The sequence below is a fragment of the Barbatula barbatula genome (genome assembly GCF_947034865.1).
Source record: "Barbatula barbatula genome assembly, chromosome: 10".
NCBI lineage: Eukaryota > Metazoa > Chordata > Actinopteri > Cypriniformes > Nemacheilidae > Barbatula > Barbatula barbatula.
Genome location: NC_136773.1, coordinates 16131596 through 16243764, shown reverse-complemented (window position 1 = coordinate 16243764; position 112169 = coordinate 16131596). Strand labels below are relative to the sequence as shown.

Genomic DNA, 112169 nt, shown 5'->3' with positions numbered 1-112169 from the left:
CTCTCTCATATATTCTCCATATCATTCTCTGTCTCTCTCACCCTCTTTCCTTTTCCTTTCAAATAAAGACAAATCAACAAAATGGCAGATTTTGAAAACCATTATTGTTTTATATATATATATAGGCCTATATATATTCTATGATCATTGGGATGACAATGTTATTTTAATGTCGCGACACCTCTCTTTCCCAGTTCTCTGTAAATCTAGTCGTTTTATATTGTGCCAAAATGTGTTAATCTGTTTTGATAATTATCTGATAACTATAAAAATCTTCAGTTTGAATTGATCAAATGTTCTGTATTATATACATGTATAGGACATTTAATAATCACAGGTAATAGTGTGTTTAATAAATTGCATTGTAAGACTGCATCGTTTCCTTGACCCCACAACTCCAAAGTGTATACTATGACAATATTACAATTGAAATATTTTGTCAACAATTTTACGTGAATGTAAATATTTGTATTCCCTCATCAGTTTCCAGTCTGTTGGTGTTGCTGTTCCAGGTTGTCAACACTAGGCTTATGGCCACACCTTTCTGTCATTCTTCCTGTGGACAGCTTAAAATCTTCCGTGGTTTTACCTTAAGCCCCATTCTTGTCGCTCAACAAACACAACACATGCCCCACGTACCGCCGCGCTTTAAAGCGCACGTGTGTCGCAAAATTAAAATAGTATGCGATGTATTTTTCTTCCAGATAACTGCGTAAATCTGTCTGTACTTAACGGTGCGCGGGTCCAGTGCGTGCTCGCGCGCGTGCTCTCTCTCACTGCTCCTGACGTCAGCGAGATTGTCTGAGAGCGTCGAGCCCTGCGCGCTCTCTCTTCATACCTTCCCTCCATTGTGAGCACGCCAACGATGCCAGCGCTCGCAGCAGCCGCCGCCGCCGCCCAGTAGAGACCCCCAGTCCGAGGACCGAGCACCGCGACCCCGCTAAAGAGACAGAGAGAGCGAGCAAGAGACGGAGACAGTCTTATGCTCCAGCCCAACGTTGGCTTTTGCGGGATTTAATGCTCTAGCTAGTCGCCGACAGGGAGAGAGAGAGTGTGTGTGAGAGAGGGACAGGGACAGCCTTAGAGAGGGATAAGGAAGAAATACCGGGGAAAAGGATTGCTCGCTATTTCTCACCCTGACCGTTTTGGAGATAAAGAAGAGCCGACGTCCATCTAGCCATGGGATGTACACTGAGTGCAGAGGAAAGAGCGGCTCTGGACAGGAGCAAAGCCATCGAGAAAAACCTCAAAGAAGATGGAGTCACTGCTGCTAAAGATGTCAAATTGCTTCTGCTAGGTAATGCGGAGTGGAGCGGATCAAATCCGTCCGTATCCTACACATTTCGGATACTATCAGTGTCGCAGTCCGTTGAATGCACGTATATTGTGAGAATCATTGGATCTCTCCATTACTGGATCTCGTCTTATTCCCTTGTGTCTCTCTCTTATCCACAGGGGCTGGGGAATCTGGGAAAAGTACCATCGTGAAACAAATGAAGTAAGTGTCATGTTTTAAATGACATCCATCAGTCACTATGCACCGTGTGAGCTTGGACACACACACGCACCGACCCACACACATATACACACACTCCTACCCTCCATTGCTTGATGGCGAATTCTTAGGTCCGCCATATTTTCAAGGAGTTTTCTCTCTTGACGTTAAGATACGAGGGAGTTGCGTTGTTGCACGATCGTGCATTTGAGCACATCTGCTATAGATTTGCAGATTTGGCAGACGAAGGCAACGTCGATGTGCTGTTCATGAAATGGTGCTGAAAACGAAAAGGGGGACCGTGTTTCCTACTTTAATACTTCATTGGTGTCCACTGACAGACCGTGGCTGTGTTGCCCGCATCACCCTTTTACACCGGCTGGGTAACATTGCCACACTCCACGTCGAATGTGGTTCACTCTGCGGGCGTTTACGATTCAATCTTTCTGCGCTTTTGGTGCTATGAATACGTTCAAGGTATATATGCAATATGCAACTGTAGTCTAGCAGGGTGTGCCTCAGATTTCAGCACACGCGACTCTAAAATGCAGCATTTCCCGTTTCCCGCCTGCATTTTGTCTCGAATCATATGGATGTGTAATAATAAAGGCAAGCTTAATGGAAAACGTCGCCTATCATTCATTCAGCGGTGTCCATCGCGTTGGTGCAACATGAGCAGGCCATCGTGCGTTAGTCTATGTTAGGATGCTTATGTAAAAGGAAGAAGGACTGACACACAACCAGCTCAACTTCCTCACGGCCATTTTTATTCACAAGATGCAACTTACAGGCTATGCTTCATTGAAAACGATGTGTTCATCCGCCTTATGCTTTGCTGGTTATTTCTTTTTTTTTTGCCTTGATTTCCAAGAAAACATCAGCCGATGTACTGACACTGTCTCTTAAAGCAACGGACATACAATATGATGCGCAATGAAAATACTAATACTAGTTAAAATGTTTGTGAAATGATAACGTTTTGAGCTTTGAGAAGCTCAATGGAAAGCATTCGGTTTAGAAACGCCTCCCATTCCCGTTCTCACGAGCCCTGCCTTTGTCAAATCGAAGCCTGTAGAAAATATCATTTTTATTTCTGTCGTGAATATGTTATTCCACAATAGCGCTCTGTAATGTAATCCTTACACACTGCACTGGAAAATAATCATGTAATTTGCATGGATGTGTTTTGAAATAGCGGACTGGCCGATTTCAGGCGGTTTCAGTGGTGGACAGCGCCCAGCAGAGCCCTTTTCTGTGATCGGCTTTCTTCGGCCATTTTCGGATTTCTCTGTCGTAAAGAGCCTTGAGCCTGCGGCTAGAGCAAAAACAGGGAATGGATTGCTGCGTCTTTTGTGTTTTCCACTTATGTTCAGAGCAAGACGCTGCCTTTCTCCCCCTTAACATAATAACAGCTACTTTAATTAAAACGAATAATCAGCTGTTAGAAATATGACTTAAATACGTATTTGATATTTGTTATATTATTTGTTATATTTTTACATTTTAAATATAAACCTTATTGTCGAGTTTATTTGTCAAACAAACAAATGACAATATTGGCCCCAGTGCTTTTAAGTAAGTCATGTAGCTAATGCCTCAGGCATATTTCTAAGTCATGCAACGAGCGATGACTCTTTCCTCTCTGAGGATTCACTGTTGCTCTGATGTGCTTAATTGGGTAATAAGAGTGTCTCATGATGGTGCTGTTTAAACTGTTTTGGTCCTAAAGGAGTGGAGTATGTAGCTCCTGGCTTCTTACTGTAACATGCCATGAATGAGTTGGCTTTACAGGGCCTTTGTGGAGCTTAACTAGACAGTTACATTTTCTGCCACACTAGCTGACTTGAAATGTCTTTTTGGATATTGCAGCTTCTTTGTAATGCATTGAATTGTATGAAGTTATGATAATTATGTTGTGCTGTGAAATTGTTATGGTAAAAACGTTTTACAACCTGTTATAGGAAATGTTATTACAACTGGAAATTCAATCCATGCATCTATTCCTAACCATCCTGTGTTTTAAACCAGATATTTTTCACTTAGCGAGAGGTTATTATTCTTTTGTTTAACTGTGTTGTTCCTGAGAAGAAATGTGGAGATGACACAAGCTGGTGTGCATTTAACGTGTCATAGTTAACCAGGGCGCTGGGTAATGTGTGTAAGATGGAGAGAAAGACGACACAGCATGAGGAGAAGAAATGTTGGTAAACCCTGTGATTATGGTGTGGTCTTCTAGGAAGGCAACAGCGCTTCCGTCTGCTTCATTAGTTCAGCGTGAGAGGGTTGTTTAAATACACAGGCTGCAATCAGTTGCTGATCACATCACCCATACACATCTCCTTTTCTACGTTCCAACCTAGTCCTGTGGGAATGAAATCTGAGCGATTGAAGATGTACTTTGTGTGTGGGAAAGAAAAGCTTCTTGTACTCTGGAGACATGTGTGTTCATTCTGCATGTCATTACCTCACCCACACATGTCATACATGGATAATCAAAAGCAGCCATTGGAAAACCGATAAAATGTATATATAAAAAGTTATACGTTACGAGTTGTGTACAGACCGCCCTTTGCATGCCTGTTCTGTATCTTTGGGCATATTAAAGCCATGCGTTACCAGTTTGTAGATTTGAGTCATTTGTATCGTTTATTTCTATATATTTGGGCAGTAGGATTATGACAAAATCACAATCGAGCATTGCTTTGATATTGTAATCAGGATTATTAATTTATTTGAATTGAATTGACATTAATACACTGTTTATGTATAGGACAACTGCATGTTCTATTCTTCATGTAGGCGACATATTAATGCAAGACCATTAACTTCATGGGTCACCATTAAACCTTTTAAGTCCAATTGAAAATAAAAATGACAATGCCTATTTGTTCATGAAATATTGCAGCGTTTTTTGTAAACAGTTTATCAATGTGGGTCATTCTCTTTTTAAAATGTGTGTGCCCTCACAAATCTGTTAAAATCTGATCTAAAAATGCACTTCTGTCCTGTAAAGACTATCCATCTTAAATGACCGTTAACTCCTCTCCTTCAACTGTTAGTCTGCTGCCAGTTCCATTTCAAAATGCAACGCTGTTTTTATTCTTACAGTCAAATCGCAGAGAAAGACGAAAACCACGGCCACTAATGAAAATTTAATTTCACTCGGAAATGCAACAACATACGGAAGTAAAAACGATCACAACTTCCGGTTCACGGGGACTTTAAACTTGCCATCACTTGCAATGCTTTTGATTTAATTATATTAATGCCTTCAATGGATCGTGATTGGTTACAAAGCTCAACCGCTGCAAAAACAATGCTAATGTAACGTTGATGCAACTCTTATTTTCAAGGTCAGTTATGAATAATTTATATAGGGGAAACATTATCATTTATTTGGACAACTAGTCATAAGCCTAATTTAGACTCTCTAATTTAATCACATTGACCCATTGTCTAATCTGTAAACTGTAATCCAAGGCCTCTAGTCATTTTATCCTTTAAAAGCAGACTTCTGCTGCTGGATAACCTGATAGGATTAAAAATGTTTGTTTTTCTAGTGATCTCTGCAGTATGCAATATGCTGGGCTGTCCTGTAGCTGGCTAATTGAAGGGTTGGAGAGGAGGAACCAGCTGTTCAGTTGCGATCCATCTGCGAATCCGTGGAGCTAAACTGTGGCCATACACTTGAGTAGCAGAGCATGGCAAAGCAGAGCAAAGATTTTGATGAAGATAACCCATAGAAATAAAAGTCACTTTTATTGGTCTAGTGCTTTTCACAAGGTATAGTACATTAACCATAAATAAGATTTTAGGCAGCTTTACAGAAAATTATACTGCAGTGTTTAAAATGTGTAAAAGTGCGTTTGCGCTCTAAAAATGCTTATTTTCAACCCAGGGTTGGGTCAAAATAGCCAAACCCAGCTATTAAGTTAAATTAACCATGACCAAGCAACCATAACTCGCTTTTCTAAAGATGCAAATACCTGTTGAGCAGATTTAAAACATCAGCTATACGAGTTACAAAGTCTTTCACTTCTTCTGGAGGCATATTTCTGTAATGCGGTGCAAAATCTTACATTGCATTGTAATTCACCTAGTTAGTTTGTTAAGCAAAGAACATGTACTCCCTATTCGACCCTATTATGCGCAAATTACTACCTTTACAAAACCCTGCTTGAGTCATCGCCCAGGTTTAATTGGACCCCCTGAACGTTTCCAGCTGTATGGTTCAAAGGTTCTTAGCAAATGTATGTTGGAGAGGTTTGAGGTAGGTGAAACCTATTTTAATGCAAAGACAGCGAAGAAAGGGAATTAGCATCAACACAAAGCACGCTTGCATAATACTGCAGTACTGCCGGCTCTGTTGGCATTGGTTCTAGGGTGCAATGTGCACACTATTACTGGACAATTTACTTTACAGACATATGTCTGCATGCATACTGCTGATTTTAGATAGATAATTAGTTATTGTTTCTCTTGGACATCTTCCTATATGTTTCAGTGAATGCATTATACATGTGTTTGCTTTACTGTAAAAATGGCAACAGTATGTGTATGAGTTTGAATGCACAAGGTAAGGGTGCTTTATTCAGTCGAATGCAAGTGCAGTAAGGTTGGGCTGTGACCACACACCCATCCTGACCGTAATGACTGTGTATGTGTGTGTGCGTTTGGGGAAGCTTTGAGTCACTATAGAAAGGCAAATGGAAGGAGGTCTGATGAATCGTTCAAACTGGTGAACAAATGATGGCTTCCCTGTCCATTTTTGCTTCCCTTCTCTCTGTGCTCTGAGTCTATGTCAGTCTCACTTTCTCTGTAGCAGACCCGGGTTTATGGGTAGTGTGGGAGATGTGACTGGAGTTGACTGAGCTCAGGGAAAACAGAGTCTCATGTGTTGAGTTCCCAGGGCTCTGACTGTAATACTCTCCACTAATCTCCTCCGTCTCCGCACCTCAGACACAGTGTGACTTTCAGCACCACATGTTCTTTTGGTGGATTTTTGTGCTTTTCTGCAGTGCTCTTTAAGGAGGGGTTTGGACGTGTGTATATTGGCTTTATACCTGGGCCGCAGCGGCATGTACTTTGCATCTGATTTGCAACCTCTGCCGTTTTCCCGGGTATGCAAAGCTATCAATACAGCTAATTCAGTTAAACATGCATAATATTCAGACCATACCATAACACATAGGCAGAATTTATTAGGCCTGAAAGATGTAAGAAATGAGCTTCGGCGCATGGAAGCATTTTTTTTTACCTTAAACATTATACAGTATTAACACATTCACTTCTTTTCAATTAAAAACCACAAGCACAGAGGAAGTGTTTAGCTCAGTCACTTTCTCTTTCTCTCTCTCTGTCACACACCTAGAGTCACAAGGACCTTTTTGTCTATTGCTACACATTGAGTATGCCACCAAAAATTATTTGATCAGGTCACAGAGACAAGTGATTCAGATTATATTTAAACAGATAACCATGTTAACACAGACAACTATAAATCTAAGTGGACCTCCATGACATATGGATTAATCGTCATTCCTCTATAGTACAATCTGTATGTAATTCCACTAGGCCAACTAATGAAAATAATCACAAAACACCTAGTACCTCAGTTATATGCAAAAACGCAATGGTCACAATGGTTTATACGCTTCTGTATAAGTTTCTCTATTATTGTTTGATCAAGAGCAGAGGTTGCATTAACCAAAAATTAGTCGTCATTGGCAGATTTATTTTACCAGTGATGGAAAAGTCTGAAGGCCGTCCGTCATTTTGACGGATTACAATAAAAGGGCAATTTGTAATTCCCGTTTTATAATTTCCTTTCATCAGAACGTGATTGTGAGCGGGAGGAGGTAGGCTTTACCTCTGCCCTGAATGCAATCAAGAAGGGACGTGTGTTTACCATTCATAAGCTTTCTTTAATTCCTTGTCCGTTTTGGAAAACGCGTGCTGTCAGAAGAGACTCGTGGTGCAGATGCATCTGTCACTCACCCCCCAGGCGCGCAGTTGTGTGGGCTTTACAGAGTTTTTTCCCTAAGAAAAGCTACTAGCGTTTTTTTGGATAAGCGTTAGCTTTCTCTTGGCATCTTCTCTGTTCAGTTAGCGACAGAAGCTGCGCATTCATGACCAAACTGCCGCTTACTTGTGAGTGATTGAGAACAAGTATTATTTTATGTCTGACAACGGAAATATTAAATATATAAATTAATATAGGCCTAAACAACAATGGCTTTATTGGGCAGCTTATTTTCATTAGAAATATTTATTATATTTAAAGGAGATGGGGTGGTACAATTAAGCTTAATGCAAAACACGAAAGTGAGAAACCGGGGCACTGGACTGTCAAGTGCTTCCCCGAACCCCTCAATGATCCTTGTTCTCCCGCCGGTTCCCCGTTTCCCCCTCTCCATCTCTTTTGCTGTCTCTGTGGTGGGTCCATATGTATTTGGAGAGTTCTGGCTGACCCATGTGCTGGTGCAAAGACAAAAGCCTTTTGTCTATTTGAGGTGTCGTTTGTTAGGCTATAAAGCAGGTCCTAGGCCAGCCCCTTTGACGGCATCACAAAGAAGCTTTATTGCAGAGGCTGTATCCACTCATCTGATCTGGGGTCAGCTGATTTACAGCATGGCAGTGCTATGGGAACTCTCTTTATTTACATTTATGCATTTGGCAGACACTTTTATCCAAAGCAACTTACATTGCAGTATACTATATATCTGTTTCTAAGTATGTGCAATCCCCTTGGATCGAGCCCTCGGCCTTGGTGTTGCTAGCGCCATGCTCTAACCACTGAGCTACATGGCATGATTACATAATGTTTTTCTGGATGTGAATTTGAAACTGTACATAATCCACAACATTGTCTGCAAAAATGAAGTCAAAAACAAAACACAGAGAGGTGAAAAAATTAAGAGACCAATTCAAAATTATTTATATCTTTTCTGAATTTACTATTTATAGTTATTTGATACAATGAAGATTTTTGTTTCATTCTGTGAACTAGTAACAATATTTCTACCACATTTCAAATAAAAATATTATTTCTTTTTGCATTTATAAGCAGAAAATGTAAACTGGAGAAACAGGTCAAAATAACATCCATACATCCAATACCGGAAGGAAAACAAGTTCATATTTAGTATTTAGTAAAAGCTCAAAAATAATGTTTTCAAAAATGAAACCTAGATTTGATCACAGTTTTCTTTTCATGCTGTCAGTCTTTCACATAACTGTTGGATGACTTTGTCACTCTTGAGGTTTGATTTAGTTTAAATTTAAAGGACACTGGAATGACATGGCAACAATACATCTAGAAATGCAGAGGGGTGCAGACACACACACATACACAGAGGGAACTTGGGAATTACACAAGCGACTCTTAATGTAGGTTTAATTGGGGATGCAGTAGGTGCTCCGCCTGTGGTCTTTTTTTGTGCTCACAGTGATGCAAAGTGGAGCAGTTCTGCTTTCACAGTCTTCACTTCCTATTTCAGAGGCTGAAAAGTTCAGATGTTGCCCCATCGCTTACAGTTACATAATTTGTCAGGGACAGCTGATGGTTAACACTTAGGATTTTGCTCAGTCGACTGCTGCAATGCGTTCTTCTGGCAAATGCTGTGGATGTGCAGCCTTGTTTCATTTATCCTTTATGTAATCCCTCCCTCTTCTGGACTCTGTTGCCATGGAGATGACAATGGCTGCCATAATTAGAGGATGACAAATGACCCATTCTGCGTCCCAATTCTAGTAAAAAAGTTACTAGTAACGCATGGAGCTGCAGCAAAACAGAATGATTGTGGCAAACTTTGAACCCATTTAAAGACATTTAATGAATACATTTTTTTAGAAATAAAGCGTTTAAAGAAAAAATACAGCTTCCTGGAAATATCTTAAGGCTCCATGAATCATGTGACGCGACTTTCTCTCTCAATGACTTTGGCCAGGGGGAGTGTACAAGGCCACAGGCCACACATGCATGCGCAATATTATGTATTCATAACCAGTCCAAACCACCAGTTTGACATTTGTATTCCACATCATTTTCACAATTCTGTTCATCGTAAATGTTAGCATATAAAAAAATATACAGCCTATCAAGTTTTTTTTAATCATATTTCTTGTAGAAATCTGATTATATACGTAGATTAATGTTATTCCTGGTGGATTGAATGAAAGAAATGTGTATTATTTGGCAGTCTCGGTGTGTAATACGAATGTGTTTTCATTTGTAAAGTGGATTGAAAATCAATCACAGAAAAGTAATGAATATATACAGAACATACACAGAGAAAAATGCAATACAATACATGCACATAGACAGAATCACAGAAAGAGAGAGAGAGATAGAGAAAATGAAAGGAATAACGAAATACAGCCCTCACAATCAGCCTGTCGTATTTTCTTTTAGTTTTACATATGTGAATCCAGTTGAATGTGACTCAGATACATCTGCTCACAGCAGAAGGGAACAGACAGTGTACATGTTGGGCAGATGCTTGGCTGATGAGAGTGGGGGGTTGACCTGCAAACTCTCGGGTAGAAGCGAAGCCATGATTATTATCGTTATAAATAGATGTCCCTGCCGGCATTCGGTGGGATAAGTGGCCACGTCCGGAGGGCGATGACAGGAACAGTTCTTAACAGCACCGCCAGGACAAAGGATTCTCTTACAAATGACATGAGCCAGTTCTAGGTGATAGGAGAAAGAGGTAGTGTGGGTCGTTGAGTGTATATGTGTAAGTGTATTTCTGTTTTGGCTGCCTTGTGTGCGCACTTGAGATACTTCACACAAAAATTCCTCCCCACAGCTTCAGAACTTTTGTGGACATGAATGAATTTTCCTATCCACCAAGCTGGGCAAAGTCAAGATATTATTCAATATAGCTTTGATTGTAATCCAGGTGTACTCAACCCAGGTTACAGGTCACATGGCACAGTTGGGATAATGTCATAACCTTTACAGTTTACGAGATCAATCTGGCCAGATCCTGTAACTCTCGAGACACATACAAATGCTCCCCTTACAGACAGCCCCACCTGAGCTGTGGGAAAATACAGGCTTCACGCATGACTGACATAAGTTTTTCAATGTGAGATGATCCCTTTTCTCTGCTCTCTCCTCTTTAACGAGTTCTATCACACATTCTTCTGAAGGAAGGGTTTGCTGTAATGATGTCTTTCATCCACCCCCATGCTGGTTTCACAAGACCAGGTCTATCAGATCAAAGATGTGAACGAGTGTGAAAGGGATGCTTCATCCAAAAATTGTCATCAATCTGACATCACTTAGATTGTTCCAAACCTGTATAATTTTTTGTTTTGTTTTGCTGAACAGACAGGAAGAAATTTGGAAGAATGCCAAATCTCACCCAGCATTTACTGCCATAGTAGGGAAAATAAATACTATGTGAGTCATTGGGGAGTGAGATTTCACAATCTTCCAGATATCTTCTTGTGTGTTCAGTAAAACAAAGAAATGTATACTGGCTTGGAACAATCGAAGTATGACGACATAGTTATCTATATTATATTGCATTTCTGTCAATAGATCCCCTAAAAAATGATACACTGGACCTTTAAGAATAACTAATCTCACTCCATTTTAGACATTTTTAGGAAGACACCTTATGCAAGTTTATGTACGAATATTTGAATGAGGAAAATGCACATTATTCTGTTTACATTCACATTTAGTGCATGTTTATAAAATCATACATACTGCAGGCCTGAGCAAAGTCATATGAACAGTCTGTAGCTTGCCCGAATATTGACTTGTCAAAGTCACGAACTTGTGCAGCCTCAGCAGCTTTCTCTGTTTTTGGCAAGACCTAAGATGCATTGACTGTAAAAAACATACACACAGCTGAGCAGCACATATCCATCGCTTGATTCATTTTGCTTACAGTGTACACTTACACATTTGGCAGACAATTATCTAAAGCAGCTTACGGTGCGTTTAAGTTACACATTTTATCATTATCTGTCTTCCCTGGAAACCGAACCTTTAATTTTGGCTTGGCAAGCACCATATGCTTCCGGTTACAGAAAATGTTTAAGAAATGGTGCATCCATCTTGCTGTCTGCCGTTGGGAGGCACCTAATTCGTTTTAGGGTGGTTCGATGGAATTTTGGCTTGTATGTAAATGCTTAACATAAACAATGCAGTTCACTGCAGGATTTGAATGTCCCATAATTTCGAAGATACTTTTAATAATTTTGAATATTGTAAAGTTACTGTACAAAGCTAATCACACTGAATGCAGTTTGTAGACAGACTTTTTTCTCCTGTTGTCAATGTGTATAAAACAAACAGAGGTCATGGGATGCATGGTCAGTCAATACAGATGCGTCTAGTGGTGGCAGATCTAATTGACTGATGCAACCCCAACATGCTCTCTTTCTTGTCTACAGGAACACATACCTGTGTGGGAACCTATTTGGCCTCAGGAAAAAAATCCTGATGTCAGAGTGAGAGCAAACATTAGCGACTAAGTGTGTGTGTGTGTGTGGCCCTTGGTCTTTGCCAGGTCGACTGGAACAGGAGCCCTATCAGTGAGAGTCTACTTTCAGTGTCTCAAATTTAAAACAGATCAATGTTTCCATCCTCCCTCGGGAATCAAAAACCGGTGTCTTTATTTATATTACGACTTTCAAAAGACCCTAAACATTTGTTATTTGTATCACCTAAATGATTTAGTGGTCATCTGAGAGAATTGAATGAGAGATGTACAATCTTACCTCTTAATCATACTTTTTTCAAGGACCAGTTGTTATTGTAAGTAGACAGTCATCACCTCACTTAAGTTTGTGGGTATGTGTGTGTGCAAACAAAGCAGTCAGAAATATCAAACCCCAAATACATGTCACATCACACTTCTCCCTGGCACCAGTCTAATAAACCAGTGTGATGTCTGGTCTGCATAATACCAGGCTATGCAAGTCTGTCTGGCTTTTCTCATGCCACACTAACACTGTTTACTGAAACCAGTTAAATCAAGTGGGGTGCAGAACGCTGGCACAATCATTCACAGACTTTGGCTGTCAGACCAGGCAATGCCATTGTGCATCAAAAAACATTTGCTCACTAAAACGGTCAAAGCCTAATTCAGACATGATACGTCTATAAATCGCACAGGCCATATTTCAGTATCACAGAAGGAACAGATGTTCAAACCTAATTTCAACTAAACCAATCGAATTAGGAAAGGACCAAGTGCAAGTTGGGCCCCCTTTGTGATTTGGCTGCAGCACAGTCATGTATATTTCTTTGTGGAAAACACACCCTTTTATATTGCAAATGCTCTACTTTTCTGAGATTATACGTTCATGCTGTTTATTCTACTTACTACTGCATTTTGTAAGGATGCTGCACATTTAAGTAATGGAAAAAACTAGATGATAGATGGACATGCACAGACATTTTAAATCATAATAAGCTTGGCTATTAAGACTGGACCAGTGTATTCACAACGGAGAATCACATCACACGCGCTCTTAGGAAAATGTGTGTAATTGATCTTTTGCTGCTTTATCCTATAATATCTTTATTTAGTCCCAAACGCGCTTTATTTGAACCCTTTCTGCTCCATGCGCGCTGCTTCTCCCCCGCCAAAAACGCGCCGCATGAAGAGTAGCAAACACAGGATTATTTTAACAACACAAGTGCAGACATGCAGAGCAGGTAAATGGACACACAACAGTAAACAATATTAAGCGAATATTATAGCATTAGTATCCGTCAGTCTGTTTACTGTTTGCTATATGTCTCCAACCCGCCTATACATATCAAAATATAAAATAAATGGCCTGATACAAATATTATTCAATATTTATTTATTTTCAAAAAACATATTGTCCGGATCTCCGTTTGGGAGAAAATATAAAAACCGGACCTCTTGAAACTTTAATTGAATAACCCTGCCTTAGAGGGATGACAATTATTTGATTGTTGACAACAGCAATTTGACGTAGCTTTTGTTATTGCGTAAAGATAATCAGTGTAATCACCTTTCTTTATCTTGTGCTTTCATTTACAGTGCACTGCAATATACACTGTATCCGTTATATTAATTCTATTCCCAAATGTCCCATACAGGTTAGGGTTGGAAATCAAGATTTGAAGTACTCCACCCCCTGATACACATTAATTATGAATGTTCTGACATTGTAACCTGCACCAGGACTGAACATGCTACTTTGAAAGAAATGCTGTGAGCTTGCAGTCCGAATTGCATGCGATGCGAAACACTGGGCACTGTGAAATAATACAACATACAGAGAAACAGATTAGATGCACATTCAGAATCTCACACCATGTCTATACCAGACGCGACAGGACGACTCGACATGACAACCTGCTTTTTCTTAATGGGTTTGTCGCATCCTGCTGCGCCGCATCCAGTGTGGGCAAAATATGAAATTATAATGGGTCTTAATGCGTTTCAAATTTCGCGTCCAGTATACATGGTGTAAAATGCATTTAAGAACACTTTTAGCGTATATTATATTAAAAGATTACACGTTCATGCACAAAGCATTCTTTCTAACTGACTGTCCATTGAATTCACTTAAACCTACAGGGGAAGAAGATAATATAGGTTCATATATGTGGCCTTATTCGCCTCTGAAGTTGAGTAACTCTGATATGAATCATGTTAAATATAATTATCACTCTGTGGCTTTGGAAATTAAGTAAATTAACCCTAATGGCAATAAAGCAAACTAATTAAATTTATGAAGACTGAGGAACAGAGACCAAGGCAAGGCATCAGGATGGAGCCCTACAGTCCTGTTAAATGGGACACATACAAGGGGTTTGTATCATATCACTAACTGTATATTCTTGAAAATTAGTGTTTTATCAAAGAATGGCTCTTGCATCCCTGCGTGTTCAAAATAAACATTTCTGGGTTTGTTCATGTAAATTTCAACTGTGTTGTTATAATTGAAATAAAATAATAAAATTAATCTTGCTAACGAATGCGCATCAGGCACATTGAGGTAAGTATTGCATAATTGACGCTAAACAATGGTACTTGTTATGGGCAGGGTGACTGGTGTAGCCCCACCCCGTTCTGCAGGCTTAGCCATATGCAGCAGTGTGGAACGAACTTCGTATGACCGAGTAGCCGTAGACAAATCTGTATTTTAATGTCATATGCCGATCGTCCGCGCTGAATACAGATCTGATTTCATATTCATACGTTTATTTTGGAAATGTTATTAGCATCTTAGTGTTTCGATCAATTTTTTTTATTATACACAACAATTTACTTTTTTCTATCAATACTTTATTAGCAATCTTTGATAATGTAACAGCCTGGGTCTCATTCACAAAGTGCACTTTTTTCCTGTTAAGGAAAACACACAGGCGCAAGCATGCCACAGCTTCACTCTCTAACATACTTTGTGTGTGCAGGATTATCCACGAGGATGGTTTCTCTGGTGATGACGTGAAGCAGTACAAGCCAGTGGTCTACAGCAACACCATCCAGTCTCTGGCTGCTATCGTGCGTGCCATGGACACACTGGGGCTAGAGTATGGAGACAAGGAGCGTAGAGTGAGTACAACACAAACCCTGATAAGCTGAAACGCATGCTAAGTATGAAATTCCCATAGAAGGAATTGCAATGTGATTATTATGAATCATAAATCTAACACGATCAGGTGTAATGTAACTTTAAAGTATAATGTTCTTTTTAGCACAAATTAGCACAGTAAGGACTCACAGTTCTTCAAAAAAATATTTAACATGCACGAAAACCCCTTGACAATGTATTTTGCTGCATTTATGTGATACCTAAAGCTTCAATTGTTCAAACAGCAAGAAAGTTCCTCATTATAGAAATGTACGTGTGGCTTAGGTTGAAACGGATTGGAAGATACCAGTGGCAGCCAACAGAAGGGATTAACAATACTTTAATTACAAATAACAAAACAAAAAGACTATGGGCAGGTGTGGGTAATGAGACAGGTGGAAAGCTATACTAGGAACTAGAGGGGCGGGGCCAAAAACGAGACTGGAGAGAACGCATATTATGTCCTGATTGACAATAATATGTTTCTCTCCACACAAAACACGTGGCAGATAGAATCATGGCAGACCCCTCCCTTAATCAACGCCCCCTGGCGTTCACCAATGGGGCAGACTAATGAGACAAGACAGACTGGGAAACTGACAACCTCCAACAAAACATGGTATACAAAATTAGTTACAGACAAGAATATATGTGAAAAAGGGACTGGACGCCTGCGGCTGGGCAGGAGCGGACCCCTGGCCAGGACTGGACACCGGCTGGAATGCCGGCTGAGTCACTGGCTGGAGTGCAGGACTAGACGCCTGCAGCTGGGCAGGACCCGACGCCTGGCCAGGACTGGACACCGGCTGGAATGCCGGCTGAGTCACCGGCTGTAAGGCCGGCTGGAGCGCAGGACCGGACACCTGCGATTGGGCAGGACCGGATGCCTGGCCAGGACTGGACACCGGCTGGAATGCCGGCTGAGTCACCGGCTGTAAGGCCGGCTGAGAAACCGGCTGGAGCGCAGGACCGGACACCTGCGATTGGGCAGGACCGGATGCCTGGCCAGGACTGGACACCGGCTAGAATGCTGGCTGAGTCACCGGCTGGAATGCCGGCTGAGTCACCGGCTGGAGCGCAGGACCGGACGCCGGTGGCTTGGCAGGACCGGATGCCTGGCCAGGACTGGACACCGGCTGGAATGCCGGATGAGTCACCGGCTAGAGAGCAGGACCGGACGCCTGCGATTGGGCAGGACCGGATGCCTGTCCAGGACTGGACACCTGCTGTAAGGCCGGCTGAGTCACCGGCCGGAGCGCAGGACCGGAAGCCTGCGATTGGGCAGGACCGGATGCCTGGCCAGGACTGGACACCGGCTGGGATGCCGGCTGAGTCATCGGGCAGGACCGGATGCCTGGGCAGGACCAGATGCCTGGGCAGGACTGGACGCCTGGGCAGCACCGGACGCCAGGGCAGAACTGGACATTGGCTGGAACGGCGGCCACACCAGACTGGACGCCGGTTGCTGCACTGGAATGGACACTGAACTGGACACTGAATCTACAAAACACAGAGACTAGAAACGGATTACTCACAGAGAACTGACAAATGTCACACAGAGCCTACGAGCACCAAGAACAAGGGTTCTTGATGAGCACAAGACAATAGACATGAGGATATTAAATAGGGAGACTAACAAAGGCAGGTGTGGGTAATGAGACAGGTGGAAAGCTAGACTAGAAACGAGAGGGGCGGGGCCAAAGACGAGACTGGAGAAAACGTATATTATGTCCTGATTGACAAAAATGTGTTTCTCTCCACACAAAACAGAATCATGACATGGGGCCATTTAATATAGTTTGTTATTATTTGTACTAATTCAACAAATTAACGTAAAAGCCCTAAGCACAAGGCTTCATCTTTTTCATAATGATAGGATTTGCTTTTAAAATTTTGACCTGTGTGTCGGTGTATGTTAATGTTGGAACACGTAGGATGAAATATTATTAAAGATGTGTTAAATCATGTGTGATAATAAGGATAATTGCATTTTTAATTTGTTTGACTATTGCACTCTGCTTTATAGTCTAGTTAAACTGTGAAGACACAATTATGATAGATACATCTAAATAATTTACTGTAATGTTTACTTTTGGGTGTAAGATAATTCAGGTTGAGTCAGGTTGGTCATTGACAACAGAAAGTAGCCTTCACTTCAGTGCAAGCTGATATTTTTAAATGCGGCCATGAGCTGTTGCTAACCACGCTTTGAAATGGTTTATTTAATTTCTTAGTATTAAAGAAAAAGCTACATTGGCCAAGATAAAAGTTCTTACTGGGTTTACATCATGGAAAGATCAAGATTTAAATAAAATCTCAAATTCGCAATGCGGATAGAAACCATTACAGAAAATGAATAAAATACGATTCAGACACAAATGAATTCATAGAGAGCCTCAGCAAATTCTGATCATATAGAAGATGATGTTAAAGCATTCATAGACTTAAGTCAGAAACCATTACCTAAAGCAAAAATAAAATGATCACGGGTGGGGTGGGAAAGCGCTAGGGGAAATTACTTTCGCTCTAAAGATTCTCTGCTAATAACCTTTTGTCTGTGAGAATATAATAAGTCTCAATCCTGCGGTGCCCATTACCAAGACCTCTTTTTGTATAATGTTTTTGAAGTATTTTGGTTTAGCAGGAAGCAATATTTTATTTTAATCGAAACAAAGCCGTTAATACCGAGGGAACAGTCATCTGAAATATCTAGTAGTCATCGATTAAGATATTTTTTCGCTTGAGAAATTGAGAACCTCTTTGTTTTAAGCTTGAGTTACATATCAGGAAGCAGAGCTTGAAGGGCACCAAGAAAGAGAGGTTATACTGTAGATAGCAATGTAGTAGATGGCATTACGTGCATGTGAAAGTTACTGTTACTAACTTGAGTGGATTATAAGTATATGTTTGACAAACTGAAATACACGTTTCAAACCCTAGTGAGTGGTCTTACCCTTCACCTTGCCTTTATTCACTTAGCTGGTTGCTCTGAATTCTGAGATTGCCTTCAAACAGTGTTTATACGCTTACGATGAGAACAGATCACTCACACGCATCCACACAAACTCTTTGGCCCTCTGTTGCTTCAGGCTGTGGAGGCCAGCTGGCTCACACCTTTTTAATCTGAGGTGTGAAGCTTTTATTGGAACTGCTCAACAGCCCAGCCTTAGTACGTCTCTATGCCCTTTCTCTCTATGTCTCTGTGCTCTCTGTATGTCTCTCGCCCACTTCTTTTTACCCTCACATCATTCTAGCTTCCCTCTCTCTCCTATCTGTCGGCTTTTGTATGCAATCTCACATCCCCCTCTCATCTCTATCACCCTCCTGTATCTTCTCTTTTCTTCCACCGATCTGACCCTGTTACCATGGCTACCACTTGTTTCGCCTCTCTCTCAACACATTCCACAAGTCTGTGTCCGTGGGCAATGTCACTCACATGCATTCTGCCCAGCATCAATGAGGCAAGCATCTCATGTGACCATCATGTGAGCAGTAAGCCACACCCTTTTTAAAACAAACAGTGTAGCGGTTTCCCACATCCTGCACATCCTAATGTTCTCGTGTGCTCTCTGTGGTAGTCTGTTATATGAGCCTGTTGTTCTCTGACTTTATTTAAATGTGGAGCATGTTTACTTGTCACATCTCTATCCACGTGGCTGTCCTGTTAAAGCCAAGTAGTGTAATGGTGGATCATGCTACAGCCTATGGCAGAAAGTCTGTTCACCCTGTTGCGATTCCCTGCTGTTCAACATGTCACGTCATGCTGCGGATGCATTACATTGTAATTTACCAAAATGGCTGCCATTTTGAGCCGAATAACCTCACAGGCACACTGTTTCGGTGTGACCTAACCAGAGTTTCACACGTCCTGAATGACACAAATGACTGAAAATGAAAATCGCTGGTCTGTGGTAGGCAAGGGCCGTCTGCCCAGTGCCTGGCATCCAGATGGACATAGATGGGCTTTTGCCATTTCAGCCCTCTGGTTCTGCTGCACTGTCGTGACAAAGGGCATAAACTCCTGAATAACCCAGCTTGGGTGATACCAGACTGCATGCTAATCGGATGCAAATCTATATTCAAAAAGCCTCCCAAAATTGAACTGAGAAATAGGATTTCAGTCAGAATCAGGAGTATTTGCTTATTTGCTTATGAAGGGAGATAGTGAGAGAGCAGCTCAAAAGGCTTTAAATTTGAAGTGATTTAGCCTGCATTTGTGCCGACATGTCATAAATTCTGTTCTCTGGCCGTTGGAATTATGCATCTTATTTACTTGCAAAGATAAATATGTGCATGCAACATCCATTTAATGGATATTAAGTCTTGAGTTGTTGTATATTTTCTAGGTTTGAAAATAATTTGTCATTTTAGGCAGTCATTTTTCTGTTTTATGTCTGTTTTATGTCCATGGAAATAAATATACAATTTCCTAGCTTTTTAAACACTGAGACAAACTGTGGAAGTGTCAAAAACATGGTCGATATCCCATTCTACAGGATGTCTGGAAATACTGACGTTTTGTTCTGTTTAGTAGGCCTGTCAAACGATTTATCGCGAATAAAAGTCTGTGTTTATGTACATAAAGCATGTCTCTGTACTGTATATATTGATTTTGTATTTATAAACACACACATTCATGTATACATATTTGTGAAATATTTACATGTATTTATATTTACCAATAATTTAAATGATATGTTAATGTTTATTAATTTATATATTTCAAATTATTCTTAAATATATGCATCTGTGAGTATGTTTTTATGAATACAAAATTAATATGCACAGTACACAGACATATATTATGTAAACACAAACGTTTATACTGTGTGCGTTTATTCGTGATTAATCGTTTGACAGACCAAGAAAAAAGGTATCACTCTTTACCTAAATGATCACTGGTATTCACTTTTGTTTATTGTGTTGGTACGAGTCTGTGTGTTTCTGTGTATCTATGAAACACATTTAAAATAAGATAGAAACTTCTAGCATCACAATATTCCCAACAGTCTCAGCAGTGCCCCAGGGGTGCTCCCACGCCCACTCATTTCCAAAGGGAACCCATCAAAACAGCTTCATCATCTGCTAATACTCTGCTAATCTTATTAAAATAAGACTGACCTGGAAAAAACCTGCGCGATCTACCTCTATTCAAATGAGAAAAGTACCTGGTTATGTGGAATGTTATGACGTACATCTTATAAATAGAACAAAAGTGAGGTTAGTCCTTTGCATGCTTGAAGTGATAAATAGTCAAACACAACACGATCTGTTAACTGTGCTAAATAAACCATTTCCTTCTATTTTAAAATGGCGATTCATTATCATTAAAGCTTTATTTTTGGCTGCCTGGTACCTATCCCGCTTCTCTGTACAATGAACATCTGTGTGTGTAAAAAGATGTTCATAAAACTAAGCTTCTGAAGACATGCACGAGCGACTGTGCTTTTGCATATATTCAGATTAAATAAGCGTTTTTGAGGATAAAACTCTGAGTATTCCAGGTTAACTGGAACAATACTGCTTTTGATATAAACATCCTTGCCTCCATTCGTTTTGTCTACAATATTTTTCCCTTGGGTCTATAGCTACTGTTGTGAATCAGGCCTATGAATGACCAATCAATATCTCCACATTCCAAGTAAAGTGGTTTATTAGTTGAAAAATGAGCTCTTAGAAACACTTACAAGTCTCTTGTGAAAACTCGCTCGTAAATAAATGCCTTCCTGTCCATACATAGTGCTTTTAATTTTGTAGCTTCAGGTAAAAAAGTTAGTATATGTTCTTTCAACATACACTATCCATTTTGGGTGTGTTTTATATTCATACTCAATTTAGCTAGGGTTCCTGCATCCGACTACCGTTTATTTATTATTTGGCAATTCAACATCTTGATCATGTCCAGTTCACCCCAATATTGGATTTGAGACCATTCTTTGTGAAGTTGATGGAGTTGCACCACCACCGTTAAAAATAAGAGGGTAAGGTACATTACATACAGTATTTATAGGATGTGTAAATTAATTTAGTACGTGGCAGAAAGAGAGCCCTTCAGAAGTATTAACAGATCCATCCCAGCAGATTACACCGCAGCCTCCATTTTAATTGAGACTATTTTGTGTCAAGTCTCTGGTGTTTGCAATCATGAAAGTAATGTCTGGGTCTCTTCTTCTCACAGTCCTAATGCTCATCTTTACAGATCCCAAATATAATTATTTCTGCTGCATCTTAATAACGTATTAGGTTAATCAATTTACCTTGATGAACCTTTACACTGGTGATCCTACATGGTGCTTTCCATGAATACGATGCACTTTTGTTCCAAAGTACCTTTTATGGGAAATTGAAATGTATCAATCACTACAAACCTACATTTGGTCCCACGCACAAGCTCTCCTCTCTGAGATTTAGCCTTAATTTGGAACCTTTGTCATTTCAATTTTTAAATAGAGTGTAAAGAGAGTTTTTGTTATGCATTTAAAAATATCTCATAGAAAATGAATATACATCAAAATGGCGTATATATATTTAGTTTGACCCTGAGATTTCTGATGATTATATGCATTTGTAGAAGAACAAAGAGTTGAGCTTTGTACACTAATTATAGAAAGTGTTTTCCAGTCTGTTGCTTTTTCGAGTATGATTTTTACAAAAGCTGAATATTGAGTCCATGTTTGTGCTTTAGCAAGATTATTAATGGATTCAGCTCAGCATTAGTGGTCTGAATATAACCTTCTCCAGCAAAATGTGTGTTGACAAAGTTATGAAAGCTACGGTAGTCAGTGAAGTAGGGTGTGATGAATATGTCTGGCGCTCTTCCCGTGTATCTGCCCTTGCCTGAACTGTGCTGCTGTCACTTTTAGACCTGTGCTGTTCATTCTTAATTGGAGTGCCAAAAAAAGCAATCAGGAACGAATAGCACCTCAGCCAGATGGTCCCAGTCAGTGGGCTAGCGAGCTGTCCTCGTCTTCTTCATATGCCCAGATCTTATTACCACGGGGGCATCACTCTGTGCATGCTTGTGTGTTTAAGCATGAAAGTGCACATATGTGATTTTAGAAAGTGGAAATTTGCCCTTGATGAGCTGTTTCAGATGATGGAAAGAGAAATATATAAAATAGAGCAAAGGGAGCTTTTTGTCCTTTCTTGTAGAAAATGTAATCTGCATCTCTCCAGATGTTGCTTCATGGACCACTGGTACAGTATGTTTCCTTTGGTCATCATTATAGTGAGTATAGATGGTGTGTTCTGGTGTTAATGTAGAATTATAAAGGGAAAATGGTTCTTAGCAGCTGAAATAGTCACATTTTAATAATAATAATAATTTAGATTTAAAATGTGATTTATTTATAAATTTACGTGTGTTTAAATTGTCACAATTAAATGGCATGAGTTTGGGGTGGGACTATGTGTTAGGAAAACAAGTGACAGATGGAGGGATTTTTGTTTGTTCTTGTTTCATTGGTTTTGCTTGTTGATACAAGCAGTAGAGAAATGACACACTTTAGCTTAAAGGGAGAGTTCACCCCAATTTTTTATCATTATCTATTATAATTTCAAAACGATGTGACTTTCTTTCTTCTGCAGAACACAAAATAAGTTACTTTAAAGAATGTTGGTAACCGAACAATGGTGGTACCCATCGACTTGCATTAGTGTCTATACAATAGAAGTGAATGGGTGCCGACATTCTTCAAAATATTGCCCCTGAAGCTGGAAGCTGCCAGTTATAAAATAAATGTTGCATATATTTTAACATTCTAGGATGCAAGTTTCACTTTAACTTAGTTTAGAAGAACATATGCTTAATGATTGATCTTAATGATCAATTAGTGATCATACATTTTATGCGCTCGTAAAGCCTGACATCACGCACCACCATAAATGGAAGGTCATATACCGTTTCCGGCTCCAACTGCTCTTTCAGATGCCATAGGAAAATAAAAAAATGATGTTAAACTGCAGAAAACCCCGAATCCCATCCTTCATCTCCAAAAAGAAATCACAAATTGCCACATAGCGATGAATTTTTTACAAATTATTAAAATATTGATGTTGGAGAATCTGAGGCTGGAGATTGTGAGTTTGTAAACGTTTCGCTTAATAATAAACAGTGCTCATGACTGGCTGTTTCAATAATATCCTCCATTGAAATGAGTGGCGGATTGGACCCTGAAACAGTATTCCTTACGTCACGACTTAACAAACATATAGAAGTCAATGTACAATTGCAAATCTTTCCATTTACAGTATTCAGAAGGTTGAAATATTTTCATTTTAGAGCATTTTAAATCGTTTTATTAGAAAAGTACTTTGAGCTTATCAACGATTTACTCAGTCTGCTGTGTAATTTTGGGAGCTATTTATTTAACTTAGAAGATTGCAAAATGGGATCCACAACAGCCAGCAAATGGTATTAGTTGGCAGTTACCGTGTTGTGTGAACCTGCCAAGCTGGAGGATTCAAAATGAAAATATGACATGCCAAAAATGGTGTTAAGAGTCTTCATCTGTTATATTAACTTTGAACAATAAGTAGTTTTCACTAAATATGGATTAAATTGCAAAATTACACAGATTTTGATACAGCGGGTCTGTGGAGGTAAAACAAACATAAACAATTTAAAATGTCAAAAAGTAAGAATCTAGTTCTACAGGTGCACATTTGGCAAATGATTGACATCCTGAGAATGTGAATACATCAATAGCCAAGTTTGGGTTTTGTTCTTCATCACTTGAAGAAATTATAAAACAATGCTTTCTTACATACAGGTATAGCTATAAAATTCGCCTTCGAGTTGCTCCAAATCTGTATAAATTTCTTTGTTCTGATAAAATATATCCAAATATCTTTCTCTCAGAACAAAGAAATTATTACAGATTTGGTACAAGAAAGGTGATTATTTGATGACAGAATTTTCATTTTTGGGTGGAGTATCCCTTTAAGGCCACAAAATGGCCTTTGAATAAAAAAATATTTGAAATAGTTTAACCAGGTTCATTTCTGCAGGGGTTGTAGATGTACAGTATTCCGGATACGGTTATACATTCTGCATCACATTATACATACCTCTCTACATTCTGTCTTCCCCTGCATGTGCCTTACTGACATGGTTGTATTTTTCAGTTCGGGTATCTTTGAGAAAAGCATGTGCACTCGTCCAATAACGGCCAACGCTTAGGGGCCCTTGGGTTTGATCTGCATACGCTTTGACTTGTTTTTCAAACTTTCTCCTTGCAGCACACTCACAGACATCTTTATCTGTGTTGCCCAGAATGACTCTTTCACATCGTATGATCCGTCCAATGAACGACCAATCCAAAGTAGACATTCGAGCTAAATGCAGGTTCATAACCCCTTCCTCCAATCCCTCCTTGTTTGTCAAAGCCTTCTCAAATCAAGCAAGATTAAGCTGCTAAGCAGTGAGAATTTAGCTATAATTGGTGAATGGTAAAACAAGAAAGATTGGAATTTGTGGCAGTGGGGATTGTAGCAAAAACCTGCACCCCTGGCAATGCTGTTTAAATCAGATTTAAGCCTGTGATTTATAGCGCTTTGCCTCAAAAACTCAGTTTGTCAGATCTTGATAGCTCTCAGGGTGAGATTACTGTAGATGTGACAATGGACCAGGGGAGGATTGGAGAATAAATAACACATTATATTTCCGCGAGACCTTGATTGGCTGGTTTGCCATGATCACTGTGTGGAACGCACATCATTTATACCTAAGCTCACCTTGCATCATGAATGTCTTTACTGCCTTAACATTCATGACCCCCCCCCCCCCCCCCCCCCCAAAAAAAATAACAAGTGCATGTCACACTATATAAATGTATCACAGAATAAATGTAGAAAATGTGTTAAATCTATTCCCTATCTATTGACAGAAAAGGTGTATAAAGACCATACATAATGAAGCGTTATGTTTTTATTACCTTAGAATGAGCAATTTCTATCTATATACACCACGGGTCCCCTTGCATGGAGTTCGCCATGTTGTTTCTACAGTAGCCCTAAACGAACAAACTGCTCTACTGAGCGTGTTTCATAAATACGTTATCTCATTCAGCAAAGAAGCAAAAACCTCTTAGTCCTGTGTCAGCCACCATAGTGCTTCGAAAGGGAGGGGTGGAGTGAGCCGTAAGATCCAGTGATATGGCAAAATGTAGAAAAAAATAAATCTTATCTTCATTACTTTACGCTGTTTTAAATTAATAATAAAAAATAACGTATTATTAAAAGTGTGTTTTCTATATTTTATCTGTCACACCATGACACATGGTACGGTTATTGTGTCCACTACCAATATACAGTATAATTATATAATGTTATATTGTCATTATGTCATATAACTATTTGTTTGTCATACTATCTTCAGTATAACATGGTTTGTGCTTTATGTATCTGTAGAAGTGCAAAAGTGTAAGACGATGTGATCACTGAGTTCAGTAAGAACGTGAGGTTCTTCGCTGTTTGTGTAGTTAGTTAAGCATACCTCAGATATTATTATGCTTCATACCATCACCTGACATTTTGAAAAGCAATGCAGCAAAGAGTCTAAACACTCATATCTTCGTGAGTAGCATTGGTTTGTGCGTGCGTAAGATGAGACAACTCATCTTACAGTTTTTACAGATGGTGACTGGCCCTAATGTTCTGCTAAATCTCACTCTGCCTGTTTATGTAATAGAGTGTACATAAGTATGTCTTTCTGAAAAATGATGCATGTATCAGCTGGCTGCACCTCAAACACATTGAGAGTGAAAGTATTTTGTGAGTGTCTGTGTGTTTAACCGCAACCAATACTCTGTGTATCACTCTTCAAGTCGTCCGTAATCCTACAATTTTCAAATAATAACTTTTAAGGGATAATAGGACAATTAAAAAACGGTTCTTTTACATGCATCTTAAAGTGCCCGTTTTAAAATTCTGTGTAAAGACGCATGACTCAATTATGCCTTTTATCCCTGTCTTTCCTCTGGCCCACCTCAACAGTCAGCTAGTATCAAAGGCCGTTTTGCCACCTCTGAGCAGCATTAAGCAGTCTGTGTAAATACACTTAAATGTCACTTCACATGCAGCCCCTGTGCCGCCTTTGCAGTGAAAGGATGGCTCTTGTCTATGTTTGATGTTTAATATACAGCAGGAGGGGGTTTCAGTCCAGTGAGTTTGGCACGTTGTGACTGGTTAAAGAAAGTCGGATTACAGTAAGAGAATGCTTCTGTTCATTTCTTGTAAATGAAAATCTCATGTCCTTTGATCACTGTTATGACCGAAAAGCTATATGTGCAGTTTAAATAGGAATAGTATGGGAACTAACAGGAGGACAGTAAAATGAGAGAATCTCATTACTGTCATTGTGGCTCGCAGTCAAAGTGTATTTTAAAAACAGGCTCTTGAATGTTAACTGAACAGTGCAGAGTGGTATAGCTCTGCTGATGTCAGATGATTCATGCTAGTCTTCTAGTGTGGCTTGAGTGGTCTCATTTTCCTTTTGTTAACTGGAGAATTTAATGGAATTTAAAGCAGTATCAGTGGAGAATGGCTAAAGGTGAAAATAAACTGAGGAAACTGGTTTATACTCTTAGCGGTTTAAACCAGTTGAAATATTGACCAAACAGTTGCACAATCCAGTTAAATTGTCTTGTTGCTGCAGTGTGGTGCTGTAAATTCAAGGATCATGTTGCCAGCACAACCCGGTCCTGTAGATTCATCCTCTACAACGTTAGGAAAATAAGACCTTTCCTTTCAGAGTATGCTACGCTAGTCCAGGCTCTCGTCCTGTCCAGACTGGACCATCGCAATGCGCTACTGGCGGGGCTCCTCGCTTGCACAACCAAACTTCTACAGATGATCCAGAATGCAGTGACATGAGTGGTCTTCAATGAACCTAAGAGGGATGTCACTCCTCTCTTCATTAAGTTACATTGGCTCCCTATAGTCACTCAAATCAAATTCAAAGCGCTGTTCTTGGCCTACATGACCACCACTGGTTCGGCACCCCATATCTTCACTCACTTATACAGACTTATGTACCCGCCTGGTCCCTACGCTCTGCAAACGGACAACATCTTATAGTGCCATCCCAAAAATCCCTCTCATGTACCTTCTCTGGATCTGTTCCACATTTGTGGACTGATCTGCCCGCTGCTACAAGATCAGCAGATTCTTTACCCATATTTAAGAATCGGTCAGCACCGGACTAGTTCTGACTCTTTAGGAACATTAACTTTTCAACTGGCAATGATGTCATAAAGCCATTGCCCTCAACTGCTTCCAAGTGCTGAAATATTTTAGAAAATAGAAAGTATAATTTAAGTCCTCTTATGTAAGTCCAGTTCTAATTCGGTACTAACATTGCTTGATCAGGTGTATTGGTTTACGGTTGGAACTAAACTCTGCAGGACACCAGGAGCCAAGTTGACTCTACCCTGCTCTAATATCTCTCATAAGGGTCAAAACAAGCACCATCTAGCCCTCTTTCTCCTTAAGGCACAAACGTACGGACCGTGAGAATCAAAGGGGCCTCAGGAGTCACAGATGCCTCTGGGCCCCCTGAGTACTCTGTGTGACTCGCTGCTTTCTGTTAACATCTCTCAGTAATGTTCACGCCAGAAATGCACCTCGACCTGCATGTCTCTCCGGGGTTGGAGTATTTTGCGTGCCTAGGAGAACAGCGAAGCCCCACCCCCACCTCATCCTTTCGCCAGGGATGGCAAGTCAATGGGAAACAGTGCTGTGTGCTGAACTGGACTAATCCCCCCCAGAAAACAGCTGAGCCTCTACCAGTTTGGCTCTTAACCGGAGCTGACAGGACAAGGGGCCACAGTGCTCTTTCAATGAAGCTGCTTGCTTCACAGACACACACACATACACGGATAGCAAGAGCCTGGCAGGGCTTCATACAAACTAAAGACAGGCTGTAGAGATGTGAGGGTTGGGAAGGGGGGCGGTAGAGAGAGAGAGGGGTAAGTACGGATGGTGTGGGGTCTAAAAATACTTTACAAGTTTCTGTCTCGAATGTGACATTTCTGCATTAGAAGCAGCACTAAACAGAATTGCAAAATTAATTTAGATTTGAAACACTTCGTAATAGTAGTTTCTGGATACAAAGACGGGATAGGACAAAGTATTTTAACGTGATGTCTTTATTATTAATGTAAATTTATTGCCTTTTTTTAGGCGCAATAATTTTGCATCCAATCAACCAGATGAAGGAATGTTTGTGTTTTGAAGGGTGCGCCGGTATACAAATGCAGCAGACTGTCGCTGGCTTGTGTGCTCTAAATATAAAACAAGTGCGTCACTAATGAACATATAGCCACGCCTTAACAAAGAACCCTGAAGATAACTAAATATATTCTGTGTGTGTGTGTGCTCAAAGGAGGATTGTTAGTATTAAAAGCAGGAGACCAATAAAAGATGAACTCCAGCTGTTTTTTTCTGAAGGTAGGAACAGAGGGACAATGAAGTTAGGAAGAAAAAGGATAGATAGCTAGTTAGATTCACAATGGAACCCACGACCTTGGCGTTGTTAACGCCATGCTCTTACCACTGAGCTACAGGAAAGCTTAAAGGTCTGAAAACAAAAATGGATCCTGAGGTGTATCCTGAAGTTGAGCTATGATGGGACCATAGCATTTGGGGCATCTCTCGGCACAGGTGATTTTTGCTCAGGCTCTCTAGCCTGTCCCAGTTTTTGCTTCATGACGTGTATGCACTTCTTCCCCCCACTCCCTTTTCCCCCAGTGCCTGTCCTGCCACAGCTGCCCGAGAATGAGGATTTTGCTAGTTGCTCTGAATAATACAAAATGTTTGCATTTATTATTGATGATTCAGGAAGGAATAGGACTTGACTGAAGCACACTGTGTGGCTTTATGATGGAATGAGGTGCTGGGGAGGTTCTATAAGTTTTAGGGCTTCTGAACTAGCTGTACGGATTGAGGAAGTCTAGTGAAGGGTTACATTTATTGGAGTGGGTTGGTTCTGCTTTATCAAAGTATATTATGAGGTGCATATAGGTGTCAGTCATGTAAGCAGGTATAGTTAATGATACATTTTCAACGCTGAAAGATTCTAAACGTTTGTGTTTGCTCTTGTATAAAATGTATGTGTCAGCAAGAATGCTAACGTCTGTGAACGTACCAGTGCAGGATACAGCATTCTCTGTCTTTTATTTCTACGACTGATTGATTAAAGTCATTTAAATATTCTTTCTCTAGAGTGTGGCTCAGAGTCTCTGTGGATTAAAATATTTGCCCTGTCTCAAAGACCTCCTCACTGGGGTTTGATAAGAAAAATTTAAGAGTTATTAAATGTGTGCTTTCCCAAAATAAAATCAAACTTGGCAACTCACATTTTTGGAGAGCGATCTTACCTGAGAGGCTGTGGCTTTGATCCCTACCGTTGAATAAAACAGTTTGTGACTGGTGAATATAAGTCTTTTAAAATACCTTTAAGTAGGATTGTCCCTCTCTAGTCATATTAGTTCCAGCACTATTTGCTGTGGTTTGACGGATATTTTCACATTAAATTGATGCATCAGAATGTACACGTGTGTGCAGGTTACACTTTCCAAGTGATTTCAGTTTGTGTGTGTGTGTGAGTGTAATGTGTTAATGTGTTAAATGTCAAGCGTGTACATTCTGTGCCAAATTGTAATTTGTTTGATTGCCGTGACTGGGCCCAAACAACTGCATCGGCTTAACCAATGGCATGAGGTGAAGGAATTTATTTTTAACCAAACAATGACGGACTGAGAATGTTTTGACAATGTCTTTGTACTTAATTAGTACTTAATTCAGTTTGTTGCCTCTAGTTACACAAACATTTCCAGTGAAAAGTGTTTCTATGTTAAAATTCTCCTTTCCCACCAATGGACATTGGGGAATTTAGGGGAAACCTGTTAGTGGCACAGAAACTGTTAACTTCCCCTTTAAATAGTTTTGCTGTGTTAGGTTGATTCAGCAAAGTTTAACGGTCCTTGGTTAGCCTTTTGCTATTGCAAGAAATGAAAAAACTGACTCAGTACTTTGTCCAGACCTCTCCCTCCAATCTTTTTCTCTCTCCGGCTGTCTTAGTTTCTTTATTGCTCCGGTAAAGAGTGAGATACTACCAAGAGCAACCCCTAAATCTCCTGTTGGAGTTTACAGGCGGCTCAGATTTACACAGGTTTGTGTGAAGTATAGCATAGCTAAAATGAAAGTAGCCACACCCTTTTGTAAAATCCATTACCGTCCTCACTGTGTCAATAACACATATGACTCGCGATGCACACCGTGTGCCTTTTCTCATGTATCTGTGCAAGCATTTGGTGTCATACATGAATTTTATCCATTTATCAGTCAGTAGCTCTATTTCTTGATATCTAAATTATTATGTTATTATATGTCTATAGAGATCACACAACCTTTCTCATTGTGTCTATGTGCATTTGTGTGTCTGTGGCACAGGTGTGTGTAGGTGTTTCCCCCAACTGTGTGCGTGTCCTCCATGCTGTAATTAGCAGGGCAGCTCTTCAATAATGCAGAGACTGAGGAAGAGTCAGTATGTCGTGTGTGAGTGTGTTTGTGTACCGATGTGTGTCGCACTGGCATTTAGCGCTTAATCAATGCCTTGCACTGCCTGTGGCCCCTAATTGAAGGTTAAGAGATGAGAGGCCTGTGTGCCTGAGATGGCGCTGGTGCAGAAGAAGAGCTCCATTCCTCTTTCCTCTAAACCCTTTACAAATCCCACTTTCAATCAATACGTGCCTGCACATACTTTAACATACAGGTATTCACTATACGGTTTGCCCATCATAGCACGGTATAAAGGCTTTAGACTGTGTAAAGAAAAAACAAAGTGATTTAAATCATTGTTTTAGGGTGGCTTTTATTAGCCTAGCAGCATGTTTACTTGTCTGGATATGGACCCAAAAGAAAGTTTAAAGGTGCTGTGTGTCGTTTTTTAGAGGATCTATGGACAGAAATGCAACATGATATAGATCACGATGTCTTCAGACGTATATTAAGATCTTGCAAGGTTATGTTTTTATTACCTTAGAAATAAGCACAGCGGGTCCTCTTGCATGGAATTCACCATGTTTGGTTCTACAGAAGCCCTAAATGGGCAAACTGCTCTACAGGCCGTGTCAAAAACGTGACAACATCTCTGTCCTCTGAGCCGCTGTAGTGCAAGGGACGAGGGAGGGGGTGGAGTGAGCATTGGGTGCATTTGCAACCTCACCCCTAGATGCCGCTAAAAAAATTTATATTACTCCTTTCAGAGAAAAAACATACATGTGCACTTTCTGATGATTGTGTTTTTTTTCTGAAATTATTTTTTATTAAAAATCATGAAATTCTTGAATTCTGTTCTAATTGTAATTTGTTTAATATGAGGAACTGAGACGTTGAGCTGATGAAGAAGAATTAGCTGCTGTTACAAGGTCAAACAAAGATAAAAAACTGCCAAATATGATTTTTTTCTTAAAGATTAAATTAAGGCTGAGCTATTCTTTCATTCTAACTGCAAAGTCACCTTATACAGCAGCCATCTTGGTTCTTTTCTATGAAGTACAGATCTACTTAAATGGGAAAGTACTAAAACTGTTTGTCAAGGTTACTTCAAATCAAATTATCAACACTGCAAAAACACATTTAGCATTTTTAGGTCAAATCATCACACTGAAAAACACTTCAGATTAGAGTAGAAATGCTTGATGGTACCTTTTAACTGGTGGGCGTGACCTCCATTCCTACATCCGCCATATTCAATATCACAATTTCTTTCTCTTTCTTCCACTGGTCCATTTCCTCTCTATACCATCTCTAGTTAGCTGAAAAGGTATGCCTGAACAATATGTTAATGGTGTATTTAGCCCTAACCCTATCTCTGAATAAAATGCTGCTTCATGACTCAATCTAGTTCCAGCAAAGCAATTAGCTTTTGTAAATATGACCAGACTTGTTGTGATTGAATGGAATACATTTGTTTTATACAGAATCTCATGACAATTCATTCAGCCTCGGAAGCAGGATAGGAATTGTGCAGCATTGCATCATGTGAATAATAGTGTGTCATCTGTTCTACTCTATGATTGAACTGGAGACATATTTAAACCTGCATGTATATTTGAATTCATGGCGACATAAATGTATGCATGTTTATGAGAGTGTGCGTGTGTCCTAGGCAATGCATGCTTGTGCATTTGGGTCTTGCAGCAGACAGCCTGCACCATTTGCATAAGCTCAGCATGAATAGGTCAAAGTCTGTTTGGGGGGATGCTGTGCGTGGAGCTCACGCATTCTTCCCTAAAACAGTCACTGAATCTTTTCAGCTGGAGAATATAGACACATACTCAGACGATCCCGACAAAGATGGTTTTACTACAGGGTGGGGCTTCGGCTTCTGGCTTTTAGAGCACAAAGAAGCACGGGTTCTATCCAGCGTTCAGTCTTCTACTGGAAATGTGGTTGGAAGACCCATCCTCTGCTCTCAAGTGCAGAAACGACGCATTGAATTATTCACTCTAAATAAAAAGCTGCATCTGTCTGTGGATTAATTATTTACACTATAAATGGGTCTCCCTGCTGAGGGAATGTAGTGGGCATGGGGTGTTTGAGGGTGAGGTGTGGATTAGCCTCACATACAGTAGGCTGGTGTATTCGGTTAACTTACAGTTGCTTTTACAATCAGAGCCTCTGTTTACATTGGACATAAAACGATGACCCAGCCCTATACCAAGCCTGTTTAACATTAACAATATGTTTAAAATCATTAATGACTATAACAAACAGTTTACATGTATATCGCATTAGCACCTCCTATTCATTTCAAGTGACTGTCAACCATCACATAAACTCAGCTACACTTTCATAAGAGTCTTTAAAATACTTTTACATCAGTCTTACTTTTTGTTTCTTGAGAGCAGTATGCAAATCCTAAAGGTATTTGTTTCTATGATGCCAGCATCCTAATACAGGCTTTATCTTTTTGTGCCCAGCTAGAAGTGTCTATTGATTAGACGATACAGAAAACATAAGAGAGAGAGAGAGAGAGAGGTGGGATATACTGTGAGATGATACAAGGCCCCAAAGTGTCTAAGCTCTTAATGGACAAATCCAGTGCACTCAAGTCTTCTCTTCTCCCTTTCACTGTTTCCACTTTTCCACTATTATTTGGTTCACATTGTGAAGTGATCGTCTCTAGGCTGCAATCTGTTTACATCCCTGTAAACAGATTCCACCCCTGGTATTTCTTTATCTCAGCCTATACCCACATCTCTGTCTGTGTGTGTCCTCCGAATCAGTTGTGTTGATGTATTGACATATGCTAAATTATTTACAAAGAGGCGAAATATCACAGTTGAAGCTGCTTCCTCAAGCCGTGGAGTGCAGGTGGATTGACTTGAGCAAAATGGATATAGTGGAAGCAGGTTCTCCTTTGGGATGCAGTTCTAGGTAAGCAGAAAGGATGTGGTACTAAAGGGACAGTTCACCCCAAAATACAAATTCTGTCATCATTTACTCAATACATTTCCTTTTACCTTTTTCTTCTGATGAACACAGAGAAATTAGAAGGCTAACCAAACCATTATTGGCCATTGACTACGGTAGGAGGAAAAAGGACAATGGAAGTCAAAAGAACTCTTGGTTTCCTACATTCTTCAAAAGTTCTACTTTTGTATTCAAAGGAACAAAATAAATATTCTTCAATAAAAATATCTGTTTCTGTTTTCATCAAAACAAAGACATTTATACAGTTTGGAGCAACTTGAGGTTGAGTTAATGAAGACAGAATTTTATTTTTCTGGTGAACCATTCCTTTAAGGCTAGTCAAGATGTCAGTCTGCTCTGCGTATAAATTGCTCCGTGTGGGTGTGTATAGTTTTGAGCCATAAAACAGCACAATAGTTGCAGATAAATGACTTTCAGACAGTGCGGTCTAAAACCTTTGACTAGAAACCGTCCTGCCATTGCAATGGAGGGCAATAAAAGGAATATGCTTTTATAAATGAAATGTAATAGTTTGACATCTTCCAATAGGGGCTAACTGGACCATGCTAATAAGCCAAACCTTGAGTCTTTGGTAGGTCAGAACATCTTAATACATCACATTTGAGTATAGCCATATATCACCTGCAGGCATTGAATTGAAATTTAAGACCAACTGAATGCCATTTCATTGCAGTTGGAAATGTAAGTAGTAGAGATCGCCTGACTTCACACACATCATTATTGCTGGAACGCTTCTGTTAGAATGTGCCTTTGAACCCTGAGATCCATTGTGGATTGAATGCAAGTGTGTGTGTGTGTGTGTGTCGGTTTTCTTACAGAGGGACTTGTATGTGTTCTCTCATGCACATACTAATAGCCTCTGCATGTGTTCAGGATTTGTGTGTGTGTTCATGTCAGAATCTCATCATTGTCCATTGGAAGTGTGAAGATTCAAAACCATTCATGGATCAGTTTTGTGTTAGATTTCCGCTTTAGTCCCAAGAAGCACCACACCCCACAACAACTTGAGCCATGAACATATGAGCAGCCCTGAACAAACATTTGTTGTCTGATTTCTTCAGTGTGTGACTGCATTGTATTGCATAATGTATCGCTTTATAAGGTCTCATCCTTCATGTGTGTGTTTCGTTTTGTGTGTTGGGCTCTTTGGGTTAATGTACTTCTCCCTGTGTTCCCGTGGCCCGCGGCAGTGTGAGAGAGGGCTACAGTCCTCGATACGGCCGCAATGAATGCCAGTAATGGCTGGAGGGGTAGGGGAGCAAATAAAAAATGTGGAGAAAAGCAGAAGGATGGAAGATAAAGGGGGAGATGAGGATTGAAAGTGCCCAGTCAGTGAGGTGGGTCTCTGCAGAGCTGCTGCTTTACAGCCATTTAGCGCACAGAGAGCAGAAGCGAGCCAAGCTGAGCCTGCAGCCAATTTCTTCCAGGAGTGTAGCACTCGCTCTCTTTCTCCAAACTGCAGGAATTTTCTCTTTCTTCCTTTCAGTCTTTCTTTCTTTACTGCACCATTTAATCTATTTCTACTGTAGTTCAGTACAGCTTTCTGGACACATTAGTAGTTACGAAATAAAATTGTCATATTTATTTTCTTATAAATGCATGTTATATACATTCGGCAAAACAAATTTTCTTTACCATTTTTATATGAATTAAAAAATGAATCAAAAACAAATATCTAAAATTCTCTGTACTAAAGTTAAGAATTAGAGAAAATAATATTATATTAAATGTTGTTTCATAATTAGCACATTATAACAGTTGTCATGATTCATAAATAAAAATAAAGGAAATCAAACTAGGTGAGAATAATCTATAATGCAGTCAGGAAAACGTAAAAACAGATTAATCAATAATGGTAACACTGAACAAGCAAAAAACAACATAATCCTCAAAAATTTAATGCAGTCCCCATGCAGATTGAATGGAATTCGCAAAGCCACGGATAAATTGAGCCAATGGCTTCTAGGGGACAGTAGATCTGTACAGCATGTGTATGCAGCATAAGGTTCAATGCATAGACCGAGCAAGGAATGACAAGATGAGCAATAACATGAGTTTGTAATGCCTGATCATTTATAACAGAATAGACACTGGTACACAGTCATATACTGTAAATGGCATGTGTAATTGTGTATGTTTGTGTTTTAGTTTCTATGTCTAACACATACTCATCGGGAGAGTGTTTTGTGGAGTGCTGCACTTTACCTGGTTATTTATAGCTAGCTGTGTTAGCATCCTAACAGTAGAACCACAGCGTGCGTTTTTGCAACAGACTATAACAGTACAATAATCTAATTCAACAGCCCTTATCTAAATGAGTCTTATCATTATCAAACTAATACAATCAGTCAGGCTGCAGTTATATTTAGAGCTCCCGTGAAACACGGTTCTCTTCTTCCACCGATGATAGCAGAGGTTTTTGTAGGTGTCTGCTGTAGGACACTCGTGTGGGTGTGAATGCGATTTTGCTTTGATTTTTTTTTTCTGTCTGTCCGTCCGTTTGTTTGTCACTTTCAAAAGGATAGGAACATATCGTCTTTCTGTTATCTTTTTTTGATGGGGACTTTATATCTCAGGGGGCAGCTTTTCATTCATTTTTCCATAAGCAGTGTTGCGCTGCTAGGAAACCGCCTGTTGCCGTAGAGACGTAGCTCATCAGCCACTTGGAGTGGAACACTGGGTTTGCATCCATGCCATTTCAGCCTTGCTTTATGGGCCTCATTTAAGCCATTACTTTTCTTTCTGTCTCTGTCCATGTCTCTCTGCTCTGTCTTTCCTTTCCATTTACAGTGACAGCGCTAATGTAAAAATTTTGGAAAATCTATAAAAATCGATGAAAGGGTAGTTTTGTAAGACAAAAAAGTAGGAAACTGTTTTATATAACCACAACGACACTACCAGAGCTGATGTAGATATAATCGGCGTAAACTGCCATTTGCAAAGCATTTTGCTTTTGTAATGTAACATATTTCTGGTTGAAGCCGGATATTCAATGAGAACCCATAGAGAATTGATTTGACCGGGAACAGTGGGCGTCACATACCAGAATGAAGCCAGACTTGAATTTGCTAAAACACCTCCTACTGTATTAAGCTAATGGACTGTTGGTTAACATAAAACATACTGTTTAATATCCAATAGGCCATTTTAACTAAATGTTTGAATGTCATTTGATAAACAAGCAAGTTATTGTTTAGGTTTAGTTAGCATTACACATCCATATCTTGAAAACACACCCAAGCGCCTTTTATAAAGCTGATGACAGCCTGGAGATTCCACCCACCATTAGACAAATCCACAGTGATGACCTAATGAGGCCATAACTAATGAGGGGACACAGGGGCAATGCTCCCTTGTCTTAAGTCCACATCCATGGATTCTTTAGGGTTGTGATATGCTTTGTGTATTTGTCGGCCTCACTTGTACTTTAGTCTGTTTCTTATGTGCACTTTTTAAGAGTTGTAAAAACCTCAAGACCAACCTATAGAGACCTCGTTCCTCTCCAGTCTGGGCTAGTGGGCCAAGGCCGCACCCTTACGCCTTGTTCAGTTGCTATCCACATACACTGTTTATCCACATACATCAATATCGAGATGTATTAAGAGAGACAACCACACTTGCTTTAAATCAAAACCTTTGAAATGAGACACTTTGACCAGACCCAAGCCAACAAACAGTCTTGTGTAATCATTTCAATAGAGACAAAAACAATCAAGAATCTTAAACTAAAGTTCAGATTGTATTATTTCTTATTGAGGTACAGTAAAGTGGGATTTTAAAGGGATGATATGACACGGCTAAAACAAATATTATCGTTTGATTTAGATGTAATGTGATTTAAGGTTAAAAAACGCTGTATTTCCTCTTTGCCCCGCCTATCTGAACAGATGACAGATTTCTTATTTTGGGGTAAACTGTCCCTTTAAGAGAAGATTTGATATAAATCTGTGTAGTGCAACATGAGTCATTTTCTTTTTGCTTTTGCTCTGTTTTCTAATAAGACAGAAACTGTCCTTTTTCAAATGCATATCTACTGAAAGTTAATCTCAAATTTAAAGAGTTAACTACCAGGTGGCCTCCAAGCTAGCACGCGAGAACTTTTCCATTTTGATTTCATGGTGTCTTTAAAGTATTTGATGGGATGACAGCTATTTTAGGCTTCTGCTAAAAATAAATATGCCTGAAAGAGAACTGCAGTGGTAGCAGATCAGGTATGCAGTGTAGAGGAGAGAACAGCGCACTATAATAAATGCCAGGCCTCAGAAGGCACCACATGAACCTTCAGGCCTGTGAGGAGAGATGGAAGCAGAAATCATCAGATTCATCCCGTGTCAGAATCTCAGTAGAAGCGAGAGTGTGAAAATCAGCCGAACAGCATGGAAACATAAGCATGTTAACTTTATAGTATTAACTAACCCATTTTTGACATTAATCAAGTAAGTGCTTCTGACGGGAGGTGGGGGCAGTGCTGAGAATGTAATTATTAATGTGAATGTAATTATTCCTCCATAAATCCCATAAGAGCATTCTCCTACTGTGGCATTAGTCTGTCTGTGTGTTCCACTTCAGAAAGAGTGCAATAGTATGTACAGGTCATAGAGCTGAGAGAGGGGTGGCCCTGACCCGTTTTCGTTTCTCTGAATCATTGAATTGATTGTTGATGACCCAATTGGGAAAGCTATAGAAAGACATTATGATGTTAATAGTGCGGCGAGGGAACAGCACACCTTTAAAAGCTTCTCAGCACAATTTCATTCTGTGATTTGTCTTAGAGAGTATGGTCCGGTCAGGCTGACATGGAGAGACATTTTATATTTCAGCCCTCTAGTCATAGTCCATAATACCAATGCTAGTGAAACTTCATGGTTCTTGCTACCAGTTTCAATATAAATTCACATTTACAATAAATTCAGTCATTTAGCAGACGCTTTTATCCAAACCGACTTACAGATGATGAAACATTGGAAGCAATTATAACAACATAGGCAACAAAATACATAAGTGCATTAAAACTAGTTCATTAAAGCCTAGCACAGTATACAAAGCTAAGAATAGTGATAATAATATCACAGCAACATGCTATTGAATTAACTCGATGGTGTAAAAACGAAATTATAATTAAAAATGTAATTTGTATTTGATCTATAAACATTGCTTTAAGTAATATGACTAAACTCGGTGTAGCGATGTAAGTCAATACTCGCCACTACCAATATTATAAAAATTAAAAATGTGTCAAATTCATACCAATGTACAGTACTTTCGACATCCCTGCATCTTTCTGTAGTCTCCAGCATCCTCTCATTTTCCAACAAACGTGTATTAGACCGTCACAGAGATGGATGAGGGGTTTGTGAAAGCCACTTAATGAAAGAAAAGAGGAAATTGATCCTAAAATGGCCTTATTGCTCAAGCAGCATTGATTTCCGTGTACAGTAACCATGAGCCATGTCATGGGAATGACTGATATTAAATGATGTTTGATGAGGTTGATTTTAAAGAGAAAGCTTATCGTAGTGCTGGGTGGGTGTGGCTTTCCTGTTGAGGTGGGGTCTCTGCTCTGGGCTTTGAGGACCTCCTGCGATTAAGCCACAACTGGAGCTTTCAGCGGGAGAGCAGGATAACAGCTAAATATTTTATCAAATCAATAATTCAGCAGTTGCCATGGGAGGCAAAGAGAGAGAGAAATGGAGATGAGAGTGAGAAAGTGGGAGGGGAGGGTGAGATACAGCGAACAGAGAGAGAACACCGAATCTGCAATCACATTCCCCAAGAAGGGCCCGGTAACCATAGTAACTGGAGATGACTGTCACATGATGCGGAGGAGTGGAGTGGAGCGAGGGGACCTATGAAGAAAAAGAAAGAGAGAGATGATAATCACACGAGAGAGACTAAAGGACAGCGTCGACATCAGATCGAGTCGAAGTTTGCTTCACATCTATTCTATTCCACGACAGCAGAAGCAGAAGGCCTCCCCATTAGCCAGCTTATTTCTGACTGTGACATAGTAACAATCTCTCTAAGGAGAAGAAATAGAGAGATGTGATAAGAATACTAAAGAGGTTTTTTTAAAGGAACTGTTCACTTAAAATTCTAAATTCTATCATAATTTACCACTTCAATGTCAGATCAATCTGTGTGAAACATTCTGCGTTATCTTTTCCACATAACAAAGAGTTCTGAGGCTGTCAAAATGACAAAAATGCACAATAAAAGTGTCACTAAATTAGTCATGCACTATACTATAAATCAGCTAATGTGTTTTTTGTAAGGAACAGACCGAGTCGCTATAGTGATCCAATTCTGTGAGATGTTGTCCACTCATGGTTCATTTGCATTTCTGTGTATTTTGCTACTCATTTACAACTACTGGTCTGTCATCTGCATATTTTAAAATGTGCATTTTACTGTAATGTACAGTATGTCTTTGCATGTCATGTGTATATACAGACACGGAAAAAAATCAGACATTTTCTCTCTTTTTAAAATGCAAACTAGAGAAACGGGTCAAAATAACAGAAAAGATGCTCTGTTTTTTTCAGACCTCAAGTAGCCACTGATATAAAAAAATGTATAATCACTTTAAAAGCAACACTTTGTAAATAAAACTCTAAAATAATGTCTGTAAAATTATCTCAGTGTTAGAACAACTCTTCTACTGGCACTGCTACCTGAGCAGCCTCATAGTGGCTACAACCACACTGTTAATTCTGTGTTCGGGTACACGACACACAGCCCCGCCCATCCCCTGCCTGCGGAAGAGTGCGACATGGTTTTCATACGTTTCTGTATCCACTTTTCCATCAGCTTAGTACACAAATTCACATCCGCCTCAGGGAAGATTATACAGCGACATTATTTACAACTCTGGAAACAGACAATTGCGCTTATTTACCACATAGGGAACTGTGAGGAAAGGTTCTATAGTGTCGCTTTAACCCGTCCACAGTGGTATTTGTACATTTATTTAGGAAAAGTTTTAAATGATTTTTTTATGTGATAACCTCGATTTTTATCACAGCTTGTCATGCTGTCAATCTTTCACATTGCTGTTGGATGACCTTGTCACTCCAGATGTTTGATTTTGTTGAAAAAATCAACAGACACAGGACAGGAATTCTCCCAATACATCTAGATATGCCGATTAAATTAAAGAGTAACTAACATTAGATCATGAAAATTACATTTCATGCAGTGTGTTATTTTGCCGTTATTTCTATCTACGTCACTAGAAATAGTCCCCGCCTACGTTTTGCTGGGACTGCCGCGAAAACTTCACTCTCCTCCCCAACACTGTCGCTTCTTTGTGATGCGTGTGCATCATGTCTAGAACCTGTGTACTACGTTATATATGAAACGAAGTCCGTCTTATTTAAACTACCAAAGGAACAACTTCTGAGGAAACAATGGTTACAATTCATTTTTCAAACGACACCAAAGGAGTATAACCCTCTTTACTGTGAGGGCATATTTTCACCGAAGATTGCTTTAATAATCTTGGCACGCTCACTGCTGGATATGTAAAACGACTATCTATACTTAACTTAAATAAATATTTGTGTACCTTATGTATGTGTTTAGCTAATGCATATAACACTATCAGCTGAACATGTACCGTTATTTGTACCAGCATTACAAATTTAAGTGTTCATTCTAATAACTCTCAAAGTATTTCATTCAAGAACTGAACTTGTTATGTAACAACTTCCATATTTGCACAGTGACAGCTGTGAAATTGTAATGTATGCAAAGAGCATCAAATTGAGGCCATTTATGTAGTAGGTCATTCTTTTCCTTGGTTGTGGCAGCACAACACAGTTAGGGTAATATTTCTTCTCTGCCACACTTCATTAGCAAGATCTCAATGTGTTTTAACCAACTTCCCACACACATCATGTTGAGCATATTACATAATGCATACTATATAATTTGATTTAATACTGTATATTTACTATATAAAATGAAATGTAGATAATAGCTGCATTCCGAAGCATCCTACTTTTAACATAGATAGCTGTCAGATAGATGACAGTTGTTGATCTGCATAAGAGTGTTTGTTAGTAACAGTCTGCCTCGTGTATATCAGATCAAATCAACTAATCTTGGTGAGTCAGTGGTGTGTCATTCTTCCGGTGTTGCGTAAAGTTGTGAGGCATCAGCTTCTCCATTCAATCTCCTAGAGGACTGTAATATCAGTCATTGCAGGCCTCAACATGACCTGCCCAATATGACAAGTGTAGTTCTGCCACTGTGTGTACAACAGTCTCTTCTAATGTGTCTCTCCCAGTGTGAACGGGACAAGTCTTTGAGTCTTTGTCATCTTAAGACTGAGAAGCCATATTATAATAAAGTATTCTAATAAATAAAATGTGCAACGCTGCATTGGTATATTGTGCTAGTATTATGGGGAATACAATATGTTTGAATCGTCATATTTCTTGCTATGAACTTTCTATCCACATACTCTTCCGCTTGGAGTGAAATATTGGAACTGTCTCCAAGCATTGTAGCCTTCCTGTATTAGCTTGTTTTTCCTTTTATTGTCTTTATAATAATTCCACTTCCTATTCTAATATTCCTACCTCACTCTTTTATATAATGACAGCTAAATAATTGACCAGTGTTCCTGTTTACTAATGTCTAAATCTCATGTCACAGTCTTCTCCACACATATTAAAGCAACGTGGACCTAAATCAATATTTAATATCCATTTGTTTATTTATCTTGTAAGTAGCAATGTATTCATCAGGACCGCAGTACCATAGTACATCTGGTCATTATGCTGTGTGTTTTTGACTGGTTACCTACAGGGAGAAATGCTAGGCTGCAATGTTTCAGTACATCATTCCTCAACATACAACAAACACTCCTTTTCCAGCCGATGACAGTCAGGGGATTCCATCCGCACATAGCACAGCATGTAGTAATGACCCTGGGTAGTTCCAGCAGTAACCGCAGTGATCCTCTAGTATTGTGTATCCAAGATTGTACTTTGCTGTCTGCAGTCTAGAAAATAACATATTTTATTGTTTGAATAGCTGTGTGGTGTAAGGCAGAAATTTAGTTAAAGCTGTAAGCAGTAAATTTAGTTCTTTATTGTGATGGCAGCAGAAAATAAAGTTACTTGACAGATATCTCTAAATTAAATATTTTGATATTTGACTATTATAGTATATAGTAATTGTGTAGGCTTGATAAAAGGACATTTATGGAGCCTCAACAAATTACAATCGAACAGCGGAAGTAAAAAAAAGTGAAAATAAGCCAGTATTTGTGCAAATGAACTACTGTGCACACCAGCTCCGTGTTATTTAAAGATTTTGTCCACACGGCTGCGATAGGAAAACATGACAAAATAAAATTCAAATCAGAAAGTTTGGACACGGCAAAAGGAATGCAATACAAAAGTCACTGGATGGCCGTGCATTTTTCAATATTATATTATTCTGTTATTATTCGAGTGCCACCATTTCATAACAAGTTTATAATTAGGCTATAGGCTATCCAAAAACAGGCCTACAATATCCTGTGTTATTGGTAGAAAATATGCTATCCGAGTTTGTAAAAAGTACAGATTACAACAACCGGAATCAAGCTCACGCAGAGCAAACAATAAACTTGTTCATAAGCAGACTGCCCAGAGCACAATAATATAACGAACAACGGCTACATAAACATTTGAGTGAGAATATGATCATCATATTTATATTTAGCATGTTTTTGAGGAAAAGCAAGCCTATTTGTACGCCAGTGGCTGCAGGCGGCTCTCTCACTTCTTCATCGCGCAGGTGCTGCAGATGTCTGTGCTTCAAAAGTCTCTACGCAATCAAGTATATATCAGGGCCTTGTATTGGTATTTCTGTGTTGATCATTTTGATTCAAATAATTTGAACATTTTAAACTGCATTTAGAAGCAGAAGATGCCATTCTATCATCTCTGATTCAATTTGGGTGCTCGCGAGTCGAGACTTGCATTCTTGATTTAGCCAAACACTTTTTAAATGAATTAGGCATATCATCACTCTTACCCCTTGTTTTCATAGCCAATGTATTTATCCTTTATTGTATTTGCATGAAGTTTAGGACATAAATAAACGTGAACATTGCGGTTGTTGCGGTTGCTTGCCACACACACAAAATAAATCTCCCATACTCTATGTTTAATGGACTGTCCATCTGCCTTTCTTTTCACCAGAAGCCCTTGAACATATAGGATGGAATAAAGTAAATTATGATAATCAACGTCTCATTACAATGTTTAAGCGGTAATATCAGCCCTAAGTGAATGCATTAACGGACAGTACGAACATGTCTCGTGCTATTTGTGAATATTTCAGCGTCAAGTTGTCATGATTCTGCCGCATCATGTCATGTTTCTCTTGGTTTAGTGGCAGGATCATGACAGAATCTCATGTTTTGTGTGGAGAGAGGCAATTATTGTTCTTATGGCCTTCCATACTCTCTCTCCGGTCTCGTCTTTGTTCCCATCCTCTCGTTACCCTCGTTATTGATTAATGCCCTTCACCTGTTCCCCTCTTGATTTTGTCCCTTATTTAATGCCCTTGTGTCTTCTGTCTTGTGCTGGTTCATTGTGGTTGTGTGGTGAGTCCATGTGTCTTGTCAAGTCTAGTTCAGTGTATTTGTAGTTCTTGTTTTGAGTTTATGTTAAGTCTTTGTGTAGTTAGTCTTCGTCATGTTATTGTATCCATGTTTTGTTCTGTTACCCCCTCGTGGGTCTTTGTTTTATTATTTGTTAACCCCTTACCCGCTGTCTGCACCTGGGTCCTCTCTCCGTGTCTCACCACGAGAATCATGACACAAGTGATGAATTTCAGACATCCTCGCTGTGTAGCTTCCCATTCTGTATAATAAAACACATCTATAACAGAGCTAAATGTGTACGTGTTTGACTGAAGCATCTTTGCTTGCATGCAATTGTCCAGCGCTTGACTTCCACTTCACTCCACTGTCTCTGGCTTTCACACTTCTGTGCTATTAACAGTAACGCTTATTAAATAAAGTGCAGCTTATAGGGTTTTCCTTTTACGAGACTTAGAAAGTCATCCTTTATTTGAGAATTGCTGTGTGGGCTTATATTAGCGTTCACATCATAACAAGGATTAGTGTTGTAACCAGGGGTGTTTTCTCAGAGGGGAAAATAATTGAAAGTACAGTAATACAGCAAAACCATTATTATGAAATGTGAGATACAAAATAACCCACAGCTTTTTCGCAAGTAACCAACACAAGTCTTCAACACAACACCAGCATATTACACCTTGAAAGACAGCAGCATGCTACAACTTTGTGTAAATGTAAATAAGGGCAGAAAGTCATGTTACAGTGAACACTTTGGACATGTCTCTGATAAAACAAACAAAACATTACCGAATGGTGTCTTGTTGAAAATTCAGCACGATTACCCTTACACAAATGTAAGCGGTATGTGTGTGCATTTCATTTGTGTGTATTTATGTGGGATGTCCCTTAAAATTGTCCCTATTTACTGTTGATTTAGACTGAATCATGTGTCGCATTGTCTATCACATTGTAAAGTAATTGGCAATACCCCACCCACCTATAGAGGAAGTAGCCAGTATTATTTTGTATTGTATTGTATTATGTATTGTACCACTCATTCCAGAGAGATACACTAAAATACACCAAACCACCATGAATGACGTTTATGATTGTGAAGCAGTCATGATGGCTTTGCGGTGCTCACCTCAGGTTTACAGTGGTTTTGCTCATAGCAGGTGCAGAGTCAGGGTGTGTACAAGGATACTGTCTGTCACATCGGGCTACTGACTGATCTGCGATTCAAATCAGCAGCGCGTTGAGGTCTCTCGTCGCGCTGTTTCCTCTAATAAATGAATGCTGATGAAGATTAGTCCATTCTCTCTAGTCAGTGCATTGGCCGTAATGAATAGCTATTATGTGTCACTGTGCACCTGATCTAAATTCAATAGGCAATCATTTAGAAATCACATGCTCTTTTAGTGCTGTAAGACCGAGCACCCACCCCCACCAACACAAAATATAAATTGAACCGAAGTAGAAGAGTGAGATGCATGACCAATGTTTTGACATTACAGAAGACCCCACCTGCCTGGAAGTGCACGGAGACACTAAGCAGGTGCAAGACTGCCAAATGTCTGCTTTTATGCTTGTGTTTTAATTAAAGAAAAATGCATGGCGAAAATGTACCCATCTCAATGATCCCAGGATGCTTATGGGGATAGTAGTGCTACTTTGAAGGATCAAAGTAATTGGACGTTCTTCGTCTAATATTTATTATTTTTGTAATAGGTGAAAATCTGATTGTTTGGTCTACTAGGTAAGAATAGCGTTTAGAAAAGTGTGTGTGTTATGAAGACTCCAGAAGGTACAAACATGCTGAGTTCAGAGGACTTGCTCTCAAAGGTCACACTCACCAGGGGAGGAGGAAAGGGAGGCTCTGTCAACCAATCATACGGCCTCCCGCTGCTGATGCTTCCCCTTGTTGCATCACCATGGAGATTGTCCCGATTGACAAGTCATACGGAAGATGCATCCGTTTCTTTCACTCGTACGGAATATATCTAATTGCATCTTCACAGTAGAAAAACTTCAAAAGTGGCATTTGTATTAATCGTGGATTAATTAGCACAAAGCACTCTTTTTATTTTCCCCGTTTTCATTCCCAGCCCCCCACACTTTTCCGCTTAGTGTGTGAATGCTTTACTCTTTCTCACAGCAGATAATGGAGAGGGTGCAAGACCAGCCTTTTTCAAGTGACCCCCATCTTCTTTTCCACTCTCCCACCATCCTTTCTTCACTTCACTCCTCGAGTTTATTTCTCACGCTCTCCTCTTTTGGCTTCACACATTGCGTCTCTGTTTTGAATTCGTGGGGCAGAGGAACTCGGCCCCTCTGTGTCGTAAAGCTGTTGTGATGCCTTTAAAAGGAGCTAAATGCTCTTTTAAGGAATTGTTATTGCTTTCATGCTATTAAACGTGTTTGTAAAATTTATGCCATAATAATTGAGCAGGATAGAGGAAGTAGGGAGATCAAGAAACAGGAAGTGAAGTCGGAATAGGATGTTTGTATAGAGTATAGTATAATAGACAATGGAAATAAAGTGGACCAAGATCACCTTCTTACGCCTTTAAATTGAGTGGGCATGGCTTTAGCTTTTTTGTATTGTAACTGATATAACAGATCCTAGATCAGCTGAATATAATATGTGTTGTAACATTAAAGCTGTAGCCATCAAATGAACCATCAGGACTTAAAACTTAATGATAATTACGAATCAAACCCATTTGTCTCCTAAGTGCCTCTTTAAAGTTCTTCTCTTTGAAATGGAACATTGCACTTAACACTTTATGCAAATGAGATGCAACCAAAGCAGAATAAAAAATAGCAAAAATATGTCACGTTCAGATGATAGCACAAGAGTCTCTGATTCTGTTATCTCTTCCGTTGTGCTTTCTCATTGCGCCCTTGTGCAAGTTTCGTACAACCCAAAGTGGTTATGCAAAGATAATCGAGGGAAGAGGTTTTCTTTTTTTAAGGGCTAGCTTATGGAGCTATTAAAAAAGGGCTTTATTAAAAATTTAGCAAAAGCATGAAAGAGCTTCCTTGAAGCCACAAACAACGAGAAATAGCATTTTCCTTTTCTACTCATTTCCTCACCCTGGACACGATTGTTCAAAATGTACTTAAAGCTCAATCCATAATATTAATTCAAGACACATTTTCTGAAAACAAGTATCTATTAGATTTTTTTATGTTTAGAAAAGATAGAAAAAAGTAGAAATCAAAAGTTTTATGGTTTTATTTTTAATTCCAGTAAATTCGCTCTCATTCTGTCTCTGTTTCGCTTATCCATCTCTGTTCTGAGAAAAAATGTAGTATTTTTTGACCTAATGTTATTTTACATAATGTGTTCATAAGTGTCCTCATCAAACTAATGGATGTACGCTTGTTTGTTCTGTTAACAGGCTGACTCTAAGATGGTTTGCGATGTTGTGAGCCGTATGGAGGATACCGAGCCCTACTCCCCAGAGCTGCTGTCCTCCATGATACGTCTGTGGTCTGACTCTGGCATCCAGGAGTGCTTCAGCCGTGCCCGCGAGTACCAGCTAAACGACTCTGCCCAATAGTAAGTACACCCCTCTTCTGGGAAGTGCCTTTACGCTTCAATAAGAGAACATTGTGTCTATATAGACTCTTGATTTATTGTATAATTTTACTATAACACCACAGTCAAGTTTGTTTATTCCGAAGTGTCAGTGGGGTGTAGATTTTATGGGCTGCGAATTGAACTTGGCCGCATTTAGGTAGTGTCAAAAGTACATAATCTCTATTTCCAATGCTTGTTTGAGCAAGTGGCTTTATAATATATAGTATTACATGGGCTCAGCATAATAACACTCTCCACAGAGAGACATAAATTCACAGATGCAATTACCTTCTCCGCTGATGAAAGGTCCGGCGATGGTGTGTGTGTGTGTGTGTGTTTGTGGTACATGTGTGCATGTGGTGTGTAACAGCATGGAAAGATTGTAGTCAGCATTATATTTGACGTTGTGATTTACGATAATAGTATTTGAAAGCCTGTAGTTTGAAAAGTAGTGTTTAGACGAAGACAAATTACTCATTCACAGATCAAGAGTGCAGGTGATGTTGCTATGAAGAAAAACATGTTTAGACTGCCAAAAACAGACTTCAATAAATTCCTGGGAATTGTGTTTTGGCTACACTATTTGCATGCAAACACAACCAAGTTTTGTTTCCTCCATTCAATTCAGTGTATGGCATAAATAACCACTTACCTCTAGATTAGACTAACAAAACAAATACAGTGGTGTTTTCCCATTGGGGTTTAAGATATTACTGAGCAGGTGAATGACAAGACAAAATTATAATAATAATAATAATAATAATAATGTTTAATAATTAGAACATTATTAAATATTATTGTTATTTTTTTCATGGCTTATAGACCACCAAATCATTGATTTGTGTTTGGCTAGTGTCTAATAATATAATTATTTATATTGAATTGAATTTATATAATTTTTTGATTGTATGATAATTGTATTAAATAAATTATTTTTAGAATTTTGTTGTGTGTTGATTTTATAAGATAAACAATTTGTTGAATGGATCCTGCAGTTTGGTCGCATTTGAAGAAACTGTATGGTACAGTGACATCTAGCGGTTGAGCTTGGTATCGCAATCTAAATTTAAAGTATTGGAGATACAAGTTTAGCCAAGTACAGTTCTTCTCGGTTTCTTTTGATTGTTTTTTTTTATCAGAATCTAGACGCGCTCTATTGTTTGTGAATGTGTACCGGAAGTTCAGTAGGGGTCACAAAAGTGCGCATGCACCGTAACGTTTGTTTGTGTTGTTAAGATGAGACCGTCTATAGTCAATATGTAGACATTTGGTCTTTTTTTACACATTCACATCACATTCACTATACTGACTCACAATTTGGGTTAAATATAATTTATTTTGCCACTTTAGTTTTAACGGTGGTGCGGAAACCACTTCTGCACACCTCTGTTTATGTCCTCTATCGTGCATATGTGTTTATGTACACTGAACACATGGCCAGCTTGACATGGTACAGCTCGTATGTCTAAGTCTTTCTTCACATCAGTGACCATAAGAAAAATAACGTCTCAAATTCAAGAGAGATGTGACAAAATTTCCTCCAGGCTGTTTGTCCACACCTGTGGTGCACAGTGTACAGTACACTTGCTTCCAGAAGTTTTTAGGCAGTGGGCTTGTCTTTCTCCTCCCTAAGGTCCTGTGAACTTCTGAATATATCATTAGTCATTTTGGGACACACGAGACCCTTCACGGCAAAGATAATCCTTCCTTTGATCAAATTTTGAAACAAGACTAGATCTGCTCAGAATCATATCATCATCAGATCTCTGGAAACCTTTTCCGTACGACCTCCGTCTCTCCCTCTCACACGCCTTCTACTGTGTTGTTCAGATAACGCCATCCTTTTTAACTCAGAAGCCCTCCCCTTTTTCTCTTACCCACAGTAATGTCCCCTCCTCCCAAACCAAGCAACTCTCAGTTTTGTTCCTGCTCAGTTTTATATTCGTTTTTGCTTCTTCTTTTCAATTGTATGACCACTAATTTCACTTCTTCAGTGTTTGTAGGTGCTGACCATAATTGTTTTAATCTGTGTTCACATTACAGTTTAGTTAAACTTGGGATACTTCACCCAAAAATGTTGATTCTGTCATCATTTACTCACCTTGGAGTTGTTCCAAATCTGTATAAATTTCTTTGTTCTGATGGACAAGGGAAATATAATTGGTAGAATGTTTATAACAAGAAAGATTTTGCACTCCATTGACTACCATAGTATCATGAAGTATCCCTTTAAAGCTCTTTGAGACATTTGTGACATTTACTAGCATTATAATATTGTGATGTTCTTCTTGATATTACGATGACATACTGGGACATTATTACAATTCTGTGTAATATTCTTTGAGAATAGCCTCAAAGATCACTTTTTTCAGATTTACATTGGAAAATGTTCCCAGTTCTTTGTGGTTGCGATGTACTACATCTTTACTGAATTACTGTCATTACTAAATTACTTGTTTCCTGGCAACTAGGTCATTCGTCATTGTCTAAAAACTTCCCCAGAAATGAGAGCTGGTAGTTTTCTTACCATTTAAGGCTTGTTTCAAACACTTGGTTTGATTGCTTGGTCCAAACCCAAGTTTTATTCCACCACCCTCTCTGTGTCCCTGTATCACTTTGGGTTTAAATCAGTTTATTTGCAGTCATCAAAGTGTTAGTGACGTCATTTCCAGCTGTAGATTGTAACAATTGTTTTTTGTGTCTTACATATTTGGTTGACACTTTTATCGAAAGCGATTTGCAGTTCATTTGAGATGCACATTTTATGTATCTCTGCTTTCTTTGGGAAATGAACCCATTGCATATCTTGTGACGCGCAATTCCATAACATACACCTGTTTTTGACTTGATAGTATCAATACCATATTATTGTGAAACGTTGCAGTACTTTAGCAGGCTTCCTCCTTAAAAGGAAACAATTCTTTAAATATCACAAATATTACGTAACACAAGTCCCAGTGAAGAAAAAATTACAATTCCTATTTTTTCATGAAATTGTGCAGCATTTCTTGTAAATCTAATAATCTTCAATTCAAATCTGAAAATGCACTTCCGCCCTCTAGTGATTATCCATCTCACATGACGTAAGTTAGACGGCTTTAGCAGAGCATCGGTTAACTCCTCCCCTTCAACCGTCAGTCTGCTGCCAGTTCCTTTTCAGAATGCAACGGCTGTTTTTATACATCCAATCAGTTTGCAGTAAAAAACACAAACCACAGCCACTACTTTTCTCATTCACAATTCCGTTTTATGCGGTAATGCTTAAAAGTAGTTAACGGGGACTTTAAGTCTTGATAATATTTTCCTTATTTGTATCACCTAACTGCATTCTGATTGAAGATTTTCTCCAGAATTAGATGTGAATCATTCTAGCATCCCCGTAGAGTCCAGATGTTTCAGACATTTCTGTCAATATATTAAATATGCTGTCTCGATGGTTCATCCTGCACATCTCTCTCTCTCTCTCTCTCTCTCTCTCTCTCTCTCTCCTTCTCTCTGTGTGTGTGATGGGGAGCAGACAGCAGGCAGGCTGCTGAGAGGTGTTGCCAGGCAGAGCACTCAAGCAGCATCAGGAAATAGAGAAAGGGTGGAGAGAGACCAGAGAGAAAGGAGAGATGCTGTATGAGAGAGAGCAGGGGGAAGGGCAGAGCTGGCAAGCAGCCTGAGTGGTAGAGAGATACGAGTTTCTCATACTAAAAGCAGAGTGAAAAAACCCTAGAGGACAACAAGCGGCCCTCCCTCCCCACCCGCACATCCATTAGGCCTAAAACGACAGAGTGATGTCCACACACAGTGTCGTCACTTTTATCAAATGTTTACAATAATACATGAAGCTCCTTCACAGAACTGCATGCGGGCATTGAGTGCAAAAGAGCTACACGCATAAGCAATGCAGCAAATCTCTGCTCACTTGTGTTGGTGCGGGTGCTAACTAACACTTCTAACCATTCTTAATAGTGTGACAGCTGTTTTAAAATAGCGTCACTTTATTGTTAAAGGTCCAGTCAGTAAAATCTAGCAGCATGATTGCAATATTGCAAACAACCGCTCACTCGAGACACTACGACGGCTGACCTGCAGTGTATGTAGATAGAAATAGCTCATTCTAAGGTAATAAAAACATGACCCTTTATTGTGTAAGCTCTGAAGACATAGCTATGTATATTATATTGCATTTCTATCAATAGATCATCCCAAAAATGACACACTGGACCTTTAACCAGCTGCAATTGCCAACAATTAGCGGTCTAACATCTAAATGCTAAACTGTAATTTTGGAAGTCTGATTCATTTTATTGAATTGTTTATTCTGTTGTCCACTTTATTATTAATTTAACTCCTTCGTTTCAAAATAATTGCTGTTTGGCCAAACATTTTCATTGCGTATAAATACATAACTTTACGTCCCTGACGTTCCGAAACCTTTGATGTCCAAATTTGCAATTCTTTAGGAAATTGAAAACATCACGTAACTTTTTAATGCTTTTTATTGGTTTGATATTTGCAAAACCCAGTGACAAACATAAAGGGTGACTTATAATAATGATTTATGACAAAAAACTGAATATGGAGATACAAGGTTCAGAAGGACTGCAGCGATATAAATATAATTTATTTTATTCATTTGTATATTTTCGTTGTGGTTATTATAGTAAAATTAGGAATAGTTCACTCAAATATGAAACTTGTAACAACATAAATATTTTTACATTAAAATGCTGCCATGTTACCTTCTTTTATGTTGTCTTATCTCTTCAGGAGCAAAACAAACGTTTGTTAAAGGAAAATAATTTGAGCTTACTTTCAGATGCGTATCCATGGTAACGTACAGATCAGCTCGGTAATATCGCAGCACATCAATGACATCAAATATCATTGGTTATTGTGTGTCTTGTGACAAAATACGCTATATAGAAGAACAATAACTTTTAGTTTTATGCTGTTTTATGGCTTTTTGATGTTGTAATTTAGATTAGATCTACATTTCGTGAGGAAATTGTAACTCTTTACCTATTTAAAAAATGTTAACTGCTTTTTTGATTGGGTTACTTAGTATGAGTATATTTATTATAGCTCAGCGAACGACAGTTTTAAATTTGTCCCAACACTTATACTCTCCAGACAAACACTTGTAACACATATTACTCCCCATTTTGGGCATTCGAATCATCTGACTTTGACGGCGGTAAAATTTCCCTTTATTCAAATGTCCCGACATTTATGGTGCTGTCAGTCGCTGTCTAAAGAAACTAATGAAAACCCACAGTAAACATCAACTGGCCCAAATCTGTTATCTGTTAATAGACGGAATCTGGACAGACAGAGACAGGTCATAGAGGAAGATGCCCCAGAGAGAGAGAGAGAGAGAGAGAGAGAGGCTAGCACTAGGGTATAGACAGAAAACTAGTCTATGTTATTATACAAGTTATCTTGTCCCATATGAGATCGTATGAGTCCCCTGAGAACAGTTAATACTTAAAAATGTTCTGTGTTAGTTCGATTTTTAAAGAACCCAGAGAAGTTAATAGCTTTAAAGTGATTTTGCAAACCAAAAGCGGCAGAATTAAACATTAATGTATGTCAGTCACAGCAAGAGCACCTCCTGGAGCCAGTAAGCAGCACCACAGCGAGATACATATGGAGAAAGATACATTGAGATCCTCTTTAAAAAGATCCTTCAATTGTTTCCAAACAGAACTAACAAAGATGTTTTCCAGGAAACATAGATAGATCCTGGACACACTTCCTTTACGTTCTCTCTCAGCTCTCCTTTCCTTTTGTGTCACCATTAGCGTGTGTCTATAGTAGCCGCAATTTATTATATGACAGCATATAATCTATAACAATTTCAACCTGTGAGCATATCGAGATTATGGTTTAGATGGTGAAGGAAGTAACAATAAGGCAACGCAACCTGCAATTCCCACTGACTGAGAGGCAGAGAAATGCCACAGATGGGCAAGAAAGCAAGGAGAGAGAAATAGAAAGAAGGAGCCAAATAAAATAAGAGGAGAGAGCATACTGTACATGAGCCATTTACACAAGACAGAAAATTGAAAACCGAGCTACGGAATGAACCAATGATGCTATCAGCATGAATACTTGCAATAATTTCTTTCTAAATGTGTCAACATTTTTTAAATTGCATTTTGATGTAATCAGCCATTAGTGTCTGCTGCCTACCAATATCACCAGCACAGGGGCTTTTATGGATGTTTCAGCATCTTGCGCAACTCAGCCTTCAATTTTGCTGGCATCCTATTTGGATGCACAAATATTTCACAGTTTCTTTCATGTGGAAGATAAATGACACCCACAGCCTTAGAGAATATACATCATGCATTGTTGAAAAGCAGACTCGGTCCTCGCTGTCAGGTTGCATCATGTTGCCTTTTGAAGATGTGTATATATGTGTGTGGGTATCAGATGTAAGTGACAGAAGGACGTTTCATGTGTTTTTTTTAGATACTCATGTAATGTATTATACTCATTGTCCAGTGCTTTTCGGCAAATTAAATGCTAAAATTAAGATAGTATGTTAATAATTATTACAATGGAAATTGACTTCAACCTCTCTTGAATAATTCACACTACATAGCATTTATTTTGGTCAAACTAATAATTTTTGAAAAATAATTTTTATTTCGAGGAACTAATTTAGATTTTTCAGTAAGGCTACATACAACCATGCATTCATAACAAAATCTCTCTGTCTTTTTCTCTTATTATTCCTCCAGTTACTTAGACAGTTTAGATCGTATTGGTGCTGCAGATTACCAGCCCACAGAGCAAGACATTCTGCGAACTCGAGTGAAGACCACCGGGATTGTAGAAACCCACTTCACCTTCAAGAACCTGCACTTCAGGTGAGACTTAATGTTATTTATGCATCGAAAAGCAAAACGTAGCACTTAAGCCCTGTGCCGAAAACTGATCAGATTTATCACTTCCAGTTATTCATGGTTCACATGCAGAAGAATGACTATGTAATACAAAGCAAGATCATTTTCAAAATAAAGTTTTATCGCTAAAGTTGGTAATAATTGCGATTCACCCACAAACAGATATCATTCATGTACCATGAATATTTTCTCGCTCCACCTCTCACGTCATATCAAAGTTTTTTCCTCTCTGCACCTGATGTTATGTGAAAACAGAAGACTTAAATAAAGGTGTTGATGGGGGTTAGACAGACACAGAGATGCCAAATCTGAAGACACATTTAGCGTCATTGCACACTGGTATGGCAGAAAATAATCAGTAGACTGCTAAATTACTCGTTTTGCTCTTATCAGTATTAGACCTCAAAATAAATATACAGGAAAATCTATTTGAAGGTTGTAGTTTGCAATGATTTGCATACTATATTTATGGTGTGTTAGGACATGTTGCATCTGTGATGTAGTACACCACTAGAAGTATGGTGAGCTCACGAGTTTGAGTTTTGTCCTCACAGGCTGTTTGATGTGGGAGGTCAGAGGTCGGAGAGGAAGAAATGGATCCACTGCTTTGAGGACGTGACCGCCATTATCTTCTGCGTGGCTTTGAGCGGATACGACCAGGTGCTCCACGAAGACGAGACCACGGTGAGCAAGAAATGCACATACAGTACAGTTCATGTGCACCCAAATATATAAATCTGTGCTTCTGCTCTGATGCATGCAGACTCTCGAAGCATGCATGCATACTATTTTTCACACATTCAAGAACACTTACACTTTAACACATGCAACGCTTACACAAACTATACAGAGGTACTTTAAAAGAGTTTTGTGACATGATCTCACATATGATGTTTATCATTAAAATCAGATGTGCTGTGTTTTGCATCAGGAAATTAGCTGAAGTCCATCATCATTCACCTTTGATCAGAACACTATAATTGAAATCATGTTAGCATTGTAAAAACACGATCATAGGTGCTGGGTGATCATACACAGATTTCTGAAGATCGATGGCATCCGTAAATCAGCTTTCACTGTGAGCTCTTACAATAATCAGCACTTAAATAATAGTTCAATCTTTTATTCACTATAATAAATAATGCTAATAAATAAGCATTGATGTGTGGATAACTGACTGCCTTTGTTACATCTTTGTGTTGATTCTCACAAGTTAATGTAATGTCAGTATTTTAACGCAAAGCATTTTGCTCTGCATGTTGTATTTATAATTGTATACTTTAAAACCAAATCATTATTTACATCTTCTTAAAATTACTTCATCTTACAATTGTTGGCAAATTATAAGTCTTGCAAGCGTAAAGTTTTTGGTTCAATAAATGCAAATGTATCTAGTTTTATTCAAGTAGAACGTTTAGCTGAACACCAGTGTATTACAGTGCACTTTTAAAGAACAAAGGAAGATCTTTTATGTCCCACGCTATTGATCGAGTCTGTGATGCTGTCAGGTGAATCTAGGCAGCTGTGATGAGTCATGTTTGGATGCCTTGCAATCCAGCTAGTGTGCAGCACAGTCCCCAGGTCTGCCCAGACACACATTCTCATGACAAACACAGATAAGAGATTTTTTATAACTCTGCCCACTAAAGCCAGGATTTATGATGACATGTTTTGCACATAGGTGGCTTTTTACGAGCAGGAACCAGAATGACCGTAAATATTGCAAATCATACACGCCCATATTCTTTTTATGTATAGAAGCGATAAAACAAGATGAACACAAGAAGAGTGATAAACACGCTCACAGATTCACACTCACCATATGTTTCTCCTGTTAATGCTGTGTCACTTTGACAGTCTGTTATTCTGCCCTTATGAATCTTGTGTGCACTTTGTGGCCTTTTCCCCTCCATTTCACATTCAGTTTTACATCCTTCAGACTAGGGTGACCAGACGGGTTCTGGTTTTCTCAAGGTTTGCCTGAGTGTCCCGCCAATTTATTATAAATGTAAACAATTGTATTTTATTACAAATAAATGTTAAGGTTTAGTCGTGTCTTAAAAGCCTTAATAATATCGTGACATGGCAGAGGTGGAAAGTCGTTTCTTTCCCATTTAAAGTTGATTTGCTGATGCTTTTATTCTAGAAAATTTCAGCAAATCAGTTTGCAGGGTATTTGGTTGCCATGGCAATAACTTCACGCCTCAGCCGCTGTTCCCCATCATCCTCTCAGCACAGGCAGAGGTGGAAATGGGCAGATGTTTATTAAAGTAACGTGAAAATGAAGATTAAAAACTGACATTGGATATCAGGTTTGGACAACAAAACAAAAGAACGTCTAGAATTGTTATAGAGGGAATTAAACTTGAATGGTCTTATGTTTCAATGCAGTAATTTTTTTAGTAATAAGGATATTTCATGAAATAGCAATCAACACATAAATCAATACATATAAAAAATCTGGTCACCCTACTGTACTTCCAACGCTGTCAGCATTTGTCCTATGTACATAAACATAGCTGACTATTTTCATCTATTCTGAGCTGTCCGTTATTTACAACAGTGCATGGACTATTTCTGCGTTGCTTTGACCATGTGTGTGGGGGAGAATTGTGTCTCTGTGACCAAACTTATATCTGGGGGTGGGGAGTGTGAGTGATGTGTCAGGTTCTGGTGCATGTCACGTTCCACTCGGTTGCTCCGATGGCCTCCAGCGGCCACCTCTGCGCCTGTGTCTCTCCTTCAAAACATCTCAGCTGCTGTCCTGTCATCTCTCGCCATCGGCTTCTTCTTCTCTAACCAATCGCTAAACAATCCAGCTCTACAGATGGCCTTTCCACCAAACCCTCCCACAGGTATGAAATTATCACCACCAGCTCCAGCTGAAGTACAGAGTTGGAAGCAGTACTGCTCTGTCTAACCATGTTGTACCGGTAACGCTTTACAATAACGGTAACACCTTACAATAAGGTTTTCTTTGCTTTGATGAATCCCTGTTACTGTTAGTTAATCTCAATACATTTATTTCATGTTAGTTTATTGAGCAATTACTAATGTAAACAGACACAAGGTTTCATTTAAAACATGTACTTTATTAGTAAATACTGAATTTAACATGTTGTACAATATTGTTCATTGTTAGTTCATATTAGTAAATGCATTATATTAACAAATAGATCCTTATTGTAAAGTGTTACAGTAACATGTTTCAGTCATAAAAACTATTTTTGTATCTACATGTGTTGCTGATTCTTCAAAAATAATAAACTTTGATGTCACTGCTTTCAACTCTGAATTCATTACTATTGAGATGATAAACAGATAATGAGCAAACTAATAATAACAATGTATTATTATATATAATAATAATTAGGATTATTAGTATAGTAATTGAAAATAACTAATTAGAAATAAAGTAAAAGTATTTATAAACAAATTTCCCAATTATAATAAACAGCAGATTAACTGAATGCATAGACTATATTTCATTTCTGTCTCTTACTGTTTTCCCTTTCCGTTTCAGTTCTTTTTTCACCTCGTATTCCTTTTATTTACTGAAAGAGTGATCACACCTGAATAAGTGCGTGCGGCAGAGAATGTGTTTGGGTGTGTATGTCTGTACATTATAATGGGCTAACATCTTGTTTTTTATTCCTGCAGAATCGCATGTTTGAATCATTGAAGCTGTTTGACAGTATATGCAACAACAAATGGTTCTCAAAAACCTCCATCATTCTCTTTCTCAACAAGAAGGACATATTTGAGAAGAAAATAAAAATATCCCCCCTAAGTATCTGCTTCTCAGAGTACACAGGTAAACTCATTACACTTGCGTTAAGCTGTGCGAGAAAACTCGTCTCACAGGGAAGAAAAAACTGATTTGATGAAAAGCAAAAATAATTGATGAGGAGAGGAGAGTAGAAGACTTTTCCAAAAACTAATTAACACAATAAATCTTCAACCCATCCTGCCATTTTATTCCTTTTGGATGGATTCTCATCTATTACCTGGAATGCCTTCATGTTTGCTTGCTCCAGCCATGAAGGAAAAACAGCCAGAACAGTCACTCCTTAACTCTTTTCTTAGTTTTCAGAGCTAAGGTCTTTTAGTTTCTTCTAGCAAAGCTGTTCTTAACCCTATTGTGTGATGTCGCCTCTGGGCAACAATCCCATTAACTTCACTTTGCAAGCATATAATGCATCTGAGATGAGATAAAATGGTTAAAATGAAGGGATGGTCACAGTCACACTACATGCTGGCAGTCATTTTAAAAATCAAGTCTGGCAGACTGCACTATGTGAAGGATGCACATTTCTGTTTTGGAGGGATGCCTGTAGAAAATGTTTTTTTTTTGTTTTAACATCCAGAATTATGTCTTACATTTGTTAGCGAGCTAAACTTCAAAAATGATTTGCATGTTTAGAGATAATGCTTACAGTAAATTAGTTTTTTGCATATTATTTTCATAAAAGTAACATTCTCTTCTATACAATTGTCACACAGGCAGCCATTATTAAAGCATTTAAGCATTCACTTGATACATTTATCATTAATTCACTCACTGTTGTGTTTGCTTTTTTGCTTCCTTTCCCAATATTTTTCAACATCCTGGCCTGTTTTTTATGTCTATCTCTTGTTTGATTTACTCTATTTCTACCCTCCTGCTCCTTTTCCATCCTTAACTGATTCATTCTGCGCTGCAGGTTCAAACATGTTTAAAGAAGCATTGGACTACATTCAGTCCCAGTTTGAGAGTAGGAACAAGTCATTGGACAAGGAAATCTACTCGCACACCACCTGCGCTACAGACACCAACAACATTCAGTTTGTCTTCGACGCTATTACCGATGTCATCATCGCCAACAACTTGCGCTTCTGTGGACTGTACTAATTCGCAAGATATGTGACTTTACTGTCCATGTATAGTTCTCACAGGGCTGTTCTTCTTTTATTTATAAGGGGGTGGGTGCTAAATTTAACAAAGGTCTGGGCCTAGCTATTGATTTTGGTACGTTGTTACAAACGATATGTTTGAGTGATGTCAAAAGATTTTGGTGCCAAACTGTCTCTACTACCTACCTTTTTCGATCTGTCTTTATATCTTTATCACACAGTATGTAGATGAATAAATAATGGCAGTTATTTATAATACCAGAGTTATATGGCAATATATTGCATTCCAAAAACTGTAGGTGGCTCCATAAATGTTCTTTGCACATATGATTACAAACTAATGCATCGTGGTATATGAATACCAAGTATATTCACATGCTGGCTCATATTACATGTGTTCTGAGTTGACAGCAATCCTAGAGTGTTGATGAAACACTAGGCTTGACATTTACTTGGCATTTGGAAGCGAGTGTAAATGTCCATTTCCCTGAGCCAAACCTCAAAAAATGTTAGCCTCTTAGCATCCTAAAAAACATCACGACTCTTTGAAATGGGTTTTGGACAGTTTAACCCATACACACAGGATACACCAATAATACACAATCTGGCATTTTCTGTTGAAAAACGTTGTTTTGCTAATGCTAAGACGTGTAACGTTCTTTTGTATTTACGGTATATGTAGGCCTACTGTACATATGGAATTTGTTTTTTTTTTGTCTTGGGTTATACTACACATCACCAGCCCGCCTCCTGTGTGTTTTAGCTTCTGTCTGTATTTATATAGCTTGTTCCTAGTGACAATATAGTTGGTCATATGCACTTTGTTTTTCATATTCGTTCAAGGCAAGACAGTTACAACAAAAGTACTAACTAATTTTTCATTGCTTTATATAGTTGCCAGTGAAGAATTGGTAGGAACATTCTGTAATAGACAGGAAGTTGAATAGATGCCTTTATATGTCTGTACTATAAAGTAAATAATTCACAGCGCCGCATGTGAATGTTTGCCACTGGTTTGGATGGGTTGTAGCATTTTTTAGTCTTAGTCGCTCTTTGTGAACATTTGAGTAAACTGTCACCTTGTCATCTTAGCTTCAGGCAGTTGCGTCTGTAGATACTGTAAATCAGTGATAATTGTGATTTTTGCTTCATACTGCCAAAGGACATAACAGAAAAGCCAAGATGGTGACATTTTAATTTGTGAGTATGATTTAATGCTGTCCTGTTAAAACATAGTGCCAGTTAAGTTGTTTTTTGTATTGTTGAGGCCAGTTCAATACTGAGTGCCAGTAAACTGATTTATTGGGTTGTTTATGTTCTCTGAGTATTGCAAATAGTTTTACAGTAGAGAGCAAGCGTGTGCTGCACATTGCAAAGGACATCATGGACAGCAATAGTTTTTTATGTAAAGTTTGGCTTTAATCCCAAATTGATCGTCCATATTGAGATCGTAGATTTAAAGAACAATTAGACGAGGCTGTGCAGTTAATGTACAAACATGTTGTCAGCTCAGATACAGTATATGGGTAAATAGGTCAGTGGCCAAGGTAAAGAAATTCATGGGTAATTGAGTCTGTCTGTTTCTGAGGGACAAAGGCCTGTTTGTTTGCTAGGTTGTTGTTGTACTGCAAAAATCTCAGCACAGGAGCAGTACTATTTGCTATTGTAGTATGATTTACTTAAAATATACTTGAAATTATCCATGTTTAATTCGGTGTACATCCTCATATGAATATCCAGCATGCACACCCTACAGAAACGCCTTCAAAATTGTTGTTATCCAGATATCTAAACATCCGGAGTCAACAGAGAATGCATTGATTTAAGTTGATTTCCCTCTACTTATGAATACTATTGTCATTTTTTTTAAATAGTAATGTCTTTTCTTAAAATAGTAGAATTCTTGGCCATATGTAATTTTGCTTCTTAAGTAATTTTTTCCTTTTTAGGGATGTTATGATATTATAATATGCAGATAAAAACAAGCACTAATTAAATATATATTTTTTATTGCAATGCATCATCACTCACTAAAAGAATTAATTTTTATTGCTGAGGTGTAATCCTGTTGCCTATTAATTCTTTGGGTTTTTGTTTGTTTGTTTTAGTCAAACTGCTGTAATTATTGTTTCTGTGTATTTCTCTTCAGTGATTATTTATTGAACAATGGATGTCTATTTATGTGACAAAATAAAGCGCTTATGAAATTCTGTGTGTGACACTTACTTATTCTGTGTGTTTTCCTTTCTCACACACACACACATACATAAAAGAGGTTGTGAATGCTGCTGATAAATGTTTTTTTTTGTTGTATAATCACGCTGTTCGCTATTCTGTATCCTTACACTCGTAAAAATAAAGGTTGTTAAAAGGTTGTTCACAGGGATGCCAGTGCCACAAAGAACCATTCAGTCAAATGTTCTCCAGAGAACCATCTCTTTCTTAACTTTTTATAATGTAAAGAACCTTTAGTTTCGTGAAACAGATAGGTTCTTCCGATGTTTAAGGTTCTTTATGAAAACATTTCGACAAGAAAGGCTCTTCTATGGCATCGTGAAGCACCTTTGTTGTTAAGAGTGTACATGGGTTCAGCTTTTGTTCATATCGGTCTTTCCTGACAACTTTGCACCAAAAAGACTTGTTTTTTAATCGAATCAAAGTTATATGATTGGATGCTGTCAATCCAAAGTTAAAACTATTTCCAGTTCTCCTAGTGGCTCATACTGCAGGTATAGGATCCTGTGGACATGTGCATGTCGTTCCTACAAAGTCACAGCATGAGAGAACATATTTCAGATCATATTTTTTTGGCTCTTAACTAGTTGCTTAACTTGACTCGTATTTCTCCACTAACTTTCTGGTTTCTTTTTCTCTATCCGCCTCTTGTTTTCCATTTCTCTCTCTCTGTCTATCCCTTTACTCTGATTTCTTCTCTTGCAGAATCGCATGCATGAGTCTCTTATGCTGTTCGATTCCATCTGTAACAACAAATTCTTCATTGACACTTCCATCATTCTCTTCCTCAACAAGAAAGATCTGTTTGCTGAAAAGATCAAGAAATCTCCCCTGAGTATCTGTTTCCCTGAATACACAGGTAAGAACACTCATTTATTTATTAAGCAGACCCTTTTATCCAAAGCAACTTAAAAATGAGACAGAATTTAACATTTTTTCGAAGAATAAACAAAATACTTTACCAAGTAATTATTGTAGACTGAAAACATCTTGCATCTCGAAAGAACATTGAAACTTGAGGGGAAGGTAGTAAAGGTTGGATTGTCTACAGGTCTGATAAAACATAGTTCAATGCCTCTGTTAGACCCATGTATGCCCTTCAACACCCTCCATGTCGCTTTCCACTTATCACTCAAATGCAACAAATATACAGCAGCTTTTTACACTGAGGATCTGTTTCATAAGGAGTCAAAGCCAGAAAGAGAAGAGACATTTCTGAATGTCAAAAGTCACCAGGGTCATTTTAAATCCTGGAACTAATGAGCATCTAGAATGGCAAGGGCGCAGCCAGTTTGAAGTTCACAGAGTGCTTCTTTTATCCAGTTTTGGGATAATGTCACGACATCTTTCTATGTCTAAACCTCTCTCTTTCTTATCGGCACGTACTTATGTGTAGGTCCAAACACCTATGACGATGCAGCTGCTTACATCCAAGCACAATTCGAAAGCAAGAACCGCTCGCCTAATAAGGAGATCTACTGTCACCTGACCTGCGCCACGGATACAGGAAACATCCAGGTGGTGTTCGATGCCGTAACCGACATCATCATCGCCAATAACCTGCGAGGTTGCGGCTTGTACTGAGGCCTGCCCCTTTCCTCTGGAGCCACTTCTTTGGAAATGATTATTGTTGAAAATGCAAGTTGGTAAATAATGATAACGTTAATTTTAAAATAGGCACATACAAATATATAAATATATTATATATATGAAATGTTTTTAGTTTGTCTTTCAAGGAGCTGCCAACAGAACTGATTTCTTATAGAAACCCAGCCTTTATGGTTTTAGAACAAAGTTGGGACCTTTTCGTGTTTTAATTTGGTCGTCGTTTTGTTTTTCTTTGCTGTTGTATGTTTTGTTCTCCCCTGTACTCCACTGTGTCTTTATTGTTTTGACTAAACAACCCTCATTTGTTTTGAGAAATTTCTTTTCTTTACTGTTTTTTATCGTGTTAATGTCATTGTATGTATATTTATTACACAAATATCAGTCAGGGGGATGACCTGTACATGTTTGCCTGAGAAAACTTTGATGATAATGTGATGATACAAATCAGTGATGGTTAAATCCATGGCTTAAACAGTTAGGCTAGTCTCGAGCACTACAGTTCAAGTCAGTTGAGCCAAATTGCATTCGTAGCGTGTCCCTCTTCTGGTTTGCTCATCAGATTTGGTTTTCACTGCGATTTCCCATAGTGCTGTTCGATATTGTAGAGAACGGAAACACCGAGATTGCACCTGCCAGTTTTTTCTTACGTTTCGTCTATACCCATCCTCGTCCCTTCCGCAGATCAGCTCTCCTGGCCGTATCGATCTCCAGGGAAGGGCCCCTCAAACCACCAAATCCAACGATTGCGAGTGTCATATCAGTGCCAACCTTCTGAGAATGACTTGTCTGGGCATAGGACTAGGAACACTAGGTCTCTGTTTCGAGAGTTTATTAACATTGTCTTGTATGGAACTTTTACTTTTTTATTGTTGTTGATTAATTTATTAATTTATTTATTGATCATCTGTCCCACACACTTCCTTTGTACTTACTACACCTTCTCCATTCTTCTACCTCTTGTCCTTGGTTACCCTGACCTCTTCATTACTTCACTTCCCTAGATTTCCTGTTTTTAGTTGGCTGGGTAATGGAGTCCCATGTCTCTGATAGCATGACCCCTCAGCCATTTGTATAAAGAAACAGCTAACTGCTTCACATAGCTAATGGTGCGAAAATGAAGAAAAAAGAAAAAAAAGAGGAAAACGGAAAAAAACCCGGAAGAGACAGCTGCAACAGAAAGAGAGGGTTAGTGTGGGTGGGGTTGTACGGGAGGGGGGTAGATGTAGGGCTCGAGGTAACGATATCCTGACCAATGATGTGGAGGCTTGAAGACGAAGGTCCTTTGGCTGTCAGTCTTTGTAGAAAGCTGTAGATCCTCCAGTTCTAGAATCTTTACAAGTAGAAATAATTGAAAAAAGATGAAATGTCAAAAAAGGATGATTATGACAATAATAACAAATGACGATGACGATGAAACCAATATCAATGATTATTCTGTAATATTATTAAAGGTATATTTCTTGTGCTTTGTAGCTACAGAACTTTTCTTCTCTCCCCCCTTTTTTTAAAAAAAGAATTTTGCAAGGGTTCCTGTGATCCACTCTTGAACCGTTCTTACCGACTTAACCCATGTTGATGTTGATGAACTGTACCAATAATTTTTGCCTGTTCGCCCTGCATTGCGATGTCTTTACTTAGCCTGAATTACAGTATATGTATTGATTTTTTATTTGTTTTTGGAAGAAACCACTTTTTGGTGGCACGGCCCGCCCCTTGTGCTGGAGAGGGCGGGACTGCGCACGGCTGTACAGATTCATGCGCTTTCTCTTGGTTTTTTGAGAATTGTACTCAAACACCTTCCAGGTCTGCATAGAAAAGCACAGCTCTCACCTATCACACACGTAGATTTGGAAAGATGTATCTCTCCCCCCTCTGCCTTCTCAGTTGAAATTCAAAGAAAAGAAAAAACTGTACAATTACCTACACCACTTTTGATTTCTCCTTCCCTTCCTTTTTTAATTCCTTTCTTTTTCTCTCCAAGTGAATGCTTTTGTGCTGCTTTTCTCCCTCTTCTTTAGTGAATGGTTGTTCTTTCATGTGGGATGTTCGTGCTGGAAAACCAATCGAATGTAGTGTTTACATTAAAAGCCACAGTTTTCATGACTACAACCTTGAGCTTTTCGGTTTTGATTGTTCTTCATTACCTAAAAGTGTTGTCTACATGTTTTGTAATTTACTGTATATATTACACTGTAAACATAAGAGTGCTACCAAGAATTCAATACATTCATTTAAATGCTCAAGGGTTTTAAGTTTATGTATTATCATCGGAGGATAAACAGAGGCACTGTCAAGTAGAAGTGTCAGGTAAAAGACACAACGATGTCTTCAATTAAACCAATGATCTTGTATCGCAATTGTTTTGGGGCATTGCAGACTGTAGCTCCACGTACCACTACTTAAAATACAGAAAGTGTTATTTACTTAAAATCTTTGTAATTCAAGCCGCTCCTAGCCAACATCACAGAACACTGAGAATGAATGGGGAAATGAAGGAAGTGCGCTTCAATCTCTCGGGACATAATTATGTTTCTGTGCCTCTTAAGTGTGTCTTTAACCAGACAGCGTTTGATGGAGTAGAGGAGATGGTCAGTCACTCTATACATCATCAAAGGAGGAAGGGCCACTTTGTGCCAGTCTGACCGGATGATAATTGCAGTTTCACATGTGGAATGAGAGACAGAAAATGAGTTTGAGTGTGTGTATGAGTTACCTTAAGAGGAGGAAATGCAGAATATGATGGCAATGTGAGAGTAATTGCTATCGACTCATTTCCATCTCAACCCAGGTTTTATTGTTGAGAGCCAAAGGCTCCACCAAATTGCCTACTCTTGTATTTTGTAGCTGTATAAATATAGTATAAAATGTTTGTGTAGTACTGACGTTTTGCAGACTACTTAGCCTATTTGTGACTGGAGCAAAATATTCAAGACAACATCGCATTGAATAGAGAGCCTGTTACCCATTAGGCTATATTCATTCTTCTCCCTCTTCTGGTGGTGATGAGTAATAGCAGGAGGTAACACACCCATATATTGTGCTGGGCTCATTGGATCAAGGGGACACCAATAGGCCTACTGGAGAACTTTCAAATAGATCCAACAAAATAAAATTTCACACATAGAATTCACACATTTGCATGTTTAAATAACTGTGGCAAATATAATTTGTTTCTGCAAGATAAACAACCAGTCATGTGTGGTAATGCTGTAAATGCAAACATTACAAGGTATAATTACAGTATTTTAATTCATTTGATCTCCTGATTACAGTATTAATAACTGAACACACGTTATTTATACAGTATATCTAGTGGGCCATTGTGCTGTGATGTTGAAGTAAATCAACCTTGTAATCACACAATGATGAGTCGATGTAGTGTCTTGGTATGCCCTTAAATTCAATCCCAGGACCCTGTCAGCTATTTCTCCACAAACAGACACATAAATGTACACACACTTAAGTTATTTATAGTGCAGCACCACTGTCTGCCTGTTGCTAGGATACGGCCTGGTGCAGATAATGTGCAATACCCAATGCTTCCATCATTGGTATTTTGATGTATTTTGTCACAAAGTTTATAGTGTTTATGTGTTACTCCACACTGAATAAAAAACACGATTTACTGCAGGCACGGAATGGTCATTCTAAATATTTGTCTAGTTTTTATAAAACACTATACCAATTGCAAACCTTCTGGATAAATAAAGACAACAAATAAGATTTAAAAGAAGATTTTTATTGTAATAGAATATTGTAGCAGGAGATTTTGGTAACAAAACCAGTGTGCGTGTGGGTGCATGAGTGTGCGTGTGTGTGTGTGTGTGTGTGCATGTATGTGTGTTTGTACTATACTGTGCAGTAGGCCAAGAGAAAATGCTGATCAAGTGTACATCATAAAGGTCAAGACCTCAAAGCTCCCGTTTCCATGGAAACTGCATCAATTACTCTTTTGTCCCATCACCGCTGGAAGGATGTCAGCTGCATCATCAGTGCAGTTTACCTTTTCCTCACCATTACACCTAAACCTCCTGAACTACCTGCAATCGGGAGAAACAGAAGAACAGTTTTTCACAAAACACCCTGCAAGTTGCAAATATCTCAGTACCTTCTAGAGGATAAGGTTATAGGGGGAAGGTGATGTGGGTTTTTTTTTATTGAAAGCTGTTGTAGAAGAAAAAGGTTAAATCATATAAAGTTTCCTTAGTCTATATATCTGCAGTGGTATATAATAAATGTCTTAAGATTAGGTGTAAGAGGCTCTGCAGTGTATAAGCTACACTTCATTTAAAACCATTTTAAACAGTTTTCACACTTAATAAGGATTAAGAAACATGAAATAAGAATGTTTTAGGTTTTTCAAATCCCCTTTAAATTACATTTGTTTATGTAACCTAATTTAGACAGGTGAATTAATATGAATGAATTCATGTTTCGAATAGTGTGCTTTTTAGATAGATTCATTATTTTGCATGAGCAGACAGACATAACAGTACAAACGGTGCAGTTACAAAAAGTGCAAAACAAGAAATAACGATATAACAAATGTCAAAAATATGCATATAATGCACAAGATGTAAACATAATATTTAAAAAACCCAGGATGTATATAATGATACCAAAACAATCTACACAGGGTATACTACAGTACATAGTTGAGGTTAAAAGGAAGGATGAACCTACAAAAAGTGTGTGTGTGATATTTAAGTTTTTATTCACAGGTGTAATGTGAATGAGGTGTGGCCCACTAGTGACTAGCCCACCAGAAGGTCAATGGTGCCTCTGCTCTTGAGGGATGTGTTAGACAGCTTTATTGCTGAAGACCTTCGGTAGTTGCACCGGGGTTGAATCCTTCTGCAGCTGAAATTATTCTTCAATTCAGCAAACGTCCAATGAAGAGGTTGAGACGTGTTGTCCATTATGGACGAAAGTTTGGACATCATTCTTGTATCAGCAGTCACCCGATCCTCTCAAGTGAAAGACCTTGCCTTCCCGGTGAGTTTGTTCAGTCTGTTGACATCACCCACTTTCAGATCAGTGTCCCAGCACACCACAGCATAAAAGAGGGAACTGGCTACCACTGACTGGTAAAACATGTAGAGCACACATTAAAGGACTTCAGTCTCCACAATAAGTAGATTCGACTTTGGCCCTTTTTGTAAATACCCTCAAATTAATGTGGATTTCTTTCTCCACAACAGACGTTACAAATTTACTTTAGATTAGTTCGGTTGGTTTTGAGGAAATTATAAAAACGAACACGACCTGAGCGATAGCAGAAAAACCTTGATCAAGCCCTCCCCCTGGTGGACAGAACCGGAAGCGACGCAGCCCTTTGCATCGTGTCTCACGTTTCTCAGACATTTTTGGACTTCACTTCCAAATATACGCTGTTATAAAAAGAAGACCTGCACGCGGACTGCACAAGTCGTAAGTCACTATAAAAAAGCACGCCAAAATGCTCATCGGAGGGGTCACTTTGCTGTAAATGTGTGATGACATACTTACTTGGCCCGTTCAGACAGCCAACGTGACGTGAAATAACATTTTATGCGCACACTGAAATAAACTGACCCTCGCATAACGTCTCTTGCAAAATAACAACAGTGAGCAGACGCTCGGATTTCTTTCCCGCCTGAAATCTGAGAGTCGGTTATTTTGCTCTGTGAGTCGCCTCGGCCGGGTGGGCTGGCAGACTAACTGGACGGACACCGATGGGTCTCGCCGTCTGACCTTGCAGCACCCCCTTCCGGTTTCCTCGCGGCACGGGTCCAGCAGCGACAACTGTCACTCGCATCTTGTGCCATTGACGCGTGAGAACCGGGGACACCTTTAATCCTCAGGCGCTGATCCTGGGGTTGATTCTCAGTCACTGACGTCGTCTTCTGGGCGCAGCTTAATAACCATGTGTGTAAATACAGCAGAAACGTGACAAACATGAGCTCTGAGACTCCTGAATGAGTTTAAAATGAACAGACAGACAGGCAGACACACACTGTACTGTACACAAAACCATTTGGAAGTTGCTTTGTTTAAAAGCACAGTCTTGTATTATTTTGAGGGCCAAGACGAGGCAAACAACCCGAGTGTCAATGTCATCAGCATCTCAGACGTCTTACATGATTCTCTACTCTTGTCATGTTTTTGTTTACCGTCTTTATTTCTACTAAGCGGCATAGCGTGTGCTCAGACATTCGAGAGCTATGTTTAGCTTCTTCCCCAAATTGCTGGCAGGCTTTTATATCACATCATTATCTCGACAGCACCTGAGCTTTGTTGATCACGCAGACACACACCAACAAAACCAAACTTGTATAGTCAGCAGAGCTTATGCGTCTGATTTGTTTGCCTGATGCAATTTAATATTTAATATTACTCGTGAACAAAAGATCACCCTACTTATATTTTCGAATCTCTTGAAATGCATGGTTGAAGAGGTGTAACACACAGGGGATTTCTTGATCTGTTGTTCACGTGTTGTTTAAGTGCAGCTTTCTGTGGCAAGTTATTTCGAAATAGTTGAACGAGAACTACATGCAAGAAACGATTTTCCTTGTTGTAGACATTGCAAAATACGATTTTCCGCCAAAGTTTTCAAGTGACCCCTGAGTGCAAAGGGGTCTTTAGTGGTAAAGCCTTCTTTGTCCATTCAGCTGAAACCTATTGGAAAAGACACCAAGCCTCTAGACTGCGAGCACTCTTGTCAAAATGGGTCTCCAAACGGTAACCACAGAATATTTCATTAATTAATGAGTGTTATGTGGTGCTATTAAAGCACTCACACGCCCCATTTGGCCCAAAGCACAGCCTTTTAACACATTAACTCACCACAGATCTCAATCGAATGCATGAGAAAGAGAGAAAAACAGAGACAAGCTAAAACTCATCATAGGCAGTCTGCGAGGAGTCGTATCTGTCATATCTGCAGAACTGCCACACAAACCCAACTCATAGAGAATGCTTTTTGTCAACATTTTAAGAGCGAGATCATACAATAATGATTTGAATCTAACGGCCTGCCACACCTTTAATTGATTCTAATGGCTTGCCACACCTAATGCAGACCTGCAACACAAAATTAATGAATGTACATTTGCGAAGGAGGGTAACCCTGACAGTTTCTGCTAATGGATACTAAACTAATAATGTCCTGGGCAAGTAAACCTTAAAGGAACAATTCACCCAAAAATAAAAAGCATAGAGTTGTTCCAAATCTGTATAAATTGACACCATTGTCCCTTTAACACAAACACATGTCTAAATGACTTCTGTCGTCTTTATGTACAGCTAAATTAAGTTATTACAGACTAACTCTAATGGGAAACCTAAAATGTATTACTTTAAATTACATTACAAGTCCAAATTTCTTCAAATGGTCTCCAGTTAGTGAGGACATCTCATGGACTTAAATTCCAGGCTAATGTTATTTATTTTACGTCCAACCCTTACATAAACGTGTTGAGGTTCTTACTTTTTACTTTTTACTTGTGGACCACCTACAATTATTTTGTATCAAACTTCAGCTACTCTTTACTGTTATTCTGTACTTTAATCTGACAGTCGAAGTGCTTGACACATTTTAAAAAGACAATACACATGTGGTCAACCGCGCAAAAGTGATGCAATCTGTCTGCTAGATCTGACAGGGTTTGGATTTTTCAGCGTTCTTCATTCTGTCTCGGTCTATCTATTTATTCATCGGCGTGTCTGTCTGTCTTGCTATTTTGGTTTGAACAGCATTCTCTGTCCTTTTGTTTATCTTGGGTGAATTACAAACATATGTGGATGCCACAGAAGTTACTTAATAGCAAAAGTAACTGTTAAAAGTGTATACCTGTGTAGCTCGGTTGTCACATGACCACACACGGGTAACTTTGACTGAGCATCTCGTTTAGATCTCACAGAAAGAATGAAGTTGTGGTGTATTAAACGCCTGCGCACACACGGACGATAGTGGAGAGAATTGTGAATGGGGGGAGTATTTTGGGTGTACAGTCATAAGTCGGACTCCGAGGAGCCAGGAAGTAACTGTGAGCCATGCAGCTCATGCGACGGATAAAGTAGAGCGAGCAAGCGTCTGTTGTCAGCAGTCGGAGATCACACGCGCGAGAGTGAGGAACAACAACAGCCCACAGCAAATTTGTGCCAAATTTATTGCAGCAGTGCTCAGCGACCCCACAGGAGGCGAACGTCGAGGGACATTTCATATTTACAAGAACGCAAATTTAACATTAACTCATTGCAACACACATCATCATAAGAAGAAAAAAGACGGAAGGAAATAAGTGCGGGACTGGGGAGTTTCAAGCCAACGCTTCTCTTTGCAAGTTCAGACTAGTAAAATAACAAAATTGATCACATCGCATTCAAGATGCCTCGGGTGGTCCCGGATCAGAGGAGCAAGTTCGAGAATGAGGAGTTCTTCAGGAAACTCAGCCGCGAGTGCGAGGTGAGCGCGATTCATTCGGTCAAGTGGCGGAAACAAAGTTGAACCTCTCGTGACACGAAAAGCGTGTCATCGCTTTTCTTTATCAGCCTCTGTTTCGGCTGCTTATTCAAAGAGCTGGAAAAGTTATTTACCGGCTCTTTCCAGCCACGGGAAATGAATTAAGTGATTTTTAACATCTCGAGCATCTATCAATTTCAAGTGAATAGATCAAAGACGCGCAGATGACCGTTCCCAGCGCAGGGCATCACCGTTTAACTCTTGTCTAATAATGAAAGTGTATATTGACTTTGTATATAGAACGAAAAACATCAGTCAGTTTCCGTATCAAATGTGTACTTCAAATTGTGATTCTTCATCCCTGTTTGCAGATAAAGTACACGGGTTTCCGAGACCGGCCGCATGAGGAGAGGCAAGCCCGCTTTCAGAACGCGTGCCGGGACGGCCGTTCAGAGATAGTGAGTACACTCACCTCACAGGACCATTCACATTCATTTCACTAACACGCCGGCAGTGTTGGAACACACATCCGGAACTATGCTGTCAGCAACCAAAACTATGTTCCGAAAACTTCCTCTTATGTATTTAGCGCAAATCTTTTTATGTTAATATTTGATAAGATGTTGCATTTAATTCAACAATGTTGAATTAAATGCAGTTGTTGTTGGTGGGACACTGCAGAGAATTAAGGCAATGCTTTAATATAGTGTGACTTTCGGCTTCTTTTAATTGACTTATAACAACACGTCTCAAGGGCGGAGATACACTGTATCAGCATCTTCAAAAATACACGGCAATAGTATATTTTGAGTCGACCTCTATTCATAACACGTCTTTTTATTTGTTTGTTAAATTTAAATTGTAATTTGTAAAATTCTATAAATTCACTTCATATTATTACATATCATTTGATAATTTGGAGAGACATACCGTTTGCTTGGAAGCCGTTTTAAGATGGCTTCATACTGTTAATATTTCTAATAGTCACATAAACTACAGGATCAATTTAGATTTTGATAGTAGATTTTATTAAAGACCGCACATGAAAGATTCTGTATTATAAAGCTGAAATGCACTATGTATTTCTTTTTATTGTTTTATTGTTTAATTAGACTTTTTGCAGGCAATATTTCATACTGATTTGGATGTGTTCTAGAAATGTTCATTAAACGCTGCAGGAAAAACAATACAATTTCATTGACCAGTGACACAACGAATAAAACATTTGTAATATTTACTTAATAAATAAATACAACTAACAAGGCCAAACCTCAAAAAGAAATAAATGGCATGATCATGTCAAACCAATATTTCCCTATAATTGATTTTAATATATTTTTGTAAATATACACAAACTAATTGCAATACACAATTATAAACAATACAGCACGGTTCTGCAACAGAGTTTAGCATAAAATCCGGTCTTTTTATCATGCACGCTCCTCGAAAACATTATTGAATTATTGTACCATAATTCAAAACCTTTACAGCACTCCTGTTGCTATTAATGCAAGTGAGGGGCAGCATTTAAAACAAGTTATTGATTTTGTACCCTCTCAGTTTTTGTTCTGTCACTGTCAGTCATGCACCACGCTTTTTGTCTATACTCAAACTCAGTCTGGTGCAGCCCAGTTTGCCAGCACCAAGCATTGGTAAAATAGAATCAGATGTGTGTAACTCAATACCTCAAATAGAAAAAAATGATGACTTAGGTTTTCTCTTTGCGTTTGCCCCACCACCCCCTCCTCCCATCTTTTCCTGATGTTCTGAGCCCTGGCCTTGGCTCCAGGCATTCTCCTCTCCTCTCTGATGTGAAAACAGAAATGACGGGCTGCATAATTTATGCTCGGGCCTGGGTTTCTTATCCTGTTTGTATTGATTTCCCTCTAAAAGGCTTTTGTGGCGACCGGCACCAACCTCTCGCTGCAGTTCTTCCCAGCCAACCTTCATGGCGATCAGCGGCAGGCGCCCACCCGAGAATATGTGGACTTCGAGCGGGAGACAGGAAAGGTACTCCTGACCCATTTTTATTCACAATTCATTCCTGTCAGTGTCCACTTTTAAACTCACCTCCATCTTAGTCTCTCCCAACGTCTCCCTTTTCAAAAAAGTTTTTATTAAATGCAAAGTTATATAAACGCAAACATGTGACCACATACAGTATATTAATATGTAGAGTAGCTTTGTTGCTTGACAATAACAGCTGTTGCCAATTTAAAGGCAAAAGAAGCTCAAAACTCAAGTGCACATCCTCTCTTGGGTTATTCTTTTAACACACTCTCCCATACAAATGTGTATTATAAAGGGACAAAAGTTTTGTGATAATATCCCAGAGTAACATGCAAACTGTTATGAAAACCCTCTGTCAGTTTCAGTTTGCCACATACATGATTTATGAAATCTGAGGAATGATTGGAGAAGTCATTTCTTTTTCTCTTTCATCTCTTTTCCCTCCATTTCGCATAGCAGAGGAAGTGTGTCACTTTTTTTTAACCAGACGTATGCATGGTTCAGATGGGCAGAACCCTTGATTTTCCATAATGATACGTTTCTCTCAAACACATCGTAAGGAAAAATGAGTGCTTGAAATATTACGCTGCAGGCAGCAAGAAAAACACTCTCTCCTGAATGAAACATGGAGCGGTTTTCCATTTTTTCTTGAAGCTTTTGAGTTTTATTTCTGTTGCAGTATTATTTCAGACATGCTCATTGGTTTTTAATTTTTGAATTGGTCTTTCAGCAACTCCCTCTTGTTTTTCTGGATTTATGGAATGTTTACACAGCCTCCCTAAAGCCATAAGAATGTAAAATAAAACCATACTGTCTATGCTCCATTTGTACGTATTAAACTATGCATTCATTTCTGTTATTCTAGTCAAAGCTGTCTGTGTCTGTTAAAGATCTATAACAAAGAACTCTCTACACGTTAGATTTGTAATGTCACTTTTTAAAAGCGTGTTTTGTCTGACACCCTGTGATCAACACAGTTGAAACGGACACTCGGCTCCCCTGCTTCTCCCATTATTGCATCGGCGTGAGATCATTAAGAGATCAAGGTCAATTGTGACACATTTATTTCCCATCTTGTTTATCACAAATTCTCATGTTGTTATTTCTCCCGCTGTGTGTCTGTTCTGTGATACAGTACTCTCTGCTGAAGGGAAATAAGTAATTGATACCGTACGGCATTCGGTCAGGCGTTTGTTATCTGCACACCCAACATACGCATAAATGCTGTCACACTTCCTAAATATGATAAACATTTTTATTCAAGTCTTTTATTCTAAAGCTAAAGAATCTTGCAAAGGTGGTTTTACAATGCGTAAACACATCCTAAAGCCTGATTAGGAAATAGGCTGCCGGCACAACAGCTTTATGGATGGTCGCACAAGACCAATTAAATCAAACGCTCGAGCCGAATTAAATAGTGTATTGCCTTCGGTTCTTTTCGGGTCACCCTGGAGGCCTTTCCCTTCAAGTCTTTTTATGCAGAAGAGTGTTTGCGTAAAGCACTTATTGGCTTTATCTGTGTGTTTACCGCAAGCCGTCGCAAAGCTGGCGTTGGATCTCGTGCCGTTGCGGATCTCTTCACGGACGCTGCCTCACTGAGATGCGCTCATTAAAAATGCATCCGTGAGAAATCAATGGACCTTTTGGCCCCGTGGCTGACGGACTAATCTTTGGCTGTTAATTATTTAAAAGGGTGTGAAGGGTGTACACGTCGAGCCCCGTGCTGACGGGCCGTCGAGCATGCGTGCTTCTGAGCCGCGGCTCACTGGTAATCCTATCCACCTGCCTGTCACCTCTGCCAGAACTCAGATCCATGCAGCTTTAATGAGCCTCACACCGTCTGCCTTCAAAATACAGCCCACGCGATGCATACCCTCACTCTCTTCGCTTCCTGCCCGATACACAGGCCTGTTTCATCGCCTGGGGCTTAGTAGACTTATGATGCTTTGTTGCAACTACCTGTTCTGTACTATTGTTGAATCAAATAAGTTAAATACAAGCTTAAACAACGGGTGAATATAGTGTTTGTTAGAATTCAGAAAGATGTTTTGAAGAAAGTTGGTAAACGAACAGCATCGGCACCCATGCAATTCTTTATGGACATAAAACCAATGAAAGTGAATAGGTGCAGGTTACCAACATTTTTCAAAATATCTTCTTTTGTGTTCTGCGGATGAAAGAAAGTAATACAGCTTTGAAACGACAAGAGGGCGAAGAATGGATGAAAGAAATTTCATTTTTGGATGAACTATCACTTTCAGGTCACAATGTTGTCACAACTTTTTCACACAAGTTTTTTTACACTTGCTAGTTTTCCATCCCAATTATTTTTAAAGAACATTGTCACCTGTTTTAAAAGCTACGGGGAAAAAAATGGAAAAACAATGTCCCGAGTGAGCGCTCTTGACAGATTTATATCCGTGTAACACGTTTGGAGTTGGAGTTTCCTTTCTCTTTTGTTTGGAAGGAAATCCTGAATGGACCAACTCTGCTGATAAGGTCTGTCCTCCCTTCCTCTCTCGCTCTATACTCACTCTCATTCATTCCCCCAGTTTTCCTTTCATCTTTTAATTCTTACTCTCTTCTTCTCCTCCGCACACACAAGCTCACACAGTGTACGTCTGACATGGTGAATTCCCTGTAGAGCGGTTAGTGTCAGGCCGAAAGAGATCATGCGTGCGCCCCAGCCTCTGCTCCTAATTAAACTGATTGTTAACCTTTTCCACAAAAAGATCCTTTGTAAAAGTTAAGGTTTCTAATAGACTACAACTAAAATATTCCCTTAGCCGGAAAGTGCTCAGACTCTTGGGTGATCCAGACACGCAGAACCATCCTGTCATCAGGAATGTGCGATCGCCGTCTGCCCATTGGCCCATCTTGTTCTTACAAGACTGTCGATTGGTTTATTTCTCACCCCGTAAATCAGTCATCGCCATGGCAGTAGTTACTCACAATGCGGCGTTGTGTGTTTCATTGCCAGACTGACTAACTATAAAAAGCAGCTTAGAGGTTCAAGCAAAGTTGTAAAATATGTGATGCGAAGTTAGGCAGGAGCACATGAATTAAGGCATATTTTATAGCTTGTCTGATGAAATGACTGATAACAAATAGAAAATCTTTAAATCAACTCTGAAATGTGCCATGAGACAAAAATGGATAGTATAATTCAATGTAAGTAGCTAGCTGCCTGCCAAATACATAAATGTAAGACACATGAAAACACAAAAATTCAATAAGAAAAGCGGTATTGAAGTTGGATTGGTGCATTTTTGTGAGTCAGTTTCCATAATAATTATATTAATAAAAGTTTGATAAGTCATATAAGCATTACATTCATATTTTAATATTGCAGTTTATTAATATATCAGTGCATGTAAATTATAATTATTATATATTTCATAAAAAAGATTTTCATAAAATTATTGTTGTACCAAATATAGTATTCAGCCTTATTAAAAGACGGCCATTATTTTAAAGGAGCTTAGGTTTTTTAACTGCCCCAGAATTCCTTGTGGCTTTTTTTCTCCTCTTATGAACTCAAATGTGATGACAGACTCAGTTTGCAGGCAAAGTTTCAACTCTACATCTCCTAATTTCTTTGTTGCCATCACCAGAGACGGCCATAATGTTCTTCCTCCGTAACCCTCACCTCCACATTTTCCTCCCCTTCTTTTCTCCTGGTTTGAAAACTCAGACGTTGCCAACAGAAGCTGTGCCGGGCAGTTTAAATTTGGCCTGTGGCGGGGGACAGTAGTATTATCTGAGTGGGCAAGAGCCCCGGCAGCAGAGCTGAAGCATAGGCTCCTAGTGTCACTGCAGGCTAATGGGAACCAGCTGTGGGGGAGGTTTAAATTTAGCAGTAGCTAGCACAGTCTTAGGGAGGAGACTTTAACCCTGTCCCAACCAGCGGAAGCAACTTGAAGTGAAAATTCCCCTATGTACAGTAAGTTTACTCTGTGTCAACTCATATGAGAGCACGGGCCTGCGGTGGTGTCATGAGTCTTTGTTTGTTTTAAGCTAATAGATCTACTGTAGATGGGTGTGACACCTGTTATGAATCGCTCACTGTTTTCACCTATCCTGAGTGTGCATCTCTCAAATAAACACTCCAAAATTCTCCCTTGGATTTGTTTACGTATCACAAAGGATGCTACAGAGAAGCTGGAAAGTACAGGGAATTTCATTGTGTCTGGCCCAATCATTAACCACTTTTCAATGAAAAACACTCTTTTTGATGTTAACTTTTGATGCTTACACAACTCGTATGAAAAACACTCCACGCTGAGTTTAGTTTAATAGCTTTGGGCATCATTCTATACTTCATGTCTCCACCACGACAGACTGCTAGACTCTCTCTCTTTCATACAGCTTCTGTCTCCACCATTTAAACTCAATCTTGTTGAAATGCGATCTCCTCCGAGATGGAAGCTTCAGCTGTAAGGCTTTAAGGAGATCTGATGCTTGGCGCTCCTTCCTTCTTTCCTCATTTTCGTTATAGAGCCTGTGTGTGGTTTTTACTTTTTTTATGCAATGCAGAAATTGGGTCCGTCTGCTCGGGCCATGCCAAGAGCCTTGAGTTTGTCATTCCACTTCGGAAGGGAGAGCAGTAAGAGAGTTATAAACTGATTGGCTGAGAGCTTCTAACGGCAGCCAACTTCTGCCTGAGACCCTCCACAGAGCACTGGGTGGTGGGCTATCGGTGCGCAAGCCTGCGTAAGGCAGGAGGCATTTCATAGGTGTATTAAAAGAAATGTTCACATTATGAGAACTCTGGTAGAGAATAAATGTGTTCATTTTTGTGTTTCACACAATGCCTTTATGTGTATAATCCATTTAAAAGGTTTTTTCAAAGGTATAAGGCATTATAATTGTTCATAATGTGTGTTGTAATACATTAGATGTTGTTTTAAAGAATTACAAGCAAATTTAAAAACGCAAAGTGTAACAATGAATTGATAAGTGTTATATGTCTCAACTGTAGTTACAATTATCCATGAGACATCACAGCGCATTATTAGGTGCATTACAAGGCATTATAAATACATTAAAACTACTTTTATAATGCATTATACATATATGCTTAAAGTAAAGTTTTCCCGACCTTTATATAGATTATTAGTTTATTGCATGCAATAATATTTTGTAAACATTGCAAACAAATGATGTTTATGTAGATGTTGTTACGAAGGTATAAACTTTAATTTTATAATTTTAATGAACGTTTACATATAACTACATTTCGTTACACTGTACTTGTATATGTGTAATGACAATAAAGTTGAATCTAATCTAATATAAGTTACTTTGAAAAATGTAACGTAAAGATACGTTAAATAAGGTATGTAGAATTAACTGAATCAAAAAGCCGATTTCTTGGAGAGGGACAAGGAAACTTGTTTGACAGTATTATGTATTTATGTAAATGATGATCATGCATGCATGTGTGTGTGCATCTGATTCAGGGCCAACGCTCGGGCCCCTGTGTTGGAGCCACGTCAGGGCGTGGTGTTTTTCTCTCTCAGACTCTATAAATCTTCGCCATGCTTGTGTGTGTAAGAATTTTCGCTCGGGGGCAGATAGCACGGGGAAGAATCGGACTAAATGACTCCATTATGAAAAGGCTCCAGTATGAAGCCTCACCACAGGAATTGGTGTTTTAATAGTTTTGCGTTTCCAGCACTATTAAGCAGTCTCCAAGTCTGATGTGTGTGTATACAGATGCCGACTGACTCAGTGTGTGTGCTTTTGATTTTACACCCTGTTTGTGTTTGTACGCATTGGTTTACGTGAGTCCATTTATTCATATATGCATGTGTCTGTTTCTTATTGGTTTTCTTGTATGTATGAATGCATGTGTGTGCATGCTTCACTTAGCACATATCTATATTCATGAGTAGTCATGTGCCACGGAACATGCCGCGGCGCTGCATGGCGCCAGTTTGACAGTTAACTCCAAGACAGGACACGTGGGGGTGGAACGCTGATTCTCGCTGGAGAAAATCAAACGAGGAGCAGATGAAGCTCTCTCATCTTCCTCTCTCTTTGTGCCCGTACAGTCGAGGTGAAACATTAAAGACTATTAAGTACTTGTTTGTCTTAAACTTGTTATTGTTAATGATTCAGTTGAACCGATAATAAAAGGGTTTGTAAATCACTTGAATGTAGTTAGGTGGATGACAAGTTAGAACTTTAAACAACATAACGCAATGTGACTTAATCGAACACAGCGTTACACAACAGTTTGTTACAGTCCTTGAATCTTATTGGATGAGTTACGTTTTAGTAGTGCTGATATCTTTGTTTTTTGTTTGCACGGCAAAAATAGACAAAACACTGACCCAATAGTGTCTATCGTATAAAAGCAATATTGTTCTGTCCTATAGTTGACCACAGTTTTGAAGTCTAACAGTACATTAGCCTGTGTCAAAATCTTTACATTTTCTTTAACATGATTAACTATTAAAGTTATTGTAAAGATGTTTGGAACACTTAAGAGCATTGTAATATTTTTTAACAAACCAAATTAACCTATTTGGTCAAATGAAAAACAAAATTTTTGAGCTATTTGTTATCACGTTACAACTGTTTCAAGTTAGCATTCATTAAGCATAATGATGCCGTCCTGAACTCTTATCTGCGTGACAGGTTTGTAAAGTCAGACAGGATGATAAACTACGGTTTCCGTAAAAATGCGGTGGGCTGCAGAGGAGGCTCGCGTTTCTTACGATCTCAAACGGAAGCAGCCATGCTCACCGATTACTTGTCAATGACATCATCAAAGCAAACGCGCTAATTGATTCCTGCTGCTTCCATCTCACTCATTGTTCTTCAGACCCCACCCCCACATTCATGTCTCTGATCTGATCCCAACATGTTTGAAGTTTATGTGAAAATTGCCACTTTGTGTTTGGCCACGCAGCCTTTTGCTGAAACAGAACTTTACAGAAGGCAGCAGCGTAACTCTGTTAAGATGAATCTAAACAGAAGAAAAAGTGAGAGAAATGCAGAACGGGATGTAATCGGAGGGTGAATGCTTTGTCCATCGTATACTTGCCTTGCCCCATAGGGATTCAATTATAGAGCCCAGCTCGGATTTCTCAGGCACGTCTCTCTGCCTTCCAGTCACACCCCTCTGATCAATAAGCTCTGCAGGAACACAACACATCATCATCACATACTTCCTTGTGCCCGTTTGAAATGGCCCCTGTCAGATATCAGGCATCCGTGGATCACACTGCTTAAAACTTGACTGAACGTCACTACATTTACCTCTTATTTGCAACTGCACAATAGCCATGTTTGTAAAAGGTTACAGTATAATTCTCAACACATTGCAAACAGAAAGTTAACACTTTAGAGTCTAGAATGTAGTATGCACGTTTGTGCATATCTAACCATATAAATAATTTAACTGCAAAACATGAGTAAGCGCTGAACTCCATATGGCATACATCACAGTTTAGTCATTTTTAAAGAGGTTGAAGGAGAATTTTTGGGACCTTTTTAACTGCATCTTTAGATAGTTTGCTACTACTGAATGGCCATGCAGACCTTGCATACTTTGTTATTCTTATAACATGGTCCGTCTCGTTTTCCCCGGAAACATGTAGGTCTGCTCAGGAGACCAACTCTACTTTTTGGCTTGGCTCATAGTTAGGAAAGGAGAAGGATATATTTTCCCCATTTCTGGTTTTAATGATAAACATGATACATATACATATTATATTGTTTCAGTATAGGCAGAATAAGCAGGTAGGGGAATACCCATGTCAAGTAAATATGTGATCATTACAGTCCTTTGCTTCCCTCCAATTTATGACATGCAGCAAAAAGTAAAAGCAAAGCAATTGGGTAACCCCAGCCAAAATGGACATAGAGAGATTGATTATTCTTTTAATATTAGCAGACGTAATGTTTGCAGAGTGCATGGGAATGACAGGTCCGGGTAGTTGGTGGTATGTTGAGTGTTTGTGAGGGCCCTTTGCTTTTGACTCTGTTTCAGACGTCGCTGTTATCTGGGCCAGATCTCTTTTGGGTTGTTTTCTGATTCTTCACTTGTACAAAGGTCCAGGTGAGAAATACAGCAGCTCTGTGCGGTTCAACATTCCTGTTGCTTGATTCCAGGAAAGAGCCTACTCTCAAGACACAGGTGGGGCATAGCCACGGTCACTGTCCACTCTCTTGACGTATGTTTGCAGATGTACATAGTGCTGCTTGTATCTGTGAGTGTGCATGTCTCACTTGAACAGCTTTGTATGTTGGAAAAATTATGCAACAGATGATGGCTTGTCCTCTATTTATTATAGCTTTCATAGCGCATAAAGATTCACATACATCATTAAGATCATTTGAATCGATTGTCTGTACAGAAGTTCAAGTGAAATTTAATTTAAGAGTAGAATTTCATCTTAGAACTCTTAAGATTTCATGTTTTCTGAGATGTTGGAAAAAAAACAGCAGAGATGGAGACAGCGTGGCTGGGTTGTGTCGCCAAGCTCTGGCCTTTTCTTTCCAAGATATTTACTTTTACAAGCATCAGTGTCAGCTAAAAACGTGCTGTTTGGAGACCTGAAGTAATGAAGCAAGCCACCAAACTTCATCCCCAATGTCATTTAAACACAGTTAAAGGGATAGTTCATCCAAAAATGAAAGTTCTGTCATCATTTACTCACTCAAACAGCTCTCATCCCCCATTAACAGATGTAATGATTTTCAAATGTACCATTAACAGATCTCATCCCCTTTGTTAACACAACAAAGACATTTAAGAGGTTTGGAACAATCCGAGGGTGAGTAAATGATGACAGAATTTTCCTTTTTGAGTGGACTGTGTCTTGAGTGAACAATGTCCTTTTAACGTCCGTCAAACGTCCATTTTAAATTCTAGTCTAAATCTACAAAAAGGTACATTATGTGCTGTATGTACTTTGAAATTAAATTGAATAAAATAACGTACTTGCGTATATTTAGTCAATGAATCAATAGATCATCATAACGCTTCTTTTAAGAAAAAATGTGATCCTAAAATACTTTATTTACACATAAAAACGAGTCATTCGTATTTGTATGTCATTTCTGGCCAAGGTAGTCGTTTTTGTTCTCTGATACAGAAAGGTGTAGCCTAATTGTAGGTTGTAGGGGGTTGTGGGCGGGGAGAGAGCAAGGGCAGTATGACCCTAATGGACTGACACTTCTTTGTCTTTATGTTTGTGGCAGGTGGCGTGGGCAGAGAACTTTAGGCCTGAAGGGCTTACGCTTTCCTCTGCAAGCGAGCGAGTGCATTAACAAAAGAGGGCTTTTGTCGGTTAATTTGGATATGTGCACGTGGGAGTGTCTGGAGTGCGTGTGCGTGAAACAATACTGCAAACGTTTAGTTTCTGCCTGTCTCTGATTACACAGAGAAGCATGCTCTATCTCTCCGGCTGCTTTGCCTAGGCGTGCTCAACACCTGCACCGGGCCGCACCTGTTTTTTGTTCGTGTGGGTGTGTTAGGTGCTCAACTGCAACTCGACACACTCTTTTGGCATATTTGCGTCTGCACAATGTCACCTGGACGGAGAAAAAACTAAGCTGGGCTGTGGGCGGCAGACAGACATACAGTATAAATCTCATGCATCAGTAAATAAATATTGTAGTAGGATGTATAACTAAAAGAGCAAGTAGAGATTGAGATAGAATGTTGTCAGACATTTCGAGTGAAGCAGTTTCTCTCTTTCCAGCATTAACCTTCATTCCCTCCCTTCTTGACGGGTTGTTACTCTGCTGTATATCTTTTATGTGTCCTTGGGCCCTGTTAGTTTCTCTTTATTGAAGGAACAGCTGCCTTTTGCTCTTACTCATAAACACATACACACTCAGCGATATGACTCAGTGTCTGTGAGGGTGGATGGAGAGTCGTATGTCATGCCTTTAGCTGTGGAGGGGGATCCGGCTTTCAGGGCCATGAGTCAGGCAAGCATATGACACCAGGGATGGACGACAAGGAGGTTCTCACTCTAAGGGGTCCTTTGCTCTATGGGAGAAAGATGTATTGAGTCCTGGTACGTATGGTTATGACATGATGACACAGTGCTCTCATGGGGACACAGGTTTTAAAGTCATTTTGTACAACCTAAAACCCTACGTCTATTTTTTAAATCGAGATATTACATAGAAGGCATGTTTCAACGCATTAACAGCATAAGTTTGATTTTTAAGAAGTAGGATTTTCTTGACTACCTTTGAAGAACATTTTTGGCAAATTGGATTGTTTTTAGCTATCAATAAAGGTCTAGCTGTGTTTAAACCTCCAAACCAATGCAGAAAATATATAATACGTTCACTTATTGTCTGGGTCTGAATGTGAGGAATGGGTCAAAGCGTCAGCCTTCCTTTATTTTAGTGCCATGATTCACACAAATCTCAGCATATCTACAGATTTGAGTCACAGAGCTGATACACCACATACATGTGAAATTAGCTTCTCATGCGCTCTCGATGGCTCCCTTTCTCAACATAAAGAGGGAAAGTCCAGTAAAGGCCTTTTGAGGTCACTGACTCACATACATTATAGAGAAACACACACACACGCACACGCAGGCATAGTTTCTCTAGTCACATTATGTCTTTATGTGTGAATAATCCTGTGATCAGCGACTGCATAATTAGCACTTGTGTGGGATCGCACACAAAAACACACTCTCACAAAAAGCTCCACTCATGAGGTGTGGGGACACAATGGCCCTCTGTCAGCGTTTGTGTAAGTGTGTGTGTCCATGCTCACCCCCTGACTTCTGGGTTCAGACCCTTCTGGTTTTCCCTTTCCCTTGCATGCTGCAAATCTGCCGATGATGGTCTGGCACGTGGCGAAACGAAGGGGCAGCTCGCCAGCACGCCGGTCACCCACCACACTGTTGCCACAGCGACAAGCATTGGGTCTCCCACTGCCCGGCTATTTAATTCAGTTTTGTTTCATTCATGTCAGCTTAGTTCATGTTTTTTGTCAGTCACCTCAATGTATAGATCTTTTTTAATTGGATTTTTTAGGTACAAATAAATGTTTAAATGTCCTTTGGTGTGACAGCAAAAATGTAGAGATAAACTAAAAATGTAGATTAATCTCTCCTATGCTATTTAATATTTTAAATATACATATTGGTAATATAAAATAATATACTTTTAACAGTTTGTTATCAAAATGTTTGCAATGTCACACTATAGGACACACGTTTAGTATATTTGTCAGCTTCCCTTATATTAAATCCATTTCAGTCTGTTGTAAATCTTACACATAATTAGATACATTTTTCCTTCAGCACCAGATTGTTTTTTTAAAAGACAAAAAAAGTCGGCAAAATACCAAAGTGTGTTATCAAATTTAAACATTTGACATCTAAATCTTCCAAAACCAAATCATCTGAGCTATGCCATCCATTTTATAATGGAAATTGTATAACTCTATTTGTTCAAATTGGTCCCCTTGTTTCTGTTTTTACCAATACCGAGGTCTCCTTAACTATGAAAGATGTCAGCAATGCAATTTTCGTCTCTTCTTGTGTTGCTTTCTATAGAAACTAGGAAAGTGGAAAGCTGATAGCACAGAGCAGCTAACATGGTTTTGTGTGTATGTTGCCAGATCCCTGCGTGTGCCGCTCAAGAAGTTTGTTTTTGTTCTTCCGCAGATGCTGTAGTTGTGGTAAACAATTTCCCAATCAGACTTTCTTCAAAGTCCTTTAAACTCTTCTTTCAATTAGTGCCTTCCAATTAAAGACATTTGTTTAGACCTACCGGCAATGTGTGTGCTTAAATATTCCCAGTAGAGCTAATGGAGTGCTGTGTGTGGGCCTGCGATCCTAATGAAGGCTTTTCTCCCTCTGCTTCTATCCCTCTCTCTCTCTCTCTCTTTAAAGAGAAGAAGGTACTTGGCTGTCACTATTGGCAGAAGTACAAGTAACTTTCTGCTGGTTTCATCTCATTTCCTGCGTAGATGTGTGGACAGTGATGCTGGCTGAATTGGTAGCGCTGCGTATGCTTCATTGTGATTTTGGACATTTACAGTAAATTATATGTTACAGGTTAGCGGGTTCCTTTAGAAAGTTTTCCAGTTACATCTTTAAGTTGTTATTCTATATCTGGAAATGTCATATTTTTTAATATTATTCCCTTGTAGGTCTGAAGATGTGTGCAGGGGACGAGTGCGTGTCCTTGTGTCTGTGTTCGTGTGTGTTTAAGTGTCATACGGCAGAGTGTGGGGGGATGTGGGAGCTGACATTTCGTTTTGAGGAGGAAGTCTGTGGTCGAGCCGTTTTCTACAACCCCCACCCCCCCACACACACTTCTTTCCTTTGCTATGTAGCTGCATTAAAAAAGCCTCACCATCTCTACAGATGTGGAAATCATTTTAGAGTAGTGTGTGTTGGAGGCGGGGCTTCGTTTGTGAAGCGTGGGATTCAGGCTATGTACTGGCCCATCTGAAAGTGCACTGCAGCCTCCCCTCTGCCCAAAGCACCATGGGAAGGCCTTGGGTTTGGCCTGCTTGTAAATGAAACCCCTGTGCTAGTCAGGCTAGAAATAGCGCTGCTGAACTGCACGAACGTGGGACTGCACATGCATCTTACAGAAAAACAAACTCGGCCCACTCCACTTCTGACAACGCCTTTCAGCTCCTGTTTTCATTTTCTAATTTATTCCAGAATATTTGTTTACCGTGACAGAAATACCCCGGACCCTCAAGTCATAAACCAGAAGTTCGTCTAGCTGGAAATATGTGGAGTGTTGTAAAAGTTGTACACAGGTACTTATGTCTGTGTAGATCACACTACTTTGACTCTAATTGACACATTGATCAGACATATAGCTTTTGACTGCACATCTGCCTCTTATGTGTCCCTTCCCTACATGCCTTGTTCCTCCTCCTCCTCATGACTCCTGCTCCCTAGAGAGGTGCATGGTGGGAAACAGGATGTCACCCGCTAGGTGGCTTGTCTCCACACTGCACTTCCTGTTTTCTGCATCTCTTTCTATCTTTGTTTCTGTCTTATCTCTGACTGTCACATGTTTGTCATTTAACGGCCTGCTTAATGAAGACTCGCATGAGTGAATAAACCTTCTGGTAGTGGTGATAAATTGTCCCTTCTGGGTCATTTAGTTCAGTTAATTTCATAGGGGAACTCTGAATATATATTTTTATACCAATATTTCAAGGGTTTGTAATATTGGGAGCTCAGACATGATATGAGTCGCCATTCAGATTTTTGGCTTTGAAGTCACAACAGGTTGGTAACACATGGTACATTTAGATTTTACAGGTTGTAAAGATGCTTGTGCAAGATTAGGTCCTAGAAAAGATCAGACCCTCCTGGTCTCTGCTAAAACCTATATTTATATAAATATATCTATGAATGAATAATCAGATAAAAATCATGTTTTTATGGTGTTTGTTAGCTGTATTTTCTGAGTTATTATGGCTCAAATCAAAACAAACAAACTGCAGTTTGACTGATATTAATTAGACTGTACAATAAAAAAAACATGATTTTTTTAAATGAGTTTTCTCATTTTGGAACCAAACTCTTCATATATAATCCAAAAACACATAGGTCACTAAATAATAAGTATACTACTTGTGGATGATATAACTAAATAATAAGCATAATTCTACCATGATATGATATGATATATGATATGATATGATATTATATTATATTATACAGTACGGTACGGTACTGAACTGAATGATTTATGATATGATTCTACTATTAAATGTGCTCCCCAGTTCATGTCCTTTCTTTTTATCAGTTGGTTTGATACCAGTTTCAACCACTTGCAGAATTACCATAGATGACAGACATTCAAAAAATGATGGATGAACATGCAAATCCATGATATTTGAATGCTGGCTTATGCCACTCCAGCTGGGAGTGACTGAACAGCTGGTGAAACTTAACAGTCGGTTCAAGCACAAAATGGAATTTTTCGTTCCATACAGAGGAATCAAGCCACACAAGACATCAGATACCTTGTGCGCACAGATGTTATTCTAGGAATGAGGAGTGTGTCAGTTTGTTTTCAAATTAATAAACATAATTTGCTGTGCATCTCTTCCTCATGCCTCAACAAAGCAGGACGTGCTGCTAAGCTCCGGGGAACAAGCATGTTCAGACTGCTCTCTCTAACTGCCCTATTGTGTGTGTAAGAAAGAGAAAGACTTTGAAGTTGCTGTGAGTCAGTCATGGCACAGTGACACACACACAACACATGCTTTCATGCTGAAAGGTGTAAGAGCTGCGGATTTACGGGAGAAGGAAAATCACAATCAAGTTCTTAATAGTTTCCTAGACAGCAGTTAAATTAAATGGAAAGCTTCTCACTTTCATATCATTTGAATATTTTACAATAAATTACAAAAAAATCATTACAATATTTCCAACTGAGCTCAGATTTGATTCCAGAGTCGGAATTCAAAAGTTCTTTATGAACTTAACAAAATCTCAATTTCTTCCAAAGGTTATAATCTGTGTCCTATATTTATTACTTCTTAGGAGGTTTTGGAGAAACTTAAGACAAAGTCAGACATAACCAATTGCTTATTTAAGTCTTGTGAGCTATGAATAGAGCACAAGAGACCTACAGTACAGAAGGTGACGGAGAGAAAGAGAGAGGTGGCTGAACAGATGCATGTAAACCCGTCTGTCTTGTCTAGGGCCTATAGGCTACGCGGAGGGCCCGAGATTGTTTTGGCTGTCTAAATCAAAAGCTTCTCCGGCTGAATTGAATCCCAGTGTTTACTCGTTCTCTCGCACGCCCCTCCCGCCTCTGCTCAGCTCCACAAACACACACAGTGTCTCATCCTTACAGCTGCCCCACCCTCCGCTGCCGTCTACCTCCACAGTCTTTCCTTTTGCCATCTCGCATACACGTTTGTTTAATAAACATGGCCCGAAGTCGAGGTACAACATTTTAATCCCACAAGCGTTGTTGTTGTGTTTTCTGCAATATTTTGTCATGGTTTCTGCATCCTCTTGTTACTTAGAGCTTACAGTATGTTGTTGTCAGATGGACAAACAAGCACAATCATACTTTGAGCAACAATACCACTTTTCTGCTAATAATCCATAGTTGAATGGGATTGAATTTTGACGAAATGTTGATTTTTCGATGAATGAACTGCTTTAGCTTACATGCTTTCTCTGTTTGAGCGATGTTATCTAGCCCTTAGTCCCTAACATTGTTATTTAACAATTAAGACACATTCCCATTCAATGCCTCAACATGCAATTACCCATCCATTCAGTGTTTTCCCTGGACCTTCTGATCATTCGGGGGGGGGGGGGGGATTACTCGTCACCTCCGATATACAATACAAAATGGAAAACAGCAGAGAGAGAGTACTGCTTTTCTCATATGTCTACGTTGTTGGCACGGCTCCAATGAAAACTGTGTGTTTAGGCTGATGGAGTTATGAATGTTCTCTCTGGATGAAACCCAGGAAGACTTTTTAAATGTGTTATTAATGGCTATAAGGGCTGTATTGGTTGGGAATGAAACTGTTTGACTTGGACAGATGAGAGCGCAAAAGAATCCGATATGACAAAAATGTAGGTTCGGATTCATATTTAGCATTTATTTTTATATGTGTGGCCCATTGTGCCACGTTGCTCAGAAACGGATCATTTGATTCTTTCAGTGTGTTTCTGCTATGAAATACCCTTTTTCGATTCTTCAAAAATTTGTTGTAAATTTGCACTACACAACCAAATATTACTTTTTTGAGTATTTATGTCTTCTAAGATCAAATCATATTGTAGCTGTATAGCTACAGATATGATTTCAGCAAGACTGTTGACTCCTGGGCTTGGTTTATGTTTAGTTTAACTGCTACAGAGCTGAGTTTACCTGTATTTTACTGCTGAGGGGGACACAGATCACAGCCTTCAGAGTATCCTGTAGAGAAACATTGTGGAAGAGTTTTCAGGGGGGCAGGTGTGGGGGTGGAGGAGGCTGTGAGGCTGAAAGGTTGTTTCGAAAGGGAACAAACAGTAGTAATGGCAGAAAGCCCTTCACTGCCGACAGGAAGCCTACCGTTTCCTCAAGTGTGAAAACACTGACACATTTTCAGTCATGTGATTTTGTGTTTTCATATAGTTTTTTTGGAGTCAGATGTTTTTACAGATGTGGGTAGATCTTTGAATCTCTTAAGATCATAATTTAAGCAGTAGAAAAACAAGCAATTTTGTTGTATTTGCTAACTGCTTTATTTAACAGTCTTGTAAAGAGGTATGTACATTTTTAGAGAAACATTAAAAGTGATGGGACTCAAACCAGCCTGTTTGCGAGAGCGTCACAGTTCCAATAGGATGATTGACAATGAAAAGTGTCGGATGTTGATGTAATGTTGTTTAGACCTACAAAAAAATTGTGGTTTATCTTACAGTATTATTTTAGTAAACATTAGTGTAAACCATAATACCAGCGACCTGCACAACAGCAAACATCTTTAAGAACTTCACTTTCATATAAACATCTGTGATGATGTCTCTCAAATGTTTGCTAAAAACAAAGTTTCAAAGATTTTGTCATTTCTGTAGCCCGATTTCACTGTCTTAATGGTCCTTTAAATAATGCTTTCATATCCATATCACAACAAGCAACAAAACTGGAGAGATAATATTTATTTAATTCATTTGGGGGGGTCCTAAAAACATCTTAAAATATATCAATTTAAGCTCTTTTTGATCAAGACACCTCTAACATTTAAGTTAGTCTGTGACTAGGCTTCTGACTTGCTCCTTGATTTATAAATGTGAAGTTTTTCATTTTTTTTATATTTTTATGGCAGATATTCTTGCTTTTGTAACTATTCTTCTACAGTAATGAATATAGGGGTGGCTGGTTAGGAAAAAGGTCATATTATTATGTAAATCCTTTATGTGATTTTTTTCTTAAAGTCGACATGAAATAAAAATTATCATTCTAATTGTTTTACAGAGGTGAAGTATTATTATAAACTATTTATCCGTGCAACATCATTATTTGTAAAAAATACATTTGCACTTGTAATCATTAATCAAAAGATTCTCATTTCACTTGGGTATACGTCACTATAAGGAAAAAAGACAACCGCTACTTCTGTTATATGCCGACTTAAAATTCTTTATGTGAATTTTTTGTTGTAACAACTCATTTTCTATACAAAAATCCTATACTATACTCGACAACATTCACAACGATGTGGTGAGTTTCGTGGGTATGAAACTAGGCAGACACACACAGCTACACATCGCTTAAAGACTGCAGTTAATCTAGACAAAGCCCATGTTGTGTCTGTTTTGCTGGGGTGTTAGTCTGGCAGGTTTCTCCAGCAGTCACCACTGCCCAGTGTGGGACTCTTAGTATCCAACAACACACTGCGGTGTAATCCAGCATTGAGTGCTCCTGCGTTTTTTTCTGCTCTTGAGGAGAGCAGCACCATGAAACTTCACTCATATCTGGTGACTCGGGTGCCTCATTGGTTTTGGCGGGTAACACAGAATACGTGCGCTTGCGTGTGTGTGTGCGAGTGTTTATAGCTGGCCTCTTTCACTGCGCTCTCCTGCAGATACAGAAATAAACAGCACCCACAGACCGACAGACTGCACGCTTTTGTCTCAGCCTGGATTCCTCAGTGGCAGAGATGTGATATTCCTGTGGCTGTGAGCCAGATAGACAGTCATATACCCCCGTCTTTCACTCATCCCACTTTCTCACTTACTCTCTTTTTTACTCTTCAGTCAAACTGAGTCACATTCTCCATGTCTCTCCAGCTCTTGTTCACCTTGTATTTTTGTATTTTGTCTGTTTCCTATAGACAACAATGGGATTAAATAAAGATCAAATGCTTAGTTTTTTTCTTCCTGGCTTTTCCTTTTTTCACGTATTTGTCCTCTACAGTTTAATCTCAATTGTTTTATGACAGATATACTTGAATTATGATAGATAATCTCATTGTTCTTAAGGGGTTTAAGGTGAAGAAAAAGTTGAGACATAACTGAGGGCTCAATTAAGTCGTCTGACCCCCCACCCCCTCGTGCTCCCACACACGGATGTAATCATGTGCCCGCCCGTGCTGCCGTGTGCACTCCATGCTCAGTATAAATAAAGTCAGACAGGCTTTGCCTGTCTCTGCTAGGCGAGCATCGATGTACCCTGACTCTACTACGCTGGCCTCTATAAATAAATACCCTCATCACAGGAAGCAAACATTGGAGGCTGCCCTACAGTATTTGGCTCTCGGCTGGTCTGAGAGCTACGACAGGAAGAGACCAAAAAAAATCTAATGTGTATATCTGTCTAAGTCTGTTTCCACAGTCGAGTTACAGTATGAAGCCATTCCCTGCAGTAAGTTCTGCCACAAAAACTCTTTTACTCCTTGGCAGACACTTTTATCCAAACTTGCAGTGCATTCAAGCTACACAGTGTATCAGTTTGCGGGTTCCTTGGGAAGTGAACCCATGAGCTCAGCACCACGAGCGTCACACGCTTCCATTTGAGCTGCAGGAACATTATGCATTTAGACAATGTTTTGCAATTCAAATGACCCATTGTACAAGCGGGTGTGACGTTTTCATATGCGGCTATGACTGTAGAGTAGGTGGTTATGCCTTTTCACCTGTTCCAAAGGCTGTCTGTCAGTCGATCCGTCTGTCTGATGCGTCCTTGTTCAATTGCGCAGTTTTTTTCACTGTGGTGTTTTACAGACACAATGAGAAAGAGAAACAACAATACAAATATTTGAAATTAAAATTCGTTTCTATTCTGGTAATATTTCTATCATAACATCTAAGTATGGGTTTGTGTGCAGGTGTACCTGAAGGCTCCTATGATCCTGAATGGAGTATGTGTGATCTGGAGAGGCTGGATTGATCTTCACCGTCTGGATGGGATGGGCTGTCTGGAGTATGATGATGAGAGGGCACAGGTACAGAGAAGTCACATCATGCATTCAGCCTCATGCCTTATGAGCATCAGAAATGACTGATCGCCTCTTGTGTTTCTGTGCGGTTTGTGTGTGCGTGCAGCAAGAGGACGCTCTTGCCCAGGCGGCCTTTGAGGAAACGCGCAGAAGGACCCGGGATTTTGAGGACAGGGATCGCTCACACCGCGATGACTTGGAGGTGGGAGTTGCCGTGTGTGAGGTTGAGTGTGTTCGTGCTGTCTGTGTAGTTTAGATGAATGATCAGTCAGTGCATGCTTAAAATCTAATGCTCTTTTATTTTAGTCGTAATGGAGATCTGTATTTGTGTGTACATGTTTTAGATTTTTGCATGCACAGCACTACATATGCTGTATTGGTTTACCATAATCCTCTTCATTGATACCACAATGTTTAATACTTCAGCAGTTCACTGTGCATAGTACAGGACAGTAGTCAGTTCTATTGGCATGTTTTAGATGCTCCTGAGCAGAGAAATGATCAAGTGGTGCCACCAGCATCTTCTGACAAAAATAAATATATTTTTAAAACATGTTCAGATCATTTATCAATCCAAACTCAAAAGAAAAAACTATAACTGCATAAAGAAAATGAACGTTTTATTTTTACATGTACTGTATATTATGAATGGAATAAATGTTTAATGTTTAATGTTTAGATATAATGTGGCAAAACATCATAATAATCCTAAAATTAGGCTACATTTCCAAAACAAAAAATAATTTTAATTTAAGGTAAAGTGACCTGAAAATATTTTTGACAGGTTTTGTTAGATACAGTCGGTATCCATTGCATTAAATCTAAAATGTTTCAAAAATTCAAAAATATATTTAGCATGAAAGCCAACATTTCAAAATTCTTTTTAATTTTGACATTGTCATATCAAAAACAGTGGTTAGTAATTGGCTTCTCTCCTTTGCAAGACTGTAAGAGTGAGTAAATCTTTAAAAAAAAGCTAGAAATAAATGGCACCTCACAACTTTCTGTCTCTCTCCTGATTTCTTAAGAGCTCTTGATGTAGCTAAACAGCTTGTCTGGAGCAACACTGATTTGATCACTTGTCATTTAGCAGATGCCGATGGCACAGCTCAGTCATTTAATAACTCAGGAGGTAAGACATCAGTTTAGGATTTCATCTAGTGAACTGCTTCCTTGATTTTACAAGTGTCTGCGTAGTATAAATCATTTAGAACAAATGCAAAATGAATGAGGGCATGTTGATGTGTGCTTCATAGTATAATGTGTGCATGCATATGTCTACTCAGTGCAGTTTGTGTATGTTTAAGCTGTTGAAATGCTTTATTTGTATACTCTTGGCTTAGTGCATGAAATATCTTTGCATTGTAAGTCCTCAAATACAATCATTTTACAATCAATCCAAATTGCGCTCCTAAGATGAAAACCAAATTGTGTTTTTTAGGACCCTGTGGCATCAAAAATCTGGGACTGATGGCCTTCAAGGACCAGGGTCTGTCTCCTCTGCTTCTCTCTATGCTTGTGTCATGCACTAAACTGTGTCTGTGTCTGTAAGTGTGTGTGTGTGTGTGTGTGTCAGAATTTCACGAGGGCATGTGCATGAAAGAGCATCTTTATCTCTGTTATCTTCTATGTGTGCGTGTGGATACATGTGTTTGTGTGTGATTCTTAGAAACATTTAGAGGTTAGTTTCTATAAGTCGGATTGTGAGGTTTATAAGTGTTAAAAATACTTTGTCCATCCCATTGGAACAGAGAAGCAATCTCCCACCGGCTCAGGAGACCCCCTACTCTCTTTACTCCGACTTCTGTAATGGAGACCAGACTTCCATCCCAGGATTCCTTTCTGCCCCGCCCACCCACTCCCCTTGCTGCAAAGCCCTCTGGGAGCTCTCATGCACAGCTTGGCAGCACATGACCAGAAAGATCCCCCTTATGAACCGCCGCCATTATATTCCTTTCTTCTAATCTACACCCTCTGGCACTCCTTTACACACTCCTCATCCTCCCCTCCAGAATCAATCACACCAGGGTCTCTTTTTTAAACAGATCTCGCTGCTCATGAAAATCAAATTTCCTACTCATCGCAGTCAGACGATTTGTGACTCACGGGCCAAGTGTTTTTCCCTCAAAGCTCAAAGTCACTGCGAGCGGTGGAAAAACGAAACCCTGTAATTATTCTATAATTCATGCCTTCTCATCCCAGCAGTGTGGAGCCGGACCCTAGATCTGAGCTTGTTTTAGTATGTTCTGCTCCTTACCGTTCTATCAGCTTTATTTTGGACACTGAACAATGTTTGGAGCGAACATACGGCCGCCAAATCTCAGGCTCCATCAACTGTAATTCAATAAAAACTAGGACAATATCAGTGTAGAGCACTTGTAATGGAGAACCGCTTACTCCGGCGACAATTACAGAGACAAAAGCTCAGCAGAAAATGTGTGTTTTCTGGGAAAGGGGGGCTGGTTCGTTGTGAAAGGGGTTTTTCTAAATTATTCTAGCATTGTCCCGCCCGTTTACATTCACTTCAGACATAACACTCTGTTTTATACTTTAAATTGATAGTTCACCCCAAAATGAAAATCATTTACTCACCCGCTTGTCATTTCAAACCTGTTTGGTTTTATTTCTTATTCCGAACACAAATGAAGATATTTTGAAGAATGTTGGAAGCCAACGTCCATTCACTTGCATTGGTCTTGTGTCCATACAATAGAAGTGAATGGATGCCAGCGCTGTTCTGTGACCAACTTTCTTCAAAATACCATCTTTTGTGTTCTGCAGAAGAAACAACGTCTAACAGGTTCGAAATAAATAGCGAGGCGAGTTAATGACGACAGAATTTTCATTTTTGGGTGAACTATCCCTTTAATGTCTTCTCAGTACTGAATACTACCCAGACACAAGTACCAGCGCTATTGATATCCCCAAAGTGAGGTTAAAGAAACACTCTCTGCTTCTATGAACACACACCGATTTGTCTTTTTAAGTGCGTATTTGTGTGACTGTGTGTGTGTGTGCAGGGGGAGCAAATCAAAGCCAAACGAAATCTAAGATTGTAATGGCCTTCTCCATGATAGATGGTAAAGAGATGGATGAAAAATAGATAGGGCATTTTTCATTAAAGCTAGGCCTTTACTGCAGGTGGGATTAGAGCATGAGTGATGTTGGCCACTGAAAGTATTAATATATCATTAGTATTGATCTTTTTCATTAGCAGCGCTGGCTGCCCTGCAAAATCTAAGCAATATTGACTTGTGGTACAGGAGAGTGCTGCAGCTGGGCTCCATATGATCGATGCTGCCTCCTCCCATTCACACACAAACATGTTTTGTTCTGTTTTGGCCCATTGAAGATGCCTTATAGAGATATACATTGGAGGTTTGCTTTGATTTTGCTGATTATTTATAGTGTAATGTTCACATGCAACACACGTCTTGTTGCATCGCCGTCTGACCAGACTGCTCTGTGTACAGTATGACAGCTTTAACAGCTTCATCTGTTAATGCGTACGCTTAAACACAGGATTCCCAGGCGTCAAGGTCGAATAAAAACAGGCAAGGTTTAGAGCGCGCTATAAACGCCAGTTACACGGACGATGACCTCACGCTATGTGAGATACACTACGTCTGCCTCCTGTCTATCTTTCCCCTCACTGTCTGCCTGTCTGTCTGTTCGTCTGCCCTGGTTGTCCTCAGACATCTATGTCAGGGAGAGATTTAGACGTAGGCACATAAACATATGTATCTGTGACAAGGCCATCAGTCATATCTTTATTTTTAAGGCTAGTGATTTGAAGTCTTGCCCCTGACTAATGACCGTCTGCCACTTCTACCAAAAAAAGCACCTTACCTCGGTATTCACTTAAGCTGATCTCTGCTGTCTCCTGCTGGACTTATAGAGTAATTGCATGTGTATTTTAAGGCAAAGGGCGCTGTATCAAATTGAGTGTAATGTTTTTGCTAAGGACCACACGGAATCTGCGTGCACCAAACTTGGAGGGAAATTGTGTGGAGTTTTGAAGAATTGGAGAGAGTTTGACTTTCACAGTACAATGCAGAAGGAAACAAAAAGCGATTTATATTCTACATCCCTGGAATCTTGCACATTTGTTTATTGAACGTTTTTTAAAAGAGCATTCTGTCATGATTTCTTTCCCCTCATGTTGATTTTCATCATTTCTTTTGTCTTTGGAACCCTAGAGGAAATTTGTTAGGAACGTTGAAGCTGTTCTTTGTTCCATACAATAAAAGTGAATGATGGCTGAGTCATTCTGTCCATCTCCTATTATGTTTTATTTCTATTGGTTTGGAACAACATTTGGACGAGCAAATGATGACAGAATTTTCATGTTTTGGTAGTCTAACCCTTAAATATTTTGGCCATTTTTATATGCTTTCAGCTACAAATGAAGAGTTCATTTTCAAAAACAGATTAATATTCTTTTTTATAAAAATTAAAAAAAATATATAGTCATGTTTTTTATTGTAATAAATAGTATGGGAGTTAATGGGGGATGAAATTTGACCATCTTCCAGATATCTTCCTGTGTGTTCAGCAGAACAAAGACATTTATATCGGTTAAGAACAGACATAACTGAATATTTGGGTGAAGTATAACTTTAAAGAGATTAAACATTTTTAAAACTGTTTTTGCAAATGAACTAATTTTGAAAATGTGCAGAAACTCAATTTGACATTTATAAGCAAGTACAAATCTATTTTAAATCCATTCCACAGAATTTGCCTTTTTTCCCCTATTATCAGTGTATTAAAAAGGTCAGCAGATTCCATCATATCTGTGGTTTCAGTAAAGTTTTGCTTATTTCAACTAACTGTTATATGCACTGGAAAAACGTTACAACAATTTTAACTGTATTATGTCTCTGTCTTGGTTTGTCTGTTGGCGTGTGTGTATCTTTGTGCACATCTCGCATGTGTGATTGTTTTTGTGTGCGATGACCCAGCCCAGGCGACAGCAGGACCCCAGCCCTGGCTCCAACATAGGCAACACTGACGATCACAAGATGCGCTAGCGGCATTCATCAAAGTGGGCAGGGGTAGGGTCATAAGACCTCCATCACCACGGCACTCTCATCTCCAGATGCCTCGCTTATCACAGGACACACCAAAGTCCAGACCAGTGGGGATATTCAGGTGGGATGTTTGGGAGGGGGGTAACGGTGGTCCCTCTTTTAGCCTGGTGAAGGGGCTGGGTGGGTTGGGCTGGGCTTGATGTCAGTCAGAGATTAATTTGCATTTAATTCAGTCCCTCGTTTCTTCTTGGGAATTTTGCACTATGTGATACATTCAGTTCAAGTCTCCTTTCGGTATGCATGGTTTTCCTACCTATGTTTGCTGTTGTCCCCCCTATGCAAGGCATCTTATTTTATTTTTTAGCCCTGTTGTAATTAAATGGCATTTTTTATTGTTTTATTCATATCGTGTGTGAAAGTCAGGATGTTTACTTTTCATATTTCAATTTGTTCTTTATATAGACTTGTCTGTCTTTGTGCTATGTAGGAAACTAGTAAATGTTGTTAGCTAGATTTGTGCAGTATAGTAGAATTTGTTGTTTATCTAGAAGGAGGGCGCTGATGTTGGGGATAAAAGAGGTCTTTTTCTTCTACAATCCTCCATGTTCTTCATCAGTTGAAATTTGCTTTGAACATAAACCAAGCAGCAGGAAGTGAATATCGAGGTCAGTGTTACTCTGCGTGTGCTCTACACAAAATGAGGTGGAGATACATATTTATCGTCAGTTTTAAACTGCACTCCCCTGCTTTTTTCCATTTATGTTTAATGGTTCACTTTTGTAATGCCTTGACAGAAATTCAGACAGACTTTTTAGTTTTTGCTGCATATTTTTATTTGATTTAAAAATCAGTTTTCGGTGATTGCAGTGAACCTGAATTAATCTCTTAAAATTGATTTTTTTTGCAGTACACAAAAAAATGTTTTGGGGTTTTGATAAGCAAATTGATAAAAAGTTTAAAATGTATATCATAAAATCAGGTTAATGTATAACTCATATGTGCATTATGTCTGTTAATGATCTTGTTTTATGTATGTTAAGTGCATATCTCTTTAAGATGATCACCTTAAAGATGGTGTAGGGGATGTAGAAGTCTGTCTTCAGGAGAATTTTTGATAGTGAGGCGATTCAGGATGTTATTTCTTAAGGATGACTGATAAGCATAAGGTTTGAGTTGAAAAAGAAAGGATAGTGTAAGGGTAAGTGTACATTGTAGCTCAGAAATGGGCTATAAATATGCAAACAAAAGGTTTGATTTTCATAAATTAGTCATCTCTGATGGTTTTTGTGAGTTTACAAGATTTTGCATAATTGACATAATGTTTATTTACCACAGTCAAAAAGAGAATGTAAGGCCCTGGCCTTTTTCTGATGCTGCATTTAGAAGGTATGGCCTATCTTAACACCAAATAAACACAAAAGAGAGTTATTTATAAAGAACAAGTTCACATTGTCTGAGCGGTGAAGAAAAACTAATTTTGTTTGAGAATAAGATATACAGTCTTTATACAGTAGGACCAGGCATTTAAGCACCAATGAATGCTAAGAGATTGAGAAACAGGTCTGAATTTATTTTGTAGATGCCAGAGATAGAGAATCTGACCAAACCAGAATCAACAAAACAGTCCTGCTTTCATTATTCCGTATAGACGCTTCCACTTTCTAGGTGTGTCTTATGCTGTGTATCAAAGAAATACCCTTTGCTGGCCCCCATTAGATTTGTTTACCCCTTTACTTAATGCAGGCATTAAGGCAAATACGCGCCAGTTAGTGAATGGCTTTTTTAAATGAATGAATAAATAAAATGTTTATTTTCTTAATTGTGTTAAGTTATTGATGCAGGTATACCTATGTTTCATTATCAGGATGCGCTATGATGAAATGTGTATTTCTGTATTGATATTGCTTACATTTCCCTCTGGGCCCTGAAGGAACTGGGAATGCTTTTATATGGTCTGTGATTTTAGCTTTTTTCTCTGTTGTTACTTTTAAGTGAGGAGGACTATTAACTGAAGTGTTATGTTTGACTTGTTTCTTAATAAACTTGTAACAAATCATATTATCACTTGATGTTGTTGCGTGTGACATAAAGGGTATATTAAGTTCATTGAAACATTACACGTAACGTAGCTTTATAGACTTTTATTTTGAAATCTACACTGCACCGTATTAGTCTCAACCTCAGAGGTCACGGCCACTGACCGTTATTTTATTTATTTTTTATTTTTTTGTTAACATTGTAGAACATTAACAAAAAAGACAATCATAGTTTAACATTCACAACCAACCTTAGCTTACATACAAATATTAGAACATAATATTCATATCATTCCTAAATACAATGAAGACAGTGAAAAAAAATAAACAAACAATAAATTAAACAAAGTAGTGGAGTAGGAAGTTATTCAAATTATAAATCCAAAATCTTCCAACACTGAGTACAAATACACTGCTTTAGGGCTTTTCAACTTTTTCACGGTCATTTAATATACTCTGAATTCCTCATTGAAAGCCACTAACCGTGGAGGAATTTTGAAAAATTTACATTTGTGTATATAAAATTTCAATAAAAGCAACATATTATTAATTACAAAAAATTACTTTTTATCCTTAATTAATAGTCCAAACTTAATAAATTCCAACGACAATATCAGCCTTACAGGTAATCTTTGTTGCAACCAGCTCAACGCATCGTTCCAGAATATGGTTACCAAATTGCACTGACAAAATAAGTGTTCACGCCCACTGACCGTTAGTTTAACGTCTGACGCATAAAGGCACACTTTTCTGGAAACACTTCAGCACGTTCGAAGTCGTCATCTGATTGGTTGAAATGTAAAAGGATTTACGTGATTGGTTGAATTTTACAGGATTTCCGAGAGAAAAGCTTTATCAATATCCTTTATCCAATGGTTGCTTTCGGCCTTTGCCAGAGAAAGCGGCGACAAATACCTTCAGTTTTTCATAATTTTTTTAATGCTTAATTGACATCAACATGAGACATTACAATAATAACAACAACAACATAGCATAAAAGAGAAAAATATAATAAAAACGATACACACAAGGGTATTCAGATTAACATACAACATTGTATACATACATAAAATAATAATAATAAAAGTCTAAAAAAATGTGTAGTGTGGGTACGTTCTTTTAGCTTTAGTGTTCCTTGCAGCCTTCAATGTAGCTCAAATTTAAAATGTGTAAAGTTGGGTGTCTTTTTTGACCATCTACATTTGTGAACATTCCTTAAGTATTAAGGCCTGCGCGAGACTAATACGTGTGTTCTACTCAAGAACACTAGATGGCGCTATCAACAACCGGATGTCACGTGTTATCAAGACCAATGGATGCGGATACAAAAGGAGAAGCTAAATGTGAGAAAGCGATTTCAAAATAACATCTCTTATCATTTTCAAATCTGTGCTGAGCCAAACGGTTGTAATGAACGTATACTTTCGATGCCGTCGATGTATGAGTGTTGCAACTAAAGTGCTATTAAACGACTACCACGCGATGGCGTAAAAGCACCAAGCTCTTGCGCCCCTAACTTACATCTATTCAACAGTCGCATTGAGTTGGTCATGTATTTAAATAAAGGCCCCGAGGATCAGAGGATTGAAACTTTAAAATAACACCACTGTTTAAACTTTGGTTATTAAAGTCAGTGAACACACATGCTGATAATGTATATTGCTTCCCATTCAAACAGGCCACGATAGGAGGATACGGAATTTTCCTCTACGTCAGGTTGAGCGAGTTTAATCTCGACAGCACAAGTATTTGTTTTTCTAAAAGAAGGACGTTTTTTCTTTTTTTAAATATTTTTATAGCTGATATTTTAAAGTGTATTACTTCTGGCGGTACTGTTTTATCTAAGGACTATCTCTCAATCATATTAAAAACAAATTTGTTTGGTCGTCTGCCAGCTTTGAATTGATGTGATTTGTGCTCTCCAGCTTTTAGTAAGTGAATATTGCGAAGAGGAACAAAAGCTTTTGATTCTTTGTTCTTTATCTCTTACAAACATTATTTGTCTTATGGTCCGGAGCTTATTTTTCAGCCACTTCATGCAGTCATGATCACACAGTGGAAGAAATGTCAAAAAAACATATTTTCAAATGAATATTTTAAAAGGGATATTCCACGCCAAATTTTTTATTCTGTCATGAATTGCTCAACCCCAAATTTTTCCAAACCTGTAGTGTAAGGTTGCTTGTTCGCTTGAACACAAGGAAAGATATTTGGCAGATTTCTGGGACATGATTGACTATAGTCTATTTAAATGGTAGTCAAAAGTGCCCTAGCACTGTTTGCTTTCCTACATTTCTCAAAATATCTTCTTTTGTGTTCAACAGACCAGAAAAACTTTACAGTGTTTTGTTATTTCCTATTAGCTAATGTACTTGCTAATGTTAAGAAATACAGTCCATCAAAGTGTAACTGGAAAATCCACTATGCAAATAATACATGTTTGTGCATTACAAACAAAGACCGCTAGATGTCAGCATATCAGTATTATTAAAGACTCCAACCTTTTATAGCATATGTAATTTATGTGTGGCAATAATATTGAGCCATTAAGTAAATCTGTTATTTATGTTCCTTCACCTGGACCTGTGCAATTCCAAATATGTGTCGTTCAAAATAGCATAACAATTGAAGTAAAAAAGTTTAATTCAAAAGTAAAATGTACAATTAAAAATAAATATATTCATAATAATTTTCTTCTAGTACGTTGTTGATAATTAAACATGATACAATATTTAACCTATTTAGTATTGTGATTCATATCGCATGGTTTAAAACATAATAGAAGACAGATTCAGGTCAACAGGTCTTGATCCTGGTCATTCCTCTAGTATGTGCCGAGTCTTCTCTTGACGCCTCCAGAGGTCTAAAACAGAAGAACGTTACCTGTGGGGAATGAGGCTGTGTATGGGAAGTGAAGAGGTATTGATTTGCAGTGCACTGAAGAGAGCCTCCCACACAGGCAGCGATAGAGAGATAAGCTGAATTCTTGTATTCAGTTCTGTGGGAACACAAAGGTCAAAGCTTCATTTGTCACCCAAACCCCTGCCTTACGTAATCTCCCTTTTTTGTGTTAATTCAACAGTAATGAGGTCCACTGATATCGCTTCTGTTAGTTGTTGGTATGTAGGTATTTGCTTTGTAAATACAGTCCAAAGGTTTATGATGTAAAATAAATTTGCTAACATTAGACTATTGGCATGTTCAATGTCAGATTTTCTTCCATTTTAGCGCTTTAAAACGCTTCAATTGTAGCTGGAAATTCTGCTGCAAAACCTTTTTTGAATATATTCACATATTATTTTACAAATACGTTCATAAAATAAAATAAATTACTTTGTCTACTAATCACATAACAATGTCTATATAATATACCTCATTCTTGTGACCGTGAACATTGTATAAAGGCTGCTTGTGTGGTTGTTATTTCTTAAAAATTGAAGTTTGTTTGTTTGTTCTGTCTTTGGGCCTCTGCTTGGCCTCTGTTTCTGCAGGGCTCCTATTTCTGAGAGCTCTAAGTGGCTCTTCGTGCTAGTGGCTGGGCTGGCAAGGCCCTCAGCAGACCTTCCTTATTCTCCTCTTGGCAGCCACCCATAGTTCTCGCTCACTGGCTTCCTAATTTAGTAACGGCGGGTAAAAATATGCGCTAACGAACAGGGTCTGGTATGTCAGGCTGGCGTCCAAAGAGGGAGTGAGAAAGAGAGGGCGAGTGAGGGGTGGTGAGGAGGGGCTTCAAAAGCAAACGTTCCAGGAGATGGCAGTACGGCAAAACCACAGCACAGGAGTGTCATTGTAGCTTGTTTCTGTGATTATGAAATGATTGTAGTCATAACAACACGGGTTAACTGTTAAAATCCAATATGTATACGATAAAGAGTGTAGAAACACTGAATAACGCTTTTAATGTAGTAACATTTATATTAAATGGACACTTCACCCAAAAATGAAAATTGATTTACTCACCTTGGAGTTGTTCCAAATCTGTATAAATTTCTTTGTTCTGATGAACATAGAGAAATATATTTGGAAGAATGCTTATAATCAAACAAATCTTGCCCCCATTGACTACCATAGAAGGAAATTTGACTTTATAATGTTTTTGTTCTGTTGAACATAAAAGAAGACATTTTGAAGAATGTAGGACAGCAAGCAGTTCTGGGACACTTTTGACTACCATTGTCACAACATGGTGAATTCCATGCAAGGGGACCGGCGGGATATGTAGATATAAGTAGCTCATTCTGAGTTAATAAAAACATTACCCTGCTTTATATATGGTCTTTAAACACCACTGAAGACATATTACATAGAAGAAAGTAATATTATATTGCAATTCTGTCAATATATTCTCCTAAAAATTACACACTGGACTTTTAACTCCTTTGTACATATAGTGAACTTTGAGGATAGACCACTTTGAATGATGTAAACAGAACTTGAACTTGTTTGATTTTCAACACACCAGGTAAAATAATAATAAAAAAGAATAAATGAAATAATTAACTATATATCTCATATAAAAAAGAATAATGATAAAATGAAACCAAAAGTGCTTCTGGATAAATGTACATCTTGCGAAGGGGTCTATAAAAATGTACAATAAAAGACACTATTGTAAGATATAACAATTCATGGGGCCTAACAGTTTTGTGTTCCTGAGAGGCTGACAACACAGGTGTCATTCACACAACTGCCTCTCTCTTTCTCTGCCTCTGTCTCCAACCTTACTTATGAAGACAACATGAGGGCTAAAACAGCAACCTCAAGGACTGCACAACATGTGCATGTGGTTCTGTTTATCTTACAAATAGCCTGTTTTGCATAAATGTGTTATTCAGATGAAAGTGAACAGATCTTTCAAAGCGGATCTTTCTTGCAGATGTTTAAACAGTAGATTGATCCACATTTCTTAAGCGTTCGTATCCTATCATTTGAATTAAGACATAATTGTATTAGCTTAAAGTTTACAATGTGAAATCTGCCTATATAGAGACACGTCTGTGCATTTATGTTTGCAAAAGCAGACCCAGATATCCAGAGAGAGAAAAAAAAGGAGGGGGAGCTGGTGGTCAGAACGTGTGTGTGCATACATGTGCATGCATGTTTGTCCAGCATTGTTTGCACAAATGTGTCCGTGTGTGTGTGTTCAGGATTTTCTCAGCCAGCATGTGTGTGATTGGTCTGTCTGAGACCTCAGGCTTGGCTGACTGTGTCTGGGGGCTCTGAGTCATCTGGTCACGTCTACAAAGCCGCGAGAGAACGGAGGAGACCAACGGCTGACACAGTTCCTCAGGAGCCCCCTCTGAGGCGCAAGACTCTTGACTGGTGTTTAAGAGCCACTGCTTGGGATTCAACACTCTTGAATCTTAACCTTATATGTTCCCTCTGAGGAAAAGGCAGTTAAGCCTTTACGGTTGTGCTTTTTGTGGTTACATCATCTTGACCTTTGACCCTATATGCGGGCTGTTGAACGAAGTCTGCTCTCTCAGACCAAATTCTTTAAATTTTTGCAGTTTATATCATTATGCAAGCGTATATTCTTACCCTGAAATAAGATAATTGATTCATTGACCCTGGGTACTGTAAGTGTGGTGAGGTCATCTTTAGGAGTGAATGATTGTAGTGTGAACTGAATGCAAATGGCATTTTAAACAAAGCAGCAGATGGCCTTTTTGACATTAAGTGTTCACAATGCTTTGTGATGCTTAAATGTCCAGTCTATACAATTTAGCAGCATCTAGCGGTGAGGTTGCGAATTGCAACCAATGGCTCACTCCACCCCTCCCTTTTGAAGCACTACGGAGGCTGTCCTCATGTTTTTGCTTCTTTCCCGAAGGAGATAACATATTTACGAAACGTACTCTGTAGAGCAGTTTGTCTGTGTAGTACTGTAGAAACAACATGGTGAATGTTGGGGACATGGGGACCCGTGGAGTATGTAGACAGAAATAGCTCATTCTAAGGTAATAAAAACATAACACTTCATTATGTAAGGTCATTATACACCTCTAAAGACATAGTATAAAAAATATACACAGCACCTTTAAGACACTTTAAAATTATTGCAAAATATAAAATTGTGAAATGATGTCTTTTGTCCATCTGGTGTCAAGATGAGTTTTAGTGAGGAATTTTTAAGTAATAAAGTAAATTCCACTAAATTTAGACTAGAATTCTGTTGCACTATTGACTACCAAAACTACAGCAGTCAGTGGTATCCCACATTCTTAAAAATATCCAATTTTGTGTTCAACAGTAGGTCGAGGAAATTGTGGACGGAATCTTCACTATTGGGCGAACTCTCCAAATACTTCTTGCATCCGGTACCATACTAGGGTTGTCACGGTACCATATACATGTCTTATGATACTTTACTAGCTGAAGTATCTCGATACCAAGTAGTATAACGATGAGGTGCCATGTTCATAATTCAAATCTATACAAAAAACACAGATTTTGATTAAACATTTTGTATTTACTATAGTAAACTGTAATATACTTTGCACTATAATATTTTGTTGTATTAACTGTAGTAATTGGATACATTGTAGCAAATACTGTAGTGTGTATATATATATATATATATATATATATATATATATATATATATGGTTAGACTCGAAAACAATACTGTACTATAGTAAATACTAAAGTACACTACATCATTCAATTTAATGTCGGACAAATTTTATTGATACAGAATTCTTTATAATGGGAAATAATAGGCTTACTTTAAATTCAGAACTAAGACTGCCAGTAGATGGTGTCAATTTTCCACTGAGTTCGTGAATCATTCAACCAACTCCTTCAAAACGCTCATTTGAATCATTATCTCGTACGAGTCATTCAATACACACATTCATTTAGGAGATAAACACCGCAAAAAGGCAGATGTAAGTGTTCAAATGAATATTAATGTGCATAAGCAACATTAACTACGGTACTACCATTTCAAAAATTGAGTGAGCCATCGCGGGTATAGAGAATGTGGTGCGGACGTCACGCCGTGTTAAATGCTGGGTGTAGCGGCCATATTTGTAGGTGGCAGCAGCTCTTTTCTGCTAGTGAGTTCAGTTCAATGTTGTTCCATTTGACTTGATTTATTCATATTTCATATTCACTAGTCTTTATCAGAAAATAAAAGCTCTTGACACGTAATGACTCTTATCTGCAAAAGGGGAAATTTTTGAAGTCTCTTGCTGCCTCCCTCTGTTGAACACTTCTGCCTACTTAAGTTGATTCAAATTGAAACCTGGTCTTAGTTGGTGTGACTTTCATTGAGGCCTAGATAAACATGCGGTTAGACGTACCACACAATAGTCACAGCCTCAAACGAGAGTTGCAGCAGACCCACCACATGTGAAGACACTGTGTATCTTACAAAGACATCACATACTAAATAATATGGTGGGGATGAGATATATATTATTAGTACTGAAAATGTTTCTTTATTTCAGCTAATATAAAATGTGTGGCTGTGACACAAGGGACCTGACTTGAGTACGCCCTGAGAGAACTGAGAACTGAGGCAGCTCGATAAACATTTCTCTGCGTCTCATCTGTAGGTGTAAAAACATCTGATCACAGAGTACAGCTTTACCAGCTAGCTCCCCAGATTCCCCCTTCAGCTCATCTGTTGTGCTCTGGAAAGAGTCACCAGAGTGATCTTAGACTGGCAAAAGGACTAATGTGTTTTACGTTTTAAAATGAGCCACATAGGAAGAGTCGTTTGACTGACATGCAGAATCGGTCAGTTTGTTTTGTCGCAGTATTAGCAGAAACATGTAGACATTTTAAATGTGATAAATGTATGTACCGGGACAACAAGATTAACACTTCCTACATCACATGTCAAGTTTATGTGCAACATCAGACTACTATATTGTGCGGCATCTCCCAGACAGGGCTTAAAGGTCAGTTCACCCAAAAATTAAAAGGTCAATAGGAAATACTAAAATGGTACTTAAAAGTACCCCAGAACATTCTTCAAAATATCCTATTTTGTGTTTGACAGAACAAAGACATTTATAAAGAAAGTTTCCCTACTATGGTAGTCAATTGTGGCCAAGAACTGTATGGTTACAAGCATTCTTCCAAATATCTTTCTTTGTCTTCAGAACAAATACATATATACAGGGTAACTGATGACAAAATCATATATATTACATTACTATGATATGATATGATATGATATGATATGATATGATATGATATGATATGATATGATATGATATGATATTATATTATATTATATTATATTATATTATATTATATTATATTATATTATATTATATTATATTATATTATATTATATTATATTATATTATATTATATTATATTATATTATATTATATTATATTATATTATATTATATTATATTATATTATATTATATTATATTATAGTTCTTCTGGACCAGTGTGGATCAGCATTACGTTTTCCGAAGTTGTCTATATAATTTCTAAATTAAGAACTGACACACATTATTTGCAGTTTAACTTCCCCTTCTCATTGTGTGTATTTTCAAATAACAGCAACCAGTGAATATAATTGCTTTTCATTCAGTGTCTATTTAGAGGTGCATTTAAACTCTGGAACTTAGACATGATGAAATGCTCATGGTTAAAGAACTGTAAATGTGAGGTGTGTATAAACTGTTTCCATGTTAAAAATAGCATAAAGAAATGACTCCATGTAAATGATCCGTATTTATGTTCTTAAGTAATTGTGCAGATTTTACGTGCTGAAGATTGTTTCATTTTCAAACATTAATCTTAATGCACCTCTATCACGTAATGCATAATCACACATCTGTTCCTAATTTTCATATGAGCGCAGACCGATGTAAGAAATCTTGGTCGTATTATGTTGAAAGTACAGTCAAGTTTGTATGGAGCAGACATGTAATTAATTGATTTACTAGTTTTGCATGAATGATGTATCAAAGTATGTACAGTATAACTTCGAAAGTCAAATCTTTTTGCTGGCTTCAAACTTTATAAAAAGACTTCTCCACTCGTACAGTACGTAGATACTTTATACGATATTATTGTAAGTTCTTAATTTTTTAACAATATTTTGTTTAGGCCCCATTAGATTTATTCGTTTAATAATATTACCTGAATATTATAAAAAAGCAGTTCAATCTAAATCATCTGGACATAAGAGCATTATTTTCTGGCCTAGAGCAAAACAAAAATTTCAGTAGGAAACGCCAACTCTCCGAAACACAATGACCTCGTATCACTTCACCAATCCCTTGTTCCGTGTCTATCTCAATCTCATGATTATTCATAATGAACTGCGACCAAATTTTGGAAAGAGAGCGGTTAGTTGGCTGTAAAATTGCACAAGTGGTTTAACACTTCAACAAAGGTGGCTTATTCTGACTCACAGCGCGTATGCTAATGCATTCGCAGCTGCCGCACTTCTGATAAAGACTGTTATTCACCGAGCTAGTATGCAGCGTTTCCCCTATGTTTTAAACAAGGTGTTTGTGCAAGTGATGGGGTAGTTAAGAGAAGCAAAATAAGCCAAACGCTTTTGCCACGGGCTGTCACCAACCCAGCCAGGCTGCTCCAAGTTCTGGTTTTGATAGCTACAATGAGATAAGCTGTATTTTCATTCCATTCCAGCTTCAAAGCTTTTCAACAGTTCAACATTCAAACTTGAAAAATGCCCAAGTCTTATATAGCTTACGGTGGTGTTTACCTCCCAAACCATATCCTAAATTTTGAAGCGTAAGTGGTAACAAATACCCGATTGTTTCCAAACCAAAGCTTCTAGCTCCGTCATTGGGTTCGTGTTAGAATAGGAGATTATGGAGAGCTTTCAAGGTACCATTGTCTTCTTGTACGTCGACAATGGTGGAATGAAGCATACGCCATGTTTCGTTTTCTCTCTGTATGTAAATTCTCTTGTAAGAAATGCCTTAACATGCTCGGAGACGCGCACATGTGTACATCTTGTCAGCAAGGCGACGGATATTTACTAAAGCAGGGCTTTGTTTTGCGAGAGCCAGCCATCTGATTCTGCACCTCCGCATGTCTAGCAGCTACAGCAGTGAGCGGAGTGTTTGCTACTTGTCTGAATCCCCCACCGGCTCACGTCCAGGAAAGAGGGCATGTCAGTTCTGTGTCCTTAACGCACCCTGGCCCCCTTTCATGGCCCTATATCGTTTTAGTGTTAACCGCAGGCAAATGTGAGCAATGTTATAGGAAACCAGGAATTCACAGTTTATTGTACTTGTTACTCGCCGAAAGCGCTCCATCAACATGCCATCAGAGCAGCTCATAGAGGTTCATTTGTTTTGCCCAGGCTGTGGAAATGTGCTGGAATTTTCTTAAAAATAAAGATATTTTCCCCATGCTCTCTCTTTGGGTGACCTTTTCAGCCTTCTAGGTTTACACTTGGTTTGTATAAAAAGATCTGAAGGTGAGATTAGGGTCTTCTATGCATGGCAGCAGAGCGGAGCGGTGTTACCAAGGAAATCAAGCATTCTCCAAGGTAACAAATTAACCATGACTCTTGAGAAACATGTTTTTTTCAGTTAATATGCCAGGTCTAAGGAACAGGCAGCGAATAACATCTACAGCTACCTTTCAAAATAAATTCACTATTAAATCAGAAAGGACAGTTTATATTTTTATGGAATATTGCAGTGTTTATTCTAATTGATTTAACCATGTGGGTCATAATTTTTTTTAAATCTTAAAATCTTGAAAGCTTTTTTTGTCTGGCTAGTTTTTAGTAATATTGTGCTGACTACAAAAGCAGGTGATGAGTAGATTGAAGCTGGGCTCAGGTTGTTTTTTGATGAACATGTTTGCAAGTGTAACTTTGTTGCATTTAAAGTAATAGTTACCCAAAAATGTAATGCTTGGACGAATTTTAGCAACTGACCATTCTGAGGCACCATTGACTACCATGGTAGGGGAAATTAAAGTGGTAGTTAAAAGGGCCCCAGAGCTGTTCTCAAAATATCTTCTTTTGTGTTCAACAAAACAAAAACATTACACAATAATTGATCCTACTATGGTAGAGTATCCTTTTAAGTTAAGCCAAATCACGGTTCTTACTGGCTAAACATAGTTTAAACTGGCTAGCTATTGTAATTCACTTGTTTAGCTTGTTATCAGAAATTCTCTACCCTGCAGGGCCTCTGTTGTTATTGATTCTTTGCTTGAGTCTACCGGAAATGAAGTCTGGTCAACAGTGATGTTTGTTTATTTTGTTGCTGTTGAAACCTTCCATACATCCAATGACTGGACCTTCTTCGCCTGTGATGACGTGTTCAATGGTCATCAGCATTGTAAATCGTCCAACGTTTTTTATATTTAATTGTTTTTAAATGTATGTACATTTTGAACACTATGTTTTGTTTTTAAGTACCTTTTCATATAAATGATCAAAAAAATTGATTATGCTAATGCGAGGGTGTTTCTTATACATTGTCTATGGAAGTCACAGTAAATTTGACATCTTTATCTCTTTTGACTGCCGTTTCAGACTCTATTTTTTCATTATGTCGAAAGAGAGTTTTTGTTTTTCTATTTGAGCAAATGAGAATGCAAAAATAATTTTGTTGTAGTCTCCCATTCACCGCTATAGACGTTTATTCAACTGTGACAACTTTCGCTGCTGAGAAACTCGGAAACATGAAAAAGGTCCATTTGTAGTGGAAAACAAAAGCCATGGCTACTATTTTTCCTTATTCCATTAAAGCAATAAGCCTCTAAAAGCCTTTGAGTTAAAAAGTGATTTTGTAACTAACTCCTAAAGGTTGCGCAAAGTGGAGCACCCCCCCCTGTTATAAAATCACTGTATACTAAAGCTTCACGGGGCTTATTGCTTTTATAAAGTGATTATTTTATATATTCCACTTCGGAAGACGTTAACATCGCTGGTCCAGAAGAACTTTTTTTCAGTTTTTAAACTCTACATGAACGTTTGAAAATAATACAACCAACAGAACAATTATAACCAAATCACAATGTTAAACGAATATTTTAAAGATTAAATAATACATGTACAATTTTAAAAGCTGAAGTGCTTCTGGACCTAGTGTTTACATCTTGTGGTCTATAATAAAACAATGGTTCATTTTCCTAAGGGCTCAGACATGGTGTAGCACCACTTAATTCATTCTCCAATGACCTCTCTAACAAAACAATAAACTGGCGTACTTCACAAATGCCTTTCCGTTTATGCGTCGCTCACTTTCAATAATCAATCACGGCCCATTCATACCTGCAATGATGCTGCATTTTGATGCCGTTGCGTTTCTCTGAAGTCACGTGTCCATTGGGCGAGACTTCCAGGCTTAAAGTCTACC

At 38.7% G+C, this 112169-nt stretch overlaps 2 protein-coding genes across 9 annotated transcripts; both read left to right on the top strand.

Moving 5' to 3' along the window:
- Positions 1 to 780: 780 nt before the first annotated feature.
- On the top strand, positions 781 to 64491 carry gnao1a (guanine nucleotide binding protein (G protein), alpha activating activity polypeptide O, a). Of its 2 annotated transcripts, none has more exons than XM_079465598.1 (8): positions 781 to 1297; positions 1456 to 1498; positions 14919 to 15060; positions 47567 to 47727; positions 54486 to 54614; positions 55205 to 55334; positions 58311 to 58464; positions 59354 to 61755. In XM_079465598.1, the coding sequence occupies exons 1-8, from the start codon at positions 1180 to 1182 to the stop codon at positions 59539 to 59541; spliced, it is 1065 nt and encodes a 354-aa protein (XP_079321724.1). In that variant the 5' UTR covers positions 781 to 1179; the 3' UTR covers positions 59542 to 61755. The 2 variants fall into 2 exon arrangements, with proteins under 2 accessions (XP_079321724.1, XP_079321723.1); XM_079465597.1 differs by lacking the exons at positions 58311 to 58464; positions 59354 to 61755 and adding exons at positions 62484 to 62637; positions 63175 to 64491 and having other exon boundaries at positions 785 to 1297.
- Positions 64492 to 71235: 6744 nt separating this feature from the next.
- cbfb (core-binding factor subunit beta) lies at positions 71236 to 99867 on the top strand. Of its 7 annotated transcripts, XM_079465299.1 has the most exons (8): positions 71380 to 71835; positions 72204 to 72290; positions 73726 to 73842; positions 92660 to 92776; positions 92877 to 92972; positions 93864 to 93902; positions 94212 to 94259; positions 97735 to 99867. In XM_079465299.1, the coding sequence occupies exons 1-7, from the start codon at positions 71758 to 71760 to the stop codon at positions 94239 to 94241; spliced, it is 564 nt and encodes a 187-aa protein (XP_079321425.1). In that variant the 5' UTR covers positions 71380 to 71757; the 3' UTR covers positions 94242 to 94259; positions 97735 to 99867. The 7 variants fall into 7 exon arrangements, with proteins under 7 accessions (XP_079321428.1, XP_079321424.1, XP_079321425.1 ...); XM_079465302.1 differs by lacking the exon at positions 93864 to 93902 and having other exon boundaries at positions 71236 to 71835; XM_079465297.1 differs by lacking the exon at positions 94212 to 94259.
- The last annotated feature ends 12302 nt before the right edge of the window (positions 99868 to 112169 follow it).

Excerpts from the sequence above, each read along its gene's own strand:
- gnao1a (XM_079465597.1), top strand. The coding sequence starts at position 1,180 with ATGGGATGTACACTGAGTGCAGAGGAAAGAGCGGCTCTGGACAGGAGC. Across the intron at positions 47,728-54,485 it reads CTAAACGACTCTGCCCAATA|TTACTTAGACAGTTTAGATC; the intron begins GTAAGTACACCC and ends TTATTCCTCCAG. Across the intron at positions 62,638-63,174 it reads CTGTTTCCCTGAATACACAG|GTCCAAACACCTATGACGAT; the intron begins GTAAGAACACTC and ends ACTTATGTGTAG.
- cbfb (XM_079465297.1), top strand. The coding sequence starts at position 71,758 with ATGCCTCGGGTGGTCCCGGATCAGAGGAGCAAGTTCGAGAATGAGGAG. Across the intron at positions 92,777-92,876 it reads ATGATGATGAGAGGGCACAG|CAAGAGGACGCTCTTGCCCA; the intron begins GTACAGAGAAGT and ends GTGTGCGTGCAG. Across the intron at positions 93,903-97,734 it reads GTCATTTAATAACTCAGGAG|CCCAGGCGACAGCAGGACCC; the intron begins GTAAGACATCAG and ends GCGATGACCCAG.